Raw genomic sequence first — 144,179 nt, 5'->3', positions numbered from 1 at the left:
CTGAACTATTCTTAGTTTTAACAATTTGTAGATCCACTTAGTTTCTCTGTGTGAATAACAAATTTTTATTTTTTAACTTCCAGTTCATATATATTTTATTAATTTTTTCTTATTTTTTCATGTTGGAAAAAATTTCTAGTATGATATTGATCTATAAATATACAAATAGGCATCATATTTTATTTTTGACTTGAAGATAGTTCTTTCTCCATCTTTAGTAGTCTAATGCTGTTGATTACACACACACATATACATACTTCAATGTGATTCACTTAAATCATAACTTAGCATTTGAATCCAAGTTCTGACACTTACTAGCTATTATCTTGGACAAGTTATGTAACCAATTTATGTTTCATTTTTCTCAGATGGAAATTAGGGTCAAGAATAGTAGCTACTACATTCTTCATAAGACTGTTGTTAGTATTAATGAGAAAATGCATGCAAACTGCTCATAACATAGTAAATACTTAATTTTAATATAGATGTTGACTACAATCCTGTGGAACAAAAAACATGTTCACAGAAAGACAGACAAAATGAAAAGGCAGAAACTATGTACCAGATGAAAGAACAAGATAAAACTCAAGAAAAACAAATAAATGAAATGGAGATAGGCAACCTCCCAGAAAAAAAATTTGGAATAATGATAGTGAAGATGATCCAGGACCTCAGAAAAAGAATGGAGGCAAAGATCAAGAAGATGCAAGAAATGTTTAACAAACACCTAGAAGAATTAAAGGACAAACAAAAAAGATGAACAATGCAATAACTGAAATGAAAAATACACTAGAAGGAATCAATCACAAAATAACTGACAGAGAAGAACAGATCAAAGAAAAAAGAATGAAAAGAAATAAAGACAACCTAAGACATCCCTGGAATGACACTAAATACACAAACATTCACATTATAGGGGTCCCAGAAGGATAAGAGAGAGAGAAAGGACCCGAGAAAATAGTTGAAGAGATTATAGATGAAAACATCCCTAACATACGAAAGCAAATAGTCACCCAAGTCCAGAAAGTGCAGAGAGTTCCAGGCAGGATAAACTGAAGGAGAAACATGCCAAGATACATAGTAATCAGATGGACAAAAATTAAAGAGAAAGAAAAATTATTAAAAGCAAAGCAACAGGGGAAAAATGACAAATAACATACAAGAGAACTCTCATAAGGTTAAAAGCTGATTTCTCAGCAGAAACTCTAGAAGCCAGAAGGGAGTGGCACGATATATTTAAAGGGATGAAAGGGAAGAAACTACAACCAAGATTACTCTACCTGGCAGATCACATTCAGCTTCGACAGAGAAATCAAAAGTTTTACAGACAAGCAAAAGTTAAGAAAAATCAGAACCACCAAACCAGGTTTACAAAAAATGCTAAAGGTCCTTTGCTAAGTGTGAAGCATGAGAAAAGAAAAGGACCTACAAAAACAAACACAAAACCATTAAGAAAATAGTAATAGGAACATACATATCGATAACTACCTTAAATGAAAATGGATTAAATGTTCCAATGAAAAGATATAGATGGGCTGAATGGATACAAAAACAAGACCTATATATATGCTATCTACAAGAGACCCACTTCAGACCTAGGGAAACATACAGACTGAAAGTGAGAAGATGGAAAAAGATATTCCATGCAAATGGAAATCAAAAGAAAGCTAGAGTAGCAGTTCTCATATCAGACAAAATAGACTTTAAAACAAAGACTATGACAAGACACAAAGAAGGACACTACATAATGATCAAGGGATAAATCCAAGAAGAAGATATAACAATTATAAATATTTATGCACCCAACATAGGAGTACCTCAATACATAAGGCAAAAACTAACAGCCATAAAAAGGGAAATTGACAGTAACACAATAAAAATAGGGGACTTTAACACCCCAATTTCACCAATGGACAGATCATCCAAAATGAAAATAAATAAGGAAACACAAGCTTTAAATGATACATTAAAATAGAGGGACTTAACTGATATTTATAGGGCATTCCATCCAAAAACAACAGAATACACATTCTTCTCAAGTGCTCATGGAACATTCTCTAGGATATATCATATCTTGGGTCAGAAATCAAGTCTTGATAAATTTAAGAAAATTGAAATCGTATCAAGTATCTTTTCTGACAACAATGCTATGACACTAGGTATCAATTACAGGAAAAGGTCTGTAAGAAATACAAACCCATGGAGGCTAAACAACACACTACTAAATAACAAAGAGATCACTGAAGAAATCAAAGATGAAATCAAAAAATACGTAGAAACAAATGACAATGAAAACACATTGACACAAAACCTATGGGATGCAGCAAAAGCAGTTCTAAGGAGGAAGTTTATAGCTATACAAGCCTACATTAAGAAACAAGAAACAACTCAAATAAACAACCTAACCTTACACCTAAAGCAATTAGAGAAAGAAGAACAAAAAACCCCCAAAGTTAGCAGAAAGAAAGAATTCATAAAGATCAGATCAGAAATAAATGACAAAGAAATGGAGGAAACAATAACAAAGATCAATAAAACTAAAAGCTGGTTCTTTGAGAAGATAAACAAAATTGACAAACCATTAGCCAGACTTATCAAGAAAAAAAGGGAGAGGACTCATATCAATAGAATTAGAAATGAAAAAGGAGAAGTAAAAACTGACACTGCAGAAATACAAGGGATCATGAGAGATTACTACAAGCAACTATATGCCAATAAAATGGACAACCTGGAAGAAATGGACAATTTCCTAGAAATGCACAACCTTCCTAGGCTGAACCAAGAAGAAATAGAAAATATGAATAGACCAATCCCAAGCACTGAAATTGAAACTCTGATTAAAAATCTTCCAAAAAACAAAAGTCCAGGACCAGGTGGCTTCACAGGCAAATTCTATCAAACAATTAGAGAAGAGCTAACAGCTATCCTTCCCAAACTCTTCCAAAATAGAGCAGAGGGAGGAACACTTGCAAACTCATGCTATGAGGCCACCATCACTCTGATACCAATATCAGACAAAGATATCACAAAGAAAGAAAACTACAGGCCAATATCACTGATGAACATAGATGCAAAAATCCTCAACAAAATACTAGCAAACAGAATCCAACAGCACATTAAAAGGATCGTTCTTTATGATCAAGTGGGGTTTATCCCAGGAAGGCGAGTATTCCTCAATATATGCACATCAATCAATACACCATATTAACATGATACACCACATTAACAAATTGAAGGAGAAAAACCATATGATCATATCAATAGATTCAGAGAAATCTTTTGACAAAATTCAACACCGATTTATGATAAAAACCCTCCAGAATGTAGGCATAGAGGGAACTTCCCTCAACATAATAAAGGCCATATATGACAAATCCACAGCAAACATAATTCTCAATGGTGAAAAACTGAAAGCATTTCCTCTAAGATCAGGAACAAGACAAGGTTGCCCACTCTCACCACTATTATTCAACATAGCTTTGGAAGTTTTAACCACGGCAATCAGAGAAGAAAAAGAAATAAAAGGAATCCAAATTGGAAAAGAAGAAGTAAAGCTGTCACTCTTTGCAGATGACATGATACTATACATAGAGAACACTAAAGATGCTACCAGAAAACTACTAGAGCTAATCAATGAATTTGGTAAAGTAGCAGGATAGAAAATTAATGCACAGAAATCTGTTGCATTCCTATACACTAATGATGAAAACTCTGAAAGTGAAATTAAGGAAACATTCCCTTTTATCATTACAACAAAAAGAATATAATATCTAGGAATAAACCTACCTAAGGAGACAAAAGACCTGTTTGCAGAAAATTATAAGACACTGATGAAAGAAATTAAAGATGATTCAAATAGATGGAGAGATATACAATGTTCTTGGATTGGAAGAATCACCATTGTGAAAACGACTCTACTACCCAAAGCAATCTACAGGTTCAATGCAATCCCTATCAAACTACCACTGGCATTTTTCACAGAACTAGAACAAAAAATTTCACAATTTGTATGGCAACACAAAAGACTCCGAATAGCCAAAGCAATCTTGAGAAAGAAAAACGGAGCTGGAGGAATCAGGTTCCCTGACTTCAGACTATACTACAAAGCTACAGTCATCAAGACAGTATGGTACTGGCACAAAAACAGAAATATAGGTCAATGGAACAGGATAGAAAGCCCAGAGATAAACCCACGCACATATGATCACCTTATCTTTGATAAAGGAGGCAAGAATATACAATGGAGGAAAGACAGCCCCTTCAATAAGTGGTGCTGGGAAAACTGGACAGCTACATGTTAAAGAATGAAATTAGAACACTCTCTAATACCATAAACAAAAATAAATTCAAAATGGATTAAAGACCTAAATGTAAGGCCAGACACCATCAAACTATTAGAGGAAAACCTAGGCAGAACATTCTATGGCATAAATCACAACAAGATCCATTTTGACCCACCTCCTAGAGAAATGGAAATAAAAACAAAAATAAACAAATGGGACCTAATGAAACTTAAAAACTTCTGAACAGCAAAGGAAACCATAAACAAGACAAAAAGACAACCCTCACAATGGGAGAAAATATTTGCAAATGAAGCAACTGACAAAGGATTAATCTCTAAAATTTACAAGCAGTTCATGCAGCTCAATATCAAAAAAACAAACAACCCAATCCAAAAATGGACAGAAGACCTAAACAGATATTTCTCCAAAGAAGATATACAGTTTGCCAACAAACACATGAAAGAATGCTCAACATCATTAATCATTAGAAAAATGCAAATCAAAACTACAATGAGACATCATATCACACTGGTCAGAATGGCCACCGTCCAAAAATCTACAAACAATAAATGCTGGAGAGCGTGTGGAGAAAAGGGAACCCTCTTGCACTGTTGGTGGGAATGTAAATTGGTGCAGCCACTATGGAGAACAGTATGGAGGTTCCTTGAAAAACCAAAAATAATACTCCCATATGACCCAGCAATCCCACTCCTGGGCATATACCCTGAGAAAACCATAATTCAAAAAGAGTCATGTACCAAAATGTTCATTGCAGCTCTATTTACAATAGCCAGGACATGGCAGCAACCTAAGTGTCCATCAACAGATGAATGGATAAAGAAGAAGTGGCACATATATACAATGGCATATTACTCAGCCATAAAAAGGAAGGAAGCAGTTATTTGTAGTGAGATGGATGGACCTAGAGACTGTCATACAGAGTGAAGTAAGTCAGAAAGAGAAAAACAAAAACCGTATGCTAACACATATATATGGAATCTAAAAAAAAAAAAAACAACAACAACAGCAAAGAAAAGAAAATGATCAGAAGAACCAAGGGGCAAGACGGGAATAAAGATGCAAACCCCTAGAGAATAGACTTGAGGATACGGGGAGGGGGAAGGGTAAGCTGGGACAAAGTGAGAGAATGGCATGGATATACATACACTACCAAACATAAAATAGATAGCTAGCGGGAAGCAGCCGCATAGCACAGGGAGATCAGCTCGGTGTTTTGTGATCACCTAGAAGGGTGGGATAGGGAGGGTGGGAGGGAGGGAGATGCAAGGGGGAACAGATATGGGGACATATATATATGTATAAGAGATTCACTTTTTTATAAAGCAGAAACTGACACACAATTGTAAAGCAATTATACTCTAATAAAGATATTTAAAAAGAAAGAAAGAAAGAAAGAAAGAAAGAAAGAAAGAAAGAAAGAAAGAAAGAAAGATGTTATTATCTTCATCATTGTAGATGTAGTTAGTTTATAAACGTCCTTCCTTGTATTTTCTGGATTTAGTATCAAGGTTATTCAAACATCATAAAAAAGTTCTCAGATTTTATTATTTTCTGAAACAATTTGTATAAGATGCAGATAATTTATTCCTTCAAAATCATCTGTAAAATCATCTGAATTTTTCATGGTAGGTTTTTGAATACTGAAATAAATTCCTTAGTATATTCAGATTTTCAATATTTCTTGGGTCCTCTTTGGTAATTATTATTTTCACAAAATTATTTCACCAGTTTCAAATTTCTTGGCATAAATCATGAATAGCATTCTTTTGTGTTTTGCATCTCTTTTGTCATTATTCTTATGTTCCATTTTTAAATTTCTAACATTACTATTTCTACTTTCTTGCCTTTTTACTTGGTTGATTTTGGGAAGGTTCTTAATGCTATTAGTCTTTTCAAAGAAATCAGTTTTGCTACTGTCAATCTTTTCTATTGTTTTAAAAAAATGTTTATTCCTTTAATTTATGGTGATTTACTTTTCCTTCTTTCTATTTTCTTTGGATTGACTGTGATGCCTTTCTAATTTCTTGACTTGAAAGTTCAGTGTGTAATTTTCAATTTTTCTGCTTTTCTTATGTAGACATTTAATACTATAAATAGCCTTCAAGCACTAATTTAGATTCATCCCACAAGTCTTGATGTTTGGAAGTTTTTTGTTTTCCTTCTAAATACTTTTTAAATTTCCATTATGATTTCTTCTTTAATCCACATAATATTTAGACGTGTGGTTTCCAAATGTATGGTATTCTTTTGGCTCTGTGTTTATTTCCCATTTCTAACTTCTAATATAATTTTATCATAGTAAAAGATGTGGTCTTAATTATTCTGATTCTGTGGTATTTTTTAAGATTTGCATTTTGGACGATTCTATGGTAAGTTTTTGGAAATATTCCATATGTGTTTGACAAGAATGTTAATTTCTGAATTTGTTAGTTACAAGGTTCAATACATGTTCATTACATAAAGTTTATTAACTCAGTTGTGCTAATAGTCTATCTTTTCAGTGTGAATTGAATACTGTTTACTATTAAGTCTATGTGTCTAATATTATATTGAAGCCAAGTTTCTTTAACTCATATTTACCTAGTATATATTTTTCACAGCTTTACCTTCAACCCTTTTTAATCACTATTCTTGATCTTGTCTTCTTTAGACAAAATAACATATGGAAGGCTATATTGTCTCTTCGAATGATCCCTTGCTCTTTCATCTAGAGTAATGCATTGAAGGTACTTGTACTTACTTCAACAATCACTTATTAAGTGAATCATGCAGTAGACAGTCTACTAATAATACAAATATGAATAAGACATGACTTCTTTTCCTAAATACCTACAAAACTAGTGTGTAGACCATTGTAAGCAGAAAACTGCAGTATAAAGGGCAGATGCTAAGACAATGGTATGCACTTGATAAATATCTCCTGATTAGGACAAGCTCTAATCATTTCCCTACAATGTCTGGTGAAGAATACCAGTGCTTTCTTCAAGCAAAACATTTAGGCTCTGTGCACACTGATTGGCATATGAAAGGCAATTGGCTAAGGGAGGTCCAACTTCATATCTGCAGCCACTATCTGATATGTCAACAGATTCATTCAGATGAATTTACACATCCTTTAAAAAAGTACCACTGAACATAAGAAATAAAAATGCCCTTAAGCCACAATTTAAAAAGCAGTGTATATGGTTAAACCTGATCTGTCTGGAACAAAATTACGCAAAAAGTTCAATAGAGTGTGTGGTGTGACTAGACCATTATGCATGCCTTTGGGACCTTGAGAAGCACCAAACTGCAGAAAAGTGCATTAATGGACCAATAACACATGCCAACAGCCATTAAAACATCACTATTATCAGTAAAAAAAAATAAATCTTAACATAAAAATAAATTTATTTATATTTATATAAATTTATATTATATTAAATTATATTTTATATATTCATAGTTATACATATTTCTATTTTATTAAATTATATATTATATAAACTTATGTTATATTAATTACATACATTTATATTTATATAAATTTATATAAATATAAGAATAAATATATAAAATATATATTTATATGTTTATATATATTATTTATGAATATACACATTTGTATAATAATACAACATAAATATATGATTTCTATATACTATGTAAATATAATATAAATAAATTTAAACATATTTATATGTCATATATTACTATGTAATTTATAATACAAATAATATATATTATATAAACTATTTTTGTATATAATATATTTATGTATAAACATATAAAATATATATTTGCATATTTTAAATTATGTACTGTACATTTATACAAAAATATTGTTAGATAATTTATATTATATAAGTATAATGTATGCAAATTAAAATATAAATATATATTTATAAATAAATATCATACATAAATATAATTTATTAATTAATATATAATTTATATGTAATTATAAATTGTATAAATTATTAATTAATATACAAATATATATTAACTAATATGTAAATATATATTAAATATACAAATATAAACACATTATAAATATAATATATAATTATGTATAATATAAATATAAGTATATATAATGATATATGATATAAAATATAAAATACATTACATATATTTTATTTTATACATATATAAAAATTTTATATATACTTTTGATATATGTTATATATGTTTTATTTATATGTAAATAAAACATATAATATAAAAATAAATTATATGTATTATATATTATATGTTTTATATATAATATATTTATATATACATTTATATATAAATAAATATATATTATTTATATGTATAATTTTAAATATAATATAATTATGTATATTATAAAATACACAGTAATATTTATATATAAATATTATCATATATTTTATAATATACATTATTATATTATATAATATAACTACTATTTTGATATGAATATAAATTTACATATATATAAATATATTTGTATATTATATAATTTATAGTATATAATTTATATTACATACAAATATAATTTACATATAATATACATAATTATATAATATATTTATATATAAATATATAAAATACGTGTTTACATATTATAAAATACCTAATAATATTGGTATATATACATTTATATATTATATAGTTATATATATATAAATATCATTATGTAATTTATAATACATAATTTAATTACATAAATATCTAATTTAGATAATATGTAATATAGTTATATATAATATAAAATATATATTCATATATAATTTCCATAATATATATTCATATATAAATATTATTATATAATTTATAATAGTTATAATGTATATTATATAAAAATAATATATACATTTACTATATAAATATTACATATATTTATATATTATATATGATTATAATTTTACATATATATTATATATTTTTTAAATATTTATATACTATATTTACAACTTATATTTATATTTACATTTTATAATATATATTATATCTATATATTATGTAATTTATAGTATATATAATTCATATTGTATATTTATATATTTAACTTATAAAATATAATAATTTATTATACATAATTTATATAAATAAAATATAATATATATTAAAAATAACTTGTATAAAAAATAAAATAATATGTAATGTAAGAAACATATATAATAAATAAAATATAATATATATAATTTATATTATATAAATGCATTTTCAAATATATATTCCTTATATTATACTTAAGTATACTTACATTATATAATTTATTTAAATATATAATAATTTATATTTTATTTATATATATTTATATATAGTACTTAAATAAATATTTCATATATCATTATAAATCATATATATTTATAATATTATTATACACTCATTTTTATATAAATATATAAATTTTAAAGTAATATATATAAACTTATATAATAATATAAATATAACCTATAAATTTTATATATAAAATTCCATATAATATAAATAAAATGTAATATGTTAATATATGATATATAATAAATATAAAATTATATTTAGCATACATATATTTATAAATATATAAATATAATATATACATATATTGTTATTTATTTATGTAGATATACAAATATTTATATAAATATATTTATATTTATATAACCTTATGTTAAATTATATTGTATATAAATTAACATTATGCTAAAGTTTATATATTTATATAAATTTACATTATATTAATTATATTTACATAAACTTTATATATATAAATATATTCTAAATATTTATATATTATATATATATATATATATATATATATATATATATAATCCTTTGCAGTTTTGTGATTAGTGATCATTTGCGGGGGCAGTCATTCTGTGGTATTGATTCTTTCAAGTAAAATAAATTATTATTTGGAAACTTTGGGAGCCACTGAGTCATGCCAGCAGACATTTATCAGTATCCTACTCTGTCTAAGCACAGTTCTCTCTTAGATTTGTGGCCAGAGGATGCAGGAAGGGGGTCAAGCGGGAAGGTTCAGAGGGGCCTTCAAACCCCAGGTCACTAAATCAAATGGGTCTAATTGAGGATAGGAAGACAAGACACAGAGCCTACAGGATTAACACCGTTAAAGGAATCAGTAAATAAGGATTTTGTGGATTGAATTGTGTCCTTTAACAAATATGTTGAAGTCTTAATCCTCATACCTGTGAATGTGAGCTTATCTGAAAATACGGTCTTTGCAGATGTAATCAAGTTAAAATGAGGTCATACTGGATTATGGTGGGCCCTAATACAGTGCCTGGTATCCTCATAAGAAGAGAGAAATGTGGACACAGACCCACAGACATACAAGGGAGAACACCATATGAATACAGAGGCAGAGACAGGCATGATGTGTCTATGAGCTGAGGAAAGCCAAGGATTACCATTAGCCATCCGAAACTAGGAGAGAAACCTGGAACAGATTCTTCCTCAAAACCTCTAAGAAGAAGGCTCCAAGACCTTGATTTCAGACTTTGAGCTTCCAGAACTGTCAGAAAATAAATTTCTTATGTTTTAAGTCACCCAGTTTGTGGTGATTTGTTACAGTAGTCCTAGGAAATGAATAAAAGAGGGATCCAATTAGATAGAAGGATGGTGAACTTCTTAGAGGTGTTCTCTGAAAAATTTGGGGCTCTTTAGATGGTGCTTTGGGCCAGTGTCTAATCTTATAAGCATTGGGCTGTGAAACAGTGATTCTCACCCTTTTGGTGAACACAGATAGCTTAGGTGGGGCAGGAGACATCACAGTCCATTTAGGTTGGCCAAAAACCCATGCTCTCCATTCCTGCCTGTTCCTAACTTTCAATGAATACAAGAATAAAATAATGTCATTTGCAGCAACATGGATGGACCTAGAGATTATCATACTAATTGAAGTAAGTCGGACAGAGGAAGACAAACATCAGGATATTGCTTATGTGTGGAATCTAAAAAAAAAGATACAAATGAAATTATTTACAAAACGAAGACTCACAGACATAGAAAACAAACTTATGATTACCAAAGGGGAAAGGGGGGGGCATTGAGGAATAAATTAGGAGTCTGGGATGAAAATATACAGACTACTATATATAAAATAGATAACCAACAAGGACCTGTATAGCAGGGGGGACTTTACTCAATATTTGTAATAACCTATAATGAAAGAGAATGTAAAAAATGAATATATATGTTTACATATATTTATAATGGAATCACTTTACTGTACACCTGAAACTAACAAAATATTGTAAATCAACCATACTTCAATAAATATTAAAAATAAAGAAAGAAACCAGTGATTAAAAAAAGATGAACAAAATTTGCAAGTTATTTATAAGCTTACATATAATTTTATATTATAAAACAATGACAAAGTTAAAAATAATCTAGTACTTACTTTACATTTATTATGATAGTATATTTTATTTAAATAGAGCAAATGTATAGGCAGCACATGAAGAGTGAAGGCAGCATCATTCGGCAGATGATGTGTGTGTGTGTCTGCTTTGTCTCTAGATGTATGGATGATTCATCTGGAACTAACTGCAGGCATAACTTAAAGTCTAGTTATTGGAAAATTATAGACCAAAATAATGTTGATGCAAATGTGCAGAGCTACATATTGTAGGGTTAGCCAAACAACCCACATCATACTAAAATTAGTAATGATGAAGCTGAACTAACAGTAATTTATAATTCTAAGGCAAGATTAGCATCAATTGAAAATCACTACAAACTGTTGATGTTCTAATAATATTGTATCCTTCCCCCAAATTGTGAGAAATTAAATTGACTTCATGCTTATGCACCTGTGAAGGAAGAGCTGCCATTTGTTCGAATATATCAGTATGTACCCAAATATTAATCAAGTGCCTCCTAGGTGTGCCAAGCATTTTTCTTGATGCTGGGGATAGAGCAATGAACAAAATAAAGTCCTTTCTCTCACAGAGCTTACATATTTCCAAACACGTACAATATGTAAGAAACACTGAATCCTCAGTGAACTCTGGCAAATCTAATTTTGTTTTTTGTTGTTGTTGTTTTTTGTTGGTTTTATTTTTTATTTTTTTTAACATCTTCATTGAAGTATAATTGCTTTACAGTGCTGTGTTAGTTTCTGCTTTATAACACAGTAAATCAGCTATACATATACTTATATGCTCATATCTCCGCCCCCTTGCATCTCCCTTATGCTCTCCCTATCCTATCCCTCTAGGTGGTCACAAAGAACCAAGCTGATCTCCCTGGATGATGGGTTGCTTCCCACTAGCTATCCATTTTACATTTGGTAGTATATAAGTCCATGCCACTCTCTCACTTTGTCCCAGCTTACCCTTCCCCCTCCCTGTGTCCTCAAGTCCATTCTCTACATCTGCATCTTAATTCCTGTCCTGCCCCTATGTTCTTCAGAACCAGTTTTTTTTTTTTTAGATTCCATATATATGTGATAGCATACAGTATTTGTTTTTCTCTTTCTGACTTACTTCACTCTGTATGACAGACTCTAGGTCCATCCACCTCACTATAAATAACTCAGTTTCGTTTCTTTTTATGGCTGAGTAATATTCCATTGTATATATGTGCCACATCTTCTTTATCCATTCATCTGTCAATGGACACTTAGGTTGCTTCCATGTCCTGGCTATTGTAAATAGAGTTGCGATGAATATTTTGGTACATGACTCTTTTTGAATTATGGTTGTCTCAGGGTATATGCCCAGGAGTGGCATTGCTGGGTCATATGGTAGTTCTATTTTTACTTTTTTAAGAAACCTCCATGCTGTTCGCTATAGTGGCTGTATCAATTTACATTCCCACCAACAGTGCAAGAGGATTCCCTTTTCTCCACACCCTCTCCAGCATTTATTATTTGTAGATTTTTTGATGATGGCCATTCTGACTGGTGTGAAGTGATACCTCATTGTAGTTTTGATTTGCATTTCTCTGATGAATAGTGATGTTGAGCATTCTTCCATGTGTTTGTTGGCAATCTGAATATCTTCTTTGGAGCAATGTCTATTTAGGTCTTCTGCCTGTTTTTGGACTTTTTTTTGGTTTGTTTGTTTTTTGTTTTTGATATTGAGCTGCATGTGCTGCTTGTAAATTTTGGAGATAAATCCTTTGTCAGTTGCTTCATTTACAAATATTTTTTCCCATTCTGAGTGTTGTCTTTTTGTCTTGTTTATGGTTTCCTTTGCTGTGCAAAAGCTTTTAAGTTTCATTAGGTCCCATTTCTTTATTTTTGTTTTTATTTCCATTTCTCTAGGAGGTGGGTCAAAAAGGATCTTGCTGTGATTTATGTCACAGAGTGTTCTGCCTAGGTTTTCCTCTTAGAGTTTTATAATATCTGGCCTTACATTTAGGTCTTTAATCCATTTTGAGTTTATTTTTGTGTATGGTGTTAGGGAGTGTTCTAATTTCATTCTTTTACATGTAGCTGTCCAGTTTTGCCAGCACCACTTATTGAAGGGGCTGTCTTTTCTCCATTTTATATTCTTGCCTGCTTTATCAAAAATAAGGTGACCATATGTGTGTGGGTTTATCTCTGGGCTTTCTATCCTGTTCCACTGATCTATATTTCTGTTTTTGTGCCAGTACCATACTGTCTTGATGATTGTAGCTTTGTAGTATAGTCTGAAAGCAGGGAGCCTGATTCCTCCAGTTCCATATTTCTTTCTCAAGATTGCTTTAGTTATTCAGGGTCTTTTGTGTTTCCATAAAAATTGTGAAATTTTTTGTTCTTGTTCTGTGAAAAATGCCACTGGAAGTTTGCTAGAAAGAAAGAAAAAAATAAAAGAAAATAAAGTTATTAAAATAAAAAATAATTATTAAAAATTAAAAAATTTAAAGGTAATAAAAAAAGAAAAAAAAAAGAAGAGAGCAACCAAACCAAAAAACAAATCCAACAATGATAATAAGTACTAAAAACTATACTGAAAAAAAAAAAACAGACAGAAGCCTAGGACAAATGATAAAAGTAAAGCTATACAGGCAAAATCACACAAAGAAGCATACTCATACACACTCACAAAAAGAGAAAATGGAAAAAATATATATATCATTGCTCCCAAAGTTCACTGCCTCAATTTTGGGATGATTCATTGTCTATTCTGGTATTCCACAGATGCAGGCTACATCAAGTTTATTGTGGAGATTTAATCCGCTGTTCCTGAGACTGCTGGGAGAGATTTCCCTTTCTCTTCTTTGTTTGCACAGCTCCTAGGGTTCAGCTTTGGATTTGGCCCCGCCTCTGTGTGTAGGTCACCTGAGGGCATCTGTTCTTCACCCAGACAGGATGGGGTTAAAGGAGCAGCTGACTGGGGGGCTCTGACTCACTCAGGCTGTGAGGAGAGAGGGGTACAGAATGTGGGTGATCCTGCGGTGGCAGAGGCTAGCCTGACATTGCAACAGCCTGAAGCACGCCATGTGTTCTCCCAGGGAAGTTGTCCCTGGATCCCAGGACCCTGGCGGTGGTGGGCTGCACAGGCTCCAGGGAGGTGAGGTGTGGATAGTGACCTGTGCTTACACACAGACTTCTTGGTGGCTGCAGCAGCAGCCTTAGCATTTCATGCCCATCTCTGGTGTCCATGCTGATAGCTGTAGTTCGCGCCCATCTCTGGAGCTAATTAAGGTGATGCTCTGAATCCCCTCTCCCCACGCACTCCGAAACAATTGTCTCTTGCCTCTTAGGCAGGTCCAGAGTTTTTCCCAGACTCCCTTCCAGCTAGCTGTGGCTCACTAACCCTCTTCAGGCTGTGTTCATGCAGGCAACCCCAGTCCTCTCCCTGGGATCTGACCTCTGAAGCCTGAGCCTCAGATCTCAGCCTCCACCTGTCCTGGCAGGTGGGCAGACAAGCCTCTCAGGCTGGTGAGTGATGGTCAGCACTGATCATCTGTGCAGGAATCTCTCCACTTTGCCCTCTGCACCTGTGTTGCTGTGTTCTCCTCCGTGGCTCTGAAGTTTCCCCACCACCACCCCCCGGTCTCTGCCAGTGAAAGGGCTCCCTAGTGTGTGGAAACCTATCCTCCTTCACAGCTCCCTCCCACTGGTGCAGGTCCCATCCCTATTCTTTTGTCTCTGTTTTTTCTTTTTGCTTTTGCCCTACCCAGGTACGTGGGGAGTTTCTTGCCTTTGGGGAAGACTGAGGTCTTCTGGCAGCATTCAGTAGGTGTTCTGTAGGAGTTGTTCCACATGTAGATGAATTTCTGATGTATTTGTGGGGAGGAAGGTGATCTCCATGTCTTACTCTTCTGCCATCTTGAAGGTCTCCTCTTAATTTTGTTTTTAATATTAAAACATGATAGGTTGCTATCAAGTAGTCTTAGCCATATATAAAAGAGAAGTCTAAAGAATTATGTATCATTCACACTCTGAAAATGTCTGACATTTTTGGATCAGTCTACAGTCCATTAGGAGGGTAATTTGCTACTCTTCCATAGGCCACACATCACACTTAAGGCACACTCTGTAAAACATATCGTCTAGATCATCTCAGATAACTGCTGGCATAACTTGACCTTTGACTTCCTGAAACGACTCAGAGTGTTTTCTCCCTCTACATTGGAATATGAGCAGGACATCAGCCTCATTCTGATCTCTTCAGTTTGGGAGGGTAAGAGATGGTAGAAGGGTAGTCTGTTCTTCTTTAGTGTGCTTGTGGAAAAAACTAGAAGTCCATTCTGCCTCTTCTTCTATTGGGACATAGTGGACATACTGGCTTCTGCCAGCTTTCTCCAGCTAGTTCCTGCCCAAGCAGAGATGGAAGTTTGCATCGTACTGCAGTCTAAGCTATACAGGTTTAAGGGATTTCTAATGTACCTGTTTGCCTAGTTTTTACTCATTTGGAGTCTTCTCTGTTAGGTCTGTCTTAAATTCCTATTTCAGATTTATCCATTTCACCTATTCAACCTTCTCAGATGTCAAAGTTTAATTTTTTAACAAGTAAAAAAAAAATAACTGTTATACAAATAAAAGGTTAGCACATATCAAAAATTCTTTTGACTTTTTAATGAGGGAACCAGCAGGGTGGTAAACCTGGTTCAGAGGCAAATTTGAGGACAAGACATTATCTAGTTACTCAGGTAAGTCATGTTAAAGTAAGTTTGTTAAGTTAAAGGTAAACCGGGTCAATGTCCATCAGGACAATAAAGTGATAACCTTTAAGGTTAATCTACTCTGTGGACAGAATCATTTACATATCTCTTGAAGAGACTCTCCAAGTTGACCTATGTCTTCACAGAGTCTGGGCCCTAACCAGCAGTAAGCAGGAGGTAAAGCAAAGATTTAACCCTTAAGAGGGCCTGTTAACCAATGCTCCAGTATAATATTGCAAGGACTTGCACTTGCCTTATCTCCAAAATTGAAATAATCTTTGCTAACACAGTGTTTTGTTTTTTTAAAGACCATAGTGACCAAAAAATTTTAAAAATATGTCCATATTATTATGTCTAATGCTTGATTATTGGTTATATTTTGAGTACTCATTTAACACCCATCTTTAAAAGCTTTGGCTAAAATTTAAAGCCTTACCAGACTTATAAAATACAGTGGTACAACCTATCTCTTTCTCTGGGTCTCTTTCTGAGTGTGTGTGTGCGTGTGTGTGTGTGCGTGTTTACCTCTCCAATAGAAGAGGAGATGAGATGAATTTTTTTTGTGCTAGCGTTATTGGTTCCAAGTCCCCTGTCTTCCATCTAAAATTGCATCCTCCAGGCAGAATAATCTGCTGGATAAGAATGTGAGCTTTGGCTTCAGACAGCTCTGAGTAGTAGTCTTGGCTCTTTTATTAACATTGTCTTCTAGCAAGTTAGTTAACCTTTCTGAATCTCAGTTTCTGCAACTCTGAACTAGAGAAATAACACCTACATTGTAGGGCTAATGTGAAGATTGCATCTGAAGACCTTAGAACAATTCTGGCACATAGGGAAAATATAATAAATATTAGCTGTTCTTTCCTTTTCTTAACTTTATAAACCCATTCACCACACAGAAAAATATAACACCAGGCTCTTTAGGATAAAAATGTATATTTTATATGGATGTTCAGGGTAATTAAGACAATCACATTGTTAGTGTAATTTTAGGAATTTTTTTTTTTTTTTTTTTTTTTTTTTGCAGTATGTGGGCCTCTCACTGTTGTGGCCTCTCCCGCTGCGGAGCACAGGCTCCGGACGCGCAGGCTCAGTGGCCATGGCTCACGGGCCCAGCTGCTCCACGGCATATGGGATCCTCCCAGACCGGGGCACGAACCCGTATCCCCTGCATCGGCAGGCGGACTCTCAACCACTGCGCCACCAGGGAGGCCCTAATTTTAGGAATTTTAAAATGAGATTTTGGTTTGTTTTACTGTATTTTATTTATTTTGCTCTAAAGTTTCTTTGATTCTGTAGCTTCTCCATGGATCTAAATCCACAAAATAAGTGTGCTTTGCTGACATCAAGCTTCTCTCCAAATGTACTAGAAGTTCACAGTTATATGTGTTTATGACACTCATTCATGATGTCACTAGATCCTTATTCTCACTGCTTCTGAGTTAGTAATAGGGTGAAAGCATGATACTCTAGGATCTACTTGTAAACAAAAGAGTATGCTCTTTGTGTTTTATTCCTTATGTCAAAATATCAAGTTTCATCTCTATCCATCTTGAGAGGCCTCCTCAAATTAGACTCATGGGCCTTCTGTTTAAATCTAAAATATATTCAATCATTTTAGGTAAAGAGATGAATAAACTGAAGTAGCATCTAGAAGAGAATCTCACTTAACTATAACTTGCTCATGACAGAATTTATTTCTTTGGAGAGGCTTGTGCCAGAACCAAGCTTTAATATCCTAACTTTTAATTTCTATTTGTGACCTGCCCTATGGATGAAGAAACACTAGAAGCTAACATTCTAGCAAGATACAAAGTCAGCAAAATCAGTTACAGATACATAAAGAAATTCACTGTACTCTGAATTGTTTCATCAACAGTTGAGGAACTGTAGGAAAGGTAGAGAATTGTTCCTGAGATTTAACCAAAACACCTGTCACCTGGTTGGTTGTTCAAAACTGCCTTCTGAGAAACTACTAGAAAAGGGAAAAGGAAAATAAAGAATAAGAAATTCCATTACCCAGTTTATAGGTGCTGTGGGTGCTGTATTATTTGATTCTTATGTGAATTTATTGTTATTGTTAAATGAGATGAAAGACTATAAAAAACATAAAGATGTGAAGTGTTACAATTATTTCCACAGATTAAAATTAAAACTGGAGGGTTTAGATGTGTAACTGTGTATTTTCACTGATGCTGTTGGCAGATTCTCTCTGAAGCAGCAGTAGCTGTGACATCCATGTCAGCACACATTGCCCGTAAACAAGGAAGACCTGCCTCAGAGTGGGGTTGAGGGAATTGATGCCTCACTTGAGTGCTTTGAGAGGCCAAGATCAAAAGCACTTTTAAGCATATCATATAATTATCATCATTAAGAAGCATGAGGCAAAGAGTCCTAAACTCCCAAATTTTCAAAGCAACAAAAGCAGCACAGATTTAATGGGACTTTGAAGTCAGATAAACCTCCAGGTATTTTTATTATAGAAACTCACAACTAATTAAGGAAAATTCTATCTGGGCCAGTGTTTAATTATGTTTGCTTGTCTGCTTGTGTCATGTACTGTGTTCTGAAAGTAGATGGGTATCAATTTGATTGTACCAAAGACTGTGCTGGGACCAGCCAACAGCATTCATTTTGAACAAAGCGTGGCATAGCAGGGTTTTGATCTCTTTTGTCTAAATAAAATTCTTATTAAGCATTGGTGATTTTCGTAATTGTCGACATAGCCCAAAATTTAGCCAGAACTTTCTGTACAAAAATCACATCTACTTTATATTACAGGCAATGTTATTAGGCCATTTACATAGGAAGATGCTAGAAAACTCTGTCTGATAATAAAAGAAACACAAGTGGCACTGAATACATCACTAGAAGAGGTGATTTATATAAAAGCTAGACCAGATTGATAAATGGTAGCTCAAGAGCCAGATCTTGCCTAAAGTTTTTTCTTTGGCATACAACATGGTCCACATTGTGGTTTTCCTAAAAATTTTAAATTGTAGACAGCATTTAAGTATTAGGAAATATCCCATAATATGTAAATTTCCTGAAATTCTTAAAAACTTGGAAGTTCTGGAAATACTGGGCTCACCTGGCAACGATGGGCTGGTTTTGTCTTAGGAGAAAGGTTGGCCAATTCCCCACAGACCCAACCATAATGAATGGGTAAACAAAATGTGGTACATCCATACAATGGAGTATTATTCAGCCAAAGAAGAAAATAAGTATTGAGGGGCTTCCCTGGTGGCGCAGTGGTTAAGAGTCCGCCTGCCGATGCAGGGGACACGGGTTCGTGCCCCGATCCGGGAAGATCCCACATGCCGTGGAGTGGCTGGGCCCATGAGCCATGGCCACTGAGCCTGTGCGTCTGGAGCCTGTGCTCCCCAACTGGAGAGGCCACAACAGCGAGAGGCCCGCGTACCACAAAAAAAAAAAAAAAGAAAAGAAGTATTGATACATACTACAATTTGGATGAACCTTGAAAACATTATGCTGAGGGGAAGACAGTAGACATGAAAGACCCTATATTGTATGATTCCATTCATATGAAGTAGCTAAAATAGGGAAATCCACAGAGGCACAGAAAGCAGATTTGTGGGTGTTAGGGGCTGAGGGAAGGGGGAAGTGAGGAGTGAATGCTGAATGGTTATGGGGGTTCTGTGTAGGATGCTAAAATAGTTCTGGAACTAGATAGTGGTGATTGTTGCACAATATTGTGAATGTATGTAATGCCACTGAATTGGACATTTAAAAATAGTTAAATGGCAAAATTTTGTTATGTGTATTTCTCTATAGTTTAAAAAAATCACAAGCTACCTGTCCTCACGGTGTTCAGGGCACTGGAAAGACGTGATTGATACAGCAGAGCACACAAGCCCTGCTGGCCCCACACCCCTTGGCTGGTGTGAGTGGGACAGAAAATGGTCTGAGTTGCTCTAGCAGCTCTCTGTGCCCTACTTCTGGGGTGACAAAAATTTCGACAAAATGTTTACTGTATGTGGTGAAGTCCTAAGCCTCACCTCCAGCAGCATGCCCACTGGTACTCATAGGATGGTGAACTATGTGGTCAAAATCCACCTTATCACACAGGGCTTCTCTGAGGCCATCATAGATCACTGCTTGTGGAAGCTACCTTGGACCTGTCGCTCTAGGCCAGCTGCTGAAAGCTATCCCAAATTCGATGGCACATCTCATGGCTGGTCCCACCAGAAGGGAGCCAGGTTCACGTAATCTTGGCATGTAGGATCCCCTAGCTGTAGGAATTAGAATCATTTACATCTCTGTTTCCTCCATCAGAAGAGGAAGCCCCAAGTGATGAAAATACAATAAAATAGCTTTTATCTACGACATGCCTGGCACTATTCTAGGCACTTTACTCATTTAATGGTCAAAATGACTCTGTGAGGTGCGTTTATAGATAAGAAAGTTCCAGAGCCCTTCTTTAACTTGCCCAGTGCCCTTTAGCTACCTGTATACAACTTGAGACACAACGCAGAGAGCCTGTCTCCAGCACCAGTGCCCTAAAAGAGTGTATTTACTACACTCTTCAACCTCTATGAATTACAAGCCTTTGGCTACCCCTGCAGAAGAAAGCCTAGAAGCCTTATTAAGTGTCCTCTGAATTTCTCCTGTGGAGGTAAAAGGGAATACGCTGGGACCTTAGGCAGATGGTGGTGAGGGTGGCCCTGGGGAGTTTAAGCCTAGAGGGTGGACACTTACCTGAAGAGCACTGACTCCCAGGAGGGTGTGCTCTGGGTTGGGGATTAGAAAGGAGCACTCCTGATGCGTGGGCTCTGACCATAGGGAGGCCCTGGACCAAGAAGGCTTTGCCTGTCCTCCAACCCCAGTGTGTCTTGGCTGTGCGAGGTCCAGTCTGCGCACCCTGGTTAGGAAAAAAACATGTCTTCCTTGATGTTCTACACCATCAGTGCCCATGACCCTGGATACAAACCTCCCCATATCACCAGCAGGATGAATTACACTGTGGCCATCAGAGCCAAATTCATACTGTAAACGCTGTTTTTGTTTCAGCAAAACATCATCGGTCACCTAAGTTAACGCTGGGTTAGATTGCTCACATTGTTTTAGTTTGGTTTATCATTCATTGGAAAATTCAGTTTGATTTTACGGTTTCATTAGAGCCTAAGTATAAGAAATATATAGAACTACAAGCATTTTTTGTATTCATGCAACATGATATTAAAAAAATAATTTAAGTCAACAGTGAGGGTTCTTGTGAAATATTTTCCTTTAAATGAAAGTTTGAGGAATATTTGATTTTGCTAATTCCTCCCTTTCCCAGTAGTAATCCTCCAGATCATTTACAAGGTGGTCTTTGAAATGGAAAAATAATTATGTCAAACTAGTCATAAGTGTCCTTCACTGGTTCCTATCTTATGAATGTCCCCAGTATAATCACCTCTCAAGTTCTGTTGATTTAGCAACAAAAACCTTGAGGCCCTGTTCTGTTCTTCCTTGTCTGCTGCCTTCATGCGTTGTGGGTTGCTGATCAGCTCTTCAATATCCCCATTCACTATATACCCAGTGAAATGCATCCATGCTGTGCCGAGCACTGTGCCAGGCACTGGGAACACTGGAGGACCCCAATCCCTTCCCTGGGGGGCAGTATAGTCTGTCAGGGGAGAAAGACCCAGGAACAAAGACACAGCACAGTAAGGGTACTGTAGAAGGAAAGGGGACATTACTCTGCAGAGGAGAAAGAGAGGGCGTGCTGCCAGAACATCAGGGAGGATCACAGAGGAGGTGCTTTCTGAGCTACATCCTGGCTATTCACCATGTGATATTCACCCAAAGCAGAACACCTAACCTTTGCACAAGTCCTTTTTTCTTATGCAGTGTTTTCAAATAAAGTACAGTAAATAGCATAGAGGCCATTTTCTTTCATTTCACTTTTATTTTTCATTTGCCTGCAGGCATTCAATCAGACAAGCTTAGATCTGAATCCCTCTTTCATTTACTAGACCTATTATCTTGTATAAATGGCCCCTACTCTTCCAAGCCTCAATGTCCTCATCTATATAATAGGTGTCATATGATGCCCCCTTCAACTGCTTGTCTTCATCTAATCAGATAAGGTAAATAATATGTTAAGCACAGAGCAGGACGCATATCAGGGCACCATGGGTGGTGACTGCTGATATGTTTTATCAGTAGAACTCTTCAGATGAAAATCTGGGAGAAAAAATCACATGCCTAACTATAACTTGATCACACTAAGATCTTGTGGAAAAACTCTACTTGCCAGGTTCTGGGTACTTTGGAATGAATGTGCTTCATTTCTAATACAGTTGCCAAGAGATTCAGTTGATTTTAAAAGCTGCCTTCCAGAGCCTATACAAAGTGTGTCCTGGTGATATACATGACTGTACTTTTATTTTTAGCTACATCAACCAACCAATCATAATAAATTTAGGTCAGAATATGACACCACAAAAGAGTCACCCATAGGAATAACATGACCACTAAACAGTTCTAACACTTGAGTAACTGAGAGAAAAATTTAAAAACAATTAACGAATTTTTTAAATCCCCAAACACACCCATACAATGTTATTTTGTGGCCAGGCTCAGCATAATATGTTCTTAGTATGGGTTTTAGTAAAAATAAGTAAATAAACAAAATGGAGAAAGTTCAGAAAGAGAGAGAACATCATTCATCTCAGGTTTTCAAGTGATGTTGGACCTGCATGTTTTTGTAAAGAAACATCTGTCAGGGTTTGTGAACCCCCCAGAGTGCCAGGATTCACTTGTTTAATGCGAGCCAAAAGCCCCAGGCAGAACGAACAGGCTCATTGCCCCTGGGGAAGCAGGAATTTATCAGAATGCCTGATGCCATTTTGGTGCCAACTAACAGAACTTCTTGATACTAATGAGGCTCCACCATTTCAGAGCAGTTACATTAATTGACATTAATCAAAACAACTATTGGAATGTTCACCCATTCTTTCAGGGCATCAGTCAGAGGCCACTGTGTTTGGGGGCCCCTCTGTCAAATAGCAAATGCATTGCTTTCAGAGTCCTGAGCCCCAGAGGAGGCTTAGTAATTCCCACTGACCTTTGTGCATTTCGGCCACCTTGCTCACCTTTCAATGGTGCATGAAGCATCTGGTATTTCTATTTTCTGTATTGGCAATGGAAAAATGGAACTTCAAATGCTGTTTTTTTATGCTATAATTGCCTTGGAAATTTTCATGGTGGAGATGCCTAGATGTTGACAGCTCTTTCAACCATTCCAACCAAGCTTCCTGATCCATTCAGGCAAAGGGGAACAGCTCTTAACCATGGACAAAGCCTCTCACTGCTGGCTGCCCTGCCAGTCTCCACGCTAGTTTCAATGATGATTGGCAACCAAAAGGCACAATGGGACAATTTCACAGTTCATTATCTAAGAACTAGTGGAACCTCAAGAATTTCTTTGAGGGCAAGTGTACAAGTGTTGTGCATGTATCTAAATTTGACAAAGTTACTGACATTGAGAGTTGTTGAGCTTCGGTCAGAGTTACCTAAAAGGAGGTAAGAACTAGCCTTTGCTATATAACATTATTTGTAGTAGTAATTGAAATAGCTTTACTCTTTGTTTAGGAATTTTGTGAGGCCTGTTTGAAGGCAGGAGAATGAACCTGCAGGGTCCTTGCCAGCTCCATGATTTTATGAGTCCACAAGCAAGCAGAAAATATACACAAATAGGCTCCCTAGAAGATTTTGGATCTTTCCAATTTGGCCAGTACAATGTCAGGAGAGACTTTTCATTTTCATTTTCTTCACACAGTCTGAACTAAAGCAAGCACAGGCCGTGGTGTCTGTGCAAATGAAAGCTGACTACAGGCTAAGAAGTCACCACGTTCCAGCTGAACCTCAAAGAGAGGTGCTATTTGTGCAAATTCTGGGAAGTGTGAGGGTTCTGATTTCACTAGAGCTTGGTTTGCTCACATTCAACCATGACCAGGGAAGGGAGAACCTTCAGCCAAGTCTGAAATCCGCCCAGCCCCTGTGAGATTTGAGTTTAGCTCTTTTAAAACAACATTTTGATGAGTTGTGTGTAAATGAATCAGAAACATATGGATTCAATTTCCCTTGAAGTGTACGTGGGTTTAAAAATTAAGGAGGAAAATGTGTGGTGCTTGGGTATGTATCAAAAACAAAATGTTTAAAAAATAATGCAAGATGCTTTGCAGAACAGAAAACACTCCTTCCTTCTTGAAGCCAGAGCAATCACAGCACATGAAGAGGCCAGTCCTGTGACTCTGAAGTTACAAAGTATGCATGGGGCCTGGCCTTGTAAGGTCTGCTGTTGCTCTGCTGGCAGCCTCCTGCGATGTCCCAGGACCTTGTGAACAACACCCAGCAAATGAAAAGCAGACACCATGCATCAGGGAGGCCAAATCATATCTGAGCTGAAAATTAAATCACTAGGCAAGCCAAAAACATTTTCAAAAAAGGTACTTGCACTCTCTTCTTAAGTTAATTTAATTCTAAATGGAGGACAGTCTGCATACTGAGATATAAACTGAAGCTGAGATATATAAACTGTGAATTCTGTTTTCTGAACCCTGAAGATTCTCAGGGCCCAAGGCCATGAATATCAGTGAAACAGACTATTTTGGAACTGAAACTTGGCCAGGGAAGAACCCAGCTACTGAACCCCTTTTGGCTTTTGGAGTGTGTTTATTATTTTCCACAACCTTGCTCCTATACTACCCCAGTGGCAAGGATCAGTTCCATTATAAAACAGTGAGTCCAGACTTATGTCCAGACACCAGACATATTCTGAAACTATTTAGGGAACAGATGATAAAAACTGTTGCTGTTAAGTGAGGACATTAAAACAACCTGCTGGGCTTCCCTGGTGGTGCAGTGGTTGAGAGTCCGCCTGCCGATGCAGGGGACACGGGTTCGTGCCCCGGTCCGGGAAGATCTCACATGCCGCGGAGCGGCTGGGCCCGTGAGCCATGGCCGCTGAGCCTGCGTGTCCGGAGCCTGTGCTCCGCAACGGGAGAGGCCACAACAGTGAGAGGCCCAAGTACTGCAAAAAAAAAAAAAAAAACCCTGCTATCTACTATTACAATAATTGTGTAAAGAATAGGACAATTCAACATCAAAAATATATATAGATCAAAATGAAAAAGCAATGAAAAACAAAAGGAACTCTTTCCTAAGGTAGTTAACCAACACATGCTGACATTAAAAAAAATAAGCTATCAATAATTTCTAGTGCAATTAAGCAAAAACTTCATATTTTATCTTAAAAATTTAATTGTTTTTCATTCTTAATTGGAGAGGTCTAGCTTGTTTAGATAACTGATGGAAGAAAATCAGATTACAAAGAGACAATATGCCATCACTATTTCATCGACTGGGAACATTTGAGAGAACTGAGAAATAACAGCTCCACAGTGCTCTTGGCCTTGGATGCTCCTCCTGTCTTCTGGGTAAAGTCTATGGAAGAGAAAGGAGAGACCAGATGTTTGGCCCTGGAAGGGACCAATAGAAAGGCTGCAGACTGATTCATCATGATTCTTTCTACCCATGACTCTTCTGGTCCTAATGTCCTTGTAGTGCAAGTGTCATGGTGACTTCAGAGCAAGACCTAGCCTTGTAAAAGCTTTATCACTTACAGGCCCTGGCTTGCCAACTCCATTGGATTCAGCCCAGTTCTATGAGATTAGATTCATCTCACTGTTGTCTCACCAAATGCTCATCTACCCTCGGTCTCCTCCCTCCACTGACATGGACTTCCTCTCCTCTCAGACAAGTTTGAGTTATCCATAATCACACTGAGCATTTTCCTTGCTCTTACATTGAGAAAGAATATCTGTTTATTTAAACTAAGCTTCCCTGAAAGGCAGATTGTGGTTAATCAAACAACTGTATTTACACAGTAGTCCTCTGAATTGGTTCCTAAGGTCATTCTTTGCTTTCTACCACTAACTTTCCAAGTGGAGAAGAGGTATAAGCCACTAGTTCTCTGCCCATCACTTCAAGTTACCCCCTCTCTTTCTCAGCAAATTGCAGCATAAGCAGATACCTCCCCTACCACTCTACAGGCAAGTATTAGACTGAGAAAAATTCATTTTAGTTCTTCATGTTTAAAAGTAGGAAATTCCTAATACCAGCATTAACTATGTAATGGTTTTCAAAATCCACTCATTCATCAAACATTTACTGAGTGCCTACTATGAACCAGGCCCTGTCCTCAGAAACAGAAATATAAAAACACACGAGAAATTGTTGCTACCATCACCTTTTAGTTTCCAATAGAAAGACACAGATGTATAAGCAAATTATTGCAAATGAGAGTTCTGGTTACTAAGATAGAAGGATATATAGTATACACTAGGTGTGATAAAAGGGGATGGTCAATTCTACCTTGGGGGTGGGGGAATGGCTTATGAGAAAAGGCAATTGTTTTAATCACCTCCTATTCACCCTATTGATGTGGGAGAGATTCCATCCTAAGGTTATGGGGATGGTCAAATATATAGCACCTAACACTGAACAGGAGACATTGACAACAGCTTATTAGTCACAAATACTTACATCCTGGGGGAGGAGGAGGAGGTCACAGTCCATGCAGGGTCACATTACATTTGCCCTCTGGAATGGAGTGAACAACCAGGGACTGTGGGAGGTAAGCTTTGTGGTACCAAGAGGGTGAGATGCCCCTGGTTCCCACAGGAGGATGTGATTGGTTTGTTTCAATAGTTCTGTGACTGACAGGGGCCTGAAACCCACTACTCAGGGTTAAGCAAGTACAACACTTGTCCCCTTGATAAGGAAGGTTGTTTGTCTGGGGGAGCTTATCTATAGCAGCAGAATATGGAGGGGAATTTGAGATGAGGCCAGAGGAGGCCTTCCCAGTTTCACCAGACATCAAGGCAGCACATATTATTGAGCCTTAATTTTAGGCCTTATACCACAGTTATACTGGAGACAAGTCTTGAAAAATAAATGGGTGTGCTTTCACCAGGTGGCTGGATAAGGGTAGACTGGCATTCCAAACAGAAGAGTGAGAGAGCAAAGTCCAAAGGCAAAAAGCAAGTTTATGCTTTATGGAAAATATGTTATACTTTGAAAAAAATGCACAATTTCTACAGTTGTAGAAAAGAAACCACAATCTGTCTTTGAAGGTTAAAATATTTAAACATTAGAGGTAATGAAAGAAGAGAAGAAATGTTAATTGAGAACAACATGACCCAATAGAAATATAACATGAACCAGAAATTTGAGCCACCAATGTAATTTTAACTTTTCTAGTAGCCACATTTTTAAAAAGTAAAAAGAAATAGGTGAAATTAATTTTAATGATATAATTTATTTAACCCAATATATACAAAATATTATCATTTCAACATGTAACAATATAAAAATATTAATAAGATGTTTACATTCTTTTTTCATACTAAGTCCCTGAAATTCAATATATATTTTTATAGCTACCATATAACTCAATTTGGACAAGACACACATTTCAAGTGCTCAGTACCACCGTTAGCTGATGGTTACCATATTGGACACCACAGATTTAGAGCATCTTGAATTAGCTTAAGTTTGGAACAAAATGCTATGTAGTTTTCTCATCTGTAAATCATCTGTTAAAATAGAAAGTTCACACAACTGAGTGTAAGTATTTAGATGAGTGATGGAAATGCCTGGTATGTGTATTGTTACTGTCACAAACTCCTTACTGTAACAATTACAGATAATACTTCTATCCCAACACACTTTCCTGCTAAGTCTGCAGGCTGCCACTCTCAAAGATTGCAACTGGCATGTAAGATGAACCCATATGCTCTCCCTTTCCCAGACATGCAAATATTAAGTCTCCTTTCCTAACTAAGCTTGAAACACTAGATTTTAGGACACTAGAAATATAATTCAAAAGAAGTTAGGGCAGTAAGTTTAAAAGTACTCTTCAATTAATATCATTTATTAGATCCTCTAGATGACATTTGTAACTTAGCTGCTTGAACACATGACTATACAGATATTTTATATCTGAGGTTAAGTACCCTCTAAAAGACCTTATTTGTTTTTGAACTTCTGCAGAGAATACTGATAGTTTTCAATATATTTACACTGAGTTCTTCAGAAAGTAAAGGCAACTATAATAAATAAGCTGTGTAGCAGATCCCTAAAGACACAATCCAATGATTCACACACACATACAGTTGCCCAACTTAATAAATATATTTTTAGTATGTCTATGTGACTCAGAGAATAACATATACTTGATTCAACATAGTTTTGTCAAGTCTGAATTTTTTGGTTAAGAGATCTGCTTTATCTTGATGATCTATTTTTAATTGTCTCTATGGGTTTTTTTTTTTTTCTCTTAGTAGAAGTATTTTCTCTTCTGACTGTACCTAGATCCTTTTGACATCTTAAAAATGCCTTTGCCTAAGAATTCATATTTCATGCCATGTGTTTACTATATGACATGGGAAATAATTTATTTTTTGACATAGAGTGATAGGAAGAAACCTAGGAAAGGAGGGGCAAAGAGTCACAGACCTTGTTCTCACATTTGTTCTTAGTGTTTCAAAATGAAAAAAAATTAGTTCTTACATATGTGGATTGTGATCTAACTGGGAAAATACTGTGCCCACAATGTATAGGATTCAAAGCATGGAAAGGTAATGGAAGGAGGCCCCAGTGTAGTCTAGCAGAGTCACGATGTGCACTGATAAATAAAAACACAGTTTACAGGATTATTAAAATATTTATGAGGCAATATTAGAAAGCTCTGCTAGAGGTTAACTAAAAAAAAATACTCCGTAGAATACCTTATGGACCAAACCAACACAATTCTCCATTAGGACAAAGTGGAACTTTCTTTCTGATCATATAAAAGTTCCCTTGCTTGATGAATTTTTTCCCCACGAAATGTATGCATTTCAGACTGAAAATTCCCCCAGCCCATCATGCTAAATTTTGTCTTTGATATACATTAGGCAAATAGAAAAAAAATTAAAAAGTAATGAGGAGGGGGCCGAACTGCTTTCAGAAGTTTTCACATATGTACTAATTAGTGATTCCATCTGAAAATATTCCCAGAAAGCTGGATGAGTAAAGCAGACTGGGATAAATAATGCAAAGACCCTGTGGCGTTGTCACAAACACCATGAGCAGGGCTGTTTGTGAGTTCAGAGAGTCTCCAAGTGCTATGCCTGAGAATAAAACATCAATGAAGTAAAACTGTGCTAATAACCTCGGGTTATCACATGTGTGAGCAGGAGTGTGCGCACGCACACACACACACAGACACACAGCACTTTTTTCTTTCAACCTTTTGGTTCAGCCTAAGCAACATTTTCAGGGTTTATATCTCACTCACCCCCCACTTTCAGGTCTGTTTTTACATAAAGTGAAGTAGAATTTCTTACACCTAGTTTGTAGTGCTGTTGAAATGTGCAGTCTTCTTTCAAACACTGGTCTAGTTACATAAGCACATGGAGATGATTAGCTGTGAAATAAAGCATTAGTCCACAGCCTCAAACACCAGATGAAATACTCTCCAATTACAGGTACAGCAACCTCTGGAGTCTCTTTTGTGAAATGACAAGCCTGCTGGTTTAGTCTTCGGATACAACGCCCAACTGTGTTTTTTAAGTACAATTGAGTTTCATCAACCAGACCAAAACTACTGCGGTTGAAATGCATTCTGTAAAGTCAGTGGAAAGATAACACTAGTAGTTCCATAAATGAGGGGTAAATAGCACTATTATGGTAATTTCTGGTTTTAATGCTTTCAGCTAACACAGGAAGACTATGATTTGGAAGTTGCAGTGGAGGTATTAGAAGAAACACCTAGATCCTTCACTAGAAGAGCTACAGAAATGACAGCATAAATTGTGCAATTTCACTCTGGGCTCTCCCGACCACCAAAAAAAGGGGGAAAAATCATTTAATGGCTTTATGAGTGTGTATGTGATGTGTGCTTGTGTATTTTATTAGCAACATTTCTAAGCCTCCCTCATTCAAGACGTTAGGATTGCACATGAATAAGTCAAAGACCCTCCTCCTCCCAGCCCTGCCCCCACCTGCTGAGGAGCACTCTACGCCTGATTGTCTGGGACAGAGGGGAAGCTTGGGCACCCCCAAGACAACCCACTGGTGTCCAGATTCCCGGCATAGCAGCAGCCTGGTACTTTGCAAAACCAGAGTGGGCTCCCACTCTATGTCAGTGACCCATTTACCGGACTGATTTTACTGCTTCCTCAAACTTATTGGGCATGAAAACAAAGTCTGCTCTATAGAAGTAAACACAAGGTCTGGAAACAGTTTGAAGCCTGCCTGCTAATGAAGGCCTTTGGTCTCTTCTTTCTGTGAAATCAAGGTTTCCTACAAAAGGAATAAACTGCCCTCCATGACAGGGAGTCAGGTAACCAGGTATTTACATTTAGACAAGATAGAGTCTCATCTGGCAGGCTGGAAGAATGCCCAGCTGTCAACAATCAAATAAAGGCTTTCAGATATCTTTCTCAAGAGCCAAGGATGCCATTTGAAGAACAAAGTAGTGAGCAATTTCCCACTAACATCACAGGAATTTAAAAAACTAACTCTGTTTGAAAGACATAACCTGCCCATATCCGTCGAAAAGTCTATGGTCCAAGACTTTAAAAAATATTTTTATAAATTTTAACATACTAGACTTTTCATTCCTGCATAGTAAATGTGTTTTTCTTTAAATGGAATAAAAGAGCTGGTGTACTGATTTTTCACTATACAACAAATTTTTAACATTTGAGGTAAAAAAGAGGTTTTTCCCATTCGTACATATATGCCAATATGTGTTCTTTTCACAAGTTTGATGAAAATGTCTGAGTTAATTGCTATCCTATGTCTAAATCTTGTTACAGTAGAAGATTATTCATACTATACATAAGGGTTCCCTCATTTCTATTCATTTTAATACACTAGGATACTCAGTAGTTTTGTGCCCTAGAATTTGGGTTTTGGGTGTTCCTGGAAACGTCTGGAGAATTATGGGGACAGGGTGATGGAATCCAGAGCTTCCTTGAATGACACTGGGGGTTGGAAAATGGGAGATAGCAATTCTGAGTTCAGTAAGACCACCCTCATTCAGACTACCCTCTACCTCAGCCTTCTTAGTCTCCTGCCTAGGTCCTGGTAAAAGGAATATGCAATAAAAAAAGTAAAATTAATAAATAAGTAGATAATAAATGCATACACAAATGCATACATACATGCAATGTTCTATCATTCAACAAGTATTTATTGAGTTCCTGGCACTGAGAATACTGCAGTTACATTAATGAAGGACAGAAATCCCTGCCCACCTGGATCTTATAACCTGGTGGGCATGGGGAGTTGTGAGGAGAAACTGTATCTAAATAAAATAGGTAATGTATTTACAAGGTACTTAGTTCTAAAGGAAACAGATAAATCAGGGAAGGGAATATGAAACTAAGAAGGTGGGATGACATTTTAGATAGGTTGGCTAGTTCTGTCATCTAGCTGAGATGATGCTTGAGTAAAAAACTGAAGGAATCGCTGAGGGAAAATCTTTGCAGGCAGAAGGATCAGCAAGTGCAAAGGCCTTGAGTCTGGACTGTGTTCAGGGAGCAGTAGGCTGAGTAGTTGAAGTAGAGTAGAAGGTGGGTCAGGGTGAAATGGTAAAGGCAGGTAAGGACAAGTAAGAGCAGGTAGAACCCAATAGGGCCAATGTGACCATATATTCTTTCCCTTGAATGACAGCTATTGAAGTGTTTGAGAAAAAGTGTGACATGATCTCAGTAATGACAGGACAGTGATAGAACAGAGAAGCTTACAACTGGAAAAGGAGACATGTAAGTGGAAAGTTTAAGAAAGAACAAGAATTCACTAAGGCTAAGTAGGTTTGGGGGAGATGAGACAGAAAGACTTTTTAGAGCCAAAAGATGTGAGATGGCTCAGCGGGATTGGTGCTGTGTTATCTAAACTATTGGCATATGATAGTAGTGATGGTCACACCTTCTACATTCTTAAAATCAGAGATCAGTTTCTTTCTATGGAAGAGTATCATAACAGCAGTCCTTGGGCATTGGCTTTTGTGAGGACAGCACTACCATTATGCTCTGGTGTGTGTCCCTACCATACCTGTGGCCTGGGTATCAGCCATGATGAAAGACATGGCTACAACAGGCTGAAGCAGAAGAGTCAAAGAGTGGTAGATACCATGTGGGAGACAACAGAGACCCACCTGAACAATTTACAATTACTGAGACATGGTCCTGGCTCAGGGCCTTTGTACTTGCTGTTTCTTCTGCCTATAAAGCTTTTCTCTCAGACATCCCTCATTTCCTTCAGTGTTTTACTCAGTTGTCATCTTCTAAGGTAGAACAACTTACAGTTACAATTACTAGTATTTAAAGATCTGAAGCTGGACTTTTCCAAGAGTTAAAGCAAAGCCAGAGAAATAGAAAACGGAACTGTAGAAACAAGTGCTAAAAATGAAAAATAAATGGATAGAAATAGTGTGAATTTCTTTCAAAGAACTTTTGAATCTGTTGCTTCTTTTTGTCCACATAAGTACACTGTAAGTTAGAGAGGGCAAATAAAGAAAGTGGGTGACAGAGTTAATGGATTATATAACACCACAGAGAGAATTAATGGCAGATGGGAGAATGTGAATACAAGACCCTTGGTAACCAGCTCAAGTTCTTTTAGATCAATCCCTTCATGTCAATAAAGACAGGCAGGAAGAGGAGGAAGAGCAATGGAGAAAAGATAGTTTGCATCTCCTAGAACAGTAAAATAAAAGAGCTGTAGGTTGCCATATACTTTGGTGACAAGATTATTTTCATGCAGCACAAAATAAACTTTAGCTTGTTTTTCAAGATGCTGTATCACTTGTTTGTAGGAGAAAGAATTAGTAGAACTTTGGGGGGGATTTATGATTTTAAAATTCTTAAAATCAGAATTTTAAGCACTAAAAGCCTTAAATTTGATTACCATATAGTTGATGCTCTTTGGGCTATACATTGGTCTATAAGCAAATAAAACCACAATCATACTGCTTTAGAAATTAGGAACTGTATGGACTCACAGAACTAGTTGTGAAAAGGTTGAGATGTTGCTCTCTTGACTTAGTCCAGTGGCTCTACTTCTGTTCCCTGTAACTTCCCATATTTGGGAAGAAGAATGAGGAGTTGCAGGGACCACATAAGTGTCCAAAATAGAGGCTTGATTAAAGTGTGATGGACTATTATACAGCCATAAGAACATGTTGGAGTACTTCAAAGACTTGAAAATATGATAATAATAATAACCATGAAATCAATCATGTTCAACATGTTTCCATTTTTGTTGGAAAAATAATGGTGTATGTTTAAAGAAATAACTAGACAGATATATACTGAGATGTTAACAGTTGTAAATTATATCTGAGCAATAGAAAGAAGGGATGTTTTTCTTCTTTTTTTGATATTGGTATTTTCTAAATTTTCTAGAGTAAGCACATATTGCTTACTGTAGAAAAAGTAGAAATTACTTTAATATCATGTAATGATATTTTGGAGTTTTATGTTAAATTTATATGTAAATTTTCTTCTCTGTTTTATGGTGGTATGTCTTAACCATTGATGCTTAAGTTGTTAGAGGTCAATGTGATATGGCTCAAGTCAACTAACCATGTGGAAAACTGCTGTGCTGGACTGCTGGGAGAACTACCACAGCCATCTAAGTAGATTATGTGAAAACAAGACTCGTAGAAATCCTCACATTAAAATTATTTTGAAAATAAACTAGGTTGTTGACAAATAATCTAGGCAGTTCACTTCCATGGAAGAACTTTCAAAGCTTCTCATGAATTTACATTTATTGATAATAGCCATCATTTGTTAAAACTCACAATGTGACTGGCAAAGTGTAAGGGCCTTTATAAAATCATTTGATTCGATATTAATAATTCCATTTCACTGATGAAGATGAAGGGTCTAAAGAGGTTATATAACATGTCACACAGATGGTGGAACCAAGATTTGAGCTCAGGCCTACTTACTGAGAAGTCTCTGGGCCTCTTCATAAGGCTCGCATTGTTTCCAATCAAGCTATTTGGAGTGTCTTCATTTTATAATCCTCGCTCACCTTAGGAAACATTGTTTTTCATTACACAGAAGACTCCAACAGTTCATGATATATTTTGAAAAAAAAGAGCTATAGATAATTTTATTAATAAAAACCTTGCATGTGCTCAAATTTAAATATTGTTCATGAAAATTGTTCCCCAAAACATCTTCATTAGAAAGATGTCCTTCCAAATGAATTAGTACTCATGAACACATTTGGAGTATAGGATCTGTCTTTCAATAGTATGTACTATTTCCACATCGGCAAAACATGAAATAACCCATCACAGAGAACTAATTTCCTGGGCTAAATCACAGACATAGGAGTAGGTCTTCCACCCCACAGATATTAACAATTAGGAAAGAGGCCACCGATAAGCTAGAATCAAAGCTCTAAGCTGAGGAATGAGCAGAGGAGTAATAAAAATCAGAAAGATACATTAAACTGGTCTTTGACATCCCCCTTCTTTTCTCTGTGATGTCAAGAAATTTCTGGCAGTTTACTATTCCAAAATAGCTTATCCTTTGGTAACGTTATAGTTGATAACATTTATAAAATATAAGAAGAGAAAAAACAGTTCTAATATCCTTCACAGACATTCATTATATATAACAATACTTCATTACAGATTGCTTCTGACAAAGTGAAATACATTATATATTAATTTTTTCTCTGGAAAAAAAGCCAATTTATTCAAATATATAAAAATCCATAAAATGAAAAATGTATGCTAGTCATTGAGTACTTCCCCACATAGAAATACAATCTCCCAAGTATTCCTCTAATATATAATATACCACTGGAATTTAATTGCAATATAGTCATTACAACACTTAGCAGACTATTCTTCTAAACTCTATCCCATCCATTTTTCTTCTCTGTATTATACAAAAATGATTAGTTCATTTAATGATGAAATTATATATATTTTTAGCACCTTACTCCCATGATTTCATTCTTGGATCTGACCTTTTTAAAAAATGTATTTCCTAGTAGGAAATAAAACAAGGAATTTCCTCTCCTCTTCTAAGGCTCACACATGCTGTGGTGATGCTTTCTTCTAGTGTAAATCAAGTTAAACCTGTATGATATTTGACAAATATTTCACATATCACAGTGAGCTTTTTGGTGGCTGACTTTTCCTGCTATATGATACATAATACTTTGTTCTTTAACCCATGGAATGGAAGCCAGCAGTCTCACAACAGCATGTAGAGCAAACTTCCTGCCTATATGAATGAGGAGGATCCAGTATCTCCTGCTACAGAAATAACTGCAGAGGATCATCTCTCTTTTATGGCTTTGGAGGATGTGCTACCTAACAGCTAAGTAAGTCCTCCTAGCAGAAGAGGCCCAGAATATTATTTGAACACTGCAGGACAACATCCATTTGAGATCCCCACAAGAAGGAAAAAACAACTTAGGTGCCAAGATCAATAAAATGGAGCGAAAGCTGTCAAAAATAAGATGACACTTTCTTCTTCCCAGTAGAATTCAGAATCTTAGAAGGAATCTCTGCAACAAGTCCATATAATCTTTTACACAAGGAAAACTTGCTTTTCAGATCCCTGCCCTCCTGCCCCCACAGACTGTTTATAAATACCCCTTACCCCCCACAAAGACACCCTTGATAAGAAGTTTCCTCTTTGCACCTTGATGGTTCCAGCCCCCTTTATCACTTGGCATCTGCCCACCTCTACAATCCCATTTCCTGCTAATCATCTTGAGGACTCAGTTAAGCATTACTTCCTCTCTGAATTGTCTCCAGCTCCATTCCCTGTTCAGAAAATTCAGTCACTCTGTTTTTCATGCCCTCACTCTGTCCAGGACATAATCTATCCAATATACGGCAGCACCTATAATTATATTGCATTTATTTATTTACATATGTGACAGTCCTATTAAAAAATATTAAGAAAAATAATCATGTTTAAACCATGATTTATCTCTATTACACAGAACTTAGTGTACAGTATTTGCTCAAAAGATCTTTGGTAAATAAATGAATAAATGAATCATAGATTAATGAGAGAAATGTGAAGTTAGAGAAATTATGAACCTTGCCCAAGATCTCCCAGATAGGGCATGAAGCTAGAATTGGAAACCAGACCCCATCTGTCTGACTCCAAAACTCACATCTTTTCTACTAGATCCAACAGATAAGATAAAAATTATTCTTTTCCCTACATCAAAAGGATGGCTCACTTCAGTGTTTCAACATTAAGGGAATTTCGTGCATCACCCAGGTTCAATAACTCAGTGGTTTCCAGTGAACACAAGCCCCTCCCCTATTCTCTCTCCACCTTGAGGATAGCCTTGTTTAGTCACAGTGACACCATCTGAAAGAGGACAAGGGCCCAAGGAGAAGGGCCTGAGAACCCCACCCCACCATCTCTTGAGCAGCCGCCTCCAATGCACAGAACACTGAGCACCCAGAGCTCCACCCTCTCCGGCCCCTCATGACTATCCTACTGCTCAGAGTGCTACATCGTGAGCTCTGCTCTCCAGCACCCTATCAAGCCTCCAAATCTCCTCTGTGCTGATACCAACTCAGTACCTCCTTCCCCAGTCTGCCGCAGGTGGTCTCCTCTGGTGTTATCTCAAGCTCATCCTGGCCCCTTGGGAGCCTCAGGCTTCAGAGAGCCTCACTCTCAGGAAGCCACAGAACTATGAGAGCTAAAGGCATATACAAAGTTCTTTCTTTTTTATATTCAGTAACATTTGAAACATCATTTTGCAGCTGTTCCAGCACCTATAACAATCTATCCATTCCTCCTTATAAACCAACATTTAAATGAAAAAAAACCAAAGATTTATCTTTTTTAAATCATCTATACTCAATACTTCCAACAGAACAAAGCTAATTCACAAATATGCAAAAGGACTAAAAGTAGTCGAAATGAGACTTTGCCTATGGTTTTTCCTTTCTCCATCAATTAATACACAAAGGAGAAGCTACCCAATCCTGATGTTTACACAATGACATCCATCACACAGGTAATTACTCAGCCATCTTAATGCTTCCTTTTAAGTTTGCCCTTAAGAAGCCTGTGATCTCCCAAGTCAAGGGCTTCAGTAAAATCAATAAAACCTCGTCCTATCAGGCCACCAGCCAGATCATTTTCCACCTTTTAACAAGGCAGTGGTTATTAAATGCCTTGTTTGAAAACCCAAGTGGGGTCATCAGACTTTCATGATGAGAATAATCCATCAATTGTACATGTGCTATCTTTTCAGTGTCTTTGATATGAGTGATAAAGTAGGTAATGGCTTACAGTTTTTCAATATCTGAACATGTTCTCCATTGCAGCATAGCAAAGGGAATTTCATGACTGGAGGAAGCTTGTTAAGAGAGAAAGGAATTTCACTGCATTATTTCAGTCAATGCATAAGATATGCTGTTGGCTCCAGCTTTGAGAGCTAGACTCCACGCTGTCAGTGCCTTCTTTAGCTATTCAATGACTTAGCTATACAATGACCAGAGATTCAGAATCCATACATTTACAATAAGATACATGTAATCATAATGACTCATACCATACTTTTTCATTAGCAGAATACTTGCCCTGAATTTGTAGGGGTGATTAGAGATCAAGGATCTTAGAAACTATGAATTGTCAATTAATGTTGGACTCTTCTTAAATGCCAAACAACCTTAAAACAACTACAACAAAAAATCAAATACACTTTTTGTGGGTGTTTATGAAAATATCAATAGTGCTTGAATACCATTTTGGCATTGTAATTGCCAAAAACTTGTGTTCTTCCACCATCGGACATCTGTATGAATGACAAAACAATACATAACTTGGCAAATGAAAGCTCCCTTTTGTTATTCCATATCTGTTTGTTTTGGTTGGGAAAGCATTTGGGGATTATGCATTTTCCACTTAAGGCATAATCCTTTTTATTGTTTCACATTAACGATGAAATGAAAAGGAGTCTATCTCAAAACAATCATTGCATTATTCTAAATTTGCAGAATTAATCTAAAAATTTAATTCAAATTTCAATCTAAGAAAATTTCCATTAAGAGATGATTATCTGGCATTCTACTGACTAAAAATGACTATTAAGCCAGCACTCCTACACTTTGTCAGGACAATGATCATTGATATGATGGTAGATATTCTGAGAAACAGCATGGTTCTTAAGCAACTTTGAGATTATTAAAGAAAGATTAAATATATAGTTTTGTTGTTAAATATATTTTTGTACTCTAAGTCTTTGAAATTAGATAAACTTCAAATGGTTTATCTGGTTATCTCAATTTACCAGATTATTTAATTACCCAGACACTTGATTTCCAGAATACAAGAGCATAACAGACAATAAGCAGTTCTCATCTTGACTGTTACCTGAGAAATAAGCTTTGGCACCGAGGCCGAAGCAATAACACCACAGAGACAATGAGACACAAATGCACTTTGTATTTCCTACTTATTCCTGTTCTCTTTAGCTTTTACTGGAATTTATTTAGAGAGAAAATAAATTAGGGGAAGAAATAAAATGGTTCAACTTCAACCAGTTTACATTCCCTTTGTTAAAAAGTAATAATAGAAGGAAAAATAATAGTTAAGAAGGTAATGTGAATAATCACAAGCCTTTTATTTATAGATTTAAGTTTACTTTCCTGTGTTATTTCTGAAGACACACTCTGGGGTGAATGACAGGATTGTGCACAGCACCAGCTCTGTGCAGGAAGCTGGACCTCGGCTCAAATCTCTGCTCTGCCACTTACAAGCTGTACAACCCTGGACAAGTTATTTACTATTGTCTGCCTCAGTTTCTTCATCTATAAAATGGAGTTAATAATACTTACATTGTAACATTAATGCAAGGGTAAATGAGTTAACCATTAGGAAAATTGCTAAGATTCTCATGCTGTGTGCACAATGATTATGTGCATTTTCTTATCTAACCTGCTCACTCCCTAAGAGCTACAATTGTTATATCTATTCTACCAAGGAGGGAAGTGAGGCTTCGCAAAGTTAAGTGACTTGCCTGAGGCCAGTTGCCTAAATAAGTGGGAGTTTGGATTGGTTCTCGGTATACATTTACTCTTCCCCTTCCATCACCATAGCCTTGTTCATGTTCTTTGCACACACTCTCCTCCCCTTTCCCTTGGTACCTGAGGGTCCCTCTGCCTGCAATGTGCTTCCCTCCCCTCTCTGCCTCAATAACTCTTACGTATTCTCCAGATCTCAATTCAGGAATGATTTCCTTAAGGGAGTCTTCCCCAAGGCCCCTTGTAGATCAAATTCTTCATTATAAGCTCTCATTACACAAGTCCCTCTATAGTAACATGTTGTCCTATTTGAAGTTTTACAAAGCTTTGTATGATGACAAGTGTGATGAGGAACTGTCTTCTCCCTTAGACTATAAGTTCCTGAGGCAGGCTCCCTGTCAGTGTTTGCTCATCACCAGGTCCTCAGCACCCAGCACTCTTCCTGGCACGAAGGAGGTGCACTATGATATTTTTAAAAGAATTGTGAATGAGTGAGTATACTAAGTGCATCATACATTCTGGCTCTTATTTCCATCTATTCATTTGCAGATGAAGAAACTAAGACGCAGTCAGGTTAAATAATCTGCCCAAGGTCACCCAGCTGTGGTGTTCTAAATTGGATTCAAACTGAAATCTTCAGACTCTTTGCAAGGCTCTCACCATCATACTCAATTTTTTTTTTAGTGGATATCAAATTTAGATGTTTTGTTAGAATAATACCCCCCCAAAGATGTCCATAGTCTAATCTCCAAACCTATGAATTTGTTACCTTATATGGCAAAACAGATTTTACAGGTGATTAAGGATCTTGAGATGGAAAGATTATCTGGATTATCTAGAGAGGACCAGTGTAATCACAAAAGTTCTTATAAGAAGAGGGCAGGAGGATCAGAGTCAAAGGAGGAGAAGTCATGACAGAAGCAGAGGTCTGAGTGTTGCCATTGCTGGAAGGAGGTCATAAGTCAAAGAATGTAGGGAGGGTCTAGGAGACAGTAGGAAACAAATGGATTCTTATTAGAGTCTCCAGAAAGAACCAGCCCTGCTGATACCCTTCTTGTTTTTAGCCATGTGAGACCTACTTTCACACTTCTGACTTCTAGAACTTTATGATAATAAATTTGTGTTGTACTGTTTTGGGCTATTAAGTTTGTGGAAATTTATTCACAGCAGCATTAGGAAACTAATACAAATGTTAATAACCTCAGGTCCATTGATAAGGTTGTCTGTGTGACGATGCAATAATAAAGTATCATTGACATTATGCAGCAAGATCAAGGTCAGTGGATGGATATAAACAACACACAACAATAAAGGACCATTTGTTGAACTCTATCTATGCAGTTAGTTACTCAAACCAGATATTTCAAATAGATGAACAAAAAAACCTATTCTTTAGTCTCTATGCCTGAATAATCTAAATTTAAAGAAAGCAAATTCCATGGAAAATTAATCTCATCTTCTTTTTGTTCTTAGATAGTGCAACATATTGTGAAAAGTCCCTGGCAAAAAGTCAGAAGATTCGATTTTAGGGCCACTCACTACTTTTTAGCCATGTGACATCAGGCTGTGCCAATGCCCTCTTTTTCCCCATTCTCATATTAGAGGAATTGAGAAGAAGATCCTGAAGCTACCTCCTAAATCTACCACTCTATAATCCCATCATATTATTACTTGGTCTGAAAGACTTCACCTTTTCAATTAAGAATGCTTACTGTATTCTAATCTGCTTCTCCCACCATGACCCTTTCCTAGGTTCTTCTTACATATTGCTCTACATTGAAATCTAAAATTTTTTCTAAAGGCAAGCACACCATTTGTACAATAGTTCATGAAGATTACAAAAGAGTTGAAAGTTCAAGCTGCCACAGGTCATTTGTGTATGAGCCCAGAATAGTCTGTAAACTGAGTGTTAGAACCTGGCTCCACTATCAGTCTGCCTCTAAGGTACAGTAAAATCTACATGGGTCAGGAACCTCCTTCTTAATAAATTCTCTGCCCTAACGTACAGGGATATTAAAAATAACTAATAAAATAAAGCTCCTTAAAGCATGATTTTCAAAAGCTCACAATTTTACCAATGAAATATACATATCCTTTCTCTTAGATTGCTTTTATTATTTACCATTTTAAAGACTCGGACAAGAGAATAAAAGATATTAGAGAGAGTGATCAAAAGAAATGGGAGACAGGAGAGTTTTCAAATAAATCTTTGTCTTTTTCTCTACTGGAGACCTGTAAAAGTAAAAAGATTTAGAACAATCAAAATCAGAAATGCTACAGGCGTCACCACATGCCTGCTGACAGACAGTTAATTTTGCTAATATACTCAGTGGAACTTGAAAAACTGAAAAATCTATTCCCTGTATATTGTAATGGCTCAAGCAATGAAAAATTTATATTAATATTGATAATGAGATCCTTGGAACAAGAAAGGAGCAGGGACTAAAAGAGCATTGTATTTTTAAACATCACACCAGATATAATTTCTGCAAAGACAGAGTTCCTGTCTTAACTACAGTTTCAGTGGCTTATCTTCATTAAGTAATATATAGGATGAAGAATATTAGTAAGTTAGAGATGCAACAATAAAATGGCCTTCTTCCCAAAGAAACATTTTTCAATTTGCTGTATATATATACACCAATCAGCATTATTAATGCATAAGGATATTTATAGCTCTTTATACAATATAGAATTGATTCATAGTTGGTTCTTAAAGGGAATATCTAAGAAACCTGGTTCATGGCTACCTCTAGGACTAGAAGTGACCGTAGGAGCTCTCTCAGGAACACCATCAGGGAGAAGACTGATCTGTTGAGAAGCACCAATCTGACAAACCTATCCTTGTATCTCTCAATGGGTTAGATAGAGCAGCCTCAGTTGTGAAGTTCCCTACACAATCACTAGTTATAGTTTCATAAGGAAGGTAGGCCAGCAGCTAATAGAAAGGAAAAAGCGAGTCATTGGTGAAGGCCCAAGTTATGTAAGTCATCTAGCAGCATCTCAAAATATTAGGTTTCTTCACTTTCCTAAGTCCAAATATTTACTGGGTTTGTTGGCTTGGCTAATATTTATTGAGCATCTATGATAAGCCAGCATAGACAAAGAGTGATAGACTAGAGTCAGAGTTGGAAGGGACTTGTGGAAAAAAAGAGTAACTAATGGTTTGCTGTTGTACCAGCCTCCAAGATGGCCCCCAGTGATCCATTCTTTACACCCCGGATATTCACACTTCTGTACAGTCCTTCATACGTTGAATTAGAGGTGATTGGGTGACCGATAAAATGTGGTGGGAGTAATAGTATGCTGCTTCTGATGCTAGATCATGAAAGGCATTCCTGCTTCAGCCTTGATCTTTTGAATCACACATCATAGGGGAAGCCAACCACCATGCTGGAAGGACACTCAATAGCCCTGTTGAAAAACAGAAATATAGATCAATGGAACAGGATAGAAAGCCCAGAGATAAACCCACGCACATATGGTCACCTTATTTCTGATAAAGGAGGAAAGAATATGCAAAGGAGAAAAGACAGCCCCTTCTACAAGTGGTACTGGGAAAACTGGACAGCTACGTGTAAAAGAATGAAATTAGAACACTCCCTAACACCATACACAAAAATAAACTCAAAATGGATTAAAGACCTAAATGTAAGGCCAGACACTATCAAACTCTTAGAGGAAAACCTAGGCAGAACACTCTATGACATAAATCACAGCAAGATCCTTTTTGACCCACCTACTAGAGAAATGGAAATAAAAACAAAAATAAACAAATGGGACCTAATGAAACTTAAAAGCTTTTGCACAGCAAAGGAAACCATAAACAAGATGAAAAGACAACCCTCAGAATAGGAGAAAATACTTACAAATGAAACGACTGACAAAGGATTAATCTCCAAAATTTACAAGCAGCACATGCAGCTCAATATCAAAAAGACAAAAAACCCAATCCAAAAATGGGTAGAAGTCCTAAATAGACATAGATATTCAGATTGCCAACAAACACATGAAAGGATGCTCAACATCAGTAATCATTAGAGAAATGCAAGTCAAAACTGCAATGAGATATCACCTCACACCGGTCAGAATGACCATCATCAGAAAATCTACAAACAAGAAATGCTGGAGAGGGTGTGGAGAAAAGGGAACCCTCCTGCACTGCTAGTGGGAATGTAAATTGATACAATCACTATGGAAAACAGTATGGAGGTTCCTCAAAAAACTAAAAATAGAACTACCATATGACCCAGCAATCCCACTACTGGGCATATACCCTGAGAAAACCATAATTCAAAAAGAGTCATGTACCAAAATATTCATTGCAGCTCTATTTACAATAGCCAGGACATGGAAGCAACCTAAGTGTCCATTGACGATGAATAGATAAAGAAGATGTGGCACATATATACAATGGAATATTACTCAGCTATAAAAAGAAATGAAATTGAGTTATTTGTAGTGAGGTGGATGGACCTAGAGACTGTCATACATAGTGAATAAGTCAGAAAGAGAAAAATAAATACTGTATGCTAACACATATATATGGAATCTTAAAAAAAAAATGGTTCCGAAAAACCTAGGGGCAGGACAGGAATAAAGACACAGATGTAGAGAATGGACTTGAGGACACGGGAAGGGGGAAGGGTAAGCTGGGACGAAGTGAGAGAGTGATATCCTACCAAATGTAAAATAGATAGCTAGTGGGAAGCAGCCGCATAGCACAGAGAGATCAGCTCGGTGCTTTGTGACCACCTACAGGGGTGGGTTAGTGATGGTGGGAGGGAGATGCAAGAGGGAGGGGTTATGGGGATATATGTATATGTATAGCTGATTTACTCTGTTATACAGCAAAAATAACAAACCATTGTAAAGCAATTATACTCCAATAAAGATGTTAAAAAAAAAAAAGCCCTGTGGAGAAATCCACACAGAGAGCAGCAAAACACCTTGCTAGCAGCAGCACCAATCTATCAGACACATGAGTGATCCACCTTCCAGTCCCAGTCAAGTCTTCAGATGGCTCCTCAACCAACATCAGATTCCACCTTCATGAGAAGCCCTGGGTGAGAACTGCCCAATGAAGGCACTCCTAAATTCCTGACCCACAGAAACTGTGCAAGAAAACAAGTCATTATTGTTCTTTTAAGTGTCTAATTTTGGGGGTGATTTGTTATACAGTATATTAGTAGTATATTAGTATACTAATACTTTCAAATGGATGGCATGAGTTTAAATGTGACCTAAAAGACTGGGTGATTCTGTAAATTATTTTACCTTTCTAGACTTCAGTTTCCTTATCTGAAGAAGATGGATAATAATAGTATTTACCTATTATTGTGCACAAGATCATATATTTCTGGATTGCATGACTACATGACCTCTAGGATCTATTCAAATTCTAAAATTCTGAAAGACATTATATATATATATATATATATATATATATATATATATATGTGTGTGTGTGTGTGTGTGTGTGTGTGTGTGTGTGTGTACATATATATATAAACAAAAGACAAGAAAGACACTATTTATTATGAAGCATTTATTTTATTTTGGCTACTGGACCAGATAGGTACCTTACATATTTGAGGCTGCCTTTGAATAAAATTTTACTTGATATCAATTGGAACCATATCATTGAAAAGCTCTTTGTTTTAAGAAGAATCCATCCAAGATGAAAGTTGACTGATAAAAGCTACTGAATTGTCATCAAATTCGACTGTGGCAAATTAATCTTTGTGCAAAATCTGCAAAGTATTTCATCAACCAGAAACCAAGAAGGAATCTTTATTATAACCTAGTAGTGAGCTGGCCCTATGATCCTCCGAGGACAGGGAAAAGTAATCAATCTCTGGTTGTTTACAACCAGACAAAGTGAGGCTTAAAGGGGAGAAGCTTAGCCCCAGGGCTGCAACACTGTACGTCTGTCGACTTCCTGATAGAGCTCCTGGCCTGGACCCAGCACTCCCCTGGCCTTCGAGCATGACTTACAAAAACAAAACAAAACACAAAACTTTATTAAACAAGTCTTTTGTGATTGAGACCTGAAAAATTCACTAGGCTACAAGTAATTTTTTGTGAAGCATTTTGATTTGAAATGATATTTTATTTTGTTTTTCTTTTGTTCTCTTTTCCCTGTCTGCTTGCCCCACAGCTTCTGGTAATCGTGAAAACTCTGGACATTATCATTCCACTCTCCATTTTTTGCCAGTTCCAATTTGTCCTGAGTCCTGCAATAAATGAAATAAATAATAAATGAAAAGGCCAGAGGCAACAGCACCATCACCCTGCACACCCAGGGGAGAACCCAGAGGTTACAGGGAGCTCTCTGCAGAGGAGATGGAAAACAATGTCTCAGGGGCCCAATTATTTATTGTAGCTGCTGAAATGAGATGATTTATGTCAGTGACAGGCTGTCCTGGAAATAGTAACCAACTAGTATAAATTTAGATCTATTATTAAAAAAAAAAGATCCTTGGACCAAAAAGAGCCCAACGTAGAAAGAAATTAAATGACTCTGGATTGTACAAATATATACTGCACTTTATATACATAGACAGGTATTTGGTATTTAATAATAACTGGGTATTCTGATATAGTTAATTGGTGGAGTTTCAAGCTATAAATAGAAATGTTTTGTATCTCAAAGTCCTAAGGTCACACAAAATAGTTTGGGTTGGCCATAGGTGAAAGAGGATGGACTTTTAATTAAGGACCAGGCTTAACTGTCTGGTACTTTTTGTGAATACAGAAGCATTTAATTGGCCATGACCTTGGTAGAGAAACAGGCAAAGGTTAAACTCGCTTGACTGAGATCAGGATTTGGTTACTTCAAAACAACAGCCTACAAGGTCACATACAGAAACGAAAAATTCAAAATGTCAAATAACAAGGCTGGCTCCAATGGACCAGCATCAAAAGGAAATTCATTAAACCCTGGGAGAGTCCAAAGCATGAAATTCTCAGGCCTTAGATAGTCACCAAGGAAGAGGAGTCGGTGGTTGGCTAAAAGCTTAGAAGATCAAGTTGCTGAATTGTCGAGAGAGTTGTAGTAAAGTTTTTTGAAGGTGTACACAGTCAGTTAAAGAAAAGTGAGCATGGGTATTATGTGAATGTATGTATTATCATTTATAAATATATGTTCCACTGCACATCATATACATTATAAAATACATGAAAAAATAAAAACTTAAAAAGCAACAATAGGGCTTCCCTGGTGTTGCAGTGGTTGGGAGTCCGCCTGCCGATGCAGGGGACACGGGTTCGTGCCCCGGTCCGGGAGGATCCCACATGCCACAGAGCAGCTGGGCCCCTGAGCCATGGACGCTGAGCCTGCACGTCCGGAGCCTGTGCTCCGCAACGGGAGAGGCCACAACAGTGAGATGCCCGTGTACTGCAAAAAAAAAATAAAAGCAACAATAAATAAATATAATTATATGTTCCTTTATATTCTTCCAATATCTCATCACTGTTTACAGCAATGTTGTCAAGATTTAGAGATGAGGGACATGATAGAAATAGGACCCGGAATGAGGTGGGAGAAAAGAAGTAGGTTGGCATCATGACTGCTGACATTTTAGGTCTGCCTGCCCAGTACTTAATGTTCAAGAAAATAGTGAGTGAGTGGATATGGTGGACATCAGTGTAATTTCTCACCCCTCCAAATAAATAATACTTTATTCCTTTCCTTGTGATTGTCAAGGACTTGTATCCACAGGGAGGTATAGTCTTGATTTGCCCTCACTCCACCACTTCTTGGACTCTACTTTTCTGCTCTCCACATGGTGGCTGGGAAGCCAAACACCAATGTGAACAAACAAAGAAGTGAAAGCCAATAAACTCTGACACTGATTGTGGCAGTAACGGTACTGATACCCGGATTTTCCCACAGACTGTCTGCCCATCTATATAGAATGGCTCTCAGACTTCAGTCACCTACACAGAATGTCGATGTCTGAGCTCTACCCCATCCACCTGGAAATTCTGCTTTGGTTGGTGTCCTTTGTGCCTGGAATTCTGCCTTTTATAATTTCCAGATGATACTGAGGCTGGTGACTAATTGTAGCCATAAGGAAGTGGCTAGACTTCCAGATCCTGAATCCTTAGTCTTCCTTTCTCAGTCCCCATCCCTCCACACCATTCTTCTGAAGACAGCAGATTGGAAGATGTTGACTTTGAGGAATTGTCAGACTCCCTACATGGAGAGGTCAGACAGGGCAGAACTGAGTAGGTCCCCTTGACCGTCTGTTACACTGAGATCCAGAGATGCCTTCTGCTACCATTGCAGTGATCTCCTCCAATGACCAATCTTTGGGTGCTGAGCTCAGCCAGCAACCCTTCAGCTCCAAGCCCTGACAACAGGCGTTTCTGTAGGACAACTTGAGCTGGAAGCACACTGGGTGAGGAGTGCTGGGACAGCCTGGGGATACTGTGAAGAAGTGGGAGTAAGGAAGGGCACTGACAGGTATGTGGGATTGGAGAGCATTCAGGACTTGGGCCTGTGGTGGAGGATAGGAGAGGTGCCATTGATGGGATTAGAAATCTACATGAGGCAGACAGGGAGGGCAGTGAAATGCTGCTAGGGAGGTGGATATAATTCAGTAAGCAATGGGAGCTCCTGAAGGTGTTTTCAGAAGGTAAATAGGGACAGTAAGATGAGCCTGGGGAAACTAATCTCAGAGCAACATGAGTGATATATTAGAGGCATGGGAATTTGAATGCAAGAAAACCAGGCATACTTGCAGGTTCAATAATTCACTATTTGACACCTTGTTGAGGAAATAACTAAGAAATTAATAAGACCTAGTGATAGGGATAAAAAAGGAAATTCTCACCTATGTGTGGCTGCCTACATAGAGATACATGGCCACCTATTCACAGATAAATACATATACATCAGAGTCTTAAAGTCAATCAACCTGTTTAATACAAAAATACCTCCTCCACTCACTCCCAGTTCTCTACCCACACCACATCCATTATGACCAAGGAGAAAAAAAATATAAGATTCTTAATAATTGAATTTCATTTTACACATAGGGAAGGAAATTCTTTTTGGCGATGCACTGGCTTTAAAATACAGAAATATATTACCATATCTTTTTGTCCAGAAAGAGGAGGAAATGCTGAAAATGAATGCAGCATAGCCTGCCTTGCCTCCATGAAAACCCCCATCACTGTATTTTAAATGTCTGTTTCCCCTCCTAGGTTATAAGATTCCTTAGGGCAGGGGTCAAATCTGTCTTGTTCACTGTGTTAATCCCAATAACTAGAGCAGCGCCTAGTTGATATACAGGAAATGCTTATGAAATACTCTTGATTGGATAACTTGTTTATTCAGGTACATTACACTGTCATAGAAATAATTTCAGACCTCATAACCAGAAACAGCTATTTTAAAACCCTACTGCTCTGCCAAATAAATCCAGGCCTCCGAGGACTAAGGTCGAGTGACCTGATTCAAAGTCCATTCAAAAGGGTGGCCTTTTCCAAACATGTTTACACCACGACAGCAGAGCAGGCTCCCCTCATGTTAAGTGTCTGTGGCCTGGGTCTGACACAGGGAAACTAATCTGAGGGGTCCCATGCAAGTGTTACATGAATCACAGCCAACATAATGTAGCTCCTCAGACAACTGAATGATCACTTATTTTCATGACCTATATTATGCATACTTGATTGAGTGAAGTTGCAATACCAACTTTGTTCAAGGCCTGAAGACCTGAATTCATAGATTCTGTAAACAGTTATTGAATTAACTACAGTGTGTTATATGATTATGAGGATGGATTGGAGAAGCTAAAGGAGGTAAGTATAAAAGTGAAAGTGTCTACATCATTTCACTGGAGGGTGTACTAAGACAGAGTAACCGCTACAACAAACAATGTCAAATTTCAGTGGTCTGGCACCGTTAATACCTTGTTCATGCAAAAGCCAGGGCAGAGATTCCTAGTTATACAACCTTCCTAGGGAGCCCACCACTAAGTGTGCCCAAGGCACCCAAGCTCTTTACATCTCCTGACACCATTGTCTTCAACACGTGAGCCCCACAGAAGGGAAAGTCAGAGACTAGAAAATCAAGCGTGAGAGAGTTGTATAGACCAGTTCTGGAAGTGGCAGATATCAACCAGGTTAACCGGAACTAGGGTTCAACAATGGACCCAGAAGGAAAATGAAGTAGATTTAGAGAACACATAGCATTATTTCTCCACAGATGTTAGCAAGGTTTCTGTTTATCTCCTTAGTCAGTGGTTTTACCCTAAAGTTAGACCTAAATCAATCAAGCACAAACTAAGAAGTGCTGTGGTACATACAGTAGGAAGCTATAATTATTAAATCGTATTATATTGTATTATATTATATTGTATGTAATTAATTATATGTAAGTATTTATTAGCACTATTTTTATCAAATACTGGATAATTTTATTCCCATCTCAGTTTCAAAAACCTTCTTTCTTATGAACTTTAGCACTTATACACTTGGCTACTTTGGTAGCCATCCAAAATCAGGCTGGCGCTTTTTAAATTGTTGTTTTACAAATATGATCCACTTTTTCCATTCTAGTAGAGATGACCTTTATAAATTCGAAGATCTAATCACTTTAGTTAATTCAAAACAGGTGGAAAATACCTTATAGGAAGTCATTTGTTATGCACGAGATCAAGCTGAAATGTCATCGCCTCTCTGTAACTGTCTCTCCTTGAGATTTCCTTTCCCAGATATAATTAATTATCCCTCATCTGGGCAATCTGTGTTTTCACAGCATTTTACACATACTCAGTTTTAAAATGAGTCATGTTATAGTATAGTTATTTGCTTATATATTTGTTTTCCCCAGAGACTTGAACTCCTTGGGGCTAAGAGAGTTTGTATATTCAGGGCCCAAAAGAATTGCTGGCACATAACAAGCACAGAGTAAGTGCTACTGAACAAATCAGTGATGTTTCTTTCATCATGCCTTGTAACATTGTGTCCACACCAACTATAGCACTTAGAAAACTGCACTGTAATTTGTTGTTTTATGTGTTTGTTGTGTTGTATTGTTTTTATGTGTTTCTATGACTCTCTGGCTAGTAAATTGTATAAATTAGGGCAGGAATAATATCTTATTGCCAATCGCCTACCAAATGTTTTTCTATATATTCAAATCCTAACTTGTTCTAAAAATGATTTTGTATGCTTCGTACCATATATCCAGTACAAGAGGATAAAAAAATAGATAACTGAAGAAATAATGGCAAAGGGTAACTAAGGGTAGGAAAAATGATCTAAAGAGTCCAAAAGTGAGATGAGTACATAAAATGCCCAGCAGAACATCCTTTATATTATATTTTCATTCAAACAATCCACAAATTAGGATCTCCATTTCATCGCTCTAGACCTTCTCTCTGAAGGAAAAGATTTGACTTTTATGATTACTAAGTTTTCTTGCAGCTCTCTTAAGACAGATACTATGTCCACTCAAATCTTGTGTCAAAGCAACTTCCAAGGAAGTCTGTAATTTTCTCTCTATTTTACATACACCATCGAGACAATTTGAAAGAACAGCCGTAATATTACAAACTTTTAAAACAATTTCTTGGCTCATATACACAAAAGTTGTCTAAGAATCACTTTCACATAAGATCAGAGAACTGAAGTTGCTAGATAAATAATGACATGAGGGAATCATGTTAGAAGGTTTGCTTGTCCTGGGACCTCTGGGCTTTGGATACAAAAAGAACCCAACATGCCTCACATAGAGCACATCTGAAGTGCATGCAGTTTGTTCAGCTGATGCATTCAGCTCTCAGGAAACACCATGTGGACATGTGTGAATTTCCATATGCTGGTAGCTCTAGCATGAAGGAATATGACTAAGACCCCAGAGAAGACCACACATTCCATGAGACTCCCAGGGAATAAGCATTAGTGAAAGAGGAAATTTGATAGATGTCAGATTGCACCTGGTGAAAGTACCAGGGTATTTGCATGCCTATTCCTACCTCTGAGCACACTCATACCCATTCACACACACATAAGCACATACAAATACACAGCTGGTACAAATATGGGAGAGTCCCACAGTCAGGTGAAGACCCAGGGCCATGTGAAGAATTTGGGTCAGGGGAAGAATGGAAGCCTGGAGTACCCAGTCCTAGAATACATGTGGCATGTTTGTCTCCTTCCGCAGTAAGAATTATGAGAAATGGATCTTGCTTATTCATTTACATCCTGCACATCTCATTTAGACCTGGGCATACAATCAGTTTTCAATACAAGTTTGATGAAAGATTGAATAAATAAATCAATGAATGTATGAACGCTAGACCAGAGCAGTCCCCCATAGACTAGAGCTCCTGTAGAATGACCATCCAACCTCCTGTTTGCTCCTGCTGCCCAGACAGGAGCCAGATAATAATACTGCCTTCCATTATTAGAGTGTTTTAAAAGGTACTAAGGAAGTTCATGTCTGTTAAACACATTTTATCCCCACAACAAGCTCTTGTTATGGAGGGCAGACACCTTGACCCTACCTTTACCTATTAGGGAACTATGGGGCACAAAGGTAAAGTAACTTGTCCCAGGTCACGCATCAGTGGAGCCTATTGATAGAAATGTACCTGAAGCCATTCAAAGTATCATTCCCTGTCTACTCTTCTACTGGGAGACACACACACACACACACACACACACACACACTCTATACATATAACAATCGATTTTCATTATCCGTGGTAGTTATGTTCTATAAATTTCTGCAAACACTGAATTAGTGAGTCAGTGAATACTGAATCATTGCTCCTAGGAAATGTATATGTATATCACATAGATCATAAATTCTAAAAACAACTCAGATCAGTAGATTCTTTGTTTTATTTTACAAAAGAGAAAATGAGGCTCAGAAGTGTTGAGGGGTTGCCCACAGCCGCTCCACTGACACTTCTAGAGTTGGGATTCAAATCTGGTCCACTGGTCCCAGAGCCAGGGACTCTCACACTGCCCTGCACGGCCGCCTCTGGTCTCCACCTCCTGGTTCCTTCTATACAAGAAGGAGACAAGAACAGAGGGGCACCTAGTTCGGCCTCAGGTGGAAACTTTTCCTTAGGAGGACATGAATTGTTCTTACTCTGTACTTGTCTGTGAATGCCAGAGAAATCACTGGAGTATTGATTAGAAATTACAAATAAATTTTAGTGAGGAGGCAAAGTCACAAATACGGAATCTGTGAATGTTGGGGCTCAACTGGTTGTATCATGTCATATCATATCACAGGAATGACCTCTCCCTTATGGCTGGTCTCTTGACAAGGGGAGGAAGGCCAGATTTGTGATAAAAAGCTGACCCACTGGTAAGCAACAGAGACTTCCACCAGCCTTCCACCTCTACATTCAGTCTACAGTCTGTCTGCTACACAGACATAGTTTAACCTCTGGCCTCCATACCTTCAGTATTCTTATAATAATTGTAGGCCTTGAACCAGTATAAAAAGAGAGAGGGGAATGTATCTTATACAACGGACTGTGTTCCCTCTCAGGTTACTCCCCCTACAGTACAGGAAGGGAACGACCTTTTCCAACAAGATGAGAGGGGGAAGCACAGTGAGGAAGCCACAGCAAGACAAAGGAAGCAGAGGGAGGAAATGCGGATTAGGAGCTTCAGAGAGAACAATTCTGTTGTGTGGTCATCAAGGGGGACACTGTTGACTTTGAACAGGCTTTAGGCCGTTCTGACATCTAGAGAGCACAGTGGCAACGTTGCTGGACTGGCAAACAAGGTAATGGCAGCAGGTCAGAGAACAGACAGCAGTGCCCAAGGTGAGGAAAGCAGAACACCTTCTGCCTTGATCTCTGCACCATCAACTGAGGAGAGCGATCAGGACAGCATCTCTGAGACCATCACCACTATGCACTGAGTCTCTGCTCCTAACTGGCCCTGTATTAGGTATTTTGCATGTACTAAACATTTAGTTCTCACAAGAACACCACCAGGAACGGTAGTGTGCTTTTTCCACAAGTGAGGAAAGTAGGTCTTAAAGAGGTGAAGTGATTTGCCCAGAGCCAGTCAGCAGCAAGGCCAGGACTGAAACCCAGTGCTGGCTGAAGCCAATGGCCATGTCCCCTCCACTTTGTAGATGCTCAGATGCCTTCCATGGGTAACAGAGAAACACATAGGTATGGATCTAAAAAGAGCTGGCAGCGGTTTCCCAGCACTAAAATTCTCTACTCCATTCAATAATGAAGCCATATTAAAGGGCTACGCTGAGAGAAAGGAAAATGCAATTCATCAAATTGTTACAGGCTTATGTTCTTATAATAAGAAATTGACCTTCTGAACTAAGTGTTTCAATCTACATGGTAATAATGGGCCTGTTCTAATAATTATAGATTTTTCATTCTCATTATCATTCAACAAATAATTTGTTATAAAAGACATAGCTCTAAAGTTATTCAACTACCTTATTGTAAAAAAATGTAAAAGGTTTTGGAATCATGTAGATTTTGTATCCTCTTATATATGAATCAATTTTAAAAGTAAATATGAGTAGCATTCAGCTAAATATGGTTGATGTTTTGCTGAATGCAAGGCATTTGAAAAAATAATATTCTGGGATGTTCTATGATTCCCAAGCATGGCTGGATATACTCCTTCTTACCCAGGTACACATGAAACCCACCCATCAAAACATAAGGAAACAGGCAGTTACCCTGTGCTTCCAGGAAACAAAAGCATTACTTCAACACTCTTCTATCCAGCCACCTCCTCAGTCTTTGCAGAAAAACAGATACCTTTCCTTCAGCTCCCAAGTTTTATGTATTGTATTTTTTAAATGATGTACGATTGATTCAGTGCCTTTGAACTTCCTCTAAATATCCAAAGCACTTAGGATCATTAAGATGCTTTCAGAATGCAGAGAATGTATCCCTCAAGTACTCTGCCACTCGCTGTAGATTGAACATTGCCTCTCTCTCACCCACCCTGGGTGTCAGCTCATGGCTCATTACTGTAAATTGCTGCCATGGTGAATCATGGAGATGAACTGTGGAAAACTTAGTCAAGAGGAGTTACTAGACCATGTGTCTGTGGGAGGTGCTAGGTGTTAATGCAGGAATATAAGATTCAAGTGTTCTGAAGATATCTATCTTCTGAATCAGTGAACATACTGCTGTGCAGGAGCATAGGATGAAATTTTTTAAAGTGGGCACCACCATCCTGATTGGAAGCCATTCATTCTGAGACATGCCACAGGTGTGACAATGTATAGGACCCAATGGGAATGACAGCAGAGGGTCCAGGCTCACTGGCCAAAGGTAGAAATAACACCATGTTGAACTGAGTTCATTGTCTTGGGATCCTTATTTGAGGGATCCCCAATCTATTGTGGTGAATGGCAAAGGGACAGGGACTCAGGGAGGTAAAACAAGTCAGGAGGCCTAATATAGGTAGGGACAGTGAGTTTAAAAATAATAAATACGGGGCTTCCCTGGTGGCGCAGTGGTTGAGAGTCCACCTGCCGATGCAGGGGACATGGATTCGTGCCCCAGTCCAGGAAGATCCCACATGCCGTGGAGCGGCTGGGCTCGTGAGCCATGGCTGCTGAGCCTGCGCGTCGGGAGCCTGTGCTCCACAACGGGAGAGGCCACGACAGTGAGAGGCCCGGGTAACGCCAAAAAAAATAAATAAAATAAAATAATAATAATAATAATAATAATAATAATAAATACAGTTTCCATAAGTCACACAAGGAAATCAAGTATAATACGCTTATTCTATAGTAGGACTATCCTAATTTCTACTTACATACCTTAGACTTGTGAAATCTTTCACAGTTGCCAGCCTTGCTCATCTTAACCTGATTTGCCTTTGTAACAAAAATCTTAAAGGGCAATAGGTAGTTTCAGAACTACTTTATAAGTAGTTTTCTGTGTCTTTCAAATTTTTTGACTCTAATCCATAATAAAAAATACATTTTATATCACAAGTACAAATATATAAATACATAAAAGTATACATACATAGAGATAAAAGCTTAATGAAACGATATTTTAATAGGTGATGATGACTGTAGGAAAAAGAAAATAAAGGAAGATTATGACCAAAAAGTGATGTATTATGCAGTTAATAATTATATTTATCTAGAATATTTCATAACATGGTACAATGTTGACAATAAAACAATAAAATGAAATAAAGGAAAAATAGGCAAAAAATTGTGTACAAATGGTATGACCTCAATTTTTAAACCAATGCTACCTTGATAAATTCAGTTTATTAATTCAATTTTTCTTTAGCACTCAGAAGGGAAAAGGACATTCTTAAAATGAACAGGGTCCAAATCCTACTTACTCTACAGAAAACCAACAGAAGTGTGGCTTATCAAGGAAAAAGATGAGAAGTTCCATAAAATTATAAAAAGGAAGCCACGATTCTCTGATAAATTCAGACTGTGTATACAATCTATTTATATTATTAAAAGTATGAGTCTGAATTAATTAGAATAACAGCAGTAACAACTATTAAGAACCTACATTTGGGAATACTCTTTCACCTACCCAAAAGAAAAATAGAACTAGAGTGATTCATAATTTATGCCATGCAACTAATGAGAAATATTGAGTTATTTTACTACCTATCATTCATTCTTTCATTCATTCATTTATCTGAGCACCCAATATTTTCTAACCGCCATGATATTCCTGGCTCTTTAAAAGGGCATGGAGACCCCAAAGATAAATAAGACAGAGTCTTGTCCTCAAACAGCTCAAAACAGACTGAATTATCCAGGCAAGTAGATACTGACATTGAATGTGATAAGCACAACACTTGAGTCAAACATAAAGGGCTTTGGGAACAGGGACACTCTAGGTCTTGGGCAAATGGGAAAAGATTCCCCATTTGGGCTGAGTCTTAAAAAGTGTGTGGACTTTACCAAGTAGACAAAGGAGAGAAAGGCATTCCCGAGACAGAACAGAGGTTCAAAAGCTCAGAGATAAAAGAGGATGCTCCCAGTCTGGGAACCCATATGTTTCAGTATGACTAAAACGTAGGAAAATTGATGGAGAGAGAACGGGAAGAGATGAAATAAGAGGACAGAACAAAGTGGTTTTTATGCTATTCTAAACGAGTTGGGGTTCTCCTGAATGCAACTGAGAGCCCACAAAATATCTGGGACTAAGAAGTAACAGATCTTTTTTGTGTTTTAGCAAGATTACTCTGGGATGAGTTTGGAGGCACGCCAAGTTAGAGACAAGGAGGCTTATTTAGGAGTTGGACTTAGGCTGCAGACACTTGTCACCAAGAGAATCTGCAAACAGAGACACTGCCTTCAGTGAATCCAACGTCCAACTTTAGATTCCCCAATTGCAACCGATGGAGACATGCTTTTTCTTGAGATAAATGTGTTCTGTTTCCTAGTACTTTGACACAAAGAAAAGTGCTGGCTTCATAGATATAATTAACCCTCTTTTTTCTGCCACTGGGATAAACAAAGGAGGAAAAAAGAAATAGATGTTATAAAAAAATAAAATCCAAGGCAGATCAAAGGAGATGTGGCAGAGGATTCAGCAACTGCCACCCTTAAGCAAAGAACAATAATGAAGAAATGAGTTTTGGCAGCCCAGCCAATGGGATATTAAAGAAATTAATCCAGAAGGGATGTAATGACCTGAAAAAAATGATGAGCAAAGACCAGAAGGATCAGAAGCGAGAAGAAGGGAGCAGGCAGGTAAGAGCCATTTTCTTCTCTGTCCTATTTTAAGGATATCAGATTTAAGGCCTCAGCAAAGAAAGAAGATATGAAAAAGCAAGCCAAAGAATTGATTCAAGAAAGTCATTTAAATTTCTTATTTTTCTTATTCATTTCTGTTGTTAAGGCAAAGAATGGTATTTTAATTCACTGTCCTAACAGAAGAACTGGCTATTGATAAAGGCAGACTGATTCAAGAATGATGAAGTTCCACTATACTCAGGATGCATTTTCAGATACTTTGTTTTTCCAGCTAAAGATTAGATTAGAGTTGCTTTTGAGACTCAGACCTTTAATATAATGTATGTTGATGGTTTTTATTTTTTCATTCCAGAATGGACTTCAGTGCAACAGGGAATTAAACTGAAATCATTAAATTCTTTCTACTTAGTGCTTTAGAGAACATTTCTATCCAGCCTGCCTAAGGTTAGTGAATACTATAATAAATTGTTAATACTGAAGTCTTCGGGATTTATCTGATTTTTAAATGATTTTTCCACCTCATTAGGTAGAGTTTTATTTTCTTTTGGTTCTGTGAGTTAGAAACAGAGAAGATAATCTTGATGGTCTGAGAATATTTTCCTAACCAAAGGCTCTCAAATGAACTTTGAAATGGCATGGCCAGTCACAAGGACAGGTCAGCATTTATAGCGAGTTCTGAGTAAAAGCTGCACAGGTTCAAATTCTCATTTATTAACTAGTTTGTGCTTTTTACACAAAATTGGATATCTGTTCCTTGGGCCTAAAGTGAGGGTGCTCATCGTTGGAAATTTAAACTGGCCATTCAGTCCCATATTTTTGCAAAGATCCATCCTTACCCATTGTTTTATGAATCAGGAAAATGTGTTACCAAAAGTTCTGATTATTGAAGAAACTGCAGAATAAAAATCAAAATAAGGAACCCTCAGGTAATTTGACTTCAGTAGTCAATACTATGCTCCAGAATATGAAAAAAAAAAAAAGTATGTAACATTATGGCCATTTACCTTTTTTTTCCCCACTAAGATATCTTTTTAGTTCTGATATTCCCAATATTGGTTAAGTCTGCCTGTGGTCTGTTTTCTAGAATTTTAGCCTCCGTCTCTCCACCCTAGTTATGTGCCCACACTGTAGAAAGAATTTATACTCGCTCCCCATAAGTCAAGGTAAGGGAGTATTTGCCAAGAAACCTGCCCTTTACCAGAAGTGGGCGAAGTGGCAGCCTCAGCAGACAACCTCCCAGAGGCGTTGTCTTGTGGTTGGCTGCAGTGAGAATGTTCTCAGCTTCTTAGGGGAGGGAGCCCTGACCCAGCTTTCAGCCGGGGCCTGCTGCTGCAAAACTAATTACCAGTGTGAAAAAAAGACTGGATTCAGGTCAATGTTCCCTCAAACATTGTTTACATTTGATTTTAAATCCATACAATGGCAGAATTGACATTTGCAGCTCACGACTACATTCATTTGCAAGGTTTTATGTTATTTTATTTTCAGGTTAGAAATGTTTGAGGAGGCATTTATCATTAAAGCCGTGGCCTTTGCTCCTGGAGCCTTGCCTCCCAAGTACAATAACAAAAACTGCTAATTAAAAGAGGGAAAACATCCAGGAGTGATCACAAAGGGACATCACTTCCTCATCAGCATAGAACAATAGACCAGCTCCTTCCAGCCCTCCAGACAGGGAGGCTTAGTATTGGGAAGCCTGCTCTACCCACCCAGGGCGTTCACTTAATTCTACTGGCTTAAGGACATGAGAGGACATCCAAGATATGCTAGGTTATGCACAAAAGCAAACAGTTCCCAAATCTCTGTGATTGAATCCAACGAAAGTTCATTTCTCACAGTCACAAAATCCTTCGTGGTTCCAGGCACCACTCTGGAGAAACTTGCCCCCATATAGTGACTCAGTAATTCCACCTAAGAGAGGTGTTGCCATCTTGTCAATATACCACCTGGAATGTTGCCCTCTTTGTTCTATCCAGGTGGGGAAGAAAGTGTTAGACTCACACCAGTAATTCAATGCTTCATCCAGGAAGTAATGAATGGCACAGTTAATTTCCAAGCTGGTCACATGACCCCACCTAACTGTAAGAGGGCAAGAAAACATCATTCTGTCAGAGATTAAATGAAGAGAATCTGATAAGGATGAGCACTAAAGTATATACATAACACTTACATATATATGGTCCTTCTCAGTTTATGTAACACTCACATACATTGTGGGATAATTGTTTCTTAAAGAAGAATCCTTTCTCTTTTTCAATAAATTTTTAAATTACTCACAGATACCTCTACTTTCCTTTTCTCATTTATTTGCTCTTTCCATTGACATGATTTTTTTTCCTACCACATGTCAGGTAAGTCCATTAAGAAAAATTGATTTATTCAAGAGAGAATATTCTTATATGTTTAACATTGCTCTCAAAAATGCATTTTGGTACACTCTACCACCACAAACTATCATCCAAAAGACAATTTTATGACCTCTATGTTATAGACAAATAAAATGAGACTCTAAGGCAATTGTGTTTCCAAAGCCCTCTGAATTAGGAAATGTTTGAATTAGGACCTCCCATTTTATATATGGGGAAACTAAAACATAAAGAGGTTAAGTAAATTGCCAAAGGTCACATAGCTAACTAGTGGCAGGGTCAGTATTCAACCCAGATATCCTGGCTATACATATCACTTTTAACCACAGCCTTATGTACAAAAAAATATTCTAATATTGTCTTCTGTTAAAGAAGGAGTTAAAGAACATGGGTCTGGACAGGCAGACAGAGAACATAAGTTGGAGGGCTTTTTGTGCCATGCTAAGAAGGATGGGTTAATCTTCTAAGCCAGAAACCAGCAAAATATTTTCTGTTAAGGGTCAGATAGTAAATATTTCACATTTTATAGACCCTATACTGTCTACAAATACTTAATTCTTTTTCATTGTTTATGGCTTTATTTATGTATGGAAGAGTTGAGTTTGTACATGAGTTTTGTTTGTATAAAAACAGATCATGGGCCAGATTTGTCCCATAGGCCATAGTTTTCCCTGCTCTAAGCAATGAGGGACCTTGGAGAATTCTGACTGAGCATTGATATAATCAGATTTGTGGTGGGTGGATGATGTTTGTGGTAGATGGATGGTGAGGGACAAGATTAGAAAAAGGAAATAGCAAAAACTGTCCATCTAAGAAATGATGGGTGCCTAAATGGAGGTAGTGGCAATAGGAAGTGGAAGAGGGCATGGACAAGAGAGATCTTAGGCTAGTACACTGATTAGATTTGTCAATTAACTGTGTGGGCTGAAGGAGGGAAATAAATCCAGGAGGACCATGGGTGCAGAGTGGTACCAGGCACCTCTTAAAGAATATCAGAAAGAGACAGTAAAGGAAGTTGAAGGGGGAATATACCCTGGGATGGAGAAAGTTTGAGGTGTCTGGATTGGCCTGGATCTGCATTAGACACTTGAGCATTTATGTTCGGGACATAGGAGAGATATCTGAGTAAGACATATGGGCTCAGAGTCAACAGATGGATTTTAAGCTATGGGATTATATGAGACAGCCCAGGAAAGACTAAAGAAGAGAAGAGGTTGATGAGAGATCCATGATATCAATATTTAAATAAATATCAATATTTAAGGATGCTATGGAGAAAGAGACACCTGGAAAGGAGACCAAGGAGCTCAGTGAAGAAACCAAATGCAGGAAAAAATTAAGAAGGATAGAGAGGTTGGCAGTGGTAAATACTGCAAGGAAACCAAATAAGATGACTGAGAAGTGTCCATGAAGTTGACCATCAGAGGATCATTGGTTTTAGAAAGAAGAGTTATGTCAGACTGGAGAGGAAGGAGGCCAACTTGCAAAGAATTAAAAGAGAAAGATGAAAACTGGAATTCAGGTGAAAAGGATTTGTACATTGGGTGATGGGAAGGACCCACATGAGCCAAAGAGAGGGATCCTTTGAAGATACTGGAAAAAAGAGAGAGATAGCTTAATGGAACAACGTTACTGAGAGGTGCAAGGTGGAATCCAGAACACAGGGAAATGGGTTCACTTTAGGTGTGAGGATGCAGAGAAGCAGGAGAAATGCTCAGTGTCACAGAGACTGATGCTCTGAGATAGACAAGCAGAATAGTAAGGAAATTCATAGCTGATGAAACTCTCGGGTCTGTGAATAAGAAGCAGTGCCTTAGGTAGCTGTATATCTAGAGAGTCAAGAAAGGTGGTGAACAGGGTTTGTTCCCAGGGTCAAAAAGCCACCATCCATCAGTACCTACAAGTTAGTAAGTCCAGACATTCTTTGCAAGGATCTACTGGTGTAGAAAATGCAGCTTCCACTACCTTTGGAAAATTTTGGCTAAAGTTCCTCTTAAAGGAGCCCCAAGAGCTCTTTGCCTTCTCTGATATGTGGCCAGTAGGTCCTTCACTACAACAGTTCTATGTAGGCCAGTTATACCATTAGAATGTGTCTCTGTGGTGTAGGTAACATCTTCAGGTTGAGAACTCACGGTTTAGAGGGATTAGTTGACAACTAGCTGAATGCAAGAGGTGTGGCCTGAGCACCACAAGAGTGTGAGCGTGGTTAGGAAACCAAGAGAAAGTGAACTGTATTGAAGTTCAAGTTCACTTCCTTCATATGGAGACTTGTGCTGGCCTTGAGCATGGAGTTGTGGTCATGTGTCTGTTTGCAACAAACCCCACAAAGCACTCATCCTTTGCAGCCTTATAGTGCCCATGAAAGTCAAGCCTCTGAAAGGGAAAGAAAAACATACTATTAGTTATTTATGAAAAGATATTTTTAACATCCTGCAAAATAAGACAATGTAGGAGGAGAGATTTATCTCTATGGGAATAGCAGTCTTGAGAGAAACATGACTATTGTTTTTAGAGATCAGGGAGACAGGCAGTCCTGGAAGAAGGAGAATCATTCTCAGTAGAAATCCACTGTGGGGTGGGGTTCCTGGGAAGTAGTATTCTGACTAGGGCATGATGAGCTTGTGATATGCAGTACAGACCTCACACGCAAACACTTGGCTAGGCTGGGAGTACAGAGAGGTGTGCTGCCTCCTAATCTGAATTGCAGATGGGGAGCAATGATGGGATGGTCTTGAAATGAAGAATCCTGACAGAGCCTCAGGCTTTTCATCCTGAGTCCTCAGATCCCTCAGAGTAGACACAATGGATGAAGGTTAATTGCAATGAGCCAGGGGAGGGTCTCAGTGAAGAGGTGACTCAGAGAACATTCCTCTCGCCTTACCTCTTTCCCTCCCTCCTTCCCTCCCTCCTTCCCTCCCTTCCTTCCTCCCCTCTTCCTTCCTTCATGTGCCCTGAGTGAGGTTCTGCTCACTGTTGACCCAGTTCCAACATCAGCTCTTTGTGAAGTTTTCCCCGATGCTCCTCTCATCCCCAACACAATTTAGTGAGCCCGCCTCTGTGTTTCCATTAAATGAAGACAATATGTTCAACTCAGCAGCTTGTTCTAGTTGGCTGTGAGTGTGTCTTCCCCTCTCATTGGACTCTGAACACCCAGAGAGTGGCCTGTGCCCACCTCCTTCATCCTTCTTCCCTTGTTCCCTGACTAGGTGCTGCACATGCAGAAGGAATATTTTTTAAAATGTCTGTGAATTGAAATATATATGGGGATTTTGCAAATCAAGAATGTTTTTGAAACTTCAATTTCTTGGCTAATTAGACATAAAATTAGGAAAGTGGCTGAATGACAAATATTAAACTCTGAATCCTCTTCAAGATGTATAATAATGTGTGGAGCAGCAGGAATCTTTATTCTCTCCCTCTGAAAATATAATTACAGAGCTAGAGAAGACTAGAAGAATCATTTGCCCCATTCTCCCCTGCCTCCAAGTAAGTTATATTAAATTATCTCAGACAGATGAAAATCTATCCTCCCTTTATTTCAAAAAATGAGATTTTAATTCCACCATTGTAGTATAAGAAAAGGCCTCAGTCCAGCATCTCATCCTGATTTCTTCTCTAAAGCCCACGTGACTCATTTTAAGTTAGAATAGAGCCAGCTTGATAAGATTCCTTTTGTCATAATCTTACAAATTATATATATATATGTAGTCTTGACCAAACCAGGTTTAAGATGTGAAACATCATGGTAAAATGACACAATAAAATGGTTCTTTAAGTCACTACATATACAGTAGTTTCTTCTCAATCCCTCTCCCCTGTACTTGAAATTCTAGGATGTAGGGATGGATGTAGGGATGTAGGGATCACTTTGTCCTTTCTGTTGTCATGAGAATTTTAACTCTGAATCTGTAAACAGTAGTAGTCATTCTTTAATCATTCCTACTAATAATCAGAAGAAACTGAATGGATTGGGAGGAGAAGAGAATGGTGAGGTATGGATTGGGGTTGTAGTGGGGAAGACTCAAGAGATCGGGGGATTGAGGAAAAGCCAACAGAGACTGTCCCACACCATGGATGGAGGAGGGGTGGGGCACACAGCAGGTGTTCCAGCCTAGGGAGGGGATCTCTGAGGACTACTCACATAACTACTCCAAGGAGGTTAAGTATAAGTTCCCACTATTTCTTCCATGTCTTCTCTATAGTTCCATGTGTGGGACTACAGTCAGATTTCAGAAATGGATTTCCATAACTAGGAAGGAAAACAAAAATCACAGAGGCATTGGATATCTGGAAAGAGGACCAAAAAGGAAAATAAGTTACATATTAGGATAAAATACAACATGATAGAGTTAAGAGTAGAGTTTCCAGGGTCAGCTGGATTCAGACCCCAGTTCTGACATGTGTATGTGAATTGGACAAGTAATTTGTTCTCTTTAGACCTTGCTTTTTCCCTTCATAATAGGGATAATGATATTTTTCTTACAGGGTCTTATGACGATTGAATAAAATAATAAATGTCTGCAATACAACAAGTGCTCAGACAATAGAAGTTACTTCTGTATTGCTTATAACAAAGAGAAACATATTTATCAGTATCTTATTAAAGCTTAGCAGGAGGAAGATCCTAAAGGAGAGAAATAATAAACTAATTAGTTGTACAGCATTAATTATTACTGATTTAAGATACAGAAAATAACATTGATAGCATCTGTTTATTGTTATATTTCAATAAAGGTAAAGAATAGATATGAGACTCCTCTTACCTTTACTTGCAGCCTTCATTTCTCTATAAGGTCTTATTTTCCTCAGATGGGAATTCTACAGTGAGGCATGGTGGATGCAGTCATGCCCACCCAGATCCACGCTTGTAAGGCCAAACACTCACTCCTCCAGCTGCTAGGCCTTTTGGCAACCAAAGGCTCCCAGCTGAGACCCTTTCCAAGAGAGAGCTGCCCTCAGTCAAGGGGAGCTGCCTTACTCAATACCATGCCCTCCCCAGAGCAGCCAGCCTCTGGTGCTATTTGATATTGGTTTAAGAAGATCCAGCCCCCATGCCTCCATTTGGGACAACTCAGAAGGGTCCCACAGGGGGTCAGCTGAGCCTTTGTTGTGACTGCAGCCTAGTCACCTTCTCCCTCTGTTCCATCCTGCTGCTTTACGCCTCACAGGGGACGGCCCCGAGAGTATCTCCCAGGCTCCATCTCAGTTTGTTTCTCATGACCCAACCTGCGAGAAAGGGTTTCAGGAAAATTTTGCCATTAGATAGAGACCACCAGGATTCCAGAGAGGGAAAAGAGAGGGAATTAGGGAGTGATGGGTACCTGTGTGCTCCAGAGGTCACTGATTATGACTGAAAACTTTGTGAAAGAGTTGCAGGCGGGCCAAGAGGAGAGGGCAGAGGATGAAATGTGAGGTGGCTTGGCGTGAGTGTGGAAGATTCCAGACTCAAGAAAGGCCCACAAAATTTTACAAGTCTCCAAGGGAAACTCAAACTCAGAGAGAGAGAAAGGCTATAGAGTCACCTCCACCTGGCCCAGCCATATCGGTGTGATGAAATATCAACCTAACGTGTTTATCACTATGCTAACCTTATGTTTGCCCTTGACTCTACAGTAGAAGTCAAAGAGAAGATGGAATTTATCTGACTCAAGTTCTCTTTATCAGTTTTTTCCCTGGGCCAAAACAATTCCATAACAATACTTAGTCCCCCTTCACCTTTCCATTCTTCAGACAAGAAAGTGAAGCTGTTTGCTTTGACCTCTATGGCTCATCAAGTTATTATCATTATTATTCTAAACTTTTACATTACAGCAAAGGGTTGTAAGGAATTTATAAACTCCTCAAACTCTGGCTTATAGCTTAAAGGGCATAAATCCTCTGTGCCACCAATTCTACGCTATTTTTAAAAGGGCAGATTTTATACTGTACCGTAAAAATACTCACCAGGTGTGCTGTAAACATGACTGTTTGAGAGTTTCCTGGCTAGGCCTTCATAATAGGGGATTTATTGAGCATTTTATTATTTCTAGCTAATAGTATACTTATGTTTCTGGTTACACTTAGAGGTAGTGGTGAGTTTGATAAAACCAGGTCACTTCCCCCAGAAGCTGATGGTCAGGTCTCACCTGGCAGGTCTAGGGCTTCTCCTGTGAATGACTTGAATGAAGGTTTTTGTTCCCCCTTTGCAGGAGGTGGAACATGTTTTCTTCCTTCTCCTCACCCCATCATAAGGGCTTTTAACTTATTAAGAAATCATCAATGTGTGCATTATTCAACAGCTGTGACAGATCATTCTCCCATCAATTAATGTCACTAGAGTTAGTACTGGAAACCACCAGCGGTAGGAAAGGAAGTAAAAAGGAGTCTGCTCAGAACCACTGCTGTCTGGTCTAAGGGGTATAAGTTCAGAGTCGCCATACAGGTCACCTCGCCTAGCTCCCTGCATTGTCCATGGTGGAGCACCCAGGGGTCTACCTCAGTCCTGAAGCCTGGAGTAGTTTCAACTGGCTGGTGCTCTAACTCAGGCATTTCCAGCCTAGACCTGGTCTCTACCTGTTCCTTACACCAGCCACAGTCTGAGAAGAGAGTAGAAGAGATAGCTGGTCACCAGGAGCAAGTTCTCACCTGCTGAAATATGGGAGAACATGTGTATTAGCTTGCTAGAGCTACTGTAACAAAGTACCACAAACTGGGTAGCTTAGAACACCAGAAATTTATTGTCTCACAGCTCCAAAGGCCAGAAATCTGAAATCAAGAAGTTGGCAAGGCCATGCTCTCTCCAAAGGAGCTGGGGAAGGGTCTGTTCCAGGCCTCTCTCCTTGTAGATGGTTTGTAGCTTTGGCTTGGAAATAGCCATCTTCTTCCTGCATCTCTTCACATTGTCTTCCCTCCTTCTAGGTCCACATTCCCCCTTTTAATAGGGGCAAAAGTCACTTTTAATAAGGACCCACACTAATTACATTGATTTAACTTGATTACCCCTGAAAAGACGCTATGTCCAAATCAGGTCACATTCTGAGGTACCGGGGTTCCGGACTTCAACCGATCCTTTTGCAGGGGCACAATTCAATACATAACAGCTGACAAATGTTCTGGCTCTGATAAGTGGGTGGTTGGCTTTCCATGGAGAAAATCCTTTCAATATTGAGATAAATCCAATAGCATCTTGAAAGATTGCCTTGCAGAGTGGTTAGTTAAGTCCCAAGTGAACAGTCTTTGGAACCAGACAAAAGTGCCTGCAAATCACAGTTTTGCCTGTTCCAGGTGAGGGCTCCTCTCTCAGCCCCGGCTTTCTCACCTGCAAACTGGGGAAAATCATGGTTTACATTTTATAGGACAGTTTGAAGGTGAAGTGAGAAAATATGAGAGATTCATTGGGTATTAAGGTCAAGGCACATGTTTTGTGTTCAATAAACACATAAGCTATTTTCAAACGTCTCCCCTTCATTTAGAAAGAAAGAACTTCTAAGAGCACAGCCTGTGCCTATTACTTTAAAGAACTGTCTAAAACCCAAAAGAGCTATCAAGGCAAACATCCCAGCTCCCTACACTGCAGACAATGACAAGGAAATTGGTTCGATTTGGATCTTACCCTTCAGGCCAATCTAGAAATCTATTGTTTCCAAGTTCTTCCAAGATTATATTTTCCAAAGAGAAACAAGTCTTTCTCTCTTCCTTTAAAAAAAAAAGTCACTGTCTGAGTCAATATATTCCGTGGGTCATGGAAACAAATTACAAAGCTAATACAATGGATTTGAGAAATTGCTAATATAATCAGATTTTGAACAAGCTTTGGAAATGGTTCCTATTTCACAGCACCAAGGGTATTTTTCTAAACCGTTTATTGCTTTCAACAACCCCATTATAAAACCAAATAAAAGTGAGAAAAGCAAATTCAGCAGCAATATCTCTTGTCAGGACCAAGAAACATTCCTCACCAGGAAGCCATTTTCAGAGAAATATTCAATACTGAATAAACCTATCTGTATTTTGTCACTCAGAGAAGTCTTGGAAAGAGGGACTTGGTGGAAGAAATTGCAGTGGGAGCGGGGAATGGAGAGTGGGGAACAGACACATAGAAGATCTTTATTGCTATCTACCTAGACAAACAAAAAAGGCTTCAGGACCTTTCATTGTAGGAGATGAAAATGATGAGATCCCACACCTCTGCCTTTTAATATAATATTTGAACCTCATAATAAAACCCAGAAGACTTTCCCTGCTGGACCAGTAAAAGAGACACTAAAGCATGGAAGTCCCTAAGGCCTTGCTTAGCACATTGTAAATACTTAATTCGTATAAGATTTTTATCATTTCCTATGTAAGGTGATCCATGTGTCCTAACTGCCCTGGAAAGTCTCAGTTTACACTTGCGGCCTCAACAAAAATATTTATAATATCTACTTTCACTTTCAAAAATAACCCAGTTTGGACAATAAATTATATGGTCCACCCTATTGATAAGCACCCCGGGCAAAATCTGTGAATATCCCACCATTTAGGTTTCTTTTTATTTTTGGAAAGGACATCTGGAATTGCAGTTAGGATTTTATTTTCTTTGGGGAATTGCTTTCTTTGATAATAAACATAAGCATTTTTCCTTTTGTTATTTTAGACGTATGATTTTAGGGGCTTTTTAAAAAATAAATTAACTTCTGAGCAGTTCTATCAATCAACAAATATTTATTGAGTGTCTACTATGTGCAAAATAGCTTTGTATCCAGTACCAGTCAATATTCAGAAGTGTACTTGAAAGTTTTCATTCAACTGATGAAGATATTCTTTCTATATTCACTCAGTTACTTTTATAAGCCTTTTGAATTTGGAAATATATGAAGACTTTAAATTGGTATGAAAGTGAAGCAGTCATCCAGACTGGAAAACACACCAGGCTGGGCATTTGGAGACTTGGGTTCTCTGCCCAGCTGCTAATTAGCCATGGAATGCTAGGAAGGCATCTTTCCCTCACTGAGTCCCAGTTTCCTCATCCATAAAATGAGAAAGTCATATGAGATAAGCTCTGAGGCTCCTTTCGACTCTAAAATTCTATGATCTGATGAATCATCTCTTTTCAATTGATTAAAATGAGTGTTAAGAGATTTCCTAAAGTAAACAAGCCAGGCATGATTCCAATTTGTTTTGTTTTCCCATTTTTCTTTTCATTCAATTTTCCAACTCAAAGCCTCTGGGGGGATGCAAGGAAAATATATCTGAATTGTCATTTAGAAAAGACACCTGAAGTCTTCCCATTTAGAATGTTTAATATGTTGCCATTTTAAAGTCATTTAGGCAGCAAATTTTTAAGGAAATAAAATCTATACAAAAGTTGAGTTATTTTAGCCAAGTAGAGAGTCAAGAATCTTTCAGGTTTTTATCTTACAACTTGTAACTTGGAAGAATTAAAAAAGCAAAGGAAGATTGATAAAAAATAAACCCTAATATTCCCGCCACCAACTAAGGGATGGGCCAGCCCAAACCAGCTTAATGTTACATGTGAACTAGCCCCTTCGTGGATTTTCATAGTTTCTCAGCATCAAATGACCTCATTTGTTGGCTCAGTGGTTTAAAAGAAGCATTCTATTTCCCATGATTGTACTTCAATATTCTCTAATCCATAGGGATTATTGTGGCAGAATGTTTCAACCCAGTGTAGCGTTCTGGCTCAAATAATTTTCATGAGAGCAAAACTCAGAGTCAATTTATGATCAACAAATATATTAAAACCTTAAAGTTATATGGCAGGTGCCAAAATCAAACTATGTCAGTGAATTAGTTTTTTGTTTTTAATTTACATTTTTGAAAGTGTTTTAACACCACACACACACACAAAAAAAAAACCCTGCAACTTGAACCTTGATGGAATCAAAAAGGAATCTGCAATTTTATTTTATGTACAGCTGGTGGCCAATGTGTTTATCTTGGTAGGGAGAGGGGGCAGGTGGGGGTTAAAAATAGTAGTTAAGATAAAAGAATAATCTCAGTATGGAATTTTTAAATAAATGAGAGAAAGTGGATGGCAGAATTGAAAATCTATACACTCCATAGGAAGCCATGTGGGAATAGAAGAAGGAGAAACAGCTCACCTTCAGAAGAACAAAATGAAGACATCATCAAAGCCCAGCACTTATTAGAGGTGGCCTCTCAGCTTCCCTTCTAATCTCAGGTTGAGAATCTAGGGCTCTTCTGAGAGCACTCTTATGTGCCTATTATGCGTCAGGCAGAACTGGCTACATAATTTAAGAGGCCCAGAGCAAGATGAAAATGCAAGGCCTCTTGTGCAATGATTGTAAAGAATTTCAAGATGGTGACAGCAAAACATTAAACCAAAGATAAGACCCTGTGCAAATGCACATGTCACATACTCATAAAGCTGACCCTGGTGCCAGGTATATGCACACCCACATTAGATCCCGTTGTCTCACTGAATTGCACAACAACCCAGGAGGTGTGTACCATTACCCTGGCTTTACAGATCAGACCACTGAAGCTGAGAGAGGTATTTTACTCAAGTCAATCAGCTAATTGGAGCTCATATCTCCTTCCAAACAGGACAAGTGCTTTCCAACGCCCCATTCACAATTAGCTTCTCTACAATATACATAGGTCAGTAAAACCCTCAATATTATAGCTGAACTTCTAGTCTTCCAAAGAAGATCTGGACTTCAAGCAGGTAAGCCTCCCAAACCTGCCCTACTTGTTCTATTTGTACATTGTTCACAGTCTTGCCAGATAAGTATTAGATAAATAAATAAGTGGATAAACATGGCATTTTTTACAATAATAATATACTTTGGTAAATCATTTTTGAAAGCATCAGCACATCATTTTAAATTTTTTATTATTTTTATTGAAGTATAGTTGAAACAATATTATATTAGCTTCAGGTGTACAGTATAGTGATTTGACATTTATATACATTACAAATTGATCACATGATAAAACTAGTAACCATCTGTCACCATACAAAGTTGTTACAATATTATTAACTATGTTCCCTATGCTGTACATTACATCTTCATATATTTTAAAACTGGAAGTTTGTGCTTCTTAATCCACTTGACCTATTTCACTCAGTCCTCCTACCCTCTCCCCTCTGGCTACCACCAGCTTGTTCTCTGTATTTATGATTCTGCTTTTGTTTTGCTTTGTTGTTCATTTTTTTTAGATTCCATTTATATGTGAAATCATACGGTATTTGTCTTCCTTTGTGTGACTTTTTTCACTTAGAGTAATACCCTCTATGTCCATCCATGTTGTTGCAAATGACAAGATTTCATTCTTTTTTGTGGCTGAGTAATATTCCATCCTATTTGCTAAGCACTGTGCTAATCACTGGAAATAAATACACATATACGTAAACACAAATGCAGTGTTTTTTTTTTCCCCTTAAAGGCCTTACTATTTAATTGGACTGACAGAAAAACAAGAGAAAAACACAGCAGTGTAATAAGTGCAAGATCATGGTGTGAACAGGCTTAGCAAAGAAATAAAAATAAATAAGAATGGGGACTTGGGATAGGTTTCCAAAGGACAAGATGCTTTTTGAAGGTGAATAAAATGTATTTAGATTAAAAAATAAATAAAAAACCTCTGGGAGAAAATTTCAGAAGTAGGAGCAACATTTACCAAGGCCCACAAAATATCATATGGCAAGTTGTGAAGAAAGGATGCATGTGCAGGGTCGTGGGAGACAAGAATGAAAAAGTTAAGGCAGACCATCAAAGGAGCTTGGGTGCAAAGCCCAAGACACCAGCTTTCTCCCAAAAGCTTTGAGGAATCATTCTGGGAAACAAATGACATTCCCATGACAAAAGACATGGCTCTCAATCAGGAAATATTTGGAAATGGAAATCCTAGGCTTCATAGCCAAAAAGTGGCCTCCATCTTCCCAGCCCCATTTATCCTCAGTTCTCCATAAAAGTTATCCCACAAATGTTCCAAAATTCCTGAGAATGAGAAAGACCAGACTTCACAGAATTCTTATAAGAATTGGTTTTATAGCTGAACATCCACCCATAACCCCTGGTTTGTTAAGGCCAGCCCCACCAGCCTTGTCACACCATTAAAGGTTTACAGTCAGCCTTGCATGATGGAGGAGCTTCAGGTCTTGAATGGGAGATCCAGTCTCTTCAAACCAGAGTACCTTCTGTGGCAATTCTGTAGACTTAATGGACCTCTAAGTCACCTTCTATGCACTTAGTCTAAGGCCTGCTGATTTAAGCTATTTCTCAACCCTAACCAATTGCTATCTTGCTTTCACCACGCTAGTTCCTAGCTTTGTCTTAGACGATCACATTAGCCTCCTATCTGACCTGCAGCCTTAGTTTTCCTGTGTTTGAATTTGTTCTGCACCCAGCTGCCAGAACAACTTACATAAAGCAGAAATCTGACCAGTTCCATTCCCTGCCTCTACTTGATGAAGTCCAGGCTCATTGGCATGCCATGTAGGGACCCTCATAACTGGCCCTTATGTACCTCTGGGCCCGATTACCTCCCACCCCTCCCTGAATGTATTCCCCTGACATAGAACTGCTATGGTTCTTGCACTCACTACATGTTTTACATCCCCATGCATTTCTCAATTCCATCTGCCTAAAATCCCCTCTTTACATTCTTTCCCTGGCTGACTCATTCTTTAAGAGTTGATCCAGTTGCCATCTCCTCCAGAAATCCACCCTTCACTCCCTCAGCCTGTGATAGGTGTCTCTCTTCTATGCTCTCATAAACACTCTTCACATATATCTTCCTAAATGGCATCATCATGATCATTTATGTATGTATCTCCCTTTTAGGCCATGAATTCTTCTTCTTTTTTAAGATGTTGGGGGGTAGGAGTTTATAAATTAATTAATTTATTTTTTTTGCTGTGTTGGGTCTTCGTTTCTGTGCGAGGGCTTTCTCTAGTTGTGGCAAGTGGGGGCCACTCTTCATCGCGGTGCGCTGGCCTCTCACTATCGCGGCCTCTCTTGTTGTGGAGCACAGGCTCCAGATGCGCAGGCTCAGTAGTTGTGGCTCACGGGCCTAGTTGCTCCGCGACATGTGGGATCCTCCCAGACCAGGGCTCGAACCTGTGTCCCCTGCATTATCAGGCAGATTCTCAGCCACTGCGCCACCAGGGAAGCCCCTAGGCCATGAATTCTTTGAGGACTCTAACCATATCTTATTTATCCCAAGAGTTGATAGAGTGCCTATACTCACTGTGTATGTGTGTATATATCATGGCTTTCTAAGTTGGGGTCCCAAGATGAAAAGGAAGAAATTAGGTAGGATAGATAGAAATAAATGTTAAATGGCCATAAGGGGTCATAAAAGAAATAACTTTCTTTCATTTTATTCTTCCCTGCTGCCTAAATCTAGAACACCTCATACTTAATAAATCTATCCTATAGACATTCATGAGAAAAGAAAAGGAGATGATCTTTGCTCTACCTTGGATTCACTCACAGAACAGGGCTTCAAAATAATTACCTCCCCTCATGAAGGTCTAAAAGCATTAGGAGTTCTCCAATTCCCTGGACAAGATAGGCCGCAGGAGGCAGCTTTATTAAGACAAAATTGACAGGGTATTGGCAGCCCTAATATTTTTTCCTTTCTGTCCCTAACTAAACTGTTAAAAGGCAACCATCCATTCAGAGATGGTAAAAAAAGAGTCTCACTTGAGGTCTCAAGACAGCCAGCAAGGTAAAGCCTATTTTTTTAAATCTCTCTCAAGTATAGCTCAGGACTAATTTGAGGACAAGAAACAATTCCAGGGCCTTGTAAATTGCAATCCACATTGCAACTGCTAGCAGCCACAGTTTAGCACAGTTAGAAGTCAATTAAGGGGGGCCCAGGATTAAGACATCATGGAGACTGAATTATCTCACACCAGCAGGAAAGAGTTGTTTCTTCAGTTCAGGTTCATGGTCTTTGGAACAGAAGTGGTTTTGAAAAGAAAGAAAATACAGGCAATTGTGGTCTGCTACTTTCTGCAAGACAAGGAAATAGAGAAGATTCCACCCTAAATATATAGCCAGCTCTTCAATATTCCTTAACTGATGAATTTATTTTTTAATACATTTCAAGTACAAATTTCAGGCCTTTAGGTTCATTGGGAACAGCTAAAAATACCAAAACATGGAGTAAACCACAACATCCTGCTGTTCCCTCTATATGTTTTCTTTTCTCTCCCTGTTTATGGGATAAAATAGGTGAAATAAAAGTTAAAGTTTAATTACAAGAAATAAAGTGTCAGCAGTGAAGATCACAGCCAATTTCTATACTTGGAGCTATGTAGCATGCTTCTATGATACAATTGTAGGTTTTTAATTGTGCAAAAAAATAATTCCAACAATAAAAACCTTAGTATGCAGGTGTTCTACAGTGTTCTCAGGGAGTTTTGCAGGAGTTGGCATGCATTTGATAAATGTACTCCCAAGCTCAAGCTCCTACGCAGAGACATGTGGCTTCACGTGGAAAAGGCTCTTGCGCACCTGCAGTAATCAGGCAAACACGTACTGGGAGGTGAGAGGACTGAGGGACACACGCCCTTCTCTCTTTGGGTGAACGTTGAAGTATTAGCGAGCCCTCACACACAGAAAGGCGGTATTGTCATTTGCTGACTATGCCCATCCACATTTTTTCTAACTATCATTTTAGAGATTCACATGTGACTCTTCAAATAACCATAAAAGTAGCAAGTCAAATTGTGACTTTATTATAAAATTCAAAGTCTTAACATGGCCTTTAAAGTTATTAGGGTTAAAAAATGAAAAGGATGTGAGCTTGCATCTAAGCCTTGTGCTGAATCCAGCAGAATCCTTTGACAGGGTCTTTTTATGCATCACCGACATTTAAAGCAGAATGAAGCAGCGCTGCCTGGTGGCCAAAGGGACAGGTACCCCCAGCACAGCTCTGCAGACACCCGCTGCTCTAAGGTGTGCACAGCCTGGGAACCATCTCTCTAAACTCCAGCAAAAGAAAACAAATTGGGTATGTTTCATAATAATTTCAGGAAAGAATTATTACATCCCTCGTTTGTAAATGTAAGAATATTTTACTTCTTTCCCTTTGTCTGGTTAGCCAGCCTTGACTTGAGCCGACTACTTCTAAGACCCGACAGCATGGAAATACAGCAGTGGACATGGAGTCATCCTGAGGTTCCCACCCATCTCTCAGCTCACTTCTGCAGCATCTCTTGAGGGTGTCCTCACAGAATAAACAAGACCGACCCGGAGGCAACATCCTTCCCTCAGAGTTTGAATGGCCCTTGAGAAGGAAACTTTAAAAGTGTACTTAAAAGAAAGGGCCCTTTTCTGGTTACATACTATTCCAGCTTCAAGAAACTTCCCATGAGGTGATTCTTCTGGGGTCTTAAGTAGATAAGGCACTGCCTTGTCAGAGCCCTCAGGTGTGAACAGAGCCTTCCTCCTCACTCCTTGTTCTATCTCATTTCCTCTTCACACCACCACCACTGCCCATCGTTGTGTCTACGAAAACTCATGGCAGTCAATTTTTCTTCACTGGAGGAAATCCAGAGCAGGTGATCAGTTCACGAGGAGCTAAAATTAGGTCAGGGTATCCTATCTAAGGCAACACTGAGTGGAAAGATCTGTGTGAGTCTAAGCCAACATTTATACAGATTGCTAAAGGTCCAACCAGGAAAACTTAATAGCAATACCAAGTTCAAGGGTAAGAATACATTGCAAAGGGGAAATGAAGCCAGAGGTCAGGAGCTGGGAGGAAATAGGAGCAGAACAGATCAGGAAGGGAGCAAGATGATGCCAGGCAATTGTCCGAACTCTCAATGGCCTGCTTCCAACTCATCCATTTTGGTTATTAAGCCCAGTAATGGACATGGGCACTGGCTGAAAGGTTCAGAGTTGGTGCCAATACTCCCTGCTTCCAGAAACTTTTCTTTATCTATTTATCTATTTCTTTTTTTAATTGTTACCTCTTTAAGTAACAGGTCCTTCTTTACTACTCACTGAGAGTGTAGCAGTAAAATAGATGAAAAATTTGGTTCCCTCTGATCTTGAAGAGCAGCGGTTAAGAACCAAACATCTTCCCCTTGTTGGGGGAAAAATGGGTGAGGGTAGCAGTAGACCCTATGATATGCCTAATCTAGCCTAAACTTTTTCTTCTCATCTTTTTTTTTTTTTTACTTCTGAATGCTATATTTCCAACCAGAGGAAGAATAGCTTCAAGCACATAAAAAATCATTCATACAACATCAATCTGTACTCAGCCCCATGATTGGTGTTATAGAAGTTACAAAAATCACACAATACAGTCACTACCTTCAAAGTTTTTACAGTCTCATTAGAAAGGCAAAAGACATACATGAAGCTGCAAATGTAGGCGTGTTTCAACTGGATTTTCTTAGGTAACAAGCCACCCCAAAACTCTATGGCTTACAATAATAATTTATTCTTTCATGATTCTGGGGATTGGTGATTGGGTTGAGACATCCTAGCTCTGCCAGACACAGTATCTGATGAGTTCACTCCTATATCTGGGGCCTCAACTGGGACAGCTGGCAAGTCTAGGGCAACTAGACCCTTCTCTCCACAGGTCTGGCTTGTTCATAGAGTGGACAAGTTTCAAGAGAGCAAGTTCAGAGGCTGCAAGGCCTCTGGAGGCTCAGATTCACAGCCTGCACAACATCCTTCTGCCACATCCTGCTGGTCAAATCAAGTCATGAGCCAGCCATTACTCAAGAGGTGAAGAAACCAAGTTAATCTCTTTACGGGACAAGCTGTAAAGAACTTGCAACCATATTTAGTTCACCACAGTCAACCACTGGCTATATTTATTTGTATACCTCCCACATGTCAAAGGAATTCACCTTTTTCCAAGACTACCAAAAATTGGACTCAGTCCAATATCTCAGGAACTGCATCTGGTCCAGCAGTGGATGATATCCCTTGGGTTTAGTTTGTTGCACATGGCTCCTCTTAATCCAGAAATCTGTGGTTTAACAGGCAAGTTTATTTGCTCCCTTCTCCCATATACCTAACATAATGATGGTGAGATGGCAATGAGATAATTATAATAAAAATTTCCATTCAAGGAAAGGAGAAATGGGAAGCACATAGGAGTCATTGATCCATAGCAATTCAAGAATCTAGTCATGTACATATTACCATAAGAAATAGCCCTTATTTAAGATAAATATCTTTACTCATTCTGCTTCCTACTCAAAGAAATTTGAGGTCCCAAAGTCATCTTTTCACTTTGAACTGTATTGGTCCCTTTTATAAGCTTATACAACCCCGTTTAAAACTGTGTGAGTTTCTTATGTATCAGACTATAGTCATTTAATTATACAAAGGATACACACATAATTCTTTTTGATGCTGTCCCCTTTCTTCTTTGGGAAGCAAATGCTATGGGTTAATGCCCTTAAGATCTTTAGAAATTATTTTGTCCAGTTGAGAGAATCTTGCATAAACCATCATAAATCTTTCTGAGGTCTTCACAAAGTCCTTAAAGCCACCCCTTGATTAGATTTTGCAAGGATATTTTGTAAACTGGAGAGGTTGGGAATGAAAAACAATTTTATTTTCTAATCTAGAAAGTCCTGGGTGCTCTCTATGTCCTCTACTTTCTGCTTGCAAACCAAATAGTTTTTTCTTTAGTTCATCTCTTTCTTCCTATATAACATCAACATTCTGCCTGAAAATTTCCTTAAACAGATTCACAAGTTTATTAGGTATGTTTTCTAACTTCTGAGTTACCACATGCAATAGTTTTGCCAACATTTTTTATCCAAAACCAGTGCCACACATTTTAGGTGGCAGCATTCCACTTCTAGGTACCAATTTCTGTTTCAATTAGCTTCTGTTGCACAACAAACCACCTCAAAAATTAGCAGCTTAAAACATTTATTTCTCATAGGTCTGTGGGTCAACAATTTGTATTGGGCCCAATAGCGTGCTCATTGGACTGAATATGCAACCTGTCAACAGCAGAGATGAACACGGAGCCCCTGATATAACATCATTTCCTGGGGAACCCACCAGCTGTCTAATAGCAGGTGAATTACACTGGACCACTTCTATGTAGACTTCCATGAAAGGTAGAACTTTGTTCTCATGGAATGGACACTTACTCTGGATATGGATTTACCATCCCTTTCCACAATGCTGATGCTGAAACCCCATCCATGGACTTACAGAATGTCTTATGGATATTACAGTATTCTACACAGTATTGTTTTTCATCAGGGAACTTACTTTTCAGCAAAAAGTGGGTCATGGGTTTATGCCCATGGAATTCACTGGGCTTACCATGGTCCTCATCCTCCTGAAGCAACTGGCTTGATAGAATGGTGGAAAGGCCTTTGAAGACTCAGTGCCAGCTGAGTGCCAATCCTTTTGCAAGCATGGTGTGATATTCTCCAGGATGCAGCAAATGCTCCAGATTAGTGACTGTTATATTGTACTTTTTCTCCCATACATAAGATTCAGGAGTTTGAGAATCAGGGGATGGAAATGGAAGTGACTCCTCTCATATTACCCCTAAACATCTACTAATAAAATTTTTGCTTCCTATCCTCACAGTTTTGGGCTCTGCATGTCAATAAACCAATAGCCAAAGAAAGCAGTTACTTTACTGGCTGGGTGATTGATTCTATAAAGGAAAAATTGGTTTACTACTTGAGAGGTTTTTTCTTCCCACCAATCCTGACACCAGTTGGGTATCCCACAATTCAATTCAATTCTGATACTACCTGAGTGAGCCTCAGGCCCCACAATTTTAAGGGCTCAGTCCCACAAGACTCCCCTCACTTCAAATGACAATTCCAAGTATTGGGTCCCCAGGTTACCTACACTTTTGTCCAACTTAGCTACAAAGTCAGGCATTCCCCCAAACCCCTTCCTCAGGTTCAATAATTTGCTAGAACAACTTACAGAACTCAGATAAATGCTATACTTACTATTAGTTTACCACAAAGGATAAAAATGAACAGCTAGATGGAAAGGCACATAGGGCAATGCCCAGAAGAGTCCTGAATATAGGAACCTCTGTTCCCATGGAGTTCAGGTGCACCACCCTCCCAGCACACATATGTGTTTGACAACTCAGAACCTCTCCAAACCCCACTGTTCCGGGGTTTTAATGAAGGCTTCATTTACATAGACATGACTGATTGAATTGTTAGCCATTGGTGATTAACTCAATCTCTGACCCCTCTCCTTTCCCCAGAGGCTTGGGAGTGGGGATGAAATTTCCAACCCTCTAATCATTTGATTCCTCTGATCAGCGACCCCCATCCTGAAGCTTCTTCTCACTAAGAGTCCCTTCATTAGAACAAAAGATGCTCCTATCACCCTATTACTCAGGAAATCTCAAAGGTTTTAGGAGATCTATGCCAGGAACTGGGGACAAAGACCAAATATTTTTCTTATTATACCACTCTACTATACAATGGGGCAGAGATCTTTTAATATTTCCATGCTCTGAGATAAAAGTAAATGGAAAACTACAATAACCCAGTATAGATGAGACTGCTAATAGCACAGACCCTTCAGGAATGAAGGTTTAGGTCCCCCTCCCATCATCAGGAGAAAACCATGTTGAGTTGAGGTACTTGCTCGGAGCAAAGGAAATATGACATGGTTTCTGTAAGAAGGAAGTTATGAGTACCGGCTGTGCCATGTGAACAGTTGCAGAAAAGAGGATTGTAGTACTTATTAGTATTTCTTCCTTATTTTGATATGAATATACACAGTATATATTTTTTATTTCTTTTCCTTTTTTTTACAGTGGCCAAGATTTTTGTTAAAAGTAAAAAAAAACAAATCTATTTCAAATTTTTGGACAGTTTTCATACACAAACTCCACAAAGGCATATATTTATTTATGTTTAATATTTTCTTTAAAAATATTAAGTACAAATCCAGTTATTATTTTTTAGAGTTAAAAATTCATTAATTATTTTTCTCATCTTCATTCTGTTATTTTTTATTTTATTATTATTTTTTAACATTTTTATTGGAATATAATTTCTTTACAATGTGTTAGTTTCTGCTGTATAACAAAGTGAATCAGCTATACATATACATATATCCCCATATCCCTAATAATAACATATATTTAGGCATTTAGAACATGTGTCTAGTATTTTATGATAAAATTTAGTATTTTTGCTTACTAGTTTGGCACTATGATGCTTTTATCATTGATTTTTGAAAGTAATAAATAATGCTAATCATTTTCATAGTAATTCACAAGTAACTAAAGTTCTTAATTAGATTTCACAAATTTGGATTAAATGTAAAGTTTCTTATTAAAATTAGGCACATAAATGATAAAATATGTCCATTTCAATCAACATTTTGACTCTAAAATTAAATATAAATATATTATATACTAAAGCTGGAAAAGCCAGATTAATTTTTCCAAGATCTTTTTATCAAGTGTTTGAATTTTCTTTGAAAATTACCAGATTTAAATGCTTTTTCTGGATCTCCTTAATTCTATAACCCAAATTTTCTCCTTTAAATTCTATGAATTAAACTCTTTAAGCATCAGTTTCTTTTGTAAAATGACTAACAGTAGCTACATCTTAGTTCTGTGAAGATGAAATAAAGTAGAACTTTTTCAGTGATTGATACACTGTTGGCCTTCAGGCAGTGTTAGTGTAGCTAAAGATTAAGGAACAGATTGATAGTAGAGGAAGGACCATAGCCATCATTCCCTGCTTATTGCGTACCATGCCACAAAGACAATAGGATCCTAGACTTGGGCTTTCTGAGCATTTGACAAGGGCCTCATACAGTGCTTTCCACCTAACTTCCAACTGCTGGTGACTGTGTCTCTGTGCCTGAGAGTTTTTCTCCACAAGGGGAAAACTGCTCTACGTCTAAAGCTGGCCAGAAGTTCAGGGGAATTAACCCCTCTGGGTGCAGCCCTTAGGCACTGCCAATGGGAGTTAGTGTAGCTCAGCTGCCTCACTCTAATACCCTAAACTCTAGTTGCCCACAGCATTATTTGGCTCTATGATATAAACTTTATTGGCTGTTTTCCTTCCCTTGTCTTACTTCCCTACTCCTTATCAGTAATTCCTGCACTTCTCAAATGAACTATTGGCCCACAAATCCTTGTCTCAGGGTGTGCATATGAGGATATCCAAACTAAGAGCAAATTAATGTAAATTGAACAATCACTTCTTCTGCCATTCAGTTAAACTTAATGTGAATTTGAGAAATTCTGCAAGAAAGTTAGACATAAAAGTCAATCAGGACACAGAGGAGGGAAAAATTAAATTATTAATTTTGTCCAGGACTCAAAGATCTTTTCCTTTCCGATTCCCATAGTATCTAACATGAGACATAATGGTTAACATTATATATCAATATTTAAGCTACAAGATATTAGAGGGTGAATATGATTGAGCTGAAAAAGAAATGAACATCCCTCAGAGATGAGTAAATTGACATTTGAGACCATGAAATGATTTTTAGGGGGATGGGTTACAGTATTTTTAATTGTATTGTGTTAAGTAGAAGTAGGACTTATCTCGTCTTTACTTTGACGTTAAACGTGGTTAGGAGAGGAGAATATGGATGCCATGCTGTCAAGGTGTTGACTGTGTTGGATTGTTCTATCACCAACTTGTTTAAGCTGAGACCTATTTTTCCTGGAATCCCCTCCCCTCTCCATGATTCCAGTCTAGAACTAGCCAAAGGAGGAGCTGAAAGAGAAGTGGTATCCATTACTCTCTAAGTTGTTCACAGTTAGATGAGGTGACAGACTGATGGGAGGTGCTGGGAGGCCCTAGCTTGTCTCAGCTCTCATCTGCCTCAGGTCCTGTTCTCCCTGACTGTGGCACTGCTGCCTACAGCAGCCCCAGGCCCACCACCAGATGCTTGGTGACAGAACCGCAGGGGCAGTAGCTACTCAGGGGCAACAGCTTCCAGAAAGTCTCCATTCTCTGTCCCTTCATGTCTCACTTTGGCAGCTGGAAGTGGTTGGCTACTCAGCTTTCCTTCTCAGACTGTCCACCCACCCCAGTGCTCCAGGATGAATGGTTAGTGATTCTCTGATCACCCAACTCTCCCTTTGAGACTTCAATTGCTCCACTACTATGTAAAGCTTAATGTCTGTAATAAATTCCTTATCACCTAATACTCATAACCCCAACAGAATCAAAATATTGGGTTGGCCAAAAAGTTCATTCGGGTGTTTCCATAAAATCTGTTGGCCAACCGAGTATATAAAAATATGACATCACAGACAGAACAAGCCCCTGAAGAAATTTTTCTAAATGGGGTTGCTATTAGGGAATAACACTTTCCCCACTCCTGATGTTTCTTTCCATGTAGGGGAAGCTCCACCAGTGAAACCCTCCTGACCTCTTTCCCTACCTACTCATATTCATCTGTTGATGAGCTTGGGATAAGGAATTGGCTCCACATAGCCCTGTCTCTTCCTCCTGCTCTTGGGAGTGAGCCTGCCAGCTGAGAGCACACTATAAGCTTGCTCTAAGCTCGACGGGGCAGGTCTCTGCAGTGAGCTGTCTCTGCCTGCGGTGGGGTGGACATGTCCTTCTGATTCTGGATTATGAGATCCACTTGCCACATTCTCCAGCTCTATTAGAATAAAGATCATATTTTAGGCTTCATCTGTCTTATTTCTGTATATTTCTCAACTGGTTCAGAACTCAAAAGAGGAAGAGAAGTGTTTATTATTGGGCTCCCTTGAACCCCAGAACAGATTACTCAGGGAGACCTAAGGAAGCTCTCCACCAGCTCATAAAGGATGCAATGGCAATAGAACAAAAGAGAGTGAGAAGACAGGCAAAGGAAAAAGCAAGAGCAAAGAAAGGAAGCAGTAGGCAGGAAAAGGAAGATGAGTTTAAAGAACATAACTAAGTTTTTCAGATGGAAAATCATGAGGGATGAAGTTTGACAAGGGATGGGACAGTGGAGCAGCTGATGGAGGGCCTTGAAGACAAAATTTAAGTTTTAATAAGAGTTACTTTAATTTTCCACCAATTATTCCACTTTCTCCTAATATTAAATTCTGTGATCAGCTTCACTTCAAATTTAATGATGCAATTGACTCTTTTATAGATCTTTTTATTGTTAATATATGCTTCTTAATATCTAAATCAGAGGAATGCTCTACCAATAGTAATAATAGTCCCATGCTCATTTTGTCTGTCTCTGGCAGCATTCTTACTTTATTTACCTTCACTTGGAATATATTTTTCAGTCTTACAATATTAAAAATACTTATCAGGAGTAGAACCATTTTTCTATGCTGTGAAAATTATTTCAGGACCCTTTACTAAGAAAGACAAGGAGAGAGAGATTTGGGGCTGATAGAGTTTTCCCTGGCTCAGTATCTGTCAGGAATTTTAACCTATGAATTGTACCTCAGTGTCTGAGTTCATCTGTGTGTTATGAATCACACTGTTGCAAAAGGCAGCAAAATTTCGCTTTGATCTCCCTACTCTCCGCCCCCTCCCCCTCCCCACATTTCAAATTCATTTTTGTTTCTGTTCCAGGCCTAATGAGACTGTGATCAATGTATTTGGAACTGACCCTGCCTTCAAGTCTTCAATCATACATTCTCTGTCTAATCCACTACACTCTCCTCTTTGTCAAATGATGGATTTATTTAGTTAAGAAAAATAAAAATACAGTCACGCTTCCACTCCACAAACAGGCCTCCGGTTTGATTTTCTTCATTTTATGAAATCCAGCCAAATGCAGAAAATAAACCGTGTTTTTACAGAATCTGTCTCTGGGCTGATAATATATATATTTTTAACATCTTTATTGGAGTATAATTGCTTTACAGTGGTGTGTTAGTTTCTGCTTTATAACAAACTGAATCAGCTATACATATACATATATACCCATATCTCCTTCATCTTGCGTCTCCCTCCCACCCTCCCTATCCCAGCCCTCTAGGTGGTCACAAAGGACCGAGCTGATCTCCCTGTGCTATGCAGCTGCTTCTCACTAGCTATCTATTTTACATTTAGTAGTGTATATATATACATGCCACTCTCACACTTCTTCCCATCTTACACTTCCCCCTCCCCATGTCCTCAAGTCCATTCTCTACGTCTGAATCTTTCTTCCTGTCCTGCCACTAGGTTTTTCAGAAACTTTTTTTTTTTTTAGATTCCATATGTGCTAGCACACGGTATTTGTTTTTCTCTTTCTGACTTACTTCACTCTGTACAATGGACTCTATGTCCATTCACCTCACTACAAATAAGTCAGTTTCATTTCTTTTCATGCCTGAGTAATATTCCATTGTATATATGTGCCACATCTTCTTTATCCATTCATCTGTCGATGGACACTTAGGTTGCTTCCATGTCCTGGCTATTGTAAATAGAGCTGCAATGAACATTTTGGTACATGACTCTTTTTGAATTATGATTTTCTCAAGGTATATGCCCAGTAGTGTGATTGCTGGGTCGTATGGTAGTTCTATTTTTAGTATTTTATGGAACCTCCATACTGTTCTCCATAGTGGCTGTATCAATTTACATTCCAACCAACAGTGCAAGAGGGTTCCCTTTTCTCCACACCCTCTCCAGCATTTATTGTTTGTAGAGTTTTTGATGATGACCATTCTGACTGCTCTGAAGTGATACCTCATTGTAATTTTGATTTGCATTTCTCTAATGATTAGTGATATTGAGCATTCTTTCATGTGTTTGTTGGCAATCTGTATATCTTCTTTGGAAAAAAGTCTATTTAGGTCTTCTGCCTGTTTGGGGATTGGGTTTTTTGTGTTTTTGATATTGAGCTGCATGAGCTGCTTGTAAACTTTGGATAGCAATCCTTTGTCATTGTTTCATTTGCAAGTATTTTCTCCCATTCTGAGAGTTCTCTTTTTGTCTTGCTTATGGTTTCCTTTGCTGTGCAGAAGGTTTTAAGTTTCATTAGGTCCTATTTTGTTTATTTTGGTTTTATTTCCATTTCTCTAGGAGGTGGGTCACAAACGATCTTGTGGTGATTTATGTCATAGAGTCTTCTTCCTATGTTTTCTTCTAAGAGTTTTATAATGTCTGCCTTTACATTTAGGTCTTTAATCCATTTGGAGTTTATTTTTGTGTATGGTGTTAGGGAGTGTTCTAATTTCATTCCTTTACATGTAGCTGTCTAGTTTTCCCAGTACCAATTATTGAAGAGGCTGTCTTTTCTCCATTGTATATTCTTACCTCCTTTATCAAAGATAAGGTGACATATGTGTGTGAGTTTACCTCTGGGCTTTCTATCCTGTTCCATTGATCTATATTTCTGTCTTTGTGTCAGTACCATACTGTCTTGATTACTGTAGCTTTGCAGTATAGTCTGAAGTCAGGGAGCCTGATTCCTCCAGCTCTGTTTTTTCTTTCTCGAGATTGCTTTGGCTATTCAGAGTCTTTTGTGTTGCCATACAAATTGTGAAATTTTTTGTTCTAGTTCTGTGAAAAATGCCAGTGGTAGTTTGATCGGGATTGCATTGAATCTGTAGATTACTTTGGGTATTATAGTCATTTTTCACAATGTTTATTCTTCCAATCCAAGAACATGGTATATCTCTCCATGTGTTTGTATCATCTTTAATTTCTTTCATCAGTGTCTCATTGTTTTCTGCATACAGGTCTTTTGTCTCTTTAGATAGGTTTATTCCCAGGTATTTTATTCTTTCTGTTGCAATGGTAAATGGGAGTGTTTCCTTAATTTCTCTTTCAGATTTTTCATCATTAGTGTATAGGAATGCAAGAGATGTCTGTGCATTAATTTTGTATCCTGCTACTTTACCAAATTCATTGATTAGCTCTAGAAGTTTTCTGGTAGCATCTTTAGGATTCTGTATGTATAGTACCATGTCATCTGCAAACAGTGACAACTTTACTCCTTCTTTTCTGATTTGGATTCCTTCTTATCTCTTTTCTTCTCTGATTGCTGTAGCTAAAACTTCCAAAATTATGTTGAATAATAGTTGTGAGTGTGGACAACCTTGTCTTGTTCCTGATCTTAGTGGAAATGGTTTCAATTTTACACCATTGAGAATGATGTTGGCTGTGGGTTTGTCATATATGGCCCTTATTATGTTGAGGTAAGTTCTCTCTATGCCTACTTTCTGGGGGGGTTTATCATAAATGGGTGTTGAATTTTGTCAAAAGCTTTTTCTGCACCTATTGAGAGGATTATATGGTTTTTCTCCTTCAATTTGTTTATATAGTTATCACATTGATTGATTTGCATATATTGAAGAATCCTTGCATTCCTGGGGTAAATCTGACTTGATCATGGTGTATCATCCTTTTAGTGTGCTGTTGGATTCTGTTGGCTAGTATTTTATTGAGGATTTTTGCATCTACATTCATCAGTGATATTGGCCTGTAGTTTTCTTTCTTTGTGACACCTCTGTCTGGTTTTGGTATCAGGGTGATGGTGGCCTCATAGAATGAGTTTGGGAGTGTTCCCCCCTCTGCTATATTTTGGAAGAGTTTGAGAAGGATAGGTGTTAGCTCTTCTCTAAATGTTTGATAGAATTGACCTGTGAAGCCAACTGGTCCTGGGCTTTTATTTGTTGGAAGATTTTTAATCACAGTTTCAATTTCAATGCTTGTGCTTTGTCTGTTGATATTTTCTATTTCTTCCTGGTTCAGTCTCGGAAGGTAGTGCATTTCTAAGAATGTGTCCATTTCTTCCAGATTGTCCATTTTATTGGCATAGCGTTGCTTGTAGTAATCTCTCATGATCCTTTGTATTTCTGCAGTGTCAGTTGTTACTTCTCCTTTTTCGTTTCTAATTGTATTGATTTGAGTCTTCTCCCTTGTTTTCTTGATGAGTCTGGCTAATGGTTTATCAATTTTGTTTATCTTCTCAAAGAACCAGCTTTTAGCTAATTGATGTTTGTTCTTGTCTCCATTTCTTTTACATTTATTTCTGATCTGATGTTTATGATTTCTTTCCTTCTGCTAATTTTGGGAGATTTTTGTTCCTCTTTCTCTAATTGCTTTAGGTGTAAGGTTAGGTTGTTTATTTGAGAAGTTTCTTGTTTCTTGAGGTAGGATTGTATTGTTGTAAACTTCCTTCTTAGAACTGCTTTTGCTGCATCCCATAGGTTTTGAGTCATCGTGTTTTCATTGTCATTTGTTTCTAGGTATTTTTTGATTCCCTCTTTGATTTCTTCAATGATCTCTTGGTTATTTAGTAGTGTATTGTACAGCCTCCATGTTTTTGTATTTTTTACAGTTTGTTTCCTGTAATTGATACTTGTCTCATAACGTTGTGGTCGGAAAAGATATTTGATATGATTTCAGTTTTCTTAAATTTACCAAGGCTTGATTTGTGACCCAAGATATGATTTATCCTTGAAAATGTTCCATGAGCACTTGAGAAGAAAATGTATTCTGTTGTTTTTGGATGGAATGTCCTATAAATATCATTTAAGTCCATCTTGTTTAGTGTATCATTTAAAGCTTGTTTCCTTATTTATTTTCATTTTGGATGATCTGTCCATTGGTGAAAGTGGGATGTTAAAGTCCCCTACTATGATTGTATTACTGTCGATTTCCCCTTTTATGGTTGTTAGCATTTGCCTTATGTATTGAGGAGCTCCTATGTTGGGTGCATAAATATTTACAATTGTTATGTCTTCTTCTTGGATTGATCCCTTGATCGTTATGTAGTGACCTTTGTCTCTTGTAATAGTCTTTATTTTAAAGTCTATTTTGTCTGATATGAGAATTGTTACTCCAGCTTTCTTTTGAAAAAGAAAAAGAAAATGTATCATTCTCCATTCCCTCACTTTCCGTCCGTATGTGTCCCTAGGTCTGAAGTGGTTCTCTTGTAGACAGCATATATACAGGTCTTGTTTTGGTATCCATTCAGCCAGTCTATGTCCTTGCTTGGAGCATTTAATCCATTTACATTTAAGGTAGTTATCAATATGTATGTTCCTATTACCATTTTCTTAATTGTTCTGGGTTTGTTATTGTAGGTCTTTTACTTCTCTTGTGTTTCCTGCCTAGAGAAGATCCTTTTGGTCTGATAATATTTTATTCCTTTGTGAAGACGTTTTAAAGTTGGCCTTTTTCTCTGCAAGTCACTTGACCGGTGGAGTGCTCTGCTGGATGGCTTCCTGAGGCTAAGGTTCTGAGCTTAGATCTTGAAAGCTCTACTCCTAAGCAGTTGTTTTTATGAGTTAGTTGCTCAGTCCCTCTATCCCCTAAACGGAGGCTCTGTGCAGGGTCAGCAGTGCTGAGGAAATGCTGGGATAGGCTGGGCAGGGCAGACACCCACAGATGTAGGGCAGGGAAGGGTGCTGGGACTGCACACCTAAGAAGACATTTTCAGGCTGCCTTCCTGCTTCTGTAGTTGTGCCAACTTTACGTTTAGCCCTAAGAGGCCTTTATGTTTGCACATTATTTGATTATTTGGACAAAGTGATTTTACACATACTATTCCAGTTGTTACTTCCTACTTTCCTGAAGATCACCCCATTCTTTTAACTCTTTTTGGACACTACTACCTGAGCTCCTGCCAGTTAGGTTACTAAGTTAGCATGACAACTGAGTGACTGGTTCCAGCCAGCTTCAGGCTCCTTCCTCCTGTGTCAGTTTCCTCAACCTGACCTCCATCTAACCTCTGCCACTACCACAGTTCAGCTCTTCAGTTGGGGCCCCCAAAATGCCATCTCCACACCTATTACCTCATCTCTTGCAACTTCTACCCCTATGCTCCCTCCTCTCTGGGCTACAGAGCTCCCAATACCTAGTAGTCTCCTCCAGCCATGGTTCCATCCCAGGTTCTGAATACTTTCAAGGGGTTTGTGGGGATTCTAAACCCCACCCAGGCATGACATGGAAGTAAGCCCAATGTCTTGGATTAATACCTACACTTTAACAAACTGGAATAATAGAGGCTCATGGTATATGAGAAGGAAGGGAGAGAAACTGCATGTAATTACCCCTTTGCCTTAAAAAAAAAAACAAAAAACAAAAAACTTTTTTCTCTTTTCTCCCCTTCTAGGGTATAGGAATTCATTTTAACCTGATTTTACCCAAGTGGAATTAAGGGAACACACTGTGATTTATTCCACTCTTTTTTTCTTTGCCTAATACCTTTCTTCTCTCTGTACAATTAACAATATCCATGCACCTACAGTATCCACCAAGGTGATTCCAACACCTTGGGCCATCAACCTTCCCGGGTGACTTTGCTTCAAGTCTCCTTCTCAGGGGTGGCTTGCAACTCATGAAGAGAAAATGGAAGTTTCATCTTACAATCCAATTGAAATGAAATATTCACCAAAGTAACAGATCTCAATTAAATTGATCTCTCCTGTCATTTATATGCTCATTGTTTTGATAAACAATCATTTGCATTTGAAAAGGGAAAGAATCAAGGAAAGCATAATTGAATTCTGATACCACTGGGAAATATGGTCATAGGTGTGAGGATATTAAGATGGCGCCAGGGACACTAAGAAAATCATTTGTGCAGCTAGCACACTGTAGATTTTATCTGCAGATTCCTGGACAAGGTTCATGATGGAAAACATTCTGGGATCAAAAGTCATGTACATTTTCCACAAGAGTGAAATGCATCTTCAATCTGAGGGCACTTTTCAGGAACAAAGCACTGAAAGAATTAGCTGTCCTGTAGCTGCCTCTATACTCAGCCAGAAAGACAATCAAAATTTAATGACAGAAAAGCTGAATAAGGAATGATGGGGAGAATGGCATTTTTTACTCTTTAAATAATCTGTATTGCAACATTTTAATGCAATTTCAATTAGTCAAAGGGGAAAGTTTGGGACAATCTCATCCCATTTTCAGAAACCACCAATAGCACATATTTAGCACAAATAACGCTTCATATCATTCTAAATACTTTTATATGTTTCTTACTTTTATTCCATCTATGACCCTGTAAGGCTGTCAGAAAGTGCATTATTTTTGCAAGTGAGGAAGCTGAAAGAGAGAAAGCCTTTTGCTAATGTTGACACAGCTGGTTAGTGATGGTATTGTATTGGACCCTGAGTTTGTTGAACACCCATCCAGAACACCCAGCATCATCCACCTATCATGCTAGTTCTGTACTGGCCAGGAGCTTCCAGGCATTCCTGGAATCCATGAAAACTGTATTTTTGATTGAGACCCGCTGATTAATTGTGCTCTGTGTTCTAGCCAAAGAGTGCCATATCTAATTTCAAAAAGTGGAGGTTTAAGTGTTAATGCAGCCAGTGTCTTGCACGAAAGGTGCCTGCCTTGAATTTCTTGTAGCACCCCTCTTTCAAAGAGCTAAGGAAAGTTTGCAGCAGCTTGCTAATCCTCCCAACATGCCTGTGAAAGGACCAGTGGGTAGTTTTAATTATGCCTGGTTTACAAATAGAAAAACTGAGACACAGATGGTGAAAAATGAAGCTGAGTAAGGGACTTTCCCAGAACCACCCAGCATATCAGACCCAGGCTGCTGTTTGCCAGGCCTGCACAATCTCTACTTGACCACATTTTCTAAGATGCTTAAAATGGCAAACGATCATTAAAGGCTCTGGTGTATTTCAATTGCAATGCACACATAGTTTGAGATGTAGTAAAATAAATGTTTCAGAGCATGAGGTTGTTGTGAGGGGTAAAGGATATGTATGGAAAGCACTTGGCAGGTAGTGTAGTCCCAAGAAATGGTAACAGGGAAATAAGTCTCTGCCTGGAAAGAAATGAGGCTGCTGATGCAGATATTCAATAAATATGTATAAAAGGAAGAAAGGAAAAAAGGAAGAAATTAGAGTAGAAGAAAACTTTTTTTTTTTTTTTTTTTTTTTTGCGATATGCGGGCCTCTCACTGTTGTGGCCTCCCCCGTTGCGGAGCACAGGCTCCGGATGCGCAGGCTCAGCGGCCATGGCTCACGGGCCCAGCCGCTCCGCGGCATATGGGATCCTCCCAGACCGGGGCACGAACCCGCATCCCCTGCATCGGCAGGCGGACTCTCAACCACTGCGCCACCAGGGAGGCCCGAAGAAAACTTTTTAAATGGAAAATCTAGCTCACAGTCCTTTTCCTGTGACTTATTAGAGTCTGTAAAATGGTTTTATCTTCTGTAATATGGGAGTTTGGTGGTCTAAACATCATTTGAAAATGTATATTTTGGCTGAAACATTTCTTAAGACTGCCCTTAATATAAGTCAACTCCACCTCACTGTGCAGGCTTCTTTGCTTGAATTACCAATAGTTACATCAATCTAACCAATAAATTTCATGCAAAAACACATTCTATCCATTATGGTTTGTTTCAAATTTACTGTAAAAGAATTACAGCATTTTCAAAAGTAACTAAATAGGTTTGACTATATTGCAGTAGTTTCTGAGGTGTTCATCATAAACCATTTATTTTCCATTTTTTAATCCTTTTCTTGACTATCTCCAAAACCCAAACAGCTTTCTTTTCTATATGCTAGATGCACTATGTGGTAGGTAGGGTGTACAATTAAGATTCTGAAAAAGTTGCTAGCAAATTGAAAGAAAGGTGTTGGGAAATTTCATGTAATTTACTGGCTATTTGGCTTTCTTTATGTCTAAAATTCAATCTTCTACCCTTCACTTCTAACACAGAGCCCCTGGCCACCAAGGAAGACTCGAAATGGTTGTCTATCCTCTAGTTTGTCAGACTCCATTGCTCTGCTCACTATGATACTATTAACTATGCCTACATTTAAAAGCAAAGAGCAAACATGCTTTATTGCTTAGAAGGAGGAATTGCTAAATATGGAAAAATTGAATTGCTTTTAACCTTGCCTAGGTAGTGTATACAACTATTCTTTCAATGTTTAATCCCATTATTTAACGTGTGAAAATAAATAAAAATAGGTTGACAGAAGTGGCAATATAATATCCTTTAATCTGCAGTTCACAGTGCATTTAAAAATAATAATTTTGAAAGTAGCATTTGAAAACATTTGATCTTAAAAATGCATATTTTGCTTATTCTAGTGTTTGTTGATTTGAAGGCTTTGCGGTCAACCCAGTAAATATTCAGTTTGCTTGGCACAAACTGTGCAGGAATCTAATAGAAAGCAATATTGTTGAAAATGGATATCAATTGGAAACAGAGAGCAGTGTCAACTATTCCCCACTGGGAACAGACAACAATAAAACCAGTCAAGCATTACACAGCCGAGCCTGCCAAATGTCATTACAGTGGAGAAAAAAGGGAAGGAACATGGTAGGGAAAGAAGCACTTTGCTTTTTTTTTTTCCTCCAATTTAAAAAGACAAAAAAAACAAAACAAAAAAAAAACTGGTGAGGGGTAAGAAGAGAACTTTTGAAGAATAAGAACAATAAAATCGTCCCCAAATTGTCTGAGGCAGTGTCACCATTATCTTAGCGCTGGCATATTCTCTTTTCCTTCCCAAAGTGATTACATTATAAAGATTTTCAAATAATTGTTCTGTATCTTCAGCTGATCATTTTTCCCCTAATGACTCTTTTAATCAGGTGCATTTGTAATCACAAAGTTCCCAATTTTTAAATGAGCATTACAATGGCAATCATGTTTCTATCCTCATTTAATTAATTGATCTGAGTATAGGTTGAAAAGAAAAGCCTTTTGTAAATGTATACTTTTTCATTGTTATCACCAAGCTTCAGTGGAGAGCCTTTCAAAAAGAATAGGCTGCAGAGAAGCTCTATCTCTGGGTGAAAATAAATATTTACAGTAGTTCTGAGATCTGTTAAATGATAGGAACACAAAAATAATTGCTGGGCAGAGGGCGCAAACAGATCACCACCTCCATCCCCACCTGAAGGCAGAACTGGGAGCCAGTGACTTAGCCCTAAAGTTTCTGCCATATCTGTGGCATTTTCATTGATGATTTGTAAATTTTCAAACAAAGAAAAATAGTCTCCTACAGACAATGGTCAAGCCTCTGAACAGACAGCCAAGAGCTCCCCCTAGTGAGGTTGCACACATATTAGTGTGAGATCTCTCCTGTGTGAGGTCTCCCATGTGTACATGTGCACACACACACACATACATGCACACACTTGACTCTAACCCAAAATGTTGTCCAGACCCACATTCTTTTAAAACAGAGTGAAAAAAATTCCCCACACTCTCCTGGACTTTTCCTCCTGTTCACTGTTACACCCCATACTCAGCAACAAAGAGCCTAGTGAGGACTCCCCTAGAAGGCGAAACTGTCATTCTGATCATATTATTCTGAAATAGTAATAATCACATATTGGCTCCAAATCTGCATCCTCAAGTAGATGCTATCAACATAGAAAGTCCTCAGGGACAGCATATTACCATGTAATTAGCATAATAACTTTGTTGTGTAAACAAAATAAAAGACAGGCTTGAACATGAGAAATATATCTTGTACTGGTGTCTATAGCTTCTACAGAAAAATCTATTATCTTTGGTCAATCTTTTACTTCCTTGCAACATGACCGTGATTAAACACCTACTGATACCTGCAAGCAGCCTTCTCTGTACATGTACTACATTCATATACATGCACACCCATGACCGTAGATTTTATTGCAGAACAATATACAGAACACTCGTCCTACTCATATTTAACAGAAGTAATTTGCTATAACACCAGCACTGCATCTCCCAGATCAACCCTAATTCCTTCAAATACATTTTGGCTTCTTCCAAAAAGATATTTTATTGGTTTTATGAGCCCTGATAGGGCTCTGAAGGGAGAATAGGTGTTCTTTAGGGGAAGGAAGTTAGCAAATGTAGAAATCAGATGCAGAGATGAAAGGGGTTTTAATGTCTTCCTAAAAATTCTTTGAGAGCCATATCAACATTTTTAGTAAAATACAAATGACTGCAGTTTTATAATTAACAGCTGCTTGTGTTAAGCATTCAGTGCTCCCTAGATCCTGCTAATATATATATTTTTAAACTATAGATCCATCTTAGCTCTAAGCTGCTAAATGTGACTCCATTTTACTGGGAGTTTCTAACGCTAGTATGCAGTTCATGAGATGCTATACATTTATATTCAAATCCTGAAACTCTCAGACATCAAAACAACACAGGATAGGTTATTTTTTATGGTGTTACTTTCATCATCAAGCTCCTTTGAGTAAAAATCATATGCATATGAAAAACTAAATTTAAATAAACTCATTGGCTTATAGATATTACTACTTACCTCCCAGGAGAAAGGTGACAGTTTATGCTAAAGTATTTGCAAAGCTTTGTGGAAGACACTACCATATAGATATAAACAATAAAAGTTTTGTTTTTATTACAATATTTTCTAGTGGATATTTTAACACATTCATTTAATACACTGAGATCTTTGTCCTTTCCATGATTCTTACACTTCCACAGAACAAAAAGAAAACAGGTGAGGGGACTGGGGTAGGGGAAGGGGGAAGATAGCCACTCAATGGGACAAATAAGGATGTTATCTATTTTACTATCTTTTGCCAAATTATTAGGGCAGAAACTTCACTTTCATAAAATACATGCCAGTGATCAACTCTTCTATGATACATTGTCCCTCTGTGGGAATGTAACTCAGCCTCCAAAAACTGATTTTCTTCCCTTACAAAAGGGGGAATAATAATGCTCAACATCCCCCTGAATCAAAAGGAAGCCAACATATAAAGGACTGAAATTAGATCTATTACATTAATTAAAATTCTGCAGGCATCTCTGAAAGTGTAATTTGGCCCAATGTGTTTTTAAAAAAAACCCAAAACATCAAGAAAATTAGCTAATGAATATTGTGCAGTCACTTCCCTAACATAAAATAACTCAACCATTTAAATTGTACAAATTCCAAAATGGTCTAACTTACAATACATCATTGTCTGCTTGTTTGTTTTAGAAGTGCTTAACCTAATAACATGGTGAGATTTCATTTTTTTTATTTCAATCCTTTATGAATTAACAAGAGACTGGTGGCTGAATTTTCCTATGCGTTTAGCTACTACAACCCTAAATACTGAACTCTGATGGTGTTTACCTCTGCTTAAATTTATTATTCAGAATTGGTCCTGTCAGTTTCCACTAGGTTGGGAGCTAGGCTTTGGAGCCAGTGCTGATGATTACCCACTATTTGACCTTGAGCAAGCCACAATGTCCTTGGACTTGTCTTCTTCATATGTAAATTATGAATTACAACATCTGCCCTGCTGGCCTCCTGGGGTTGCTGTGAGAATTAAATGAGATAGCACATGTGATAAGTGCTTTAAATATTAGAAAGTGCCAGACAAATACATGCACTGGTCTTTTGAAAAATAATATCTTAAATATCATCTTTCAACTTTCTCCAGTTGATTTCTATAAAGGGTTGTTTTTTCAGAAAACCATAAATGTTGAGTTATTTGCAGATATTTATTTTTAAAAGATCAATCCCTGGTACCATGGGAACTTTAGTTTGGTATCTACCTCAGTTCCAGCCACTCTTCTATCATCAAAATTGTCCCCAAAATTGTATGAGAGCACAGTCAATATGCATAACCATCATGCTTCGTTGGTTTGGGTTCTCCTAGGCTAAACAGTATTTTCCTGTGGGTTTTCACTGGAGAAGTTGCCAGGAGGTCCCCACTGGCACCAGATAAGTCTCTCTCTGCCCTTAACTCCATCATAAACCAAGTGGAAGGATTAGTCACCAGATGCATTCCTATTTTAAAAGTGCAGCCATACGGAATACTATTCACTGACAAAAAGAATGAACTACTGATTCACACAATGACATAGATGAATCTCAAATATTGATACATTTATGCTAAATGAAAGAAAGAAGCTAAACTCAAAAAGCTATATGTTGTATGAGTGCGTTTGCATGACACTTTAGAAAAGACGAAACTATGTAAACTATAGGATGGAAAACAGATCAGCAATTGCCAGAGCTGGGGGTCAAAGGGAGGGACTTGACCACAAAGGGACAGGAGGAAATTTCTGTGGTAACAGAACTGTGCTATGTTTTGGTGTGGCAGTGGTTACATGATTGTATGTTTGTCAAAGCTCACATTCAAAAGAAGGAATTTTCATATATGCAAATTATAGGTCAAATAAATCTGACACTAAAAATGAAAGAATCATGGAAAAGTCAACATGAGTTTGTTACCCTGCTTGGATTATGATTCTTCCTTTAAAATCATATTATATTTTCACAACAATTCTAACTGTTTTCTGCTCAGATGAAGTCATATTAACCTAATTAGACACTTAGTTGAATATGGTTAAACTTTGAAATAAAGTTTTCGCTACAAATCTACCACATTGGTGATTAATTACCAAATAGTGTGATTGTCTTACAATGATCACCGTTTCATTTGTATTGTTTCCCAGATGGGAGTAGAAGACTTCAAGTCTTAAGCAGAGTTATATTGATTTTACCTCCCCTCCATTCTCATCTAGCCCTTAGAGAATTGTTTATAACTTTGCTTTATAAGGGTTGCCCATGGAAATGTGAATATGTCCCCTCCTATGGGGCTGTGAGTCAAAAATTTCAGATGCTTACAAAAGGAGCTCACTTGAATTGAATTCTGAGTAAAATATGTACCCCGAAATATCTAATCAAGGGCCCAAAGAAGAGAGAATAAAATGAATGAATCAAAAATAGTCCCTAGAATTCTGCCAAGAATTGAAGCCCATATATTGTATAGATGTACCGTAAAATATTAATACTAGCAATCTTTTTTTTTCCTAAAGATTGGGGTGCAGCTTCCAGCTTCAGTGATTTTCTTATCAATCAAATTATATAATTTATAATACCGGCAGAGGGCTCCGTGGGCAGCTCCTTCCTGGGACACCGTTGCTGTGGGGGATTATGGAGGGTGCATATTTGGAGTGGGGAGGAGTGCAGAGGAAAGAATACCATCACCCAAATCCCCATTCCAGTGCTTCTATTGTAAAATTTTATGTAAAACAATGCACGAACAATCTATCGCTGGAAATACAATTATTTGCAGGTGTCTCGAAGCCATTTAGGCTCATTCACTCTTCTTTTCTCCTCATTGACATTAGTTTAATCTGTGAAAATCAGATCACAATCATGTCAGACTTTTTACCTCATTAGTTTTCTATTGTCTGTTCAGAGGCGTTGCATCCATCTCTACCTCCAGGCAAGACTGGTTCCTGTCTGCACTCTGTTTCTATCCCTTCCCCCTCCTTATTCTTATGAGTAAGAAACACTTTTTTTTTTTTTAGAAACACTTTTAATCCAATAATAACTACTCTGGAGCTAATTCAAAAAGGTTTCACATGCATTTTTTTAAACTGACAACTTTGGTGCATAGACATGTTTCTGGTTGTTTCCCCAATCATGCATGAGATATACATGAAATGCCCACATGAAATGCTCTCTAGACAAACAATAATTCTCTGTACATGGCACTTTATATTAAATATATAATTCCATTTTTTCATTGTGTTAAACCACAGCAAAGTCATCTTCTTGGTGAATTCAGTCTCCTGTGTGTCATTATCACTATGATAAGAAAATCATTGCTTCGAATTACTTTAACTGTATTTGGATGGGGGTGAGGGCATGCACTCTGTGTAGTCAGATCCATGGGATCAAACCAGGGACATTAGTGAGAGGACGGAGCTGTTTTCTGCAAACTCTCAAATTTAAGCATTTAAGATTACAGCGATTTTAACTTCTCCCCATGCTGCTCTATACACATAGTAGATAAAATGTTGAAACTCCTTGTCCACTAATTATATAAGAAAATGTGTCTCTTTTCATATTTCGGCTACTACACCATCTCTTAATGATTTTGATACATATTTGAGGCTCTGAAATCTAATTTTCTGATTTGGGTTCAGGGTCAGTTACCAGAGCCCTCAGAAATTGGGGTCAATAAAGAAAATTGCCCATAGCTCTTTGAGTGACTACATATTTCAGTGTTAGCTAATTTATTTACTTTTCAAGAAACCCAAGTTATATTTACAGAATGTCATGAACTGTTACATTCGTTGTTTATTTCCTTATTGAATATCAGCAGAAATTATCTGCCACACCAGGAAGCATCAGATCTTCCGACTAAACAAGTTTTACTTCCTTTGGGGAAAAAGAATAGTAATAAAAACCTTTGATTGTATAAGAACATCATAATCCATGTTGTCATTCCTGATTCAGCCGATGCCAAGAACACAAGACGATTTACATATGCTCTAATCAAATATTGGGAGCTGGGGATTCTCACTGCATATCTCCAGATCAGGATTATGTGACATGCCCTGGATTTCAGCCAGGTTTAAGGCTCTTCACTTTTAAAACAATAACCACCTGCTAAAAGAAGAAAGAACGCCATTTCCTTCTTGACATTCGTTAGCTTAAGATCAGCAGAATCTTCCTGCTGCTGAGATTGAAATGTAATAGCTGCAAGGTTGAAAACTGAAATCTTGCACTAAACACTTCATGGCTGCTGGCTTGTAATTTTTTTTTCTTTTCAAAAATTACATACACAAAGCAGTTTTAGACTTTGTAATCAGATATTTTGCCTCATGGTACTGTGTGATTTAGGATGTTTTCTTTTTTCTTTTCTTTTTTTTTTAAAGAGCTAGATCTGCCCAATTAATGCATTCAGGGTATATACATAAGTTACATGGGACACTGGTCTCTCACTGCTTCTATATGACATTTGCAGAAATTTGACCAAGCAGATGAGTAAGATGAACTCATGGGCCCAAAAGCCCTCAACTCAGATGGATTAAACTCATCTTTGTTTGCATGATGTTCAGCACTTCGTCAGTAGACGTATGCATGGTAAAGAGAGGAGTCTTGGCAAGGGAGAGATGGGAGTGTGGAGAGGTCAAAGGAAAATAAAGGCTTAATTTTAACCTCGGAGTGTTGCTTTATAGGGGGCTCAGATTTTGTAGGGTCATAAAATGCATGGAGTTTAGCTGAGATACACTGATTTGCTTGAGTGTCCTCTGGTTTCTACCCATGCTGAGCTGACAGCGGTGTTATCACCTTATGCTCTAATCAGTCTACATACCTATAGTGAGGAAGCACTTGAAACATATCAGATTTGTGAAATTCATAAACAGCAACAAATAGCATTTTGAAAAGAATGATATGTTTTATTTGCAAAATAGACAATTAAAACAGCATGGTATCTGTAGCTTCTTATGCACCACCACTTTAAAACTATTTCTCCTCAAAATGTGTTATTATCTATAAATGTACTCAGTTAATATCTGTATTTTTTTTAAAAAAATAATACACTGCTTTGGCATACTGTGTTAATACACTTCCATGTATAAAAATTTGAATTAACAAATTTTTTCCGGTTCTTCAAAATGGAACTCTTTCTTTACGGTATCTTTCTCTATGTGTACTATCATGTGTGTGTGTGTATAAACTATTCAGGTTTTTCTTAAACGTTTTTGCCTCAGACTTAACTTGTTCAAAACACATCATCCACCCTTTAGTTCTCAACTTTCCACATTACACCTCATCCATTCACCCAGATTAAAACTCTGAAATTATCTTGGAATCCTTCCCTCCTTCCCTATATTTATGTAATATCAGAGAGTAAAGGAATTAGGCAACAGAATTGGATCAGGACATACTTATGTTTCAACAATTTATCTTAGAATATAATACATAATATTGCAAACTTAAGCTAAGATGTGACTATAAATCCATATTTCTAATAGTCTCTTTGAGAATTAGAAAAACTTTTGGTGACCATTTTGTCATATCTGATAGGAATGTGTCCAATTTTAAGTCTTTACACTGAAATAGAGATGAAGAAGCACTTACAGTGGGGGCATGAAAACTCTCTGCTGTGTGTGCTGGCATACTAGCATTCACTTCAACCCGTACGTGGATTCTTTGTAAAGATCATCTGAAACCATTCATTGTATCAGAGTTGATTTAGCTAAACTTAGATAATATTTTCCATAAATACATTTAAACATAAGTGTAATTTTAGGCAATTGCAAGGTGCCTGAATACCCTAAAAGCCAATGACAGTGGGAAGACACCACCAGCAAGTTCTTTGCTTTGTGGAATGCCCCTTCTTGCCCATGAAACTCAGGCCTCGTATATAACGTGACCCTCTGATATGTGGATCCAGGAAAGGTGCTGGTGTCAATCTGCATATTAAACATTCATGAGTGGAAATTTTTTTTTATTTCTTTGGATTTAAAAAAATCTACAGATAGAAGCTCTAATATTTTCTTGCAACATCCCAATGGAGTCTTGAACCTCCCATGGTATATATACCTCCCCTGATATATAAAAGCCTCCCATTTTACACAGCTCATTTGAGGAACAATTACTGTACTAGTCAGGATTCTCCAGAAAAACAGAAGTAATAAGTGTTTTCTCCCCAGAGAGATAGACACACACACACACACACACACACACACACACAGAGAGAGAGAGAGAGAGAGAGAGAGAGAGAGAGAGAGATTCAGGTAAGAGTTGATGTTGCAGTCCTGATGGCTGGAAACTCAGGCAGAATTCCTATGATGCAGGTTGAAGGTAGAATTTCTTCTCTGGGGAACCTCAATCTTTTCTCTTAAGACCTTCAACTGATTGGATGGTATATCAACTATACTCCATTATAAATTTAAAATTAAATTATAGAAAAGAAAAATGATCACTAAATTCATTTAGTCGCGGTGAACGTGCTAGTGTCACATCCCTGGACACAGACCCAGTTTGGTCCTAAGGCTGGACTGTTGTGGTCCTGAGGACCTCAGGAGGATATGCCAACTAATTCAACCCCTTGAACATGTAGTACCTGGTCCCCTCTGCATGGGATCACTAACTCCAGATCTAAGTGTGCCCTCATACTACTAAACCAACCCTCTGACACCCAAAGGATGGTGGACTCTCTGGGCTGGATGACATTTGGAAAATCACCTGGTCTCAACACATCCTGGTGTTTGGGTTCTGACCTCCCGACTCCTTCGTTAGGGTCATCCCACTCTACAAGACAGCACCCTCAACAGGTGATTTTGCAGGGGTTTATACTTGTTCGGGGGATGAAGGGTAAGGGGGAAGAGGGAATGGGACAGAAGCCCTTACATGTTTGGTCAGGCACATTCCACTCTAATTTAAAACCCAGGAACAGGACTTTCCCTACATCTAAGGTTGTGTCAGTAACCAGAGAGGGACAGTAGAAATCCTGCCACCTTCTGTTTCAAACAACTGCTAACCATAGTCTAGCCAAGTTGTCACATAAAATTAACCATCACAATCTATTACTATGACCTAAGCTTTGATGATGACCCATAGATAGGAAAGAGGAGCCCCAAAGACAGTCAGACAAAATGGTAGGCTGCTCTCCTCTTATTCCTCCCTAGCCCCACCCCAAAGGCCACAACACAGAAAGAGCAGAGGAAGAGCAAAGAGAAAACAATCCCCACTCTTCTCTGGACTCAAGCTGGAAACTCTTCTCTGTCCTAAGAGAAGAGAGCTTTGGATCAAATCAAAGCCTGAAGATTAGAAATCACCATGACTAAAACTTAATTACTAAACTGAAGCTGCATTAATCACTGGAGGGGACTGGAAATTTGTGCTATCGGACTGCGATGTCATTGAGATAAGTGCAAAGTGGGAAAGGGGAGACACAGCACAACAGAATGATAACCACATAGGAAAATATAACACAACACAACACAATACAACACAACAGAATGATAACCACACAGGAAAATATAAAGTTTTAGAGAAATGACACATGTTGAAAATTCAGAGGCATCCAGTTGTGTGCATGTGCTAAGAGCAGAGGATGAGGACGCTGCAGAGAAAAGTGGCTCAGGCTAATGGAAGGAAGCATGGAAGCAGGGTCACTGTGGGTGTAACACAGGCCTTCCAGATGGAGCATGTGGACGGGCTTGCCAAGTGCCATGGGCAACCTAGCACAGACAATTTATTGGTAGGGGTCATCAAGCATCCAGAGCACAAATTTCAAAGTTAGGTACATATTGGTTTGGATCTGGACGCTACCACTTTAAGCATGTTGCTTAACCTCTTTAGACCTTTGTTTCCTTCACTGTAAGATGAGAATGATAACAGTACTTGCTTTTTAGGGCTGCTAGTAGAGGTAAATAATGGCATATAGTGAGTGTTCCAGTCAATGGTACCCAGAGTCATCATCATCATCGTTCACTTCATCATCAGATGGTAGAATTTTATCCTCCTTCTGCTAAAAGTAAAGCATCTGATAAATTCTTGATTCACTCTTCTGAAAGTTTTATGTCTTAAAAGAAGATATTGGCTGCCTTTTACAGAACTCCTATATCATAACAGGCACTCTGCTAAAAGCATTTCTCATTTAATTGCCACAATAACCACAAAAAGTAGACACCTTCCTCATTTTACAGATCAGAAACAGCACTAAGGCTTAGAAAGGTTAACCAGCTTGCCCAAGGTCATACAGCTCATGGGAGACAGAGCCATGCTATTTCCACCATACCACACTGCTTCCTGCTGAGCATGGAACTCATTCCGGAGAACTCGTCGGTGGTATGGAAGTGATAACATTGAAAGAAAGTGCTGTGTTGACAGTAAGTCTGAATTATAAAAGAAGAACTAAATGAATAATCATAAACGTATATTTGAATTTAGGTGAGCAAATTCCAAAGTGTTTGGGAAGGGTGAATGATGGATATGTCACCATGAACTTCGATGCTTTGGATGGGAGGCTATAATATGGTCAAAGAGGGACACAGGAGAGACAAAGCAATCAAAGAAGTAGGTGTGGCCCCAAAGGGATTTCTCCAACAAAGTTGGATTCTAAAAGATCTTGATTAAAATGCGTTAAGTCATCAAATTATGAAGGGGCAGCACAAATAAGAACCATTAGTGTTTGTTTGGTCCAGAACTAGCTGAGGCTTGAGGAACATGCCAAAGACAACAAATATGTCATTAAACTTTTATGGGAGCAAAAAATATAAAGTAATGGACTGACCCATTGCTTGGAATATGTGATATAATGTTGAGAGGATGACAAAGAAAAGGCAGAATTATTCATCTCCAATTTTGCTTATTTTTTCCGTTCAAGAAAAATAACCTTCAAACTGCAAGTGTTAGGCTTCCCTGGTGGCGCAATGGTTGAGAATCGGCCTGCCGATGCAGGGGACATGGGTTCGTGCCCCAGTCTGTGAGGATCCACATGCCATGGAGCGGCTGGGCCCATGAGCCATGGCCAATAAGCCTGTGCATCCAGAGCCTGGGCTCCGCAACAGGAGAGGCCACAATGGTGAGAGGCCCGCGTACCGCAAAAAAACAAAACAAAACAAAACAAAAAAACTGCAAGTGTTAAGTTGTTTATGGTAAATATAATCTACAGCTGCTTTAAACTGAAGTCTCCTATCCCAGATGTATTTCATTCTCAATAACTTGCTGATGGAATTGCAGGATTGCTACTAATAACCCAAGAGAAATCAAAAGTAGATAAAAACAAAAGTCAAGCATTAGTTTTCTGAAAATTCCAAATAAGTATATCAAAGTGTGTCCTGCCTCCACAGAAGCATCAAATGCTGCAGGCTGAGCTACCAAAAGGGAGAATGAGCAAGGACAGCAGAAATTATTTTTTAAAAAGCTAAGTTAATATATCAAAATTTATCCTTTCAAGGAAAAATAAAATATGTAGTTTCTAGAGACTTAGGATTAAGGATTAGTAGATCTTGGTCTCTATTTCCAATAAGATTACACGTATCCACTTTTCAACTTCATGCAGTTACTACTAGAAACTGAGTCTAACGTTGAACCAAAGTCAGCATTTCTACAACGTTCTCTCTCTTTATGGACTTATGTCTGGAACTTCTGGATCAGAGTGCTAACTCTCCGTCCATGAACTGAATTCAGCCTGCAGGCTTGCTTTGCTGTGTTTTGGTTCATTTGTTTTTTCTGTTGTTTTTTTGTTTTGTTTTGTTTTGTTTCAGTACGCAGGCCTCTAACTGTTGTGGTCTCTCCCGTTGCGGAGCACAGGCTCCGGACGCGCAGGCTCAGCGGCCATGGCTCACGGGCCCAGCCGCTCCGCGGCATGTGGGATCCTCCCAGACCAGGGCACGAACCCGCGTCCCCTGCATCAGCAGGTGGACTCTCAACCACTGCACCACCAGGGAAGCCCGAGTTCTATTGGTTTTTAATGCTTTGCAATGGATCTCACACTGAACATAATCCCCAGGACTCCCTCTTGTCTTCCAGTCCACGATCCAATCACGTACACTACCTGCCCACTGGCTGTGGGTATCACTTAAGTGTGCAAGCTTTCTCTGGGGCCACATAAAATAAATCTAATCCTTCTCCTTTTGTGCCCCATTCATATCCTTAAAACCTGAAGATGTTTTAAACAAGGTTACACCAGACACTGAGCCCTTCACCAGGCTACTAAGGAGGCATCTGTCAGTGACTTTCAAATGTTTTTATTTCAGCCCCCATCTCAGGGCCAGTGATCCTGTGACACATATCTCCAACCCCTACCACAGTTCCAGAACTTAGTAATAAAGAAAATTACAGAGGATCAAACTTTTAAAGTTAAGAGACATTGCTAACAGCATCATTGCTCATTTTTTATCCCATAGAAAAAAATAACATCTTACACATAAAATGTTCATCCTGCCTCTGTCTCTGTAGACATTTCTGAAAAATAGGAATACTTGTCTTTCAAAATCGTCATGAAATAACAGGAGCATATCACCAGTAAAGTGTTATGATGCAAGCAAATTTCTGATGGAGAATGAATAAATCTTCTTTAAGAAAAATATACAGGTTATTTACTTTTGAATAATAACACCACTATGCCTTCAAGTCAAGTTTTTAGAAAGTTAGAAGCCAAAAATACTGCTGAAATAAATATGCATCTTACACCTGTATGGTTAAATAAGCCACAGCCAATTAAAACAATATGAAGAAACCAAGTTAATAATAATTGATCATTAACACATAGAATAAAGCTAGAATAAAAACTGAAATCAACAGCCAGCTCAGTCACACCGACAACAAGGGATGCTTCCTGAACTTGGAGCAGTCTGACCAGTTGGATGTACACTTGCACAGAGGATGCTCTTCAGGGTCCCTAGCAGCCAGGTCACACAGTGCACCAATGAATTGCCCCTCCAAGCCCTGGGGAGGCACACATGTTACTTCATGTATACCAAATCTAGTAATAGGTCAGAATTCACATCATAAAGGAAAAGCAGTGAACCTACATGCCATTTTGTCCGTAAGAGCCAAAAAGCCTGGCTGATAGAGCAACCATCATCTGGAACATTTCTGGCAGAGAAAAAAGAGTGTTCTGGAGAGCCTTGCACCAGCAATTAAAAGTTAGCTCCAGAAATGACACACATCACATCTGCTCACAACTCATTGGCCACAGCTGGTCACAGAGCCCCACTAACACCAGCAGGCTGAGAAGTACCATTCTATTGGTGCCCAGAGGCAGAAATCTAGATATATTCAGGAAATAGAATTAATTTTCACATCACTAAAGACCATTTCAGTGGATCATGACAGTTTGCTTTGAAACCCATAACTGACTTAGAGTTTTAATTTACCTGCTATTGCCTTATGTATTGTGCCTTTCTTTGGAAGCCACCATGGGTGATGATGACTTTTGTTATCCTGTTGCTTTTGTGAAGGATAAAACAGCTCACAATTATAGAGGGCTCACAATATGCCAGCACTGTGCTCAGCTTTCTTTAGTCATCATCTTAGTTTATCCCAACAGCTTTAAGTTGCAGTTATTTTTATTATTGCTATTTACAACTATTTTCATTGCAGCTAGAAATATGACCTAGATGTATCAAGAGCTGGAAAGCTGGACTTTTGAGAACCAAATGCATATGGGTGGTAAACCAAGCCTAGAGGAGGAATATACTTGTTCAGAGAAAGTATTCAACAGGGAGCTAAAGAGAGATAAAAGCAGAGGGCCAAGGATGCATCTTGAGGCACAGCAGTGTGGGAAAGGTGGGCAGAGGGAGGGGCTGAAAGAGACTGAGAAAAATAACAGAGAGGCAGGAAGAACACTAAGAGGAGAAAAACTCAAGAAGGTTATGACCCAGTGACCTACATTTATAAATGTTTTGAGATCATGATTTAAGTATTAAGTAGAATGAGTATTTTAAAAGGATTTTGGATTTGGAAGTGAGAGAGTCATTCGTGACCTTAGACAGAGAAGTTTCTGGAACTGATGGGATAGAAGCTGGGTTGCAGGAGGATGGGGATTGTAGACACCATGAGGAAATAGGCAATGCGTTTGGGCTTTCAAGAACTGTGGTAGAAGTAACAAAGCGAAAGTTTGATAGCATTTGGGGAAGCAGAATAGAAATCTGCTGATTAGGGGGAGGTACAAATTTGAGGAGGAGCCAATGGAGTGGGAGATATTGAAAAGGCAGAGACCACAGAGGATGCGAGCAAAGTCTCCAAAGAGCTGAGAGTTGGACTCTGGCAAAGTGGGCGTGCCAGCTGCAGTCACCTCATGTATGGAGGGGCCAGAGAGGTTCCCTCAGATGAGAAATGCTCACTCGTGCTTTAACCCACTCTTGTTTGAGCTGTTTGTCCTCTCTTATTGATTGTAGCTATATTAACTCCAAAGGCTGAAGCCACCTTTGCCTTAAGAAGGAAGAAATAAAGATGGGAAAAAACATAGAAAAACCCTGGAACAGAAAGGCAGAAATCAGAAGAAATTTTTCTTCATATTTCAGTGAAGGACAAAGCAAGGATCAAGGGAATAGGCAGTTTCATGAGAATAATGATACTTTTTAACTATTATAGGGGATTAAAAATTCAAGCCACTCAGAGATGAGTAAAAGATGTGCTAAGCATCAAATCCCAAGTTTCACAACTACCGGAAGAATTGTGTCCTTTTCTCCATGGACACAGTAGGAGCTCAGCAAATGCTTACTGAATGAATGAACAAATGAGTGAATGAATGATTTGGAAGACTCATGACAAATGTGTACCTGCTCTGTGACTCCATGAATTTTCTGTCTCCAGACCAAGGCTCAGAGTTTTTCCTCAATTAAGTCTGCTGACTCCTCTCTCTCTCCACATTGCTGTAGCTCTAAAATATGGGTACTTTTTATCTCCACATGGTTCTCACTTAAGACCAAGGGGGGCAGTAACAGCAGACCAACTTCACCTAAGACCTGAGGATAACAACTTGGAAATGACTGAGTGAAAAGTGGCTATCAGGCTATCAAGGGACATGGGCCCCTGCCCTCCCAGGGGATCCCAGCTGCCGTTCTGTTTCCATCTCTGGATCTGCCACAGTGTTACTGGGAGGTCAGAATGTTCCCTCTCTCCCATCTCCTCACCCAGGCCCATTTTATTAGCTTTCCCTGCTGCATAGAGAAAACAAGCAACTGCACAAAAAGGTAACATGACAACAATCTCCCGTCTCTAAGAAGACACTCACGCTTTATTATAAACAAGAGCTAAGTTCACTGCCCCAAGTCTCCCTCCAAAATATTCCAGGCCTTTGCATAATTGAAAGCCTATTCAATTGTCCCCTTCCCCCAAAGAGAAGCACCACCTTCTTCAACTGAATCCAGTTGCCAGCTTTAGAATGTGGACAGCAAACAGCTCAGCAAAAAGACAGCTTATTGTTATTTCTGCCAGAAGGACTATAGAGGGTGAGGGATGAGGAGTTTTCCAGACAGAGAAGGAATAGAAGGGCATCACAAGGGAATTGCTCAGGCGTGAAAGTGTGCAGCGTTCTGGGTGGGTGAGAAGGGAAGTTCGCCTGGACACAGGGGTGAAGAGCTGGGAGCTGAAGGGGAAGGAGAGGCAGGGCCAGTACTGGCCGGGCTGCCTTGCTGCACTAAGCAAGAATCAAGCTTTAGGCAAGGGCAGAGCTTTGCAATAGGCAAGACGTGTTCTGACTTGTTTCTACATAGTTCACTCCAGCAACAGCAAGAGGATAAACTAGAAGGGAAACTGGTGAGACATGAAGCAGGCAAGAGTCTTTGGAAGAAACACAGACAACAAAACTGGCGAGGTATTTGTCTTTCTCTTTCTGACTTACTTCACTCTGTATGACAGACTCTAGGTCTATTCACCTCATTACAAATAGCTCAATTTCGTTTCTTTTTATGGCTGAGTAATATTCCATTGTATATATGTGCCACATCTTCTTTATCCATTCATCCGATGATGGACACTTAGGTTGTTTCCATCTCTGTGCTATTGTAAATAGAGCTGCAATGAACATTTTGGTGCATGACTCTTTTTGAATTATGGTTTTCTCAGGGTATATGCCCAGTAGTGGGATTGCTGGGTCATATGGTAGTTCTATTTGTAGTTTTTTAAGGAACCTCCATACTGTTCTCCATAGTGGCTGTACCAATTCACATTCCCACCAGCAGTGCAAGAGTGTTCCCTTTTCTCCACACCCTCTCCAGCATATAGGGAGGGGGAAGGGTAAGCTGGGACAAAGTGAGAGAGTGGCATGGACATATATACACTACCAAATGAAAAATACATAGCTAGTGGGAAACACCGTATAGCACAGGGAGATCAGCTCGGTGCTTTGTGACCACCTAGAGGGGTGGGATAGGGAGGGTGGGAGGGAGGGAGACGCAAGAAGGAAGAGATATGGGAACATATGTATATGTATAACTGATTCACTTTGTTATAAAGCAGAAATTAACACACCACTGTAAAGCAATTATACTCCAATAAAGATGTAAAAAAATAAAAAAAAACTGGCGAGGCCTCAATGTGCCTTGAATGCGCTCCCTTTCACTTGTTTCTATATTTCCGGAACTTAGTTTAGAAAGTTTCCTGTGGGGCTTGTTAAAAATACATCTCCCTAGGGCCCACCCTCAAGACTCTTATTCAGGAAGGGATGGGGAGAGAATTTCAGGAATTGGCATTTTAAACAAGAACTCCCCACGGAGTGGCTTTTGTGCAGGTGACCACTTAATACTGGTCCCTATTACCCAGATCCTAAACCCAGTCCAAGAGCCTTTGTTGTTCTCTATAAAGTCTTTCCCCACAACTCCAGTCTACACCAACCTCACTCAGAGCTAAATTTTCCTGGTGCTCACTGTTTACCTGAGAATTTCTTAAACTTTAACATGGAGATCTTGTTAAAATGCAGATTGCATTCGTAGCAAACTCCCAGATGATGCTGTGGCTGCTGGTCCACATTTCACACATGGAGGACTAAGGTCACTGCATCAGATGTTTGGCACTGCATCGCAATGGCCATCTCTTGGTTATTGTTGTTTTGTTTTGTTTTTGTTTGTTTGCTTGTTTGCAATACGCGGGCCTCTCACTGTTGTAGCCTCTCCCATTGCGGAGCACAGGCCTCTCACTGTTGTGGCCTCTCTCATTGCGGAGCACAGGCTCCGGACGCTCAGGCTCAGCGGCCATGGCTCACGGGCTCAGCAGCTCCACGGCATGTGGGATCCTCCCAGACCCGGGCACGAACCCGTGTCCCCTGCATCGGCAGGCGGACTCTCAACCACTGCGCCACCAGGGAAGCCCATCTTGGTTGTTTAATGTAAGCGAGTCTTGCCTCCTAACTTTACTGTGAATCCCCAAACAGAGACCAAGTTTTGAACACCTTTAGGAACTCCTCACATCACCAAGGACTGGATATATAGCTGGCGCTTTATATCAGTTGTATATCAGCTGTATAATTGTAGTCTGCAATCACTAGGCCCACCATAATGTAGAAAAATTATGGGTTCAGTGATACGAGATCAAGTCCCAGTTTCAGAATAAGTTAGGGTGTTTTTTTTTTCTTTTAGAGTCAGGAAATTTTGTAGACTCAAACGGGAATCCCAGATTCTTACATGTGGCTATGTACTGATTAAGTGATATACTTGCCTGAACCTGTTTTATGTTGCCAAGTTTTTAATATTTCTATTCTGACACAAGTATAGAATTGAATAGTAGCATTAGTGTTAGGCAAATTCGGTAAAGCCTACTAAAGCCAAAGCAACAAAGATCCAGAAGGACTTAATAAAAAAAGAAAGTGAGAGACAGCTTCTTGGCCAGAAGGAAAATGTATAGACAAGTAATACAGAGGATACACATTTTCCCCATCCAAGAGTGATCTGGCAACCAATCGAAACACCAGAACACAATTTATTGTCCCAGATTATATTCTAAAACCAGAGAGTTTACAGCATCAGCCAAGGCCATTTTGAATTCTTTATTTCACACCAAAACAAACTATTCCCTTCCTTGGGTCTCCTTCTAAGAAGACATTTTAGACATCACAGAAGAAAACTGGAATATAGTAAGATGCTCCACCCCTAAAGACCACATGTGTCAAAATTCTAAGTACAAGGAGGAGAGCTAGATTTTATTACAAAAAGAATTTTCATAGATACCTATATTTGAATGAAAGCAATTCAAGACTCTAGAAAACTATGCCAGACATCACACATTCTAATATAACAAAATATATGTAGGCAAGATGTTTTAAACCATTGTCACTAGTGAAAGGATGATTTAATTTTAGCAACTGTTATAGGGTGTTGTGAGTAAATTAACCCATTATTATGTCATAAAGTACCTTGTTTCATAATATCAATTTTGCTATTAGGACTTGAAACAAGAGTCTTCCTGGGGATACATATTTTTATGTCACATTAAGGTCATTTATATATACTATAACATAACCATAACTGTGATAATTATTCTTTTGTGCAAATATTTCAAGTAATCCTTCCAGCAGAACATTAAAAGATTATAATGTATGTGTGTGATTATGTGTGAGTATGTGTCAGAGAGAGGAACTAATGCACAAATGAGGCTAAGCCCATTAGGTTAGCTTGAGAATCTGGGAGTTTGTGATTTGTCATGAAAGGGTGTGTCTAGCACAGTGGGTGGGCAGGTGGGGAATAGGGGGCAAAGCAAACCTTGAATGAGCTAGAATCTTTTTCCTGCTTCTTTTGTTAGTCTGAATGGATGGCATAGAAACCAATATGCATCCACTACTCCAAGAAAGAGGCTTCATTTGGAAAATGCAGTTATGTTTTCCAGATATCTGGCTTCATTTCCATCAGCATGATAGAGAATGGAGGGATGATCAGCCACCAAGTCTATTGTAATAACCCCACACTCAACCCCTGCTGATAGGATGGAAGCATATGGCAAACAATGTTTTTTCACCAATTCTGTTAGCAATTCTAATGTATTCATAGCAACAAGGCACAGGGTGTGCATAGGCAAAGTCATTTGAAGTTAATATTGTCTTACATCTAATCCAGAAAGCTTGAAGTTTTAGTATAACTGATATTATTTTTTAATGGAGAAATTGTAGCTATAGGGAGATCTTTGGGACAGGGAGTGATTAGAGAAAGAGGACTTTCTTGGTAGATCCATTCATATGCCTCTAATCACTTGATAAATTTAGTCACGAGCGTTGCAAAACAGAAGCCAATCCTGTATATGGCACTTTGGATGAGTATGATTTGCCCCCACTGAATGTTTTTAGGGCATTAGAAGGCTCCCATCCATCCTAATCAACTTTGTGTAGACATGATTCAACATCCAATGTTGGCTCCGATCAGTGCAAGTGTCAGTCACTGAGCAGATTCTTGCCCACAGCCCTCTGTCCTCATTTCCTCGTGGCGGAATGTATGTGGTTCTTTCAGGACAATCCCCTTTAGGCCTGCATTCCAACCCTGACAGGCTTGCCGGGCTGTGGCACTGACCATATGGCGAGGCTCAACTCCACCCTCTATCTTAATAAATCCATCTCCCTTCCTGTCCAGCTCAGACGATTTTCACGGAGGGCATTTGTTTGTAGACTCTCCTCCAAATGACCCATTCTCACAAATGTATTATGATTCTAGGTAGATGAGAGTCTCCTTGGCACCCACATACTCACTGGGATGTATCTTGCTGATCATGGTTTATGTAGCTTATTTCCAAAAGGAATGAATTCAAAACTTGTAAAATACTATTGTCTTTAATGTCCCAGCTTAAATTCCATTCCATTAATCCTTATATTGTGACATATATCTGCTTTGCACTTCTAATTGTCTAATTGCTGTTGATCTCGAATCTGGCATATATTAGAATAAATTGGGTCTTTTCTCAATATCTTATTTTAAAGGAATTTTAAATTCATTTTTTAAACTTTCCTTTTACTGGATTTTTACCCTAACAGAAATATAAACATTCAATACACTATTGGGAGAAATCTAAGACAATGAAAGGCTCCGGAAAGTCTTGAAATAAGGTAATTTTCAATATTGTTTACCACCCACGCTCCAAGACTTCCCAAACTTATTTTTTTAATAGACCTTTTTTTTAATCCAATTTTATTGCCTTAGTCCATTCAGGATGCTATAACAAAATACCATACACTGCATAGCTCACGAAAAGCAGAAATTTATTTCTCACAGTTCTGGAGGCTGCAAAGTCCAAGACCAAGGTGACAGCTTAGTGACATTGTAGTGAGGGCCCTTTTCCTGGCTCATAACCAGAGCCTTCTCGCTGTGTCCTCTCAGGGTGGAAGGGACCAGCAAGCTCTCTGGAGGTCTCTTTTATAAGAGCCCTAATCCCATTTATGAGGGCTCCACCTTCATGACCTAAGCAGCTCCTCAAGGCCCACTTCCTAATACCACCACATGAGGCATTAAGATTTCATATATGAATTTGGAGGGACACAAACATTCAGAACACAGCACCTATTAAGAAATGCACTTCCCTAAGATGAAAAGAGAAAGAAACCATTTTCAAGTACTCTCTAGTGGGAGAAAAACTTATTTTCTGCCGGCTCTTAACTCACTGCTTCCAGGATGGTCTGATCCAGTTCCAGCAGCCAATGGACTCTATGCAGCTGGGATGAAGTAAGTACCAGCAGGAGAAACCGAACCTGTGCACCTCTGCTCCACTCTGGGGATCTCACTTCTGGAGAGCAAAGTGTGCTTGAATCACAGTGTAGGTGACACGTTTAGGACATGTTAACTGATATGCCGTGCCATGAGAAGAAAAGGTGACCAATCCCCCTTGCATCTTCCTTGCATGTCCCATTTCCTGCACGGTCTCCCTGGAAGTTGAAGTATTTTGTTCAGATTATAATTATTCTTTTAGGTTCAGCTCAACATATTACTGGAGTAATAAGCCAATCAGTTGTTTGAGAACAGGTTGGACCCTTGGTCACTGTGTTCCTGCCCAGTGGACTTTTTTCAGGTCTAAAGCATGCCAAGCTCTTTCTCAACTCACAGGCTTCCCATATGCCATTCCCTCAGCCAAGAACGCTCTTCTCTTTGGCCTTCTCATTGCATTTCTTCCAGCTTAGATGTCAGCCCCACTGAGAGGCTTTCCTCGATCGTCCCACACGCTTTCCTATTATTCCCTGCAGCCTGCTCCTTCCCTTCGTAACACTATCCCAGCTTCTAATTCTATGTTGATTTGTCTTCCTATCCATTGCCCGTCTCCCCCTTTTGACTCTAAGCTCCACAGGGCAAGGGCCACATGCTCTGTTATCCATCAATCTGTCCCCAGGCGAGCACAGTACCTCATGCAAAGGTGGCACTTTAAAAAATAACAGTTGAACAAATGAATGAAAAGCCCAGCTCTTTGGAAGAGCAAGAGTGCCATTTCTCAGGCTTGCTTTGGCCTCTCAGAGCCTCTACGCACACCAGTTCATCAGAGGAGCTCCTCTTTGGCTGATCCCAGCTAGAAACTATTCTCTAGGCTACCTCCCAGAAGGGAGTAAAATTAATTTGGGGGCTTTGTTGCCAGCTTATCACAATGGTGTTTATTACACAATGATAGCTGGCTAAATACACAGGCTGAGAATTCTCAGTGATCTAATTTTTTTTTAATTCAGAAATGTTCCATATCATCTCATGCCACTTCCTTCATGCAGAACTCACTTAGTTCTAATCCATGTTACCACACAGCTCTGTGAAAGCAGGAAGGAGCAGACAGGAATATATAGACTCCTTTTCTGGGTAAGAAATTAGGCTGGGTGACTTGTCTATGTTGTCTTATTTAATTCTCACAACAACCCTGTGATGTGAGTCGTAACCCATTTTATGGATGGAAAAACTGAGGCTCATCAAAAGAAAGTGTCCATAAATAGGAAGAGCCCGGTGTTCTTTCTGCTATAGCATAGTGTGTGAAACAGAATGGACATCGCTTTGTGAGAGAAACGACAAGGACCAAGTTTTCAGTTGGGCTCAATTCCTTTGGATATTATTCTGGGAGAATAATAAAGCAAAGTGTTTTTGATCAGGTACATCTCAGACTTAATAAATCACATTTATGTGATTCTAAGATAGAAATTTTTTCATAGTTTCGCACCTGAAATCAAGATGGGCCTTGCAAGTGGTTCAATGTGTTAGTGCTTCTTTTTCTCCCCAAAAGTTATGAATTTGATGATGTTACAATCAAGGGTGACTTGGAATCAAAAAAATGTGGTTTAATGGTTCCTCTGATGGTGCTAGTAAAGGGACCCACAAACGTTTTCCATTTGCTCCTAATCATATTTAAAATAAAATTACCGCCAATTAAGTATTTACTATTACCCAGATATTATATTAGTGATTTTTTATCACCTTATTTAATTATCATCAAAATAATACTACAGAGTAGGTATTTACATTAGTCCTTATTTTCTGAAGAGTGAAACTGACATTCAGAGAGGTTAATTAACAAGCCCCAAATCACACAGCTCTTAAATGACAAAGCTAGGATTCAAATGCTGGTCCACCCAAGCCCTGAGAGGATGTCTTTAATCACAATAAGACACTAGTTCCTGGCCTAGCAACAGAGTTTGAGGCCTTCCACACTCATGGCAGGACATGGGGCCATAGTGGTTATGTTTCTAACAAGCCATCCATTAGCATGAGCAGCACTGGACACAAAGTGCTTTATAGCACAGGAGGAGTGCGAACCCTCCACTGCAGCACAGCTGGTCTCTAATCCTTGATGACAGGGCTGCTGCCAGCACCAGTATTGCCCGCAAACTTCACGGCAGAAGTGGTCAAACTGTCACTCCACAAAACACCATCAGCACCAGATAATACGGTATTAGTGTCCTGCAAGAACCCTGCACCTACGGCTTCAGTCTTCCCAAGTCCGACTGAAAGCAGCTGGAAACTCAGCCCATGTCGCTACCTATTTTCACCAGAGTCCGTAGGGCTTACGCACAATCTGATTTACCAGAAGAGTCTGTGTGCTGTTATTTTCTGCTCCAACATAGGATCCTCTAATAGGTACTCATTTGATCCTCATTTCACTCCTCACAAATTCCACACCTGAGGAGATCGCCTGAAGTGTCTTGGAACTGCTATTGATCTCTCCTCTCCAGCAGATAGGAAGGCAGGGGAGGTGGTGATTGAAGAAGTGGACTCTTCAGTCAGGCTGCTGGCTTGGAATCCCTGGTTCTGCTACTTGGCAGCTGGTAACGTGGGTGACCACTAGTGCTCTCAGTTCCTCAGTTTCCTCACCTATAAAATGCTGGCTAATATTGGGTCCGACCTAATATTAACTGTGTTTATTTTATATTTTTTAACACCTTTATTGGAGTATAATTGCTTTACAATGGTGTGTTAGTTTCTGCTTTATAACAAAGTGAATCAGTTATACATATACATATGTTCCCATATCTCTCCCCTCTTGCGTCTCCCTCCCTCCCACCCTCCCTATCCCACCCCTCCAGGCCATCACAAAGCACCGAGCTGATCTCCCTGTGCTATGCGGCTGCTTCCCACTAGCTATCTACCTTACGTTTGGTAGTGTATATATGTCCATGCCTCTCTCTCGCTTTGTCACAGCTTACCCTTCCCCCTCCCCATATCCTCAAGTCCTCTAGTACGTCTGTGTCTTTGTTCCTGTCTTACCCCTAGGTTCTTCATGACATTTTTTTTTCTTAAATTCCATATATATGTGTTAGCATACAGTATTTGTCTTTCTCTTTCTGACTTACTTCACTCTGTATGATAGACTCTAGGTCTATCCACCTCATTACAAATAGCTCAATTTCATTTCTTTTTATGGCTGAGTAATATTCCATTGTATATATGTGCCACATCTTCTTTATCCATTCATCTGATGATGGGTACTTAGGTTGTTTCCATCTCTGGGCTATTGTAAATAGAGCTGCAATGAACATTTTGGTACATGACTCTTTTTGAATTATGGTTTTCTCAGGGTATATGCCCAGTAGTGGGATTGCTGGGTCATATGGTATTAATATTATCAGTTATCACAATGTTATCACAGGGCTGTTATGAGGAATTAATGAGATGACGGATGTGATGTGCTTAGTGTAACACCAGGCATGAAGCAACGCTAGGAATTACATGTAGGTGAATATTCAAGCGAACCTTGTGGCCATTCTACTCCATGTATTGTGTTTCGTATCCTCTACTCCTATATACAGTTGTCCTTATAAAGTCCGAAATTAAAAGAACCCTTTTCAGGTGTTCAGGAGAGCTAGCTGAACCGGATCACAACCCAAAAGGCATTTAGAAACACTTTTCTGGAATCCAGACTGAGTTGACCAAGTAAGTAACCCTCCTCGTAGAATAGATCTTCCGAATTGGCTATGCCAACTCTAAACTGCCGAATGATATGTATTTGGTATTTATCTAAAGCAGAGATCACATATTAACAAGCTTGCAGTAATGCAAATGTGTCAAGTACAAGAACAATATAAAATAATAGAGAATAAGTAAAAACAATAGAGTGTAAGAAAAACAGTAAAGTGACTGCCAAGATGAGTGGCAAATGAACTAATTCTGAGAGCCAAGAGACAAAATAGGTGTCCTACCCAGGACTGGGTGGAACTGGGGAGCCCAGCCTCTAAGGAGCTAGCTGTCACTCAGCCCTGACTAAATATTGTCCATGGAAATGCAGGTCCACTGTCACCAGAATGTCCTATTTTTCAAGCAAAAGAAAAAATCTAGATTCTCATATGAAATCTCCTGATTTCTAAATGAAATTCAATTATTTTTAAAACTATCTTTAGGCCAAATAAAATAAGACTAAGTAATATCTATATGCTTCTGGTTTGCACACATGACAACAGTCCCAGGCAACTTCTCATCTGGCAGCAACCTTTTATTAACTCTGAGTGTTGACCCATTTGTTTAGAAAGGCTCTACTTTAGGCACTATCCACTTCTATTATTCCTTCATTCTTTGTTGGTGGCCCATTCCTTCTGTGGCCCAGCACAATCTAGAAAGGAAAGAGATTTCAAATTTTGGAGTTCCTCATTTTTCCTTTCACAAAACTGAGGTCAAGAGCAACTTGCCCAGAGGAGCCTCGTGATGCCCAATCTACTACCCTGCATGTGAGAACAAGCCAAGGATGTCGCCATATGCCTCGAACAGTCACTCAGTTGTATCCTAAGAAAAAATCAATGAGTTTACTTTCTTTTCTCCAAATCACCAAGAAAGCATGTGGAGGACATGAAACTTAGTGGGAACTTCCCTAAAGTGAAAGTGTAGCATTGCCTTTGGCCGTAGATAAGAAGGAGAACTTGGGAGGGGGTGGGGATAGGTTTCCAGCCCCTGATGGATATGATACTTATGGCATGGTTTCTCCAATTGGTTGATGTGTTCAACATTTCCACCTAAACCAATATGGGTATAAAGTAGATTCTAAATCTAAATATAAATCAATATTTATCCATGTGTTAAATTAATTACACTATTGCTCCCTTCCATCAGCAGTGATGCTTAATCTTCCAAGGTATGGCTTGCTTTCAAGTTTACTACCAACATCCATTCTATTTAGGAACTTGCTTTGTTGACATCTGGGTGAGTCACTATCAACAGCAGATGATCCGCCTAATTACACCTGTGTTGACTTCTCAACTCTCTCAATTTATCCCTTTGTATGGGTACACCATTTGAAGCATAAACACTTCATTAGCTCCTAGCCAAAATGTAGAGTAAAAGAGAATAAATCATTCATCATTTTAAGGGAATCTGGAAGTAGGTTCTGGATTCAGACCTGCAGTCAAACCTCTCTTTATCCATGTATGAGCTCGGGCAGGTTATTTAACACCTCTTGTGCAAGGGTACTTACCTAAGAGGGAGGTTAAGAGGATAAAACAATCTAATAGTCAAAGAAAGATCAGTGGCATAGAGGAGTATTAAATCACATGCATAAGTGTCAATTATTGAGGGCATCCTTATGCAACCAGTCAGCATGTGAAATATTTTACACATGCTATATTATTTAATCCTCACAACAACCCTACAAGTTAGGGATTACTGATTCTCATCTTAAGGAAAAAAGTTGAGGCTTGGAGAAATTTCCATTTTAATCATGGGAAAACAAAGCTTAGTGAAGTCAAGTGATCTGCCTGATTATACAGCTCACAAGTAGGAGGGTTGACATTTGAACCCAGACAGCCTGACTCTGGAGCCATGCATCTCCATTAGGCGGGTGCATACAATGAAGGACTTGGTGGACAGAAAGTGTCATTTCAGTTTGGAGGAGGTGCAAAAGGAGAAGTTTTAAATATCAGACCATGCGGTAGGCTGGAAGTGAAAAGACCCAGTACTCAGATGGAGGGCAGGTAGTGAGAAATCAGGACAATTTGGGGCTGATGCCCAGGGGTGTAGCCAGTTTTAAGCGAGGGCGACCAGGTGAAGGATCAGGCCACCGAGCTGGAGGGTGGTGCACCCTGGAAGGCTAGCCAGGGAGGGGGAACTCTGGGGCTGGGGCTGAGATGCTGGAGGGCAGTGGGAAGTCCAGTGTGATGGGGACATGACTGCACCAACCATGGCTGATTATAAGGAAATACAAAGGCTGGCCATGGGCGTTCCTAGTGCCATCGCTATGCTGCCTCCTCCCTGATATTGGACAGCCAAAGGTTTGGATGTCCCTGGGAGGCAAACAGTTTGGAAGACAATGCATTTACTGTCACACTATCTTTTTCCTTTTGCCTTACACACTAGCCTCCTCAGTCAGGGCATGGGCTCTGCACTGTTTCTTCCATACCCAGACTGAAAACCAATCCCTGACACAGGGAGTATGAAGTCCCTCAAGTACTTGCAAACACTTTCAATACTGGCACGCTTCTTCCATGAGGGGAGATTCCCCAGTTGAAGGGTAAATAAAGAGTAATTGGTAACAATTATTTGTAAACGTCTCCCCTTTCACAGGAAGGAAAGCTGTGCCAGATCCTGCTAACATAGGAAGTAGTACCAGATCCTGTTCTTTTTGCAAAAAAAGGAAAAGAAGACTAAGTATAAAATTGTGCTTCAAAACCCCTGATTTACTTCTTTTAACACTTGAGTTAAGCAGGAGGCTGCAGGAGACCATGTTATTGCTAAATTAAGCTTTTCTTTTCCTTTGATGTGCCTGATGTGGTTTGCTTGCACATATTGGGGTATTTAGTATATGAACCCTGGGCCCTAGTTATTTATTTATTTACCAATTTCCCTGGCATTATCAAAAGCGAGGAGCAGATGTGATTTTCCCAGTCCAAGCATGCAGCTGAACGTTTAAAAGGCCTTCCTTGCCCAGACTCCTTCACACTGTAGAATTACATTCACTGATACATGAAAACAGGAGAAAAGGTGTCAGAGCAAAACCTAGGCTTCCAGCTGTGGGAAGGTATGTTCTCTAAAACCTTTGGGCTTGTAACAGATGACTTACTGATAAGCAAATGGAAAATCCAGCTGATTCTGGCCTTTTGGAAACTTGGAACCCATAAGTGTCTCCTCAGTTAAGTCAGAGGGAAGAACAAAAAGGGATTCCCACCCTCCCCTCCCCCCACCACAGGGTCTGTGCCTTCTGATTCAGATGATACTATCTGAAATGAGCTTCTGTGAACTGGCCCAGGACTGATATCCAGGAGATAGGCACTAATATGAGCATGCTGAATATTAAAACATAGATGTACTCATCCCAGTAGATATTTAACCCCTTCTCTGAACCCCACAAGTACCTGTAAGTTGCCCCACTTACAGATACTTTCTGCCAGAACTACATGCAACCCTCCACAAGTCAACAACTAGAGTGCACCATGGGCCTGGCACCACGGCCCTGGCACCACAGCATGCTTTCAGCACCCTGCTCAGTGACAAGGCTAATTTCTGGTTGGTTGGTGTCTGTGCCAGTCAGATTTGTTAAATATTTTTATCATTACTTTATTAATCTCATTTTTTTACTCCTTACAGAATTCCAAGGCAAATGTAGTTTTTCCCAGATTTCCCTCTATGGCAAAGAGAATTATAGGAATATTCCTGTGTGTTTAAGTTTTCCATGTTGTATTAGTTATCTATGGCGTGTAACAAAATTCCCCAAAATGTAATGGTTTAGCTCCACGCTGCAAGGAGCCCTCAGCCACACCGAGGTCTAGGCCACTGCGCAGCTGGGCTGCATCCAAAGGGCCGCCACCGTGTGAACCATGTGCCCAGAGCTGCCCTTGCTGCCCTTGGACCCACCCACAGCTCACACTGACTGCAGGAACCACCATCGTCACTGCCTGTTTGTCACTTTCAAAGAATTACAGTACCATATAGTACTGTAATTCCTCTCTCTTGGAATTGAAGAAACTGCGTATCAACCCATCATCACAGTAGGTGGACCTTCAAGATGACATAGAACTAAGACATGGAGATCACCTTCCTCCCAACAAATACATCAAAAATACATCTACATGTGGAAAAACTCCTACAGAACACCTACTGAACGCTGGCAGAAGACCTCAGACCTCCCAAAAGGCAAGAAACTCCCCACGTACCTGGGTAAGGCAAAAGAAAAAAGAAAAAACAGGGACAAAAGAATAGGGACAGGACCTGCACCAGTGGGAGGGAGCTGTGAAGGAGGAAAGGCTTCTACACACTAAGAAGCCCCTTCACTGGAGGAGACGGGGGGGTGGGCGAGGGGAAGCTTCAGAGCCACAAAGGAGAGCACAGCAACAGGGGTGCAGAGGGCAAAGCAGAGAGATTCCCGCACAGAGGATCGGTGCCGACCAGCACTCACCAGCCTGAGACGCTTGTCTGCTCACTGGCCAGGGCAGGGGGGTGCTGGGAACTGAGGCTCTGGCTTCGGAGGTCAGATCCCAGGGAGAGAACTGGGGTTGGCTGCGTGAACACAGCCTGAAGGGAGCTAGTGCTCCACAGCTAGCCAGGAGGGAGTCTGGGAAAAACTCTGGACCTGCCTAAGAGACAAGAGACCATTGTTTCAGGGTGCATGAGGAGAGGGGATTCCTTCCCGGTCTATCCACAGAAGGCAGAGCACTGCCTAAATGAGCTCCAGAGACAGGCGTGAGCCGAGGTTATCAGCTCAGACCACAGAGATGGGCATGGAACGCTAACACTGCTGCTGCAGCCACAAAGAATCCTGTGTGCAAGCACAGGTCACTATCCCCACCCCCTGGGAGCCTGTGCAGCCCGCCACTGAAAGGGTCCTGTGATCCAGGGACAACTTCCCTGGGACAACACATAGTATGCCTCAGGCTGTTGCAACATCACGCCGGCCTCTGACACTGCAGGCTAGTCTCGCATTCCTATTATAATTACCATACCCCACCCTCACCCCAGCATGAGTGAGCCAGAGACCCCTTATCAGCTTCTGCTTTAAACCCGTCCTGTCTGGGTGGGAACAGAAGCCTAAGGGAAACCTAAACTCAAAGGGGTGTCAAAACCAAAGCTGAACCCCAGGAGCTGTATGAGCAAAGAAGAGAAAGGGAAATTTCTCCGTGTAGCCTCAGGAGCAGCAGATTAAATCTGCACAATCAACTTGAGGTACCCTACATCTGTGGAATACCTGAATAGGCAACAAATCAACTCAAAATTGAGGCAGTGGACTTTGGGAGAAACTGTAGACTTAGGGTTTGCTGTCTGTGACTGACTTGTTTCTGATCTTTATGCTTATCTTAGTATAGATTTTAGTGCTTGATATCATTGGTAGATTTGTCTATTGGTTTGGTTGCTCTCATTTTTTTATTACTTTTTTAAAATTTTAATAATATATATTTTTTTTTACTCTAATAATTTTTTCTTTATTTATATTTTTTTCTTTCTTTATTCTCCCTTTTCTTCTGAGCCAAGTGGCTGACTGGGTCTTGGTGCTCCAGCCTGGTGTCAGGCCTGAGCATCTGAGGTTGGAGAGCCGAGTTCAGGATATTGGACCACCAGAGACCACCCGGCCCCATGTAATATCAGTCAGCAAGAGCTCTCCCACAGATCTCCTTCTCAACACTAAGACTCAGCTCCAAACAAGCTCCAGTACTGGAGGTCCCATAGCAAGCAACTAGCAAGACAGGAATACAACCCAACCCATTAGCAGAGAGGCTGCCTAAAATCATACTAAGTTCACAGACACCCCAAAACACACCACCGGATGCAGCCCTGCCCAGCAGAAAGACAAGATCCAGCCCCACCCACCAGAACACAGGCACCACTCCCTCCATGAGGAAGCCTACACAAGTCACTGAACTAACTTAACCCACTACGGGCAGTGGAAACCAAAAACTACAAGAACTATGAACCTGAAGCTTGTGAAAAGGACACCCCAACACAGTAAGTTAAGAAAAATGGGAAGAGAGAGAAATATGCAGCAGATGAAGGAGCAAGGTAAAAACCCAGAAGACCAAACAACTGAAGAGGAAATAGGCAGTCTACCTGAAACAGAATTCAGAGTAATAATAGCAAAGATATCCAAAATCCTGGAAATAGAAGAGAGAAAACAAGAAACATTTAAGAAGGACATAGAAGAACAAAAGAGCAAACAAACAATGATGAACAACACAATAAGTGAAATTTAAAAATCTCTAGAAAAAAATCAAGAGCAGAATAACTGAGGTAGAAGAATGGATAAGTGACCTGGAACATAAAATAATGGAAATAAATACCACAGAGCAGAATAAAGAAAAAAGAATGAAAGAATTGAAGACAGTCTCAGAAACTTCTGGGACAACATCAAATGCACCAACATTTGAATTATAGGGGTCCTAGAAGAGGAAGAGAAAAAGAAAGGGACTGAGAAAATATTTGAAGAGACTATAGTTGTAAACTTCCCTAACATGGGAAAGGAAATAGTCAATCAAGTCCAGGAAGTGCAGAGAGTCCCAAACAGAATAAATCCAAGGAGAAACACACCAAGACACATATTAATCAAACTAACAAAAATTAAATACAAAAAAAATATTAAAAGCAGCAAGGGAAAAGCAACAAATAATATACAAGGGAATCTCCATGAGGTTAACAGCTGATATTTCAGCAGAAATTCTGCAAGCCAGAAGGGAGTGGCAAGACATATTTAAAGTGATGAAAGGGAAAAACCTACAACCAAGATTACTCTACCCAGTGGTAATCTCATTCAGATGTGACAGAGAAACTAAAACCTTTACAGACAAGTAAAAGTAAAAAGAATCCAGCACCACCAAACCAGATTTACAACAATGCTAGAGGAATTCTATAGGCAGGAAACACAAGAGAAGGAAAAGACCTATAATAACAAACCCAAAACAATTAAGAAAATGGTAAAAGGAACATACATATTGATAATTACCTTAAATGTAAATGGATTAAATGTTCCAACCAAAAGACATAGACTGGCTGAATGGATACCAAAATAAGACCTGTATATATGCTGTATACAAGAGACCCACTTCAGACCTAGGGACACATACAGACTGAAAGTGAGGGGAGGGATGGAAAAAGATATTCCATGAAAATGGAAATCAAAAGAAAGCTGGAGTAGCAATTCTTATATCAGAGAAAACAGATTTTAAAACAAAGACTATTACAAGAGACAAAGGAGGACACTACATAATGATCAATGTATCAATACAAGAAGAAGATATATCAACTGTAAATATTTATGCACCCAACATAGGAGCACCTCAATACATAAGGCAACTGCTAAGAGCCATAAAAGGGGAAATCAACGGTACCACAATAATACTAGAGGACTTTAAAACCCCACTTCCACCAATGGACAGATCATCCAAAATGAAAATAAATAAGGAAACACAAGCTTTAAATGACACATTAAACAAGATGGACTTAATTGATATTTATAGGACATTCTATCCAAAAATAACAGAATACACTTTCTTCTCAAGTGCTCATGGAACATTCTCCAGAATAAACCATATCTTAGGTCACAAATCAAGCCTTGGTAAATTTAAGAAAATTGAAATCATATCAAGTATCTTTTCTGAACACAACGCTATGAGACTAGATATCAATTATAGGAAAAACACTGTAAAAAATACAAACATATGGAGGCTAAACAATACACTATTAAATAACCAAAAGATCACTGAAGAAGCCAAAGAGGAAATAAGGAAAATAGAAAAAATACCTAGGGCTTCCCTGGTGGCGCAGTGGTTGAGAGTCCGCCTGCCGATGCAGGGGACACGGGTTCGTGCCCCAGTCTGGGAAGATCCCACATGTTGTGGAGCAGCTGAGCCCCTGAGCCATGGCCACTGAGCCTGCATGTCGGAGCATGTGCTCCGCAATGGGAGAGGCCACAACAGTGAGAGGCCCGTGTACCACAAAAAAAAAAAAACTTGAAACAAGTGACAATGAAAACATGACAACACAAAACCTATGGGATGCAGCAAAAGCAGTTCTAAGAGGAAAGTTTATAGCAATACAATCCTACCTCAAGAAACAACAAACATCTCAAATAAACAACCTAACCTTACACCTAAAGCAATTAGAGAAAGAGGGAAAAAAACGTCCAAATTTAACAGAAGGCAGGAAATCATATAGATCTGATCAGAAATAAATGAAAAAGAAATGAAGGACAATTGCAAACATCAATAAAACTGAAAGCTGGTTCTTTGAGAAAATAAACAAAATTGATAAACCACTAGCCAGACCCATCAAGAAAAAAAAGGAGAAGACTCAAATCAACCGAACTAGAAATGAAAAAGGAAAAGTGACAACTGACACTGTAGAAATACAAAGAATCTTGAGGGATTACTACAAGCAACTATATGCCAATAAAATGGGCAACCTGGAAGAAATGGACACATTCATAGAAAAGCACAACCTTCCAAGACTGAACCAGAGGAAATAGAAACTATAAACAGACCAATCACAAGCAATGAAATTGAAACTCTGATTGAAAATCTTCCAACAAGCAAAAGCCCAGGACCAGAGGGCTTCACAGGAGAATTCTATCAAACATTTAGAGAAGAGCTAACACCTATCCTTCTCAAACTTCCAAAATACAGCAGAGGGAGGAGCACTCCCAAACTCATTCTGTGAGGCCACCATCACCCTGATACCAAAACCAGACAAAGATGTCACAAAGAAAGAAAACTACAGGCCAATATCACTGATGAACATAGATGCAAAACTCCTCAACAAAATAGTAGCCAAGAGAATCCAACAGCACGTTAAAAGGATCATACACCATGATCAAGTGAGGTTTATCCCAGGAATGCAAGGATTCTTCATTATATGCAAATCAACCAATGTGATACACCATATTAACAAGTTGAAGGAGAAAAACCGTATGATCATCTCAATAGATGCAGGAAAAGCTTTTGACAAAATTCAACACCCATTTATGATAAAAACCCTGCAGAAAGTAGGCACAGAGGTAACTTACCTCAACATAATAAAGGCCATATATGAGAAACCCACAGCCAATATCATTCTCAGTGGTGAAAACTGGAACCATTTCCTCTACTATCAGGAACAAGACAAGGTTGCCCATTCTCACCACTCTTACTCAACATACTTTTGGAAGTTTTAGCCAGAGCAATCAGAGAAGAAAAAGAAATAAAAGGAATCCAAGTCAGAAAAGAAAAGGTAAAGCTGTCACTGCTTGCAGATGACATGATACTATACATAGAGAATCCTAAAGATGTCACCAGGAAACTACTAGAGCTAATCAATGAATTTGATAAACTTGCAGGATACAAAATTAATGCACAGAAATCTCTTGCATGCCTATACACTAAAGATGAAAAATCTGAAAGAGAAATTAAGGAAACACTCCCATTTACGATTGCAACAAAAAGAATAAAATACCTAGGAATAAACCCACCTAAGGAGACAAAAGACCTGTATGCAGAAAACTATAAGGCACTGAAGAAAGAAATTAAAGGTGACATAAACAGATGGAGCGGTGTACCATGTTCTTGGACTAGAAGAATCAATATTGTGGAAATGTCTATATGACCCAAAGCAATCTGCAGATTCAGTGCAATCCCTATCAAACTACCAATGATATTTTTCACAGAACTAGAACAAAAAATTTCACAATTTGTATGGAAACACAAAAGACCCCAAATAGCCAAAGGAATCTTGAGAAAGAAAAACAGGGCTGGAGGAATCAGGCTCCCTGACTTCAGTCTATACTACAAAGCTACAGTAATCAAGACAGTATGGTACTGGCAGAAAAACAGAAATATAGATCAATGGAACAGGATAGAAAGCCCAGAGATATACCCACGCACATATGATCACCTTATCTTTGATCAAGGAGGCAAGAATATACAATGGAGAAAAGACATCCCCTTCAATAAGTGGTGCTGGGAACACTGGACAGCTACACGTGAAAGAATGAAATTAGAACACTCCTTAATACCATAAACAAAAGTAAATTCAAAATGGATTAAAGACCTAAATGTAAGGTCAGACACTGTAAAACCCTTAGAGGAAAACACAGGCAGAACATTCTATGAAATAAATTGCTTCAGGATCCTTTTTGACCCACCTCCTAGAGAAATGGAAATAAAAACAAAATAAACAAATGGGACCTAATGAAACATAAAAGCTTTTGCACAGCAAAGTAAACCATACACAAGATGAAAAGACTACCCTCAGAATGGGAGAAAATATTTGCAGACGAAGCAACTGACAAAGGATTAATCTCCAAATATACAAACAGCTCAAGCAGTTCAATATCAAAAAAACAAACAACCCATTCCAAAAATGGGCAGAAGACCTAAATAGACAGACATTTCTCCAAAGAAGATATACAGATTGCCAACAAACACATGAAAGGATACTCAACATCACTGATCATTAGAGAAATGCAAATCAAAACTACAATGAGGTATGTCCAAATGGCCATCATCAAAAAATCTACAAACAATAAATGCTAGAGCGGGTGTGGAGACAAGGGAACTCTCTTGCTCTGTTGATGGGAATGTAAATTGATAGAGTTACTATGGAGAACAGTATGGAGGTTCCTTAAAAAACTAAAAATAGAACTACCATTGACCCAGCAATCCCACTACTGGGCATATACCCTGAGAAAACCATAATTAAAAAACAGACATGTACCCCAATGTTCATTGCAGTACTATTTACAATAGTCAGGACATGGAAGCAACCTAAGTGTCCATAGACAGATGAATGGATGAACAAGGTATGGCATATATATACAATGGAATATTACTCAGCCATAAAAAGAAACGAAACTGAGTCGTTTGTAGTGAGGTGGATGGACCTAGAGTCTGTCATACAGAGTGAAGTAAGTCAGAAAGAGAAAAACAAATACCATATGCTAAAACACATATATATGGAATCCAAAAAGAGTTCTGAAGAACATAGGAGCAGGACAGGAAGAAAGATTCAGAGGTAGAGAATGGACTTGAGTACATGGGGAGGGGGAAGTGTAAGCTGGGACAAAGTGAGAGAGTAACATGGACATATATACACTACCAAATGTAAAATAGCTAGTGGGAAGCAGCTGTACCGCATGGGGAGATCAGCTCGGTGCTTTCTGACCTCCTAGAGGGGAGGATAGGGAGGGTGGGGGGGAGAGGCAAGAGAGAGGGGATATGAGGATATATGTATACAGACAGCTGATTCACTTTGTTATACAGCAGAAAGTACCACAACACTGTAAAGCAATTATACTCCAATAAAGATGTTAAAAAATAAATTTAACAAAATGTAATGTTTTAAAACAACACATCATCTCACAGTTTCCTAGAGTCGGGAATCTGGGGAAGGCTTAGCTGGTTGCTCTGGTGCAGGTTCTTTTCCATGCTTTGATCAATGTGCTATCTGGGCTGCAGGCATCTCAAGGCTCAACTGGAGAAGTGTTTACCTCTGAGCTCACATGATGGGCAAGATTTAGCTTCTCACAGGATTTTGGTCAGAGGGCCTCGGCTCCTCCCTTGTTGCTGGCCAAAGCCACTCTCAGTTCCTTCACATGTGGGTCTCTCCATAGGGCAGCTCACAACATGGCAGCTGGCTTCATCAGAGAGAGGGGGAGAGGGGAGGGAAAGGATGAAGGGAGAGAGGGAGAGGGATCATTTAGTTCAAACCCTCTCCTGTAGGAAACAAATGAGTTTTGTCCATCATATGGACACCAAATAGTGTCTCCTACAGATTATATCCAACTGCGAATGAATCAGATTCTAGATACAATAGCAAAAAAATGCTTTGTAATCTATCCTGAAAACTGTCACTTCTTCATCAGGTCAGGGACATGAGAGTATTTCGTTTTTTTTCACTTAGAGCAGACAAGGAGCTCCCATCAGAGTTGGTAATGGGGAAACAATGGGCCATTTTTAGGAACACATTTTTTTCTGCTGCAAAGAGCTTTCCATAGAACGTTCTTCTCCCCTGTTATTCCACCCCCACCCCCTCTTCCTCCCTCACCAGGAGAACCTAAGCACACATTATCCCCACTTCATGCACTCCCTGCCATCCTAGGGAGTGAGAAATTGGAAATGAAACACACTATATGCAGATTGGTTTTAATCACCTGGAACGGATGGTGTGCAAAGTGGCAGGTAAGTGCAATTTTGAATTTCCTTTGGATGTTTCTTAAAATGCAGAAACAACAAAGAAATTAAATGGACTATCAAATGTCAGTGTCAGTTCTGCCTTTGATCAGCCAGGCTTCACTGTGTCTATATATAACCTTACTACTATCTAAATCTATTTCCTCACTTCATTAATTAACTAACATTTGATGAGCTAAATGCAAGAAGATGTACATAGAAACAAAGCAGTCACGTTTTACTTCTTGGCTGTGGGAGAATGATAGGGAGCTCAGTAAATGCATGTTAGCCCAGCTCACCTGAGCTCTGCACTATAACAGGTAATTGCAATAAATCATCCTTTGCCCCGTGATCCCAGCCTAGTGAAGATTAATGGCAGTAGACACTAAAGCTGCCAACTTGGAAGATTTCTGTGGTGGTGGAGAGGAGGCTATGCGTGAGGAATGTGTGATAAAATGCTATGCTGGGAACATAATAAATGGGCTGGAAGGGAGCCGAGGTCCTCCTCTGTAGTGCAGAGACATTAAGACCTGTTTGATTGTGATGACAGACAGGTATATGAGCACATTGGCAGCTATAAACAAAAATAGCTAAAAGCTAATGTCAAGATGTGATGTAGTCCTGCCACCTGCCATCAGAAGTCATTATGGCTTGACTCCTGATGGAGAGTCAGGATAGCACTTGTTCATAGGTAGGGCAGAGGAAAAAATATTGTATCTGACTGTAACATTTGATTTGTGGCCCTGATGGCATGACTGGCCACACTGTTACCCTGGCGATGAAGCAGCAGAGCCAGACACTGGCAACTCCTCACTGCAGAGGATTTGAGGGCTGACTTGCTTTCACTCTCTCCAGTTAGGAGGAAGCCAGTGAAGGGAGGAAAGGATGGTCTGAAGACATTGACTGGATGCTGTCTACTCAAAGGAAAGACCAGGCTGGACACAACTAGAGATGTGGACATCAGCCCAGGAGCTCCTTCAGAAATAAGAGTCTCAAGAAAGCCAGGAGACCTGCAAGGCACCAGCCAGAAACTTCTCAGCAGGTTTTGTGCTTGTGCACCTGGAAGTAGACCTCCCGTGTGGATGGCAATGTGCTCTGGGGCATAAAAAGAGTGACTGCCAAAACACAGGTTTTGAACCTTTGAATGCTGAGAAGGAGCTAAGAAAAGGGGTTGAGAGCTGTGTTGAAAGGCCCTCTCTTAGTTCACTAGGGCTGCCATAAAAAATTACCACAAACTGTTGGCTTTAGCAACAGAAATTTATTGTCTCAGTTCTTGATTTCAAGCTAGAGGTCTGAAATCAAAGTATTGGCAGGGATGGTCCTTCTGAGGGAAGGACCTGTTCCAGGACTCTCTCCTCAGCTCACAGATGGCCATCTCAATGTGCACATAGTGTTCTCCCTATATTTGAATCTATTGTACCTCCAATTTCTCCTTTTCTGAAGGACACCAATCTTATTGGATTACAGCCCACCCTAATAACCTCACTCTAACTTGATTATCTCTACAAAGACCTTTTCTCCAAATAAGGTCATATTCTAATGCACCAGGGATTAGGAATTAAATGCATGAATTTGTGGGGAACACAATACAACACATAGCAGGCCCCTAGAGGAATCCACTGGGCCAGTATATATGGAAATTGAAAGTTCTCATTAGTCAGAGGAAAAATGATGAGGTGTTGCTGCAGTGGAGGGAGGTCAGGTCAGTAGGATCTGGCGGGAGGCAAAGACTCCTGGTTATGTAGGGCAGATGTGGGTATGATGTGCACAGGTATGAGGATACAGGCAGGGCCAGCATGAGAGGGCAAATACGCTGGCAGAGCTCAAGTGAAAGCAGGCAACAGAATGAGGGACCACTAAATGGAAGACAGACTGTGAGGTCCCAGGCAGCATCAGTGGACAACCCTGGCTCTGAAGTGACACAGAAGGACACAGGAAATCTTTTTTGATAAAGACCAGAACACTGTTATGCCCTTTGGTTTGCCTTGGTTCAGATCTTAGTCAACACTTTAAAGGATAGAGCTGGTCATACAGGCCCTGACCCTGCATGGGGGCAGCATGTCCTTGTCTACCCAGAATCTACAGGGTTAGTGCCCATGGGATATTGGGCATTTTACTAGGAGTATCCAATCCTCCATGAACTGGGTAGGAAGTTCCTTCAAAACACTCACAAGTCACTTCATGAAGGTATTTGTCCTTTGGGCCTTCCTGAACAGAAGACAGAAGACTGATATGTGGATTCTTGACCAGATTTTGACAGTACCATAACAAATTAAGGATGATATTGCCACAGAAACATCTGTTACTGTTACTGTGGAGATAATTAAGAAACTTTAAATTATGGGGGCATAGGGTGGGTAGGGAAGAGAGGAGGAGAGAGAGAACAACTTTGCAATGAAAAGAAAGAAAATATAATTGCTTCATAGGGTTATCCCCTTCTATCTCTAACAACTAAATTTGAATAAAACATTAGATTTTCAGTCATTTTGTCTGAAACATTGTCTTGATAACTAACCAGAAAAATGGAGGTGTAACATACCTTACCTTCAAACTACATGACTCCTCAACAATTCTATTCTCCAGGTAAGAAAATACGTCAAAGGAATTTTTTTTAAGAAAATAAATGATCCTGTTTTCATTAACTCATAACTTTCTTACATGTCCTTTAGGATTTAAAAGTTCTTATTGTCGTCTCTTCTCAAAGGTGTCTTTAGGATTTGAAAATGAGATTTGAACTTAAATCATTTCACCTGTTAAATATTAAAAAGAAATATATAATTATGTTTATGGTATAAAACCTTCTTTTCAATAACTGAAGTTTAACTACAGTATCTAAATTTGAGAACCTGGAACCTTGCTCGTCTATGGTATTCCATGAAAAAGAAATTCTACTCAAGTTTGAAAGCATCACAGCAGACATTTTTACAATTGCAAATATTATATGGTGAATGGCTAAGCATGTGAGTCAAGCATTTCTCTAAAATTCATACGTTTTCTACCCAGGGGTATATTCATGGCACACTTGTGGCCTGCAACCAAGTTTTTATTTCTTTGAACAGGAAATTAATAGTGGCCTATTAACTTGAAAGATCAAGACCAAAAGTAAGATCACTTAGCAAAATGGTTCCCCTTAACAAAAAAAACTTATTAATATAACAAGTTCCCCAAATAAATTCCCATTTATATATTAATTCAATTTACTGCTATTATCTTTCAATATAATTATTTATTAAGCACCTAATGTGGGCTTAATAAGCTTGATAAGCACATTGATAACCTTAATAAACACTGCCACATAACATCATCTCAAGTTTTCTTTACAACCACCCTGCAAGGTAGATAGCATTATTCCCAATTTGAAGATATGATTGAAGCTCAGAGGCATTATGTACCATGACCAGAGGTACCTCAGAGATGTGTAACCTGTGCAGTCATGCAGGGTCTTGCACTGAAAAGGACTCCATGCTTGGTTTAATGATCTAATGCTACTACCTTAAAATTCTTAAGTTTTGAAAAATATCTCATTTGGCACTGGACCCCACAAATTATGTTGTGGGTCTTGACCAATGTCCCACAGGTCTTAGAGGAGTGAAATCAGGATTCAAAACCAAGTGAGCATGATGTCAGAGCACTCCACCACTCTGCTTTTGTTTCGCTGGATTTTACCTTCTTACTAACATCCTTTTTCCAAAAATGTCTTAACAATGACAGTGTGATCATATATATGAAATAATATGAGTATCAAGTGATAAGTGTAATGACATTGTATTTTCCACAGGTGACCATAACAACATCACCCATTCTACATGTTCTTCTGCAGTGTGACCTTGCTGCTCCCCCATCACAGGGTGAAATCTAATGTTCTTCCCCTTAAACTTAGGCTGGCCTTCTTGCTTTGCCTTTGACCAATGCAATGCAGCAAAAATGACATCCTGGGACTTAAGAAGCACTATCAAAAGAAGACTAGCAGCCACTGTCTCTTGAATTCTAGCTCTTGGGATGCTTCTTTGGGGAGCCCAATTTCTGTGACTGTGAGAAGGCTAAACCACATGGAGAAGCCACTAGAACATGTGCATGTGTAGATGCTTCAGTCCACAATCCAAGCTAAACTCCCAGTCAATAGCCACCATCACACCAGCCATGTGAGTGAGTCAGACTGGTCAAGCCTTCAGACGGGAGAAAGTCAAGCATCCAACTGAGCCCTGTCACCACAGAACCATGAGAGAGAATAATAAATTATCTTGAATCACTACATTTAGAGATGGTTAGTACATAATACTAGACAACCAGAACAAGTATTAAGACAAACAAATGATTTTTTTCCTGATTTCTTGTTCTTGTCTTTTTTTATTGGACTTTGTTCTACTGACACAGAGTTGGTCTGTGTGTAACAGGTCAGTTGATTGACCGATAGGAGGAGTTACTTTAACTCCTTCAGGTCATTAAGTTTCTATTTAGATGTCATTAAGTTAATACTAGATAAATATGTTCACAGCTAACCTGCCATCTGAAAAAGATAATACCCTTCTAAAGGCCTCTAACGTCTTCTTCAAGTAACACAAGATGGGAAGAGATGTTTTACCAGTAAACCCAAGTTCTAGTTCTCTAAAATTAACTTACCAACATCACTCATCTAAGAGCTGACCCTCACAATTTCAATTCTCTAGACTCACTCTAAGAATTAAGATGTCTCTTCAAACACTATATAGTCTACAAAGAAACAATGATGTACTTGTCCACACAATTATTTGCATGCATCTGCCCATCCTAAGAAGGTGTTTCCAGAGAGAAGCTAACAGCAGAAAACTGACCAATAGATGATAAGTCACACAATCAATTATTAGGCAGAAATATTATTTTTCCTCTGCTCTTTTGGAATCATTGCTTAGCCAACAAGCAGCAAACCTGCAAAAGATATTAAAATAGCCAGTTCCTATCTATTCTCCTAATTCTACAAATGACCATCTGTACCACACACACACATGGGCATACTCATACACATGAAAGTAGAATGTGTGTGGTACCTGGGATAGAGTCAGAATCTAAGAAACATGTATTGAGTAAATAAAAAACACAAGAAGTCATTGGTGCTTCAAAAAAGAAAAGTTCTTAAAAAATAATCTGATCATCTACCAAAAAAGTTTACCTGACGTGTTATAACACAAAATAAAACCAATCTGTAAGTTCTGGTAAGTTTTATCAACTCTCCTATGTCTTATGTCTGCCTATGCTGTTTCTCTCAATTACCAGAAGTTATACACTGGCCTTTTAGTAGAGCATGCTATGTTTTGGTAGAATGTCTTGTGAGGTTAAGTTATGTTCTGTGTTAGGAAAATCATTAGAACTTATCATTCCAGTCTGTCTTCCTTCCCAATGTAGCCATCTATGTAAAGTATTCCATTTAGAGATTGTCCAGCCTCTACCAACCTAAATTATTTTCATATAACACACTCTCCTTGCTTCTCTCGCTGTCTCTCTCTCTCTCTCTGTCTCTCTCTGTCTCTCTCTCTGTCTCTCTCTCTCTCTCTCACACACACACACACACACACACTTCACAAGTAAGCTTTCAATGCATTTTCTGTACATTTCCAGTCTCTTAGTGTCAATGGGAATTTGTGTCTGGAATTAGGGCCATTCTCCATGAATTCACAAACAGCTTACAAGTTCTCCAAGCAGCAACTATCAGATCTGTTGCAGAACTCCTACCAGACATGATTTCTGGAGAACCACAGAGAGGGCTGAGAATCTGCTTTGGGTTAGCCAGACTGTTTCCACTGAGCACATCTGACTCTGCTAACATTTAAGATCATGTATCTCCCTAGCCCAGAGCTTGTGACTTGCCAGCAGGGATAAATAGGCAGCACAAGTCCTGAGCCTGGGCCTGAGGGTTATAGTTTCTGAACAGAATCATATCATGGACTTGGATTTTCCTTCCTCCTAAGAAATAAAGATGATTCAGACTGAAGCTGCTGAGAAGCATGGAAATCATTAGCAGGCTAAACTGTACATAACCACCAAAGTATTAAGAACTCTCAGTAAACAAAATGACCAGCATATCTGATCTCCCAATGTCCCTAAATTGAGAAACATGGCCAAGAGGACTCATGCCGCCTTCCCCTTGCCCAGTGATTTCTCCACCACTAAATGCTGGCTCCTCCCTTCCTGCTGCTTTCTAAAGCACCATTTCCTGTCTTGCTTTTTCTGCTATCTTGGATTCCACCCACAGCCTACTTCCAGGGATGAGAATGACCTTGTAGTCTGGACCTTCCAGGGGATCTATGTATTAAATGGGGGGAGAGGAGGGTTGCTGCTTTCCTACTGTCTTCTGTTCTCTGACCATGATGTCACTTTGACATTAGTAGGGGCTGATGTATTCATGTCTGCCTTCTAATTAACTGATTAACATTGAAGTGATTTACCAGTCCACTGACCTGTAGGGATAATCTGCTCTTCTCCATGGGAGAGGCAGAAATCCTCTTTCCAAAGGGTGATCTTCAGACATGTATAGGGACATTTCATTGGTTTCCACAATGACCAGAGGACACTACCAGCATTTCATGGTGGGACAAGAGATGCCAGACATCCTGCAAAGCCCAGGAGAGTTCCCTGCAGCAAATCATCCCACCCAAAATGTCAGTCGTCCTCCACTGAGAAACACTGACAGAGCATACTAGCTAAGGAAGAATCCTTCCTCTCTCCACTGCACACCTCCATCAGATTGGGGAGGCATGATAGAGTGGAGAAAACATCGGAATCCGGGTCGAGGGCCAAGATTTCTGACACAGCTCCCCTGGTGACAACTGGACTTGGACAAATTACAACTTTTCTGAGCCTGTTTTTTCATCATAAAATGAGGACAAAACACCTAATTCATAGAGTCAGTGTAAGGATTAAATAAGAATGTACATAAAATTGCTAAGTGTAGAAATGGAGAGGATTTTATTCACCTTTCAGCTTTCCAAAGAAAGAAAAATAAAGAGGGAGCGTGGACGCTGCTTCGTGGGGAAGCTGCAAGAAGAGGCTACCCCAGTGGGGGCTCAAGGGTGGATTTTTGAAAGACTCAGGAAGTGTGTGATGCTGGGTGTCTGGGGCCAGGGAGCAGTAAAAGGGGAAAGTGAGTTTGAGAGCCAGCTGCCAGCGGGATACTAACAAAATATTTTAACTGTTCAATGTGACCTCCAAACGGTCAGGAAAAGTAATAGAAAAACATGCTGTTGTGAGGTTACATGTCTTGTGGAAACTTGCAGGGGGTAAATTTTGCATCAAGTTGGCTCAAAAATAGAACCTGTGTGGAGGCAGGAGAATTAAGCATGGGGTCGGAAGAGATATTAACTGGGATGTAGAGCTGGTGATTCCAATCCAGTTTATCTGAATTTCAAACATATAGAGAAGTAGCCGGTCACAGCAGTACCAAGTAGGTACTGAAAACAAATATTTTTTAATTTGAATTAAATCTCAGCTCTCCCATCCCTTATCCTACTCTGCCATAGGGACTCAAACTTATAACTGACCAGTATTTATTGAGATCTTAACTATGTTTGTCCATCTTGCAGTGACTATAAAGAAGCTGAAAATGCAAACATGTCCACAAGTATACAGGCTTCTAGAATGGGCTTTGGGGTCAAATAACCCCACATGCAATCCAGGTCTATCATTTCCTTACAGCCTCATCTTGGGGCATGTCATCTTAACTCTTGAGTCCCAATATCCTCATCTGTAAAATGGCAACAAATATAATGTCTATGTCAGAGGAATGTAAGATAATCCATGTAAATGCACACTGTTGTCAGTGGTACTTAATGGGACATGTGACTCAATGTGTCTGCTAAAGTAAAAGGAACTAAAATGTATCAAAACTTCCATATGTTTGTCCTTTTCGAGTTATCACATTTGTACACTGCAGTCACCCATGATGGAATTAAGTCAGAATAGATCATGAGACACGAAATCCTGGTTTTGTACACCCATTGCTCCCTTGATTCTTTTACTGAAATCCTAACACAGCAGTTTTTGGGAATGAGGAAAAGGATCCCATTAAAAGAATTTCTGTGATCGTATAAATTCACAGAAACATATTGCTCTCAAACTACTGAAAGCAGATGCCTCCCAGAGAATTGAGCAGACTCAACGCTTCCGAAATCTTGCCAGTGTCTGGCATAACATGGATACTGCATTAATGTTTGCAGAAGGAATACTTTAAATGCATACTCTAGCTATTGAGATTTTTGATGCCAGTGAACCTGCTTCTCAATGTTTACATGCTGAAATGCTTCCTCTCTATTTTGAAGTGAGTATGACAGAAATCTGGGTAAAATGAGCTGACAATTTGTGGGACTAAAATATGTGACAATATGACCTTACAAGGCTCCCCCTTCTTCTAATGGATGGAATTGTGCCATTACACATGAATCCAACCATTAAATTATTTTACATAAATCTAGAAGTGTTCTCTTTGCATGATGAAAATCAAAAACTCAAGAGAAGCTTCAGCATCTGATCAAATAATGTCCTCTCAACCCACGTACACATACCTGTAGGCTTCATCAGTGGTGCTGTCTTAATGAGAAAATGATTTGGGGGAGATGACCAGTATCCTATAAACAAGACCCTAAACCATCCCCCATGCTTAATCATCAGGCCACATCTTTAGATTATAAACTCCATGAGAGTAGCTGTAGATTGTGTCTATTTTGCTCATTACTAGAACCTCGGTGGCCAGCATAGTGTCTAAAAAGTAGGAGGTGTGCAACAAATATTTTTAGAATAAATGCTTCCTGAATTCCAATCTAATTATTTTGAACAGCATCTATGTTGGCACTCTGGGAAGGGATGTGGCCTCCTTACCAGATTTCAAAGTGTTTAATACTTCACCCTTTGGGAAAAGAAGAGAAACAACTATTTTTTAAACCCCACCGGCAAGGACTCTTGACACATCCGAAAGATGAAAAGGAAGGTGCCAAGCAGTGAAAAGTAGTGATAGTGCCAGGAAGACACCTATCTTTCTGAACAGAGATCTTCATTTAATTTACTTCAGTTAATACTGAGTAATTTGTGGAGAGGATCTCCAGACTTCCAGCTAAATTTCAGATCAAAGATGCTGCAGGCTAGTGAAGAGCCCTAATGTGGAAAGTTGTTAGAGAATCCTCAACATGTTTGTGCACATTGTTACTTACATTACCCCGTGGATGTCTACAATTGTATGAAACAGTAAGGACAGTGGACTCTCACAGAGCACTCTGCTCCATCTTCCATATGTACTGTCTCACTTAGTACTCACTCAGGCACTATGAGATAAATACTGTTGTCCCCATTGTTTCAATTGCAAAAACTCATCATTCAAAGAGCATAAATGGCTCCACAGAGGTCTCACATGTGCTAAATGACGGAGTCAGGATTTAAAATCCAAAAACTCTGATAAATAGATGAATTTCTAGTTAAGTAATATCTTAAGATTTGTCTCCACCTCTTCCTCCAAACTTAGATGAAGACTTAGATAACAAATAAGAATGATTTGGATATTGTTGTGTCTATTTTTCTTTATTCATTTCTACCACAAGGGCTAACATGACCTAGACCATGAGGAACTATAATGACATTCCAGGGCCTGTCTCACACAGGTGTCAGGGTGGAGGGACTGGAACAGGATAGTCATGTTCAAAAGGTAGGAGTTTCCCTTCATCTACCATTGCACAAGCAGAGCTGATAAGGCATTTGCCATTAGAAGACTTAGACAAGTAATTCACCTCTTTAAACCTCCTACAGGGGAAAGAGCATGAGCTTTGGACTCAGAAACAGAGGGAGGACACCTGGGAACCCACCAGAAACAGAGTGAGGAAGCTATAATTCTTTGGTCATTCCACCTATTGCAGTGGAGTCATCAGGCATCTCTGTATTCATTCATGTAGTGCAAAGATGGTCTAGATCTTTGCTACCGAATATGATAGCCATAAACCACATGTGGCTGTTTAATTTAAATTAACTAAAAGTAAATAAAATTAAAAAGTCAGTCCTTCAGTTGCAATAGCCACTTTTCAAGTGCTCAGTAGCACATGTGGCCAGTGACAACTGTATTGGACAGTGCAGATCTTGACCATTTCTAGAACACCCTAATCATCACAGAAAATCTAGATTAAAATCTAAAATCTAGATTTAAAAAAGAGAGCAAACCCTTGCTGGTCAATGCCTGGTATTTAAAGGAAAAGGGGCCATGTGCTTTGATATTAGTGTTACTTTAATGCTAGGTTTCTTTTCTCATGGGTTGTATTAGTCCCGACTCTTCCAGCTATAAGGGGAAAAATACCCAACTTGAAAAAATCTTTAGCAAAAATAGAATATGTATTTGTTTTATAGCTAAAAAAAATCTAGTAATAAATCTCAGCTGGATCTAAGGATTGAAACCTTTCATTAAAACTATATCTCTGTATCTCTCAGCTCTATTCTTTCTTATGTTGACTTTCTTCTTAGGCTGGCTGTACTCATATGAGGGCAACGGTGGCCCCATGTAGACTCAGGCTCATGTAATTCTTTGAGATGTACCCACAATCTCAAATTGGTCCTCCTGTATCAGTCTCCTTATCCATCTCTATGTCCAGTGGTATAGACTATTCTAATTGGCAAAGACTGAGTGCCATTTTGGAGTGAGGGGGCAAGGAGAAGTTCACACTAACCTCAATCACATGGACTAAGAATGGAAACAGGGTGGTTTCTCCAAAGGTATCTGAAGCTAGCAAGCAAACACACACACACACACACACACACACACACACACACACACACAAAACACATATCCACTACAGCTACCTAATCATTTGAGTCCCTATAATTGTTAACAATGGCAGTAGTATTAGGTAGTGGTATTAAGGTGAAGTGCCTCCAGAGTAGTCTTTGCTGAAATACAGGGATGCTTATTAAGGACTGCTATTCATCAGAGAGAGTTTACAGCATAATAGAGGAAGAGGCATTATCTTCACATATTTAAAAGATTAAAAAGTATCCAAACACACCTGGTTCTAGTCTGAACTCTAACTTATGAGCTGTATGACCTTGGGCAAACTCTAGTCCTAACTTCTCTGTGCCTCAATTTTCTCATCTTACAATGGGGATAATAATACTAACCTTATGAGGGCCATTTTGAGGATAAATGGGACATTCCATATAAAGTGCTTAGCACAGTGTGGAATGAATAATTCACTCTACAGGCTAGCTACTGTCATCTCTGTGATTACTATAACCATCCAAGGCAGTATAGGATAAATGTCCAATAGTCGTAAAAACCTTCTGTGTTTTAGGAATTAGGAACGCAAGCAATCGCTGTGAAGTGGTGTGTCCCAGAAGGATTTGACTGAAGACACAGGACAGAAGCTGAGTTTGTAAGCACAGGCACACAGGCAGAGGCAGAGTGGGAGAGCTCTTCTCACAGCAGCCCCAAGAAACTCATGCCCATGTCTCTGAAGCCACGTTTCTCACTAGGTATTAGAAAGCAACAGAGGGTGTGGGTAGGAGTTTTTCTTTAATCATCATCTGCAGACAAATTTGAGTGGCAACCTGATTTTTTTTTAACGTTAATAAAGAGAGCACAACAAAACTGAATCAGAGAAGCCAGGCGTGTCTCCTGTGTCATTCCTGCACTGAGCTTTCAGTGCTGCTGGTAGTTGATGGTGATGAGGGCTCCGGGGGGAGGGGAAGGAGGGAACCTGAGCATACTGTCTGGTAGGGCTCAGTGCATCTTCCAAATGCCTGTTTGTCCACGGGGGTGGAGGCCTCCGAACAGCTGCTGCGCTGCTTTGTAAACAAGTGGGGGACACACTTCTTTAACCTGGAATCCTGCGGCTGAAAAATGTGTTTACCTCTCCAAGGATTTGGCTGGAAATGCTTCAAAGATTTCTGCCTGTCCCAGAAAGCTGGAGCTCAGTATGAAGTGATGTGCTTCATTTCTGAGAACAGTGCTTTCCTTGGGTGAGAAGAACAGTATTTTCTAGCTTGGCAGTAAATAACTTTCTGACTTGGGCAAGAGCACAGGACCAGATCACCTCAGAGGTACATGCAGTTTAGCTCATGTGCAAAGTACCTGGGAAGAAAATGTTCCCATCAGAGGTGGGGGCCAGCATTGTGTGTGAGAAAGGCACACGGCAAGACATTTCCAGGGCCTAGCGCGATGACTGGATCATTTCCAGAGACTGCCAAGGAGGGCCTCTGGGCAGCTGCAGCTTTAGTGAGGCTTTATCATCCCCCTCTCTACCCCACCGCCCAACCCCAGCTGCACGCACGTGTGTGTGTGTGTGAGTGTGTGTGTGTGTGTGTGTGTGCGTGCAAGCACCAGCCAAAAACATTCATTAGCATGCTATTATGTATCAGAGCTTAAAAGCCATCAGGGCAGCTGTTGTCTAGAACCAGGGAACTAAATTCAAGTCACATCTCTGTCATTTGGCCATATGACCTCTGCCAGGTCATCTCATCCCTCTGAGCTTCAGTTTATTCATTTGTAAATGAAAATGATAATACTTGAACCAATTAACTCAGGGTTTTGATGAAAAGCCAAATTAAAATGACATGACTTATAGGAAAGTCTTCAGCAAACTCTGAAGGCCTGCTTCTCCAAGTATGGACCACAGACTAAGCAGTGCTGACTTTACCTGGGAGCTTGTTAGCGATGCAGGCCCATGGACCTGACCTCAGACGTACTGAATCAGAATCTGCTTGTTCACACCATCAAGGTAGTTGATATGCACATTCAAGTTTGAGAAACACTGTTCTGACGCACTATAAAAGTTGGATTTACAGACTAGTTGCAAAATTGAATAAAACCCATCCACCTCTTGGTTACCAAAATGTCAGCCACACAGCTGACTTCCTAAGTCAGCCCTGCTTCCTCAGGGGACCAGACATGCCCAGAGAGCAGCACCACTGTCACTTGTCAATTCTCGGAGACCTCCAGTGCAACGTGAATAAGCCTTACCTCATAATAGAATGATAAATAGCATTCTTATACAAGATTTTTGTATTTCTTATACAGTTAGAAAAAACTTACCCTGGCTTGAATTACCCTACAGGACAATCTGGCCTTCCATCACTAACTGCATCTACTACTTGTCCCTTGCTCCCTCCCCTGCCGCCACCCTGGCCTCCCTGCTGTTGCCCAAACATGCCAGGCAGCTCCTGAAGGAGAGCATTTGCACTGCTATTCCCTCTCCTTAGAATGCTCTTCCTCTCCACAGCCATGGAGCTCAGCCCCCTGTCCTTGAAGTCTTTGCTCAAATGTTACCTTCTCAATGACGCCCTCTCCAACCCTTCAATTTAAAATTTCAACACCTCATTTCACTTGCATTTATTTCTCTCCATAGCATTCATCACTTTCTAATACACTATATACTTTACTTACTTCTTTTGTTTCATTACTTTACCCATTTCTGCCCCCAAGTAGAATATAAGTTTGTGAAAACAGAGATTTTTGTCCATTTTTTTCACAGCAATATTCCCAGTCCTAGCACACAACTGCTTGACATTTACTGAATGGATGAATGAGTATCCAGGAGAATGGCTTTGGACGTGGGATCTGTAATCAGAAAGACTTGGGCTTGAATGTCAGCTTTGTCAACATTAGCTGTATGACTCTTTGCAAATAGTGTATGTTAACAGTCCTGGTACAGTGCCTGGTATATAGGAAATAGCTCTGTCTGAATTAGTTATTACTATTAAAACATTGTTATTATTATCATTGAATACGAGCCTCATGCTCCAAAGAGAATCATTAAAAGTTATAATTTATTTTAACAAATAGTCAAACTTTCCAAGAATAAGCCATGTCAACAAAAACAGGACTCAGGACTGTGACTCATTTCGCAGCATTCAATTATTTTTGCATCAGCAAGAAAGAAACAAAAAAATTAAAATTTGCATTCATGAACATAATTCACTAAAGAATAAAGCTCCTTGTCTTCTTTTAAGGGGCACACCAGGAAATATTGGTTTCTATTACATTTCCAAATAAAATATAGCATCTGACATTGGACAAGTGAAAACCTGGGCTGAAATATCAAGGACTTATTCAGCATCATTATACTGTAAAACTGACCAGATGAGGAGACGGCTTTCCCAACCAATGAATCACTTAAATGTACAGGAAAAGGAACTGGAAACTTTTTCCTACATGCTCAGATTCATTGCAAATATTTATAAAATAAGTGAGTTTCTCATAATAGTTATCCCAAGTATTTTTCTTAGTTGTAAGAATTAAATATAAACAGACTATGTTTAATTCCCCTGCCTCATCCTTTTGGCCTTGAACAACACTCATTTCTTTACCTGTAGTGAAATCACTATTTGTGTGGGGAAACCACCTCCCCTCTTGGAACCTCAATTCTGTTTTCTCTAAAACAGGTCATTGAATCGGTAGTATCCAAGGTTCCTTCTGGCTCTAATCTCAGAGCCATATCAAGGACTTAGAGCATCACATTCTCTCACATCTCTCACATCAGCTCTTTCCAATGCATCACTAAGTTCTACCGAAGTGACTTGAAAATATATTTTAAATCTGTCTACCTCTATGGTGACCACCCTGAAATTTACCCACCTGGACTGACTTGAGAGCCTCCTAATTGGTCCTTCACTCTCATACCTCTCCAACCTGTGCCCCCACAAAGCAGCTAGAGTGCTCCTTTAAAATAAAAATTTGATTCTATCTATTCCTCTGCTTAAAATCCTTCAGTGGTTTCCCTTTGCACTTAAAATAACATCTCAAATCCTTACCATGGACAATAAGATGATGGAGGCCCACCCTGCCTCTTTCCACTGCTTCATTTTGTGACACTGCCCCCTCTCACTACCATCAGGCCACTCTCTGCTTTGCAGGTTCTCAGCTGCATTCTGGTCATCCACATGTGTTGAGTCATCTGCATGCCACTCAGCCTAACTCTTACCCTTCATCCCATAACAAAGGTCTCTTTCTCAAAGGGGCCTTCTTGGATTCCTCTCAATTCTTTTACTTCATAACACTCATCATAATCTGAAGGTATGCATTTTTTGTGTGTTTCTTCACTTAATGTCTGTATCTTGTTTTAAACTCTAAGCTCCTCAAGGAAAAGGACTATTTGGTTTGTTCAGTACTATATATCAGCACCCAGCAGACCTCCTGGCATATAGCTGGCAACCAACAAATATTTGTGGAACAAATGAATGGATGAATGAAGTATTACTAACGTCACCTATGAAGGGAAAGATAAGAATATCACTTTTCCTTACCATCTTATGAAGTTATTTAAAATAATACACACAAAATAAATTGAATTCATAAAGAAATAATTCTTAAAATCCAAGGCATTATTTTTTGCCATTAGATTCTTAACATAATTGTTCAAGATTAACTAACTCATTGCTAGGGTTTACTAAGGAAAATATTCTAAAGTTCTGCTTAGATGTTTACAAAATAATAGATTTATGGACCAAATAATAAAATTTAGTATCAAAAGATATGGATTCATGTTCTAATGACTCAAATACTGTGATAAGTATTACTGAACCTGTGACTTTAACCCGATCACTTAGTAAATAACTATGTGCTTAATGTCCTTCTTGTACAATCTGATAAACAGTGATTAAAGTGCATAATTCCTGTTTCACTGGAGTTAACAGCCAATAGACAAGAGTAGGTTGGGCTATCTGAAATGATATATCAAAAAGGGAACCTTCAACTGCAGTAACTTTAAATATCTGTTATAGGAGAGGAGTGCATTATAATTATCAAGAAAGTGACCTACAATTCATTCTGCATAGTTTTTTTACCATTTTTATTCACCTTTGGTTAGGTTTTCTGAATTTCTGTGGCAATGAGTTCGGCAATGAATAAGTTACAAAATGTTTTTATATCAGGTTGGGAATGTGGTATGACAAATAGAGGGAAAGAAAAACAATCTAAGGTTTGGTGACTGAAGAAGGTGACAAAGAGTAGGAACCCACTTGGAAGTAAGCTTGGCTAGACATGAGGATGCAGCCATAGGGTATGGCATGGCAATGAGGAAAAATGGGAAGGTAGGTTTCCATGCCCAGGTAGCTGAAAAACAGAAATAATGATCCCTGGTCCCAGCAGCCAAT

Source organism: Mesoplodon mirus (assembly GCF_964341445.2).
Source record: "Mesoplodon mirus genome assembly, chromosome: 16".
Taxonomy (NCBI): domain Eukaryota; kingdom Metazoa; phylum Chordata; class Mammalia; order Artiodactyla; family Ziphiidae; genus Mesoplodon; species Mesoplodon mirus.
This window is presented reverse-complemented; position numbering follows the sequence as displayed.